Source organism: Aegilops tauschii, chromosome 5 (assembly GCF_002575655.3).
Source record: "Aegilops tauschii subsp. strangulata cultivar AL8/78 chromosome 5, Aet v6.0, whole genome shotgun sequence".
Classification (NCBI taxonomy): Eukaryota; Viridiplantae; Streptophyta; class Magnoliopsida; order Poales; family Poaceae; genus Aegilops; species Aegilops tauschii.
In genome coordinates, this window is record NC_053039.3 from 481,254,392 (window position 1) to 481,398,570 (window position 144,179).

General features: G+C 48.1%; 3 protein-coding genes and 1 long non-coding RNA gene across 5 annotated transcripts; 1 reads left to right on the forward strand and 3 right to left on the reverse strand.

The window, feature by feature from the left end:
- Positions 1 to 15,129: 15,129 nt before the first annotated feature.
- Positions 15,130 to 18,205, reverse strand: LOC109743920 (probable inactive receptor kinase At5g16590). The gene is made up of 6 exons (XM_073499352.1): positions 18,082 to 18,205; positions 17,260 to 17,742; positions 16,713 to 17,010; positions 16,160 to 16,311; positions 15,919 to 16,034; positions 15,130 to 15,825 (listed from the first exon to the last, which is right to left on the reverse strand). Exons 1-3 carry the CDS (start codon positions 18,203 to 18,205, stop codon positions 16,934 to 16,936), a joined length of 684 nt encoding a protein of 227 aa, XP_073355453.1. The 3' UTR covers positions 15,130 to 15,825; positions 15,919 to 16,034; positions 16,160 to 16,311; positions 16,713 to 16,933.
- A 4,802-nt stretch (positions 18,206 to 23,007) lies between these two features.
- LOC109743913 (senescence-specific cysteine protease SAG39) lies at positions 23,008 to 25,038 on the reverse strand. The gene is made up of 2 exons (XM_020303003.4): positions 24,322 to 25,038; positions 23,008 to 23,920 (listed from the first exon to the last, which is right to left on the reverse strand). Exons 1-2 carry the CDS (start codon positions 24,776 to 24,778, stop codon positions 23,340 to 23,342), a joined length of 1,038 nt encoding a protein of 345 aa, XP_020158592.1. The 5' UTR covers positions 24,779 to 25,038; the 3' UTR covers positions 23,008 to 23,339.
- Positions 25,039 to 66,585: 41,547 nt separating this feature from the next.
- Positions 66,586 to 70,150, forward strand: LOC109743918 (uncharacterized). The gene is made up of 5 exons (XM_020303008.4): positions 66,586 to 66,963; positions 67,127 to 68,613; positions 68,853 to 68,975; positions 69,113 to 69,244; positions 69,611 to 70,150. Exons 2-5 carry the CDS (start codon positions 67,243 to 67,245, stop codon positions 69,743 to 69,745), a joined length of 1,761 nt encoding a protein of 586 aa, XP_020158597.1. The 5' UTR covers positions 66,586 to 66,963; positions 67,127 to 67,242; the 3' UTR covers positions 69,746 to 70,150.
- Positions 70,151 to 70,260: 110 nt separating this feature from the next.
- On the reverse strand, positions 70,261 to 74,945 carry LOC141022146 (uncharacterized). 2 transcript variants are annotated; one of them, XR_012183168.1, is made up of 3 exons: positions 72,595 to 74,945; positions 71,579 to 72,182; positions 70,261 to 71,227 (listed from the first exon to the last, which is right to left on the reverse strand). It is a non-coding gene; the product is annotated as an uncharacterized lncRNA (long non-coding RNA). The 2 variants fall into 2 exon arrangements; XR_012183167.1 differs by having other exon boundaries at positions 71,579 to 71,686; positions 71,779 to 74,939.
- Between the last annotated feature and the right edge of the window lie 69,234 nt (positions 74,946 to 144,179).

Below are 144,179 nucleotides of genomic sequence, written 5' to 3' on the forward strand. Positions count from 1 at the left end.
ATGTGCAGAAGTTCACTGGCTGCTTAGCCTCCCTGAACCGTTTTATCAGCCGACTAGGAGAGAAGGCCCTCCCCCTGTACCGACTCATGAAGTCCACTCACTTTGAGTGGAATGATCAAGCCGACCAAGCCTTCCATGAGTTGAAGAAAATGTTGACCACTCCGCCCGTCCTGGCTGCGCCGACTGAGAAGGAGCCCATGCTCCTCTACATCGCCGCGACAAGCCGAGTCGTCAGCACTGTTGTTGTGGTCCAGCGCCCGGAGGAAGGCCGAGCCCAGCTGGTCCAGAGGCCGGTCTACTATCTCAGCGAAGTACTATCTAGCTCGAAGCAAAACTACCCGCACTACCAAAAGATGTGCTATGGGGTGTACTTCGCTGCCAAGAAATTGAAGCCCTACTTCCAAGAGCACCCCATCACGGTCGTGCCCCACTCGCCGAGATCATAGGCAGCCGGGATGCATCCGGCCGGGTGGCCAAATGGGCCATTGCCTTGGCGCCTTACACGATTTTCTATCAACCCCGCACCGCCATCAAGTCGCAAGCATTGGCCGACTTCCTCGTCGACTGGGCCGAGACCCAGTACTTACCGCCGACTCCCGACTCTACCCATTGGCGGATGCACTTTGACGGGTCCAAGATGCGCACCGGCTTGGGAGCCGGCATCGTCCTCACCTCTCCCAAAGGCGACAAGCTCAAGTACACGCTGCAGATCCACTTCGCCGCCTCCAACAACGTGGCCGAGTACGAGGCGCTCGTACATGGGCTCCGGCTAGCCAAAGAGCTCGGCATACGCCGGATCCTGTGCTACGGCGACTCCGACTTAGTGGTCCAGCAATCATCTGGCGATTGGGACGCCAAGGACGCGAACATGGCGAGCTACCGCTTCCTCGTCCAGCAGATGAGCGGACACTTCGAAGGGTGCGAGTTCCTTCACGTGCCAAGGGCCGACAACGACCAAGCAGATGCCCTAGCACGGATCGGCTCCACCCGACAAGCCATACCGACTGGCGTCTCCCTACAGCGCCTCCTCAAGCCGTCCATCAAGCCGTCTCCAGAGTCGGATTCCATCTTCGTACCGCCTGCGCCAGAAACAGCCGGATCCGGCTCAAGAAATCCCGCAGGCGGCACGGGGACTTCGACGACTGCCCCGGGAACCGACGTAGTCGCACCCGGCCCAGGGACCTCAGAGCCCGGCCCGGGGACTGCAGCAGTCGGCCCGGGGACTGCAACGACGCAAGAAGTGGTGGTCGACCCCAACGCAACACCCAACCCACCCACCCGAGTCATGGTGGCCACGATAACAGCAGAAGAAGTCACAGCTCCCTCATGGGCCCAGCCCATCCTCAAGTTCCTAGTCAGCAGAGAGCTGCCGACTGATGAGATCGCAGCAAGACTAGTGCAACGACGAGCCGCAGCATACACAATAATCAACAGGGAGCTGGTGAAGCGCAGCGTTACTGGAGTCTTCCAGCGTTGCGTCGAGCCAGAAAAAGGAGTGGCAATCCTCAAAGACATCCACCAAGGTGAATGCGGCCACCACGCCGCCTCAAGATCCCTCGTGGCCAAGGCTTTCCGCCATGGGTTCTTCTGGCCGACTGCCTTGGAGGATGCTAAAGAAATAGTCAAGACCTGCAGAGGATGTCAAGTCTTCAGTTCCAAACAACACCTGCCGGCTTCTGCCCTCAAGATCATTCCCCTCACCTGGCCTTTCGCCGTCTGGGGACTGGACATGGTGGGCCCTTTCAAGACGGCCCGCGGTGGCTTGACACATCTACTTGTTGCTGTAGACAAGTTCACAAAGTGGATCGAAGCAAAGCCGATTAAGAAGCTGAACGGGCCGACTGCCGTGACATTCATCACCGACATCACCACTCGGTACGGCGTGCCGCACAGCATCATCACCGACAATGGCACAAACTTCGCCAAAGGCGCGCTGGCACGCTTCTGCGCGACACAGGGCATCCGACTGGACTTAGCGTCCGTTGCCCACCCGCAGTCAAACGGCCAGGTCGAGCGAGCAAATGGACTTATCCTCTCCGGCATCAAACCCCGACTGGTTGTGCCACTGGAGCGATCGGCCGGCTGCTGGCTCGAAGAGCTGCCGGCTGTCCTCTGGAATCTGCGCACTACACCCAACAAGTCAACCGGCTTCACTCCATTCTTCCTCGTGTACGGTGCCGAGGCTGTCATCCCAACCGACATCGAGTTCGACTCGCCTCGGATCACCATGTACACGGAGGAAGAAGCCAAAGAAGCAAGAGAAGACGGCGTCGACCTACTGGAAGAAGGCCGGCTGTTAGCCCTCAGCCGGTCCGCCATCTACCAGCAAGGCCTGCGCCGCTACTACAACCGCAAGGTCAAGCCAAGATCCTTCCAAGAGGGCGACCTTGTGCTCCGGCTGATCCAGCGAACAGCCGGCCAGCACAAGCTCTCGGCCCCTTGGGAAGGCCCCTTTGTCGTCAGCAAGGCACTCGGCAACGACTCCTACTACTTGATCGACGCGCAAAAGCCAAGAGCACGCAAGAGAGACGACTCCGGCAAGGAGTCGGAGCGACCATGGAACGCAAACCTCCTAAGACGATTTTACAGCTGAAAAGCAGTATGTATCACGCTACCCCTTTTGTATTAAGTTACAAACCAACAGGCCCCCCGAACAGTACTCGGGGACTGCCTTTTATTTATCTATGGATGACGAGTGTCATATCCATGAATGTCTTATTACATTTTGAATTCTTGTCCGGCACCGGGTCCGACTAGTCGGCCCGGGGACTGGCCGCCTTAAGCTATATTATAAGTTCTTCCCGAAGTCAGCAAAGTAGTGCGCCGGCTCCCCAGTCCTCTCTTGTTGAAAGTCGCAGCTCAAAGAACTGACTGTCCGACTAGCAAGAGAGAAGACAGAAAGGACGCCCACACGAAAACGGCTAAGGAACAACTAACCTATATAGCAAAAAGACGGCCTCTATATACGCCTGCCGACTGTCACAACAGCCGGCTGGCCGGCTTCCTAAAAACTTAGCTTAAGTCCGACCGAGCTAAAAGTACTTCCCCCTCCCCAATCGGCCAGGCACTCCCCGGCTACAGATTGCAGAGCAACTGTTTGACTAGGGAGGCGGCAACCAAGGGAGGGTGGCAAAGGAAAAAAGCAGAAGGACAAAAAGCGAAAGTACAAGGAAAAGCCGATTGCATAACTTATATACATAAAGCCGCCTAAAGGCTGGCAGCAGAATCACGTTTGAATACACCCAGTGGGTGGAACTGCGCAGACTTAACCAAAAACATTGTTCAAAAGTAACAAGACAGGAAACAAAAGAAAGAAGACAAAGGCGCGAAGGCCGAGTTGGTCGGTGAAGGCAGCTCGCCGGCTGAAGGAGTGGCCGCCTAGCTGGTCCCGGCTTGACCGCCTCCCGCAACAGGAGACGCACTCGCACGCAGCGTAGTGCTGGAGGCGCGGTCAGGCTGGCCGGCTGCTCCACCAGCCGGCTCGACGTCTTCACCCTCCTCCTCCTCCTCTTCGCCCTCGTCGCTGGAGTCGATCTCCTCCGCCGAGTCCTCGCTGTGCGCCGGGTCCAGCCCGAACCAATCTTCCGGCTGGGCGACCCCATTGTCGTCCACCTCGGGGGCGAAGACGTTGGTGTCGGTGTAGTCGGCGATCGCCGAAGCTCGCCGAATGATGGTCGGCCGGGCCGGCTCCAGCTCCGCGTCGGCTTGCTGCCGCCAGGTGGCCAGCTGGTCCAGATTCAGGCCTGGGTACCAGGCCTTGACGAACTCCAGCGCCCGCCCGGCGCCGGAGCGAGCCGCTGACGCCTTCCAAGCCTCGAAACGCCCGACGGCCACCTCCAGCCAGTCGGCGGTCCGGCTGGGAGTGCGCGGGATCGCTTGGCCGGGCCAGAGGGCGGCCAAGACCTGCGACCCGGCACGCTCAAGCCGGCGGAGCAGCCTGTGAGCCGGCTGGATACGAGCCTGGATCGCCAGGAGCTGCTCCTCCAGCGAGCGGCCGGCAGTCGGCGAAATCTCGAAGCCGGCTCGCCTCTTCTCCTGGCGACGAGCTTCGATGGCCTGGTTGGCGGCAGTGGAATAGCCGGGGAAGTACTCTGCGCAGAAAAGAAAAGAAGAACCCCAAGTCAGAAAAACAAGTCAAAATGACAGATGGCAAGAAAGGACGAAGGGGTAGACGACTTACCGTCAACCAGATCCTCAATCTGGCCATAGCCGGAGACCAGAGTCTGCCTGGCTTCGTCCCAGGCGACCGCCTCCATCTCGAACTCGGCCTGGAGGGCGGCTTCGCGGTCCTGCGCGGCCTTCAGCGCCGCCTTGTGGCTTTCCTCCTGGTCGGCCAGCTTCTTGACCAGGCGATCGCGCTCCTGCACCAAGGCGGCAAGCTCCGCGTCCTTGGCACGAAGAGCAGTCTGGGACTCCCCCAGCTGTGCCCTCAGACTGGCGTTGGCCGCTGCAGAGATAGAAGAACAAGAAGAACGATGAGAAAACATCAAGGAAGATCCGAGCCGACTGCTCAGCAGTCGGCCCGAATCTCGGGGACTACACCCAGTGGGTGCGCTGACGCGCCCCCACATGAGATAGAGATCAAGTCACATACCTCGGCTTTCAGTGAGATCGGCGGTCTTCTGCGTCAGCTCCCGAGCCTGGGAGTTGAAGGCGGCCGCTCGGAGGTTGTGATAATCCTGCAAGATGGACAGAAGATCGACGTGAGAACGAAAGCAACGACGAGAAATCATCAAGGAAGATCCGAGCCGACTGCTCAGCAGTCGGCCCGAATCTCGGGGACTACACCCAGTGGGTGCGCTAACGCGCCCCCACGAGAAAAGTCAAGGGCAAAAATGAGAATACTAACCCGGATGGCAGCCCGCGTGGCGAGGAACTCGTCGGTGAACTGCCACAGCGCCGCGGCTTGGCCCTGGAGCCGGGTCCGGACGTCTTGCGCGGCGATGTTCACTACGGCCGACCCTCCGCCTGGCGTCCACCCGGAGGTAGCGCTGGCCGCCTCCGCGTCTTGGGCCGACGAGCTGGAGCCCACGGCCGGCCGTGGCTCTGACGCCGCCTTCTGCGGCTCCGACGCGGCCTTCCCTGCGCGCCGGCTTGGCGGAACCCGGACCGCCACCGCAGCTCCCGCGGCCGGCTCGCCTTCCGCCGACTGTGCGGGCGCAGGCTCGGTCTGACCGCCTTGGGCCGCCCTGGTCGGAGGAGCCGGCCCTGGCGCCTCCCTCACGAAGATGACGTCGTCACCACTCCCGCCCAGACCCGGCTGGGAGCCGCTGGCTCCCCCGGCGAGGGATCCGCGTCCCCGGGCGCCATGGCGCGCAGGGGGGTGACCATCAAGGCCTCCCCTGCCGCCGCTTCGGCCTCGGCCTCTGCCTGGGCCTTGGCTGCGGCCTCGGCGAGCGCCTTCGCCGCCTCCTCGTCCCGAGCTGCCTGGGCGGCGGCTGCCTTCCGTGCCTCCGCCTCCCGCGCTTCCCGCTCCTCCCGCGCCTCCCGCGCGTTCCTTTCCGTCGCCTCCAGGAGGGCGGCGCGGGGATCCACGCGGCGGGCGGTGCTCCCAGAGCCCCCCGGCGACTCGACAACGGAGCCGGCGGCCGCCCGCTCGAGTGACAGTGGAGCTCTGATCAAAGAAAAGAAGACAAAGGTTCAGAAGACCACCCAAGAAAAGAAAGAAGGAGAATACACAGAAAGAAAGAAAGCTTACGCTGACACAGCCTGCGGCTGCTTCACCACCTTGCGGAAGCGAGCCGCCTTCGCGGCCGCTTCTTCCCGCCTGGTGGCCGCCGCCCCACCCCTCGGCTTCTTCGTCCGGCTACCGAACATGCCCTGGGCGGCGCGACGTTTCTGGCCTCTACCCCGAGCAGGCTGCGCGCCGGAGGAGCCCGCGCCGTGTCCGGAGGCTGGCTGGCGGGGCGGGACGACTTCGGCTTCGTCCTCGTCCGGCCAATCATTGAAGGTCGCGGAGAACCCGGCGCCGCCCGCTTCGCCGCCGGCTTGGCCACCAGCCGGCTCGGCGGCTTCCTCCATATGGACCGTCCCCAGATCGGGGTCCTCCTGGTCGTGCTCCGTCCGGTCGGGGACGAAGCGGCGCTCCACGTCCGCCCCGCTGGCCGGCCGAAGCAGAGGATTCTGTCGAAAGAGCGAGCCGACTGAGTTAGAGTCGGCCCGGAGGAACTCGGCGACAAAGAGAAAAAGAGAAGGGGAGCGTACCGTAGGCGGAGGATTGGCGCGGCTATATGGCTCCTTGCCGAATTGCCAGTCGTCGGGAAGCTGGCAGTTGGCGAGGTAGTTCACCATGTCGGCAGCGTCGGCCTGCGGCATCTCCTTGGTACACATCCAGCTCGGATCGAGCTGGCCGCTCATCTGACAGATCAGATGAGGCCGGCTCTGGAGCGGGAGGACCCGGCGTGTGACGAACGCGGCCAGGAGGTCGGGCCCCGTCAGGCCGGAGGAACTCGGCGACAAAGAGAAAAAGAGAAGGGGAGCGTACCGTATGCGGAGGATTGGCGCGGCTGTATGGCTCCTTGCCGAATTGCCAGTCGTCGGGAAGCTGGCAGTTGGCGAGGTAGTTCACCATGTCGGCAGCGTCGGCCTGCGGCATCTCCTTGGTACACATCCGGCTCGGATCGAGCTGGCCGCTCATCTGACAGATCAGATGAGGCCGGCTCTGGAGCGGGAGGACCCGGCGTGTGACGAACGCGGCCAGGAGGTCGGGCCCCGTCAGGCCCTCCGTCTGGACCATCACCCGCAGGCGGGCGATGGCGGCATTTCCTCCCTGCGACAGCGTCACCGCCCGGAAGGACCACTGGGGCAGCCTCCCCGCCGGCGGGCCGGCTACGTAAGCCGGCAGGTTGACGTAGTCGCCCCGTGGAGCGATGTTCCGCACGTAGAAGTATGATTTCTGCCACTTCTTCACCGATTGGATCAGCGTGATGACGGGGAAGGGGTTGTCGGCGCCCGATCTCCGCGACGCGATGAAGGCGCCAGTGTGGGCCGGCACGCCCTGGCTGCGCGTACCCAGCTTCGACTGGAAGAACTCCCCCCGGAGCTCCAGGGTGGGGAGGACGCCGAGATAGCCCTCGCACAGGGTGACGAAGGCCGACAGCAGCACCACCGCGTTGGGGGTGAGGTGGTGCGGCTGGAGCTGATAGAAGTCCAGCCAGGTGCGGAAGAAGGCGCTCACTGGCAAGCCGAAGCCGCGCAGGAAGTGCGAGCGGAAGACCACCCGCTCGCCATCCCGCGGCGCCGGCCTGATTTCTTTCTCCGGCGCGAGGCGGACCTCCACTTTGTCCGCACTGGGAAGACGCCGTGTGTCGCGGAGGAAGTCGATGTGGTCGTTGTGGACGATGGAGCCATCCCAATCCCCGCCACGCTGCTCTACGTGGGGAGGCATGGCGGAAGCTAGCACGGCGGCGGAGGAGCGTGCGGAGGAAGAGCGCGGCGGCGAGACGCTATTGCGAGAACGAGCAAGGCAAGAAGACGGCGGAAGTAGGAGGAGCGTGCGAGGGCCTGCCGCCCTCCACCTCCCCCTACTTATAGCCTCGCGCGGCTGAAGAGGCCGGACGTGGGGGGAGATGTGGGATTAACTGCGCCCACTCCCCTCACGTCTCGCGTTTATTACGCATAAGTGCGAGCCGAAACTGCCGCACGGAACGTGCGGGCGGTTCCGGGATACAAGAGATCCGCGCCTGGGCCGGGGCGCGGACGTGGCGGGCCCCCTCTCTGCGGCAACGTCCCGTCTCACGCGTGGGCTGGCAGGCTTTCCGGCTACGTGGCGCGCCGTCGGCCTGCGGCCGGCCCGCAGCCCGGCGCACATACCAGCGGGTTCCCGCCCTCCGACTCCAGAAGATTTCGGCTCAGGCGACGTGCCTGACCAAGGCCGGCTCCCAGCTGCCGGCTTGTCACGATGGGAAGCTGTTCGAGCTTCTCGAACCCTACTCCCCCTCGAAGCCCGATCAGCTTCGGGGACTACTGTCGGAGTAAGTGGCCACGGGTAGCCAATCCGGCTACCCCTGGCTCTTCAGAAAATTTATCAGGCCTTAGGGCCTTCAAGCACTCCAAGCATTTGGGCCGCCTTCCCCGGCCGGCTACCACTAAAGCCGACTCCCGGAAGGCGACCCAGCCTCACCGACTCCAAGAAGCCGGCCAAGAAGAACGCCGACTCCTAGAAGCCAGCCGAGACCACAACCGCCCCTGCATAACGACGACCTGACGGGGCATGGCCACAGTGCGGCCCACGACCCCCGAAGCCCGAGGCGGGCATGGCTACAGGAGGCCGTACGGGAGGGTTGTCTCCCGTGCGGCCCGGCACTGTAGCCACGCCAGCTACGACGTCATCCATGACCCCCTCCTGTACGGCCCGAGGACTGCGGGCCCCTTCAGCCAGAGAGAGGCGTGAAGGCGGCCCAGCTTTCCCTAGTCGGCCAGGAGCATGGCCGGCCTCCGGAAGCCGGCTACTCCCTTCCTCGAAGCAGGAGCCCCATTAAGGAGACAAGACGAGGTGAGGCTACAGTGATAGCCCCCGAGGCGGCCCACTGTAGCCATGCTCACCTCGACAAAGCCCTCATCATCAGAGGCGCGGCCACAGTAAGCAGCCGCCGACAAGACCCTAGGCGGTGGGGCCGACCTGTCGACCGAGTAGCCGGCAGCCGGTGGGACCCACCAGCCGGCGGGACCCAGTAGCCGGCGGAGAAGCCGGCGAGCCTAGGCACTGACGGCTGGGACCAGATCCCAGCCGGATTACCATTGTATCCCCGGGGGGTAGGCCTATATAAACCCCCCGGAGCACCCATGCAAAGGGTTCGCACCCAAGCATAGCTGGCCACTGAGCATAGTTCGCTTCTGGTTGGCCCCTCTGCATGTTTGGCTTCCAAGCATAGCTGGCCACTGAGCATAGTTCGCTTCTGGTTGGCCCCTCTGCATGTTTGGCTTCCAAGCATAGCACACACACACTCACCATAGATAGAGAGAAGCAAGAGCTAGCCTTGTTCTTCTTCTCCCTTGATCCCGACGGCTCTAGGAGCGATTGTAGCTACTCTTTATCGAGCTAGTGATCATGCGGAGACCCCGCAGAGCAGGACTAGGGGTGTTATCTCCTCGGAGAGCCCCGAACCTGGGTAAGATTCGCCGGCGTGCATGTCTTCGCCTCATCCCGTTTCCAGGCACCGGCGACGCTTTATTGGCTCCCACAATGATAAGCCATCCCTTGGCATATGTCGTACCAACCACCCGACACGGGCGTACAGCTCCGTTGGTTGCGCCGGTGTAGATGAAGCCTGGTGGTGCGCTTGTGGGCACGCTGGCGCGGCGTGGTCCGCCATGCGACCCGGCCGCAGCTTGTGGCACGAGTGGAGTACAGAAGGGTGGCGCTCCCGAAGCCGCGGCGTCCAAGAGCTCGGCGACGCGCTCTAACAAAGCATCCCGACCGCTCTCCATTAACCGGCATCGCAGCAGCTCTCGAGCCACTGTGAGCGCGGCCCTCATGTTCGCCTACTCCCGCCGGGTGTGCGGCGCCGTGGCGGCAGCGTGGCTTGAGGCCCTCGCGGCCGATCGCACTTGTCGCGGAGTAAGAGCAGAGGGTGAGTGACCGCGCCGCCCGCGCCCCGCGGTGTTTGGCGGTGCGCGTGCCGCCTGAGGCGCGGGGTTGAGGTCTTCTTGGGAAGACGGCGCTGCCCGGGCCGGCCAGGCCGCCCAGCGGTCGGTATTGGCTCTTTAGTCGCCAGACATCGGAGCCGCGGAGCGCCGAAGGATCAACGAGCAAATCGGCTGGTGGAAGAAGAGCTCCGGCGCACCCCTACCTGGCGCGCCAGATGTCGGATCACGGGTTCCGGCAAAACCCTCAAGGTTCGAACACTGGGGTGCGCACGAAGATCTCCCCCTACCGATCCACGTCCTAGCTTCGCTAAGATCTCAAGGGCTAACTCGACGAACTCGCAACACAAGGGACACAAGATTTATACTGGTTCGGGCCACCGTTGTGGTGTAATACCCTACTCCAGTGTGGTGGTGGTGGATTGCCTCTTGGGCTAAGGATGAACAGTACAAGGGAAAGAACAGCCTCCTGAGGAGAGTTTCTCTTGTGCTTGGTGAGTGGGTGTGCGGTTGAGGATCCGATCAGATGAGATGAGATGCCTCCTAATGAGTCCCCCTCCTACTGTGGTGGCTAGTCCTATTTATAGAGGCCCTGGTCCTCTCCCCAAATATTGAGCGGGAAGGGAGCCAACAACGGCCAATTTGAAATGGGACAGCTAGTACAGCTTATCCTGACAAAAGCAGTCTTCGCCTGCAAAAGGCTCTGGTGGTGACGTCGTCTTGGGCTCCATGGTGACCTTCATCTTGTCGTCCTGCTGGTCTTGGTCTCGTTGCACTGATATGGAAACCTTTGCCTGACGCCTCGGTACTCCGCGCCTGCGCTTGCCTTCTTAGCACCAAAGAGGAAACAAGGACGTTGTGCACGCTGGCGCCCGCCTGGCGCCCGCCTGGTCTCGATCGTCATGGCTCATGTAATGAGAACCTCGCAAGGTTTGCCTTGCCTTGATCTCTCCGCCCCTCGCGAGCCAACCTGGTGAGGCCGCTCCTGAGGAGGTCTTGCGTCGTCCGCCTCGCGAGGCTTAGCCCCTCGCGAGGGTCTTGAATGCCTTGTTGATGAAGATGGGTCGTACGGGCCCGCTCGCAGAGCCACACCGTGGGCCGTAGGCAGGCAAGTCTGGGGACCCCCGTTCCCAGAACGCCGACACTGATCCATAAGCATAACCTAAATAACGACAACAGTAGCAAAACGAACAGACAGTTATTAAAGATTCAAGTTGAAAACCAATGCTACTGCATGGCTATCATGAAATGGTGGTTGTGGCTTGCCTGGGGGTGAAGAAGGCTCCGGGGAGAAGTGCGGTGAAGCCGCGGAAAGATTCGCCGGAAAAGATTCTCTCTCGGAGGGGGCTGATTAGGGGCAAGGGTAAAATGGTCATTTCCAGTATGTCAAACCATAGTGAAAATGGTACCAAAAGTTTGGGCTCGAAGAGACGAAGATGTGGGCGTTGGATTCACCTCAATCGGAGTTGCGGGTAAAAAGTTGTGAAGTGATGAAGATTAGGGACTTTTCAGCAAAAATATCATCACAAACGAGTCCCTGAGTGGATAAGGCAGAAGCGGTTTCGAGAAAATACGCTTTCCAGAGAGGAAAAGTACTTACGCCCGAAGAGGAAATGAATACGCTTTCGATAAGGGAAAGCGTACTCTCCACGAGTACGTCTCCACTTATCCACGTCAGCGTGGGTGGGGCCGGCCAGCTAGGTGGGTTACAGGCGGGTCCCACCCGATCTCTCTCTCCTCCCATCTCCTTCTTCCTCGTCCTCCCGCTCGCCAACGCGGCCAGAGGGCAGGGCCGTCGCCGGCGGCCGTGCTCGCAGCTCCGACCACCAATGGCAACGCCCGGCCTACCAGCGTGCTCAGGGGAGGGAGCCGCACCTGTCTGTGGGCAGAAAGGTCGCCGGAGAGCACGGGGGAGGGCAGAGCACTAGACATGGCGGAGGAGGGCTTCGGGTGGAGATGGGCACGGCGCTCCGGTGGGGGACAGGAGGAGGCGAGGTGCTGGAGGGGATCAGGAGGGGTGGTGGAGGGCCTGGGTGGTGGCTAGATGGGTCGGGGCACACCGCAGAGCTCGAATTCGAGGTGAGGCCCGCGGCGGCCATGACGGCGATGTCGAGCCCAGAGAGCTTCTCGAGCTTGGGGTAGAGGTGGGGAGGGGGAGAGGAGTACGGTGGATGTGATGGTGTGCTCGGGGTGGCCTTTATATAGGCGTGGTCGAGGAGGGGAGGCCGTGGACGCATGGCCATGGCTCGGGTGCCGCCGGGCACGTCCGACCGAGGCTCTAGTGATGGCCAGCGAGCACGGGGTGGCACGGGAAGGCGATGAGGGAGGGAACGGACGAGTGGCAGAGCTCACGGAGACGAGGCAGAGCTCGGGGACAAGGGAAGGAAGAAGCCAACAGAGGAGAAGACGACGGTCGGCTACAGCGCGCCCGTGGACGCGCGGCGACGAGCGCCATTAAAGCCCTGTCGGAGGGGGAGAGGAGTCCAAGGGGATGGCGACGATGCGGGGAACACGCTGGACATGCACGGGTGAGCGAACGCGACGACCGCGAGCCGTGCCCGAGCAAAACGACGCTGTGGACGCGACCAATGCTGCCAGAGCGCGTGCAAACGACGCGGTCACCGCTGTGCCCGGCAAGGAGGGGACGCAAGAGACTGCCGCGAGTTGTCTAGTGATGAGTCCCTTCATCATATAAGCTGAGGGAGTTGATGGATCAAGAGAAGGAGCCAGGGAGAGGAGTGTGTGAACGTCTGAAGTTTGTTGTTGCAAACTTGATCATGAAACAGTGATCAACTGAGGTGAGATTAGAGCCAAATGAGATGTCTGGTGTGTTTATGATAGGAAGGACAAGAATCCTGTGAAATTTGGAGGGATTTGGACCACTAATTAATATAGTTGCTTTACAACTAATTAATCTGGTCCAGAATCAAAAACAGGAAGAAGCACTCACTAGGAGTGATGAATTAAGCTGAAAATGGACATGGCAGGGTGATTTGATCATATGAGAGTGCTATAAAATTTCATGCCATTTGGCCAAGCCAAAATGGTACTTCCTTCATAGAGCACCTCTCTGGACAGAAACTTGGGAAAAATCCTGAGGAAAAATGGCTAGATGAAATGAGCCCACATTTGGTGGAGCTGGGTTATATAGATAGGAGAAGGCCTAGGAAAATTTTCAGACATAATGGAGCAAGATAAAATATACTTGCTTCATTAACTGAAAATTTGGACAGAACCAGAGAATTGATGCTCAGCTCACATGGATGCATTGCATGAGCTCAAATCTTGAGGAGGGCTATGATATGATGATATTGAGGTCATACATAAATTTCAACTCATTTGGATATACCTAGCTTGTACCTCCTTCACAAAGTTTCTTTCTGGACAGAAACTTTGAAAAATCATTGATAAATAATAACTAGGCAAATGAAGTTGAATTTTGGCATGTGGCAATGATATGGACATAAGTCCGGAGTCAATTGGGCAAAGATAAATAGCACTTGCTTCACAATGTGCCATTTAGGGCAGAATAGGAAATGAATTATTTGAGCATGATGATAAACATGGCAAATAAAATATTTTGCCATATTTGAGGAAGATATGACCCAAATAATTTATGAGAATTATTTGGGAATTTTAGGAGTGATGGAAATATAGGTTGCTTCACAACCTAGGGCAAATTGGGCTATTCCTTTAATAGAAAAAGAAATATTCCCAAGGAAAAGATTATTGGGGTTGGTCCAAGATGAAAATGGAAAGGTCTAGGAATGGATAAGAGGATGACAAGCCACTCTAGAAAGAAAGAAGAGGCCATCTTTTTCAATTTCCAGACCACATAGCCACGGAAAAAAAACTCAAGCAAAAATCTCAGAAAATTAAATAAAAAAGAAAATGGCCAAAAATCAGGCTGTGACAAACCCGATCGCCCCCACGCCATTTTTTCAGCCGGCGCGCCCCAGGGCGACGTTATTTCAAGCTACTGGGGGGCCGAACGACTGGAAATGCTCTAAGCTTTCTGCCCTGAGTCAGCACTGAGCCCAGCCACTCTGGAGGCGGAGAGGTCCAATAGCCAGGCAGCCGGCCGCCGCGTGTAGCAGCGCCGACGGTGACCCATCCCCATGCCATGGCGGCTGCAAGCGGCTAGCCAGCGACAAGACACCCAGGCAACGAGCATAAGACCATAGAACCAGGCAGCTAGCGCACGAAGAAATTTTCTTTCTTTCTCCAAATTCTACTTGACAACATCATCTCGATACCAGTTTCCCTATACAGGCGACTTGAAATTCATGGACTAATGCCTACTTATCTGTATGGTTTAGAATCAATTTTTTTGGCCCCCCCAACTTATTTGTTGTAGCTCCGCCACTAAATACAAGTCCGAATTTGTAAAAAGAATTACTAGGACGAAATACCCCATAGAAAGAGAGATGGGATGAAGATGAACATTGAGTCATTGACATGTGGGACCCACGTATTTTTTGCCAACTAAGCTGGTCCAAGTTCTATTTTTTGTTTGGTCTTTGACACGTTAGCCTGACGGGTGGGCCCAACTTGTCGGTTTCGTTGTTATCACGAGGTTATCAGACTTTCAGTGCTCTTCGTTATTCGTTAGGCACAAATTTGGTGATTCCTTGTGCCCAGCCTCAGATATAGTACTAAGTTGTTACCCTATCCCCAAGTGTGGTGGTTTTGGGTAAATAAATCTATGGATCTAGGGGATGAAATATGAGAGAGGTGGATGCAAAGTGGCTAATTTGAGGCGTGCCCGGTCAGTGGGCGCGTCCGCAGACGTTTGAGGAGCCGGATTTGCCAAGTCCGGCTGTAGATGCTCTTAGGTTAGCAGAGAACGGCGGTGTGGCTTCGTAACATACCCGCTTGAGATTGGCTCCTTACCGATTGGACTGTATTGACAAATGCTTAACTAATTCTCCTCCGTTTGAATTACTTGTTTTAGATTTACTAGCACAGATGCCCGTGCGTTGCAACGGGAGGAAAAGAAATCTCACTCGCCCATCTACTATGCACCTCACGGCAGGACCGCCACTTGTGTGCAAACAACCCCACCATGGCTGCGATGTGAGACACGCTCGCGATGTCCCAGCATTAATGCAAGATACAACTGCCCTTCTCCCGCTAGAGCAATTCCACCCTCCACCACAAGAACTCTGGATCATCCTCCCTCGCGGTCCATGCAGCAGCACAAACGGAACGCACCCCTACCATAGAGAACCCAAGAACTACATGGGGAGGTTAGTGTTAGGGTATAACAACCGAGGATTCACGAGAGGAGTTTTTATGGGCGTTTGAAGAGACTTGGGAGAGTTCTGTCCAAATCAGCATGAATAAGAAGGGGTTTAAGCCGACTAATAAGCCTTGTATGGAACCAAGGTAGCAATATCTCTCACTTTCCATCTGTAGTAGAAGCACACAAAGCAGATTTAACAGTTGATTTCATATTCCACTTACTTTCTACTATGTAAGTGAAAATGGCTACTCCAATAAGTAACAAACTACTAACTCCATCTAAAAGTTGCACATCGAGACTGAGTTATGGTGATTGCAGGTTTATTCAGCTACCTTGAGCAATCATTATCCAAAGACGCATCTTATATTTTCAAAATTGACATGTATAATTATTTTTTCTTCAACCCGGGACATTATTCTCATGTACGTGGAACAATATTCTTGAAAAGAATGCTTGATTTACTAACAATAGCATGGCGATGGCTGAGTAGACTTCATCAACAACTGTTGTCGTCCAAGTCGAGGAGCTAGCGCAGGATGATGTGAGCGCTGCCTGGACAGGTAATCACTGTATCTACTGGTCCAGTAGCACCTCGCACCGTCCCAAAGATCTCAGTTTCGGGTATGGTGCAATGAAGCCGCTATGGTTACCCTGGTAAGCATGTAAACATGATAAATCCAAAAATGCCTAACCATTAATACATTGGCAGTCTGCAAGTATTTCTTAGCTCAAACCCTTCATGTTCAACGGCATGCTCTATGCAACACCTCGGAAGGTGCTAAATTTGTGCAGGACAAACAAAATATAGAGTTAGTAATGCCCTTCAGCATTATTAATTGGTTTTTAGTTCTAGAGATATAGGATTATCTTAACAATCATTTTACTGTTGTTTCACTAACCTTTGATGGATCGTTCAATATTCCAGAAGCGGTAAAGACACCGTAGTAGCCGTTGGCAGCATTGTAGCCATAACTTGTATTGCCATTTGACTACACCTTCAAACAACAGTATAGTTAAATGCATGTCAGCCATAATTTATCCTCAAGTAGATAATAGTTCACCAAAAAAAAGTGTAACATGTAACCTACTGCGCGAACACCTTGATAGGTTATACTTGCGCCCAGCGGACACCTTGTTTGATGATCAAGTAGAAACATAATCTCCGGACTAAATCATCAACATTCCCTAAAAAAACTCAATATTTCTACATAGAAATAATTATCTTATTACAACCTGATCAGAGAACATGAAGCAGACCAAATTGTGAAACACTGAAGATTATGTGGCCTTGTTGATTCCAGCCTGACGGGCAAGGAGCGGAGGGCATACCTAGTGGTTGTCGTCAGGCCATCATGTACGACATTTCCTACCTCCAGCTCGTTGGGAGGGTGTCGTAGATGTTGCTGCAAGTTCCGGCTCCTCTGCTGCGGCTGCGGGAGTCCGCCGCATGGCATCTATGACCAGCATTCCATCGGGAACAACTTTAAAAGTCCAAGCAAGGTTTTTTCAGGCATGTTTTTAGAATTGGTTAACATAGATGCCTACGCACATATTCGAAAAGATTAAAACACGGAGACAAACATTACCACTAATAATGAGTGAAAGGTGATTTTGTTTCCAAGCATAAAACTGAATCAGTTTAACTGATCATGCTTATGCCTCTCATTTAGCAAATATAATTCTTGTGTGTTTGGTACCTGAAACATCTACTAACTAAAACTACTCCCGGAAGATAGTTTTGAACTTCAATTTTTAGACGTAATACATAATGCTAAAGATTACAATAATTAGATGCATCTATTTGGCGCACTTAATTCATCTCAGAGAAACCCACCAATTCGCTCCAAAAAATAATGCCAAGCCCAATAGTACTGAGCCATACCATTCAGTTCTTGTTCTTGATCTCACCCTGCCGGCATCTTTGCTCATGCCGAGCTCGCCGTAGTAGTCCCTCACCAACGGTCTCAAACAGCACTGCCCAGGTTACCTCACCAACGAGAGAGAGACACTTATCATTGTGTTCCCAGATGAGTTGGATGAATGTGAAACTGAACCCAACTGAAAAATAATGAAAATCTGAACTGAACTGACCCAAAATGAAATCTAAGCCTTTCTGTGCATGGCAATGGAGATGAGTTGGATGAATCGGCAACTGAATTCAACTGAAAAATAATGAAAACCTGACCAAAACTGAACCAAAATCAAAATTGGAATAATGAAAATCTGAACGAAACTGAACAAAAATCAAAATCTAAGCCTATTCGTGTGTGGCAATGGAGATGAGTTGGATGAATCTGCAACTGAATTGAACTGAAAAATATTGGAAACCTAAACAAAAGGGATTATCCTATACAGCTGCATAATTTGAATCGTGAGTGGAGCTGCTCATGCCGCATGCAGAACGTGGCGTTGTGTTGCTGCATGCAGACCGTGGAGTTTCGAGTTGTTGCCTCTATGCCGTAGCTCTGCCGGTGCCTGCAACAGCGCGGCCATCTCCTCCTCGGCGCTGGCGCCCAGCCACACCAGCTCCACGTCAAACACCTCGGCCATCCACTCCTTGCGCGCCACCGACTGCACCAACCGGGCAGGTCCAGCGTGCCGCCGACACCCTCCTGCAGTAGGGGACTTGCCGGTGAGGAGCTCCAGCAGGAGCACGCCCAGGGAGTAGACGTCTGCCTTCAGCGTGGGCCGCCGCGTGTCCAGCACCTCCGGGGCGCGGTAGCCGCCGGCGTCCGTGCGGACGAACGACGGCGCGAAGATGGGATGGAGGCAGAAGTCGGGGAGCACGGCGCCGCCCCTCACCTGCTTGTGATCCGCCGTCGCTGGAGAGGGGGAGTTTGGATAAGATGAAGCAGAGGATCGCGGTCTAAATTTCTTACAAACGCAGGGTTTCTTTTGTAAAAACGAAGTGTCTTCCCAGATTCACTTAAACAGGGACTGTGGGTTCAATTTTCAAAAAGCACAAGGAGTTTCTTGCAAAACTGCGGCGACGGGTGTGCGGGCAGAAGCACTAGATGCACGCGCACTTTTTTGCGAGACTGAGCGACCCGCTGTGAACCGCACAATTTCAATCACACGCGTTCATCTCCACTTTAGGTGTCATTTGGTCGGGAGCGCACCCACCCGTCATCCCACTCCGGCCAGCCGGCCGAGCCCACCATCCACCCCGTTGTCTCTCGCATCTTCCCAAATTCATCTGGATCCAATCGCCGCCAGCTCCTCCGAGCGCCTCCTCCGAGCGCGGCCCTCACCGGATCCACATGACCGCATCCACATGCTGGCCTCCTCCTCTGGCTCGACCCCGAGATCCCCCACCCGGACCCTCCCCGGCGATGATGCGGTCCAGGCCGCCGTGGAGCCATGGATCCAGGCCATGGCCCTCCCTGCTCGTCCCTTCATCCCCTCTACAATGGTGAAGACGAGGCCCTAGCACTCGCCTCCCCCACGAGCTCCAGGTATGAGGTCCAAGACCCGCCTCATCTGGATCGGGCCACGGTGTCGCGCCACCATCACGTGAACCCGGCTGCCTCCTCCGCCATTGACGACATCCACACGGACGGCCGTGCACCACCAACACCACCACCTCTCCCCCCGACACTCGGCTACATGGAGGTCGTGTGGGTGCTCCCTGCGGCCTCTCCTCTCTCTCTCCATAGTTGCAATGGATGCCTGCAAAAGAATTAAGAACAAGTACGAGCAAGCTAAGCGATCAACAGAATCCTGATGCAGTACTGACCAATCCTTACTGTGTATCTCAATTCAGAAACATCATTTGCTTTTATGTTTCTGGTATTTGATCCGATGCATTTATACCTGACATGGGATTAGTCTGCATTTCGTACATCAATTTCTATTTTAAGTTGCTATGCTCGACCGTCCAACTGAGTAATTTGATTGTCGCATTCTTGCTTGGTAGGTTATCTCATTCCTGAGGGGAACAGCGTTTGAGCGGCCGCTGCCGGATTTGGCATCGTTCCTTTACAAGAACAGGATCATGTACCTGGCCGTCACTAGGCTCCTCATTGGAGCGATCAATTTTGCGCCTGGATCTAATCCTCTCTCACCTTTATTTCTCTGATCTACGATCTTACATGTTGTAGTGCCTTTTTTTGAGTAATCTGTGAAATACTACTAGTCTAGTTGCACTATAGTAGTCTCGGTTGAATATAATTATCGGGTAGTTGCACAATACGGTGATATTAAATTGGCTAGATGATGTTTTCGCTTAAGTTAATTTATTTTTGCTAGTCACATTTTTAGTTGGCATCCACAATAGTTGTAGTTGCACACATGATATCTCATGCTTGTATTACTTAAGTATAGTTAGACACGCGACCAACTACTACTGTAAACTGGAAGAATGTTGCACACGCACGACCATGAAGTTGCTCACTCTCGTTGGTATAGTCGCACACGTGCGACCGCTTGAAATAAGTGTTTTCTTTAGTCAGCTAACACTATAACGCTTGTATGTTCTGTAAATTATCAATCTTGAATTTTCTAAAGAGCATAGAAAGAGTTGCACAACCATATTTTTAGAGTTGCACATTGACTACCATGCAGTTGGTCAGGGCTGTTGTCAAAGTTGCATATCCTACTGGTAGGGATTTGCTTAAGTCGATCTATTTTTGCTAGTCACATTTTTTGTTGGCATCTGCAGTATTGTAGTTGCGCATATAGTAGTTCTCGGTTGGATATGACTATGAAAACTTGTACAACACTACTATAAACTGGAAGCATGTCGTCCTACAAGTAGGCCTCATCGCCCACCATTTTTGCAACTAGGCAGGTCCCCTTATCCAAGTTGTTTTGAATGGTTGGTGAAGGAGAGGTGCACAATACCATCCAACTAGTTGACATCCTCAGTCTTTTTGTAGCTACGTTGACACCCTCAACATTTTCTTCTAGAAGCCTGAAACCTGAATGTGCAATTTTTTGATTGGTCATGCAAGTGTTGAATATTTCTTTTACTAAGACTATCTAATTAATTGGCATCCTTAAGATTTATAGTTGCACAAGAGTATTCAATTAGTTGGCATCCACAACATTTCTACTTGCACAAACAATATCCAACTAATTGACATCTTCAGCCTTTCTAGTTACACGGGAATAACTATTTTTTTAGTCCCATCTTCAAATTTTTGAGCGTTGCCCAAGAGTATCTAATGACTTGGCACCCTCAGCCTTACTAGTTTCACATGAGTATTTAATTAGTTGGCATCCTGAGCATTTTCTAGTTACACAATAGCATCTAACTAGTTGACATCCTCAACCTTTCTAGTTGCACAAGAGTAACTATTTCAGTTGGCATCCACATTTTGTAGTTGCACAACTAACATAATATCGAGTTGGCATCGTCAAACCTTTTTTATCCGTTTTTTCTGAAGAAGAACAAATATTTTGTGTGTAGTGTTAACTAATCACCTTTGGCTCCTTTTGTTTTGCAAAACCGCGGGTTATCACGTCGGAATGTGATCACCTTTGGCACCTTTTTCTGATGACAAGAAAAAGAATTTCGTCTTCTTTTCTGTTTCACTTTTAGTAACATCCTATAGAACATATTCCCCCTATTGCAATTTGTGTGAGACAAGCCTATTTGTACGCTCGTTTTTAATACTGTTCTTGTGCGTTTTCTAGTCTGGTTTCTTTGCTGCACACATTTACAGCAAAAGTTGGGCTTTGGATACAAGTTTAGTTGCACAGTTATATGTTTATATTTGCAGACAGCAAACCCAGTCTTTTTTAGTTTCATCTAGTCTGTGTGTTGGTTGTACACATTTTTTGCAGGAAAAGATGGACTGAATGTAGTGTCTGTGCAAATAGAAGCCCATATTTGTGCCAACTAAACATGAATCCAAAACCATCTTTTCCTTCAATGTGTGCAACCAACAACCAAAAGATTAGAACAGATGGTCTCCAGTCTGGGCTGTTTTGTTGCACATTAACATAAAAAGGTTGGCTTGGACCCATGCTTAGTTGCACAAATATGTTTAGAAACAGTACAACCAGTCCATCTTTCTAGTTTGGGATGTTTTTTTTGCACACATGTTGCAGGAAAGTTGGTTATGGACCAATGGCTTAGTTGCACAAATATGTGCTTCTTTTTGCACAAACAGTACATCCAGTCCATCTTTCTAGTCTGGGTTGTTTGTTGCATATATTTTACAGGAAAGTTGTCCTTGGATTAATGCTTAGTGTGCACATATATTTACTCCTTTATAGTTTTGGTTGTTGGTTGCACACATTGCAGGAAAAGTTGGCTAGGATACATGATTTAGTTGCACAAATATGGGCTTCTATTTGCACAGACACTACATCCACTTCATATTTTTAGTCTGGGCTGTTTGTTGCACATTTTTTTGCAAAACTACTCCCTTGTGTCTATTTGCACACATCCAGGCAGAAGTTGGTTTTGCTACTGGGTCTACTTGCACAGAGTGGTGTTTAATTACACAAACATCAGATTACTGTTGCTACTCCCTCCAATTATGGAGAAGATCGGTGGTAGATCCAGAGGCAAAGGGGAAGGGAAAGTGAAAAAGGGAGGATCTGGAGCCAGAAGGGAACTTACCTTGATTGATGCTGCCTGGTACGCCTCTCTCCTCCCTCTTGTTACCACTTCAGTTCTTGCCAAAAAAATCACCTTGTTTGGTTTGCCATAGCGGCTCTGTAGGTTTTTGGATCCAAGATGGGATCCCCTTTTTTTATGGAGAAGAAGGAGACGCCCGTGGAGGAGGAAGTGTGGGCGAGGGAGATGTAGGAAGCTTCTGGAGGGTAGTGGGGTCACTCGATAGCGACCGGGCATGTTGTTTTTGTTTCGTGGTTTTCACGTGTCGGAAGGACGCTTTCCTTTTTGGAAACTGGGGGATGAAGTTTTCCTTATCTGGTCGGCCGCTTGCGAGCGCAAGCGAGCCAACGGCCACCAGCCAGACGCGGGAGGTGAAAATGCACATCCACGAGGTAGGGGGGGAATGCACATCAACTATTAGCAGTTGGCCGAGCGGCACATGCAGTTGCACATCGTCTACTAGGCAGGTGGACGAGACAACAGATGAAGTTGCTCATTACGTGAAGTTGGTTCATGTAGGACTAAAATTGCACCACACAGTATTATAGTTGATTGCGGTAGCACAAACGTTGGTTTAAAAAATAGTTGCATCTCATAGTATAAAAGTTGCACCATCTAGTACAACCAGTTGGCAATGAAAAAAGTTCATCGAAACATATATAAATGGGGTCTAGTTTTAAAGATCTCGTCGCGAGGGTTTCAACGATGAAAACGGATTTTAATTTTGACATGTAATTCAAAAGTTATAGCTTTTTGAATTTTTTGAAATGCAATTAATTGTCTTTTTTACTTTATTACTGGCATGGTAGAGCACATGAAAAAGAACTTGGGCCAGCATAAAGGAAGTGCGTTGGGAGATGCTTTTCGATTTTGGTCTCCCAAAAGTCAAGCGGACTTTCCTAATCAGGAGATGGGACATAAATTTTCCTAATACAGCCGGCTGCCGAGGAGCGCTAGCGAGCGCACGGCTGCTCGCTAGACGCGTCCTTTATTATTAGGTAAAGATAAAGATAAAGATAAAGAGGTAAAGATCTAGATATGAATGTAATTTAGAATGAAGGCAATACAAGTCCGAATTTGTAAAAAAAAAAATACTAGGGCGAAATACTGTCGTTTGCTAGCCGGGCCAAGCCAAACATGTCAATTCTGAAGACACCTGCAAAACCAAATCTAGGCCATTCATATGCCCACCGGCCAGAATACATACGGGTTCCATTTCCATCTCAAGGGGTCCTATCTCAACGGACTCGTCCAGTCATCCTCCTCCGGCTCTTCCCCACCCTGCTCTTCTGATCCTGTTGCAGTGCCAATCCAGCCAGTTCGCGGACGTCAAGTAATAGAGCAGGATGGCTTCCTTAATGGCAGAAAGCAACGTCGTTTGTCCGCCCGACGTGTGAATGTCGTGCACACAAAAGACCATGACGGAAACGGCGAGACATGCTCCAGTGGCTCTAGTCTAGGCTGCTGTGAGCTGATAAAGTCGTTTTTGGATCTACCCCACACTGTCAGCATGAACACCATCACTGTCGACGTAGCTAGTATGGCAAACCAGCAACGGAAAAGTGTATATATAACGTGAAATACGCAACCTAATACATCGTCTGTATAATTTTCGCGGTGAAATACTCATTACAATACATGTTCTGTGGTTACAACTTACAAGCCAATATGTACACATTCATCATGGTTTCATGATAGATCACACGCAGCTACGTACGACAATACAAGCAACCCGCACATACTTTGATTGGGTCGCGTCGTTACAGTACCTATTTATCATCTACACATCTATATGTACACACGCAATCTTAATTAATGTCAGATTATTTATCTACGAGTAGCTAGTTTAGTCGATCGGATAAGCGTGTCAGGAACGTACGGTGCTTATAGCGTAGCGAACCAAACAAGCCAGCTAGTGACGTGTACCACTGATCGAATCGGCTAGACAGGGTAGGACGCGAGCTGGGCGAGGCCGCAGACGCCCTCGCCGCGCACGCCGCGGCGGATCCTGACGTAGCCGCGCTCGCCCCACGACGCGCCCCACGAGTTCTTCATGATCCAGTATTTGCTGCCGTCGCTCGCCGTGCCGTACCCGACCGCCGTGATGGCGTGGTTGAGCTCCGTGCCGCAGCCGGACCCGCCCAGCACGCCGCTGTCGTAGAACCGGAACACGCTGTCGCCGCCGTTGATGGCCACGGACACGGGCTGGTGCGCCACGGCCGCCATCAGCGCGGCCTCGTTGTTGGCCGGCACGTCCTCGTACCCCCGGATGGACGCGGCCGAGGCCGAGCGGCGGCACGACCCGTCCGTGCCGCGGTACGGGTAGGACGACTCCGTGGTGAGGCCGCCGCGGCGGACCATGTACTCGAAGGCGTTGTCCATGAGGCCGCCGGCGCAGCCCTCGTCGTCGCCGTTCACGTCGCAGTCCACCAGCTGCTGCTCCGACAGCGACACCAACCGCCCCGTGCGGATCTTGGTCAGCCCTTCCACCGCCGCCACCGCCGAGAACGCCCAGCAACAGCCTGCATATGCATGTCACCCAAAGTTATTGGATTAGTACATGATGAAACGGAGGCAATTAAGCTTAGGACATGTCCGAAATGGAAAATTAAGAATGATACTCCAATCATTGAAGTAAAGTTAGCATTGACCCTCTTGCTGTCTGGGTTGACCGAAAAGTGCACGCATGACTTGTTTGTAGACTCTGGTCCTCCTCCCGGTACAATCTCACGTCATTTTTTTTACTTTTCCGTTTGACCGCATGCGCGTGTTGCCACTTGCAAATTCTTTTTAACATTTTTATAAGTCTAAAAAAAGTTCGATTGAGGTGGTAATTGTTCAGGTGCTTGCAATGTTCTGCAGCTTAATTTGCATGCATCTGCGGTAGCGTGCGTGCCAGTGTTGTCGTGTTGATTGTACGTACCGCAAGAGCCTTGGTCCTTGACGCCGGTGACGGCGCCCATGGCCCTCCAGTCCATGCTCCCAGCCGCGTCGGCCAGGCTGAAGTTCTCGTACCTGAACCCGCCGGCGCCGCTCCCCGCGCCAGCCACCGGCCGGAGGCCGGTCCTCGCGGCGCGGAACTCCTCGTCGGTGAGGTCGGCGAACCTGTTGGTGGCCAGCCGGTGGCTGCTCTCCTCCGCGGCGTTAAACGAGTCGATGAACTTGGCGTTGGCGCGGAATACCTCCAGGCGCCGCGCCTTCTCCTCCTCGTCCGCGTACGTGCGCCCGTGCTCCGCCATCCACTTCTCGTGCCTCGACACCATGGCAGCGTCGACGGCGATGGCGTCGTTGCCGGCGAGCTCCCGTGCCGCGTGCGCACGGGGAGCGGCGACGGCGCTGCTCACGACGAGGAGCGCGAAGATTAACGTGGGCAGAGACATGGCTAGCTGTGGCCTGTGGGGGTGTGCTACTAGAGCTCAGGGTGTGTGGTAAGGCTACGTGTTGCTTAAGCTTCTTGTTTGCCCAAATGCTGCAGGGATGGCATTGGTTTATATAGAAGGAAAGTTAGGCATGGATTTTCAAGTGCATATTAAGAAAAATGTACACGACCACACTGGCAGCACACTCACGACGTCACTCGCTCACTCACACCCGTACACGTCCTCCCACACGCTATGCATGCACGCTACTGCCTTCCATTGCAAATTGCAAGTTGTGCGTATGACGTATTTTGAATGTGAGTTTTGGCCCTATGTGTAAGTGATGATTACGAAATACTCTCACTGTAAAACTAATATAAGATGTTTTAGATCACTTAGCTAATATAAGATGTTGTAGGTCACTAAAGTAATATCTAAAACATCGTATATTAGTACTAGTTTGTAAGAGGGAGTAGCAAAAGAAGAGAATGTTTTTGAAAAAGTCCATACAATTTGTGTAACCCAACACGTGTATTATTGTATTAGCAAACAGAAGAAAAGGCTTTCATGTCGTGCATCATGCCATGGAAGGAGTACGGGCTAATTAGGACTCTGGTCCTTTCCAAGTCACTAGCATCACTCACGCACACACGCATGCGCAACTCCTTGCACATGCATGCTAAAAGTATGCTTGATTCACCGCTACACTTCCTCTCTCCTCTCTCTTGGAGCTTGTCCATTCGATGGGTGATCCCTTGCTCTCACATTCGAGTGTTTTTATCGCAGTTTAGGCCTGCCAGTTACATTTTTGCTCATTGCAGTCGCCTCTAGGGCAGTTTCAGATTAGGAAGCGATAGATGTTTCATTCGCCGAGAAGGAAACCAGTAAGCAGATTGACGAGATAGATTGAATAACACGTAGATTCCCCTCGTAACAAGCATATAAATAAGTCCTATTAAATTAATTGTTAGACTACGCATTGATCGCGGCGTACATAATCGGAAAATAGGATTCTTGAGAGCATTTTTTTAAGTCGTTCCCTAATAAAGCTATCGACTTAACCATTTGTGTTAAACATATAGATTGTCTTATTCTCTCCTTAATTATCAATAGGTTTTGGAGAGACGAGTAATGATTGCTTGGCGATCTTCACCGTATGAGACTAGACTTGACTCAAGCTTCATACGGAAGCATTTACTGGACTAAAGACGTTGAGCCAAGTCGAGCGATAAGACTTATTCGAATGAGCAAACTTTGCGGATCGGACTATGTCACCAAGAACTTTTGCAAGTGTGTGTAACCACATGTTTTGCTTGGCTTGGCACTTTTTTTCAATTGAACAATTTTGTCTTGAACATATATATTAGATGGGGTTATCTTCAAAGTGGATTTTGAGAAGGCATGTGATAAAGTCAAGTGGCCTTTCCTTCAGCATGCAATGCACATGAAAGGATTTAGTGAGGCCTGGCAGAACCAAGTGGGTTCTCAGGTCCAGGAGGGTAGTGTCGGAATCAAGGTTAACGATGATATCGGTCACTACTTTCAGACACACAAGGGATTGAGACAAGGGAATTCCATGTCTCCTCTCCTATTTAATATAGTGGCCGATATGTTGACCATTCTTATTGGCAAAGCCAAGCAAAACGGTCAAGTGGAGGGGTTAGTCCCTCATCTGGTCGATGGGGGAGTCTCCATTTTACAGTATGCTGACGACACTATCTTATTCATGGAACATGACATTGCAAAAGCATGAAATATGAAACTCCCATTATGTCTCTTCGAACAATTGTCTGGTTTAAAGATAAACTTTCACAAGAGGGGGTTGTTCTGCTTTGGAAAGGCCAAAGAAGAGCAAGACACTTATAGACAACTGTTCGGGTGTGAATTAGGTTCTTTGCCATTCAGTTATTTGGGAATACCGATTCATCACCGTAAGTTATCTAATAAAGAGTGGAAGTGCATCGAAGATCGAATTGAAAAAAAAAGCTTACTTGCTGGAAGAACAATCTTATGTCATATGGAGGTCCGCTAATGCTGATTAACTCAGTACTTACTAGTATGCCGATGTTCCTGCTATCGTTCTTCGAGATTCTGAAAAGGGTGCGGAAGAGACTTGATTTCTTTAAATCTCGATTCTTTTGGCAGTCAGATGAGGCCAAGAGGAAATACCGTCTCGCGCGATGGGATATCCTTTGCCGACCCAAGGACCAGGGGGCCTCGGTATTGAGAACTTGGAACTCAAGAATAACTGCCTTATGAGTAAATGGCTCTACAGGTTAGAGACAGAGCCAGAGGATATGTGGGCACAGATTCTACGCAATAAGTATTTACAGTCGAAAACGCTCGCCCAGGTTACCGTGAGACCAACTGACTCGCCATTCTGGAAGGGACTCATGCGAACGAAGGACTTGTTCTTTCGTAGGGTTAAATTCTTGGTTGGCAATGGAATGTCAACAAGATTTTGGGAGTATACGTGATTAGGAGAGACGCCCCTAGCAGTACAATATCCCACACTTTATAACATTGTGCAACGTAAGGACGATTACGTAGGCACAATATTTCAAACGACCCCCTTGAATATTCAGTTCAGACGTGCGTTAGTTGGTGAGCGATGGACTGCCTGGATGCACTTGGTTCGGAGATTGATAGATGTTCAATTATCCGACCAACCGGATTCGACACACTGGAAGTTAGCTAGAAATGGGGTATTTACGGTGAAATCTTTCTTCATGGATCTGATTAATTCTGGCCCAATCTCGAGATCGTTACATATTTGGAAGGTTAAGGTTCCCTTGCGCATTAAAATATTTATGTGGTTCGTTCACAAGCAAGTAATCCTCACCAAGGATAACTTAATAAAGAGGCGATGGGTAGGTAGTTCACGTTGTTGTTTTTGTGATCATGATGAAACAATACAACATCTATTCCTTGAGTGCCCACTTGCCAAATTGCTTTGGAGAACGATCCATATAGCCTTTAACATTAATCCTCCAGTTGACATTGAATCATTGTTTGGAACGTGGTTAGCTGGGGTTGAGCATATTACTGCGGCTCGTATTCGGATTGGAATATGTGCGCTTCTATGGGCTATATGGAATTGTAGGAATGATATGATTTTTAATAGATAAAACACTTTATCTTTCTTGCGGGTCATGTTCAGAGCTACCGCATGGATCCGTACGTGGTCCTTACTCACTCCTATGGACTCCAGGGAGCCTTTGGTTACTAGGTGCAACCAGTGGGAGATGGTAGCACGGGTTATATTCAACCGGTTCGGATGGCGGTCGCATAATAGGATAGGAGTCTAGGGAGCTTATCCTTAACATTGCCGTACCAGTTGCGATTTTGAGCATGTACTTTTCTTTTCTTTGTTTCGCTCTGCTTGCGAGTTGTAATACTTTTATGACTTTGTGCTACTTCGAGACTCTTTAATAAGATGGCTGCATGCATCATTATGATGCAGAGGCCGGGGGTACGCCTCCATTTCCAAAAAATATATATTAGTGATTCATTTTCGCGAATTTGCCATAGACCTCAGTCTACTAGTTTTTCGATAAAGGGTGAATTTTATTGACTCAAAATGAAGCATCAAGCAGATACAAACAAAATGAGCAAACAGCCGGTCTCTGCATAGCTATAATGCACACAGCCAACGCTAACGCGCGCACACACACACACAGAAAACGCTGGCAAAGAGCAAAGTCATACAAGACAAACTATGCCTAAGCGAGGAAAAAAATGAAGCGATCTACCAACTACAACAACAACCATATCCGCACCAACTATCTTTTGACACCATAAGGACAACGAGCTTCTTCAACAACAACGCCTATATGAAGGAAGCGACGCTCAAGCGCCGCCGTCGTCGGATCCAACCACCACGGCCGAATCTAGGTTTTCACCTTGAAGAATAGTTGGAGCATATCCGAGCAATGCCTCCAGCAAGGTAATGATGCAAAACATCATCATTGCCAGGTCGGTCAGACCTAGGTTTTTCACCCCAGAGCTCAAGACGCATACCCGAGAAGCACCTCCAAGTCGAAGTCAATCATGTGTTGTCGCCACCACTTTTCCTTGATCCCAGCAGCTACATGCAATGAGCTGGAATCCCGCTGCCGCCACTGCACAACCATACACTTTGCGTCAAGTTATTGTTCATAGATTTTGCATCTTCCTGTGCTAGCCACCAATGGAGGACATCGTTGCAAGCGAAATCCAGGATGGAGGCCCCGAACCGACGCCCAAGCAGACCCAAGCAGGATAGCACCGAACCGCAGTCATGGCGCCCATGCCACCGCAGCTGCCGGACATGGGGAAGCTAGATCTGGGCGTTCCCCACATCACGAGGCCACCGATGCATTCCTGCAGTGCGTTGTCGATGCTGCCTTGGATTCTCAAAGTACATCCACTCACGATCTGGCACGGGACCGGACGAGAGACTAGCCCAAAGAGTGATTGCGTCAAGGGTCGTGCGCCCGGAGTAGAACTCATCCAGTGCAGCACCAATGGAGGAGCCGCGACCGGCCGGAAGAAGCATAGAAGATCAGCGGCATGGAAGGAGAGGAGAAATTGAGGGCGTGTAGGGCACAGCCACCGCCATCAGCCCTGGTGGCCTCCTCCGGCGGCCACGGGTGTAGAGGGCGGCGGTGGAGAAACTTTTTGTGGCGGCGGGGAGGCCTCCGGAGTCGCTAGATGCGACCCGGGAGGCTAGGTTTCCTTTGATGTGATGGCCACATGAAGGTACAAAATCAGTCTACTTGTTAAGAGGAAGAGAATAGCCTAGCCAATTAATGAAAATCAGGCAAGACTACACATCCACAAATGATCTTCACGGAACATGGAAGCACACATGGCGCCACCGATTTACCTGACTACCCCCGCAAGGTCAGAAGAGATAGATGTATCCCAACCTCTATTGCTCTCGCGTAAAGACTTTTTTTTACGTGTACACGCGTTAATGAGAAGAAATTGCATGTCACCATCGTTGTCATCAGTCTTCTCCCTTGAAAAGGAGGTTGAAACCCAGGCCTCTGCATTAAATAATGTACACAACCATCTTTATTAAGTTGATGCAAGGCAACGATGACAAAGTTATCAACAAGTGGAGTACATAACAAAAGCAACTATAGTAGAAACATTTCAAGACATCAATGTAACACATAGGACTACGTTGACTTATTCCGCATCGACGCCTTCAGGAAGGGATACGCCCTATGCCACCGTCAGCACTGAAACAATGTCTTCAACAAGATAACAATGAAGTTCACCGCTGTTGACTCCGACCAGCAAAAGGAAAGAACAAGGGTTTACTCCCAAGACATGAAATGTGTTCCAAACACTATCTTTGTAAAGGATCTTCCGGCAGTCACACATGCCAGTCCTCCATGTTAGGCCAGGTGGCACTAGCAGATGAGTGGGATGTAAGCCCACAAAATACCATCACCATGGCCGCCAGGAGGCCGGCCATGCCATGGTGCACAAGTAGCCGTTGTCACCTTATACTGGCGTGAACCGACATGCAAGATCCACCATAACCCCGAGGTCACTGCTCCAATGTCCTTGGTGCAAATAGAAGAGCATTCGCCGCATCCCTATTCCATCATGGATCGGGAGCCTGCCTGCCGACAACCACCAAACTTGTACACGCCGTCGCCAGGCGCCAGATCTTTCGCGCATAGGGCTGACGCCGCTGCCACAACACCATCCCACAACCACCGTGCAATGTCGTCCGAGCACCACCATCCTTCAGCCTAGGGCCAACACCCTGGCATGGAGGGTTTCTTGTTGTCAAACGCAATGGAGCTCGGCTCCACCTCAACGTGGGTCCTTCAACCTAGGGTTGTCGCCCCAAGATGTGTTGGGAACGTAGTAATTTCAAAAAAATCCTACGCACACGCAAGATCATGGTGATGCATAGCAACGAGAGGGGAGAGTGTCATCCACGTACCCTCGTAGACCGTAAGCGGAAGCGTTATAACAACGCGGTTGATGTAGTCGTACGTCTTCACGATCGACCGATCCTCAGTGTCGAACGTACGGCACCTCCGTGTTCAACACACGTTCAGCTCGGTGACGTCCTGCGAACTCACGATCCAGTAGAGCTCGAAGGAGAGTGTTGTCAGCACGACGGCGTGATGACGATGTTGATGAAGTTACCGACGCAGGGCTTCGCCTAAGCACCGCTACGATATGACCGAGGTGGATTATGGTGGAGGGGGGCAACGCACACGGCTAAGAGATCAATGATCAATTGTTCTGTCCAAGGGGTGCCCCCTGCCCCCGTATATAAAGGAGCTAGGGGGGAGGCGGACGGCCAAGGAGGAGGGCGCGCCAAGGGGGGAGTCCTACTCCCACCGGGAGTAGGACTCCTCCTTTCCTAGTAGGAGTAGGAGAAGGGGGAAGGGAAGGAGAGAGGAGGAAGGAAAGGGGGGCGCCGCCCCCCCTCCTTGTCCAATTCGGACTAGAGGGGGAGGGGGCGCGCGGCCTGCCCTGGCCACCCCTCCTCTTCTCCACTAAGGCCCAATAAGCCCATTACACTCCCCGGGGGGTTCCGGGAACCCCCCGGCACTCCGGTATATGTCCGAAACCTCCCGAAACACTTCAAGTGTCCGAACATAGTCGTCCAATATATCGATCTTTACGTCTCGACCATTTCGAGACTCCTCGTCATGTCCGTGATCATATCCGGGACTCCAAACTACCTTCAGTACATCAAAACATATACACTCATAATACCGATCGTCACAGAACTTTAAGCGTGCGGACCCTACGGGTTCGAGGACTATGTAGACAGGACCGAGACACGTCTCCGGTCAATAACCAACAGCGGAACCTGGATGCTCATATTGGTTCCTACATATTCTACGAAGATCTTTATCGGTCAAACTGCATAACAACATACGTTGTTCCCTTTGTCATCAGTATGTTACTTGCCCGAGATTCGATCGTCGGTATCTCAATAACTAGCTCAATCTCGTTACCGGCAAGTCTCTTTACTCGTTCTGTAGTGCATCATCCCGTAACTAACTCATTAGTCACATTGCTTGCAAGGCTTATAGTGATGTGCATTACCGAGAGGGCCCAAAGATACCTCTCCGACAATCGGAGTGACAAATCCTATTCTTGATCTATGCCAACTCCACGAACACCATCGGAGACACCTGTAGAGCACCTTTATAATCACCCAGTTACGTTGTGACGTTTGGTAGCACACAAAGTGTTCCTCCGGTATTCGGGAGTTGCATAATCTCATAGTCATAGGAACATGTATAAGTCATGGAGAAAGCAATAACAGTAAACTAAATGATCAAGTGCTAAGCTAACGAAATGGGTCAAGTCAATCACATCATTCTCCTAATGATGTGACCCCGTTAATAAAATGACAACTCATGTCCATGGCTAGGAAACTCAACCATCTTTGATCAACGAGCTAGTCAAGTAGAGGCATACTAGTGACACTATGTTTGTCTATGTATTCACACATGTATTATGTTTCCGGTTAATACAATTATAGCATGAATAATAAACATTTATCATGATATGAGGAAATAAATAATAACTTTATTATTGCCTCTAGGGCATATTTCCTTCAGTCTCCCACTTGCACTAGAGTCAATAATCTAGATTACATAATGATTCTAACACCCATGGAGTCTTGGTGCTGATAATGTTTTGCTCGTGGTAGAGGCTTAGTCAACGGGTCTGCAACATTCAGATCCGTATGTATCTTGCAAATCTCTATGTCTCCCACCTGGACTTGATCCCGGATGGAATTGAAGCATCTCTTGATGTGCTTGGTTCTCTTGTGAAATCTGGATTCCTTTTCCAAGGCAATTGCACCAGTATTGTCATAAAAGATTTTCATTGGACCCGATGCACTAGGTATGACACCTAGATCAGATATGAACTCCTTCATCCAGACTCCTTCATTTGCTGCTTCCGAAGCAGCTATGTACTCCGCTTCACATGTAGATCCTGCCACGACGCTTTGTTTAGAACTGCACCAACTGACAGCTCCACCGTTTAATATAAACACGTATCCGGTTTGTGATTTAGAATCGTCCGGATCAGTGTCAAAGCTTGCATCGACATAACCATTTACGACGAGCTCTTTGTCACCTCCATAAACGAGAAACATATCCTTAGTCCTTTTCAGGTATTTCAGGATGTTCTTGACCGCTGTCCAGTGATCCACTCCTGGATTACTTTGGTACCTCCCTGCTAAGTTAATAGCAAGGCACACATCAGGTCTGGTACACAGCATTGCATACATGATAGAGCCTATGGCTGAAGCATAGGGAACACTTTTCATTTTCTCTCTATCTTCTGCAGTGGTCGGGCATTGAGTCTGACTCAACTTCACACCTTGTAACACAGGCAAGAACCCTTTCTTTTCTTGATCCATTTTGAACTTTTTCAAAACTTTGTCAAGGTATGTGCTTTGTGAAGGTCCAATTAAGCGTCTTGATCTATCTCTATAGATCTTGATGCCCAATATGTAAGCAGCTTCACCGAGGTCTTTCATTGAAAAACTCTTATTCAAGTATCCTTTTATGCTATCCAGAAATTCTATATCATTTCCAATCAACAATATGTCATCCACATGTAATATTAGAAATGCTACAGAGCTCCCACTCACTTTCTTATAAATACAGGCTTCTCCAAAAGTCTATATAAAATCATATGCTTTGATCACACTATCAAAACGTTTATTCCAACTCCGAGAGGCTTGCACCAGTCCATAAATGGATCGCTGGAGCTTACACACTTTGTTAGCACCCTTTTGATCGACAAAACCTTCTGGTTGCATCATATACAACTCTTCTTCCAGAAATCCATTCAGGAATGCAGTTTTGACATCCATTTGCCAAATTTCATAATCATAAAATGCGGCAATTGCTAACATGATTCAGACAGACTTAAGCATCGCTACGGGTGAGAAAGTCTCATCGTAGTCAACCCCTTGAACTTGTCGAAAACCTTTCGCAACAAGTTGAGCTTTGTAGACAGTAACATTACTGTCAGCGTCAGTCTTCTTCTTGAAGATCCATTTATTCTCTATGGCTTTGCCGATCATAGGGCAAGTCAACCAAAGTCCACACTTTGTTCTCATACATGGATCCCATCTCAGATTTCATGGCCTCAAGCCATTTTGCGGAATCTGGGCTCACCATCGCTTCTTCATAGTTTGTAGGTTCGCCTTGGTCAAGTAATATGACCTCCCGAATAGGATTACTGTACCACTCTGGTGCGGATCTTACTCTGGTTGACCTACGAGGTTCGGTAGTAACTTGATCTGAAGTTTCATGATCAATATCATTAGCTTCCTCACTAGTTGGTGTAGGTGTCACAGGAACCGGTTTCTGTGATGAACTACTTTCCAATAAGGGAGCAGGTACAATTACCTCATCAAGTTTTACTTTCCTCCCACTCACTTCTTTCGAGAGAAACTCCTTCTCTAGAAAGGATCCATTCTTAGCAACGAATGTTTTGCCTTCGGATCTGTGATAGAAGGTGTACCCAACAGTTTCCTTTGGGTATCCTATGAAGACACATTTCTTCGATTTGGGTTCGAGCTTATCAGGTTGAAGCTTTTCACATAAGCGCCGCAACCCCAAACTTTAAGAAACGACAACTTTGGTCTCTTGCCAAACCACAGTTCATAAGGCGTCGTCTCAACGGATTTCGATGGTGCCCTATTTAACGTGAATGCAGCCGTCTCTAAAGCATAACCCCAAAACGATAGCGGTAAATCAGTAAGAGATATCATAGATCGCACCATTTCTAGTAAAGAATGATTACGACGTTCGGACACACCATTATGCTGTGGTGTTCCGGGTGGCGTGAGTTGCGAAACTATTCCGCATTGTTTCTAATGAAGACCAAACTCGTAACTCAAATATTCTCCTCCACGATCAGATCGTAGAAACTTTATTTTCTTGTTACGATGATTTTCCACTTCACTCTGAAATTCTTTGAACTTTTCAAATGTTCAGACTTATGTTTCATTAAGTAGATATACCCATATCTGCTCAAATCATCTGTGAAGGTGAGAACATAACGATACCCGCCGCGAGCCTCAATATTCATCGGACCACATACATCAGTATGTATGATTTCCAATAAATCTGTTGATCGCTCCATTGTTCCGGAGAACGGCGTTTTAGTCATCTTGCCCATGAGGCATGGTTCGCAAGTACCAAGTGATTCATACTCAAGTGATTCCAGAAGTCCATCAGTATGGAGTTTCTTCATGCGCTTTACACCAATATGACCCAAACGGCAGTGCCACAAATAAGTTGCACTATCATTATCAACTCTGCATCTTTTGGCTTCAACATTATGAATATGTGTATCACCACTATCGAGATTCAACACAAATAGACCACTCTTCAAGGGTGCATGACCATAAAAGATATTACTCATATAATAGAACAACCATTATTCTCAGATTTAAATGAATAACCGTCTCGCATCAAACAAGATCCATATATAATGTTCATGCTTAACGCTGGCATCAAATAACAATTATTCAGGTCTAAAACTAATCCCGAAGGTAGATGTAGAGGTAGCATGCCGACGGCGATCACATCGACTTTGGAACCATTTCCCACGCGCATCGTCACCTCTTCCTTAGCCAGTCTTCGCTTAATCCGTAGTCCCTGTTTTGAGTTGCAAATATTAGCAACAAAACCAGTATCAAATACCCAGGTGCTACTGCGAGCTCTAGTAAGGTACACATCAATAACATGTATATCACATATACCTTTGTTCACCTTGCCATCCTTCTTATCCGCCAAATACTTGGGGCAGTTCCGCTTCCAGTGACCAGTCTGTTTGCAGTAGAAGCACCAAGTCTCAGGCTTAGGTCCAGACTTAGGTTTCTTCTCTTGAGCAGCAACTTGTTTGTCGTTCTTCTTGAAGTTCCCTTTCTTCTTCCTTTTACCCTTTTTCTTGAAACTGGTGGTCTTGTTGACCATCAACACTTGATGCTCCTTTTTTATTTCTACCTCCGCAGCCTTTAGCATTGCGAAGAGCTCGGGAATTGTCTTATCCATCCCTTGCATATTATAGTTCATCACGAAGCTCTTGTAGCTTGGTGGCAGTGATTGAAGAATTCTGTCAATGACACTATCATCCGGAAGATTAACTCCCAGTTGAATCAAGTGATTGTTATACCCAGACATTTTGAGTATATGTTCACTGACAGAACTATTCTCCTCCATCTTGCAGATATAAAACTTATTGGAGACTTCATATCTCTCAATCCGGGCATTTGCTTGAAATGTTAACTTCAACTCCTGGAACATCTCATATGCTCCATGACGTTCAAAACGTCGTTGAAGTCCCGGTTCTAAGCCGTAAAGCATGGCACACTGAACTATCGAGTAGTCATGAGCTTTGCTCTGCCAGACATTCTTAACGTCGTCAGTTGCATCTGCAGCAGGCCTGGCACCCAGCGGTGCTTCCAGGACGTAATTCTTATGTGCAGCAATGAGGATAATCCTCAAGTTACGGACCCAGTCCGTGTAATTGCTACCATCATCTTTCAACTTTGCTTTCTCAATGAACGCATTAAAATTCAACGGAACAACAGCATGGGCCATCTATCTACAACAACATAGACAAGCAAAATACTATCAGGTACTAAGTTCATGATAAATTTAAGTTCAATTAATCATATTACTTAAGAACTCCCACTTAGATAGACATCCCTCTAATCATCTAAGTGATCACGTGATCCATATCAACTAAACCATAACCGATCATCACGTGAGATGGAGTAGTTTTCAAGGATGAACATCACTATGTTGATCATATCTACTATATCTGCATATCTTCGGTCTCAGTGTTCCGAGGCCATATCTGCATATGCTAGGCTCGTCAACTTTAACCCGAGTATTCTGCATGTGCAAAACTGTCTTACACCCGTTGTAGATGAACGTTGAGCTTATCACACCCGATCATCACGTGGTGTCTCGGCACGACGAACTTTGGCAACGGTGCATACTCAGGGAGAACATTACCTTGAAATTTAGTGAGAGATCATCTTATAATGCTACCATCAAATAAAGCAGAATAAGATGCATAAAGGATAAACATCACATGCAATCAATATAAGTGATATGATATGGCCATCATCATCTTGTGCCTTTGATCTCCATCTCCAAAGCACCGTCATGATCACCATCGTCATCGGCGCGACACCTTGATCTCCATCGTAGCATCGTTGTTGTCTCGCCAACTATTGCTTCTACGACTATCGCTACCGCTTAGTGATAAAGTAAAGCAATTACAGGGCGATTGCATTGCATACAATAAAGCGACAACCATATGGCTCCTGCCAGTTGCCGATAACTATGTTACAAAACATGATCATCGCATACAATAAATATAGTATCATGCCTTGACCATATCACATCACAACATGCCCTGCAAAAACAAGTTAGACGTCCTCTACTTTGTTGTTGCAAGTTTTACGTGGCTGCTACGGGCTGAGCAAGAACCGTTCTTACCTATGCATCAAAACCACAACGATATTTCGTCAAGTTAGTGCTGTTTTAACCTTCACAAGGACCGGGTGTAGCCACACTCGGTTCAACTAAAGTTGGAGAAACAGACACCCGTTAGCCACCTGTGTGCAAAGCACGTCGGTAGAACCAGTCTCGCGTAAGCGTACGCGTAATGTCGGTCCGGGCCGCTTCATCCAACAATACTGCCGAACCAAAGTATGACATGCTGGTAAGCAGTATGACTTGTATCGCCCACAACTCACTTGTGTTCTACTCGTGCATATAACATCTACGCATAAACCTAGCTCTGATACCACTATTGGGGAACGTAGTAATTTCAAAAAAAAAATCCTACACACACGCAAGATCATGGTGATGCATAGCAACGAGAGGGGAGAGTGTCGTCCACATACCCTCGTAGACCATAAGCGGAAGCGTTATAACAATGCGGTTGATGTAGTCGTACGCCTTCACGATCGACCGATCCTCAGTGCCGAACATACGGCACCTCCGTGTTCAGCACACGTTCAGCTCGGTGACGTCCCGAGAACTCACGATCCAGTAGAGCTCGAAGGAGAGTTTTGTCAGCACGACGGCGTGATGACGATGTTGATGAAGTTACCGACGCAGGGCTTCGCCTAAGCACCGCTACGATATGACCGAGGTGGATTATGGTGGAGGGGGGCACCGCACACGGCTAAGAGATCAATGATCAATTGTTGTGTCCAAGGGGTGCCCCCTGCCCCCGTATATAAAGGAGCTAGGGGGGAGGTGGCCGGCCAAGGAGGAGCTAGGGCGCGTGTCGGGTGGTAGGTGCGACATATGCCAACGGGTGGCTTATCATTGTGGGAGCCAGTAAAACGTCGCCGGTGCCTGGAAACGGGATGAGGCGAAGACATGCACGCCGGCGGATCTTACCCAGGTTCGGGGCTCTCCGTGGAGATAACACCCCTAGTCCTGCTCTGCGGGGTCTCCGCATGATCACTAGATCAATACAAGTTGCTACAAGCGCTCCTTGAGCTGTTTGGATAGAGGAAGAGGAAGGGCAAGGCTAGCTCTCCTTTTCTCTCTAGGTGGTGTGTGGAATTCTATTCGATCCCCCTTTGCATGGGTGTCGCGGGGGGTTTATATAGGCCTACTCCCCAGGGGTACGATGGTAATCCGGCTGGGCGCGGGTCCCAGCCGTCAGTGTCTATGCTCGCCGGCTTCTCCGCCGGTCATTGGGGCCCGCCGACTGGTGGGTCCCGCCGGCTGCCGGCCTCTTGGCCGGCAGGCCGGCCCCACCGCTTGGGCGCTTTGTCGGCGGCTGGTTACTGTTGCCTCGCCTCTGATGACGAGGGCTTTGTCAAGGTAAACGTGGCTACAGTGTCACCGCCTTGCGAGCTTTCACTTTAGCCTTACCTCGTCTTGTCTCCTTGATGAGGCGCATGCTTCGAGGGAGGGAGGTAGCCGGCTATTGGAAGCTGGCCACACCCCTGGCCGACTAGGGGAGGCCAGTCCGCCTTCGGATGTCTCTCTGGCGAAGGGGCCCGCCGCCCACGGGCCGTACTGGCGCCTGTCATGGGTGACATCGAGGCCAACATGGCTACAGTGCCACGCCGGACGGGGGATGGCTGGCCCGTACGGCGCCCTGTGGCCATGCCTGTCCCGGGATTCAGGGGCAATGGGCTGTACTGCGGCCACGCCCCATCCTATCGCCGTTATGTGGGTACAGTCTTTAGTGGGTGCAGTCTTGGCCGGCTTCTGGGAACCGGCTTTCTTCATGGCCGGCTTCTGGGAGTCGGCTTTCCTCATGGCCGGCTTCTGGGAGTCGGCTTTCCTCATGGCCGGCTTCTGGAAGTCGGCCCTGGGGATAGCCGGCCGGGGGAAGGCGGCCATATGCTTTGTATGCTTGAAGGCTTGAATGGCCCGATAATTTTTCAAAGAGCCAGGGGGAGTAGGTTAGGCTACCCGTGGCCATTTACTCCGACAGTAGTCCCCGAAGCTAGTTGGGCTTCGAGGCTGAGAGGAGGTCGAGAAGCTCGGTCAGCTTCTTATCTTGACGAGCCATCAGCTGGGAGCCGGTTTCGGTTGGGCGCATCGTCTTGGCGAAATTTTTAAAGTCGGAAGGCGGGAGTTTGTTGGCGCGTGTGCCGGGCTGCGGCCGGCCACTCGCCGCCTGCGAACCACGTGGCGTCCCTTGGCTGAAAAGAGCCTGCTAACCCACGCGCGCGACAAGACGTCGCCACAAGCCGAGGGCCCACCACTCCAACGCCTGGGCCCAGGCGCGGATTCTTTGTGGCCCAAAGCTATCCGCACGTCTTCCGGCGGCAGTTTCCGCACGCCTTTAGGTCGCAGTAATCGCGGGCAAGATACATGACCGGTATAGGGATTACTAAGGGGACTAAAGAAACAAGAACAACAACGACTAATTCATCCGCCAATATATTCCCGAAAAGTCGGCGTGGGGGAGTGGGCGCAGTTAATCCCACGTTCCTCCCCACGCCTCGCCTCCTCGGCTTCGCCGCACGAGGCTATAAGTAGGGGGAGGAGGGGAAGCGGCAGACGCTCGCACACTCTCTCCTTTCCGCCATCTTCTTCCTCCTGCTTTCCCTCACAGCAGCGACTCGCCGCCGCGCCGTCCCACCAATCTTCACTCCGCCCCGCAGCTTTGCCACCGCGAGGCCGTGCTTTCTCCTCCGCCGCACTCTTTCTTGCCAGCCTCTTGCCACCATGCAGTACGGCGGGGACTGGGACGGCTCCAACGTCCATATGGACCACATCGAGTTCCTCCGCAAGACGCGGCGGTTGCCCGGCGCGGACCAGGTGCGGGTCCGTCTCGCGCCTGCGAAGGAGATCACGCCGGAGCCGGAGGAAGGCGAGCGGGTAGTCTTCCACTCGCATTTCCTGCGCGGCGGCGGCTTGCCGGCGAGCGCTTTCTTCCGCTCCTTCCTTGACTTCTATCAACTCCAGCCGAACCACCTCACCCCGAACACGGTGGTGCTGCTGTCCGCCTTCGTCACATTGTGCGAAGGCTACCTTGGCGTTCTCCCCACCCTCGAGCTCTGGGGGGAGTTCTTCCAATCTAAGCTGGGCACCCGCATGCAGGGCAAGCCGGCCCAGAGCGGCGCCTTCATCGCGATGCGGAGGCCGGCAGCCGACAACCCCTTCCCCGTCATCACGTTAATCCAGTCGGTGAAGCGCTGGCAGAAGTCATATTTCTACGTGAAGAACGTCGCCCCACAAGGCGACTATGTCAACTTGCCGGCTTACGCAGCCGGCCCCAATGGTCCTATCGGGCCGTGACGCTGACGCCGGCTGGAGCCGCGGCCGTCGCCCGACTGCGGGTGATGATCCAGTCGGAGGGCCTGACTGGGTCCGACTTGCTGGCCGCCTTCGTCGCGCGCCGAGTGCTTCCGCTTCAGAGCCGCCCTCACCTGATCTGTCAGATGAGCGGCCAGCTCAACCCGAGTCGGATGTGCACCAAGGACATGTCGCACGACGAGGTGGCCCATATGGTGAATTACCTTGCGAACTGCAAGCTCTACGCAGAGTGGCGGTTTGGCAAGGAGCCATATTCCCATGCACATCCTCCGCCCACGATATGTTCTCTTTTTCCTTTTATTTTCTTAGTTTTGTCGCCGAGTTCCTTCTGGCCGTCTCTGACCAGTCGGCACGCCTTGGCAGAGCCCTCTCCTTCGACATGTAGCCGGGTCGGAGGCGGAGCGCCGATTCCTCAACGACCGTGCGGAGCATGACCTGGAGGACCACGACTTGGGGGGCGGCCGCCATGGATGACAACACCGAGGCGGGTGGCGGCGAAGCCGGCGGCGAAGCCGGCGGCGAAGCAGGCGGCTCCGGGCTTGGAGCCAGTTTCGACGATTGGCCGGATGACGACGAGGCGGAAATCGTCCCATGCTGCCAGCCGGCGTCCGGCCACGGCGCGGGTTCCTCCGCCGCGCCGCCTGCTCGGGGCGGCGGGCAGAAGCGTCGTGCCACGTCGGGCTTGTTCGGGAGCCGGCCGAAGAAGCCCAAGGGCGGGGCAGCGGCGACCAGGCGAGATAAGGCGGCCGCGAAGGCGGCCCGCTTCCGCAAGGTGGTAAAGCAGCCGCAGATGGTGTCGGCGTAAGTGTATATTCCTTTGTACATTCTTTCTTCTTTTCTTGGTGATTTCTGAATCCTTGCCCTTTCTCAAAAAATCAGGGCTCCGCTTTCACTCGAGCGGGTTGCTGCCGCCTCCGTCGTTGGATCGCCGGGAGGGTCGGGAGCACCCGCCGCGTGGACCCCCGCGCCGAGCTTCAGGCGGCGACGGAGCAAAACGCGTGGGAGGAGCGGGAGGCGGAGGAGTTGAGGGCGGCTGCCGCCAAGGCGGCACAGGAGGAGGAGGCGACGAAGGCGCGCGCCGACGCAGCGGCCAAGGCCAAAGCGGAGGCTACGGCTGTGGCAACAGCGGAGGGGGCCTTGCTCGTCACCCCTCTGCGTGTCGCGGCGCCCGAGGCTCCAGAGCCCCCGCCAGAGGAAGCCGGCGGCGACCAGCCGGGATTGGAGAGGGAGGTCGACGTCGTCGTCCTGGAGAGGGAGACGGCCCCGGCCCCGCTGACTGGGGCGACCAAGGCGACCGGCCTAACCTGCCACCTGCGCAATCGGCCGGGGGCGAGCCGGCCGCGAGGACGGATCTGGTGGTCTAGTCGCCATCGCGCCAGTGCACGGGGAAGGCCGCATCGGACCCGCAGAAGGCCGCGGGCTCCAGCTCGTCGGCCCAGGACATGGAGGCGGCCAGCGCCAGCTCGGGGTGGACGCCAGGTGGAGGGACGGCTGTGGTGAACGTGGCAGCGCAGGACGTCCGGAACCGGCTTCAGTCCCAAGCTGCGGCGCTGAGGAAATACAATGACGAGTTCCTTGCAACGCGGGCGGCCATTCGGGTTAGTCTTCTTATTTTTCTTTTTCTTTTTTCGATCTTGGTGTCTTCCGTGGGGGCGCGTCAGCGCACCCACTGGGTGTAGTCCCCGAGTTCCGAGTCGGCTGCTGAGCAGGCGGCTTGGAACTTCTTAGCGGGCTTTGTTTTGCTATCTTGTTCTCATTCGCTCCTCTGCCCGTCTTGCAGGACTACCACAACCTCCGCGCGGCTGCCTTCAACTCCCAGGCTCGGGAGCTGACCCAGAAGAATGCTGACCTATCTGAGAGCCGAGGTAAGTGCTTCGTCTTTTATTTCCCGTGGGGGCGCGTCAGCGCACCCACTGGGTGTAGTCCCTGAGATTCGGGCCAGCAGTCGGGTCGGATCTTCCTTGATGACTTCTTCCTTACTGCTTCTTTCTTTTCTGCCATCCCTGCAGCGGCCAACGCCAGACTGAGGGAGCAGCTGGGCGGGGCTCAGGCCGCCCTCCGTGCTAAGGAGGCCGAGTTTGACGCTTTGGCACAGGAGCGTGACCGCCTGGCCAAGAGGTTGGCCGACCAGGAGAAGAGCCACAAGGCGGCCCTGAAGGCGGTGCAGGACAGCGAGGCCGCCCTCCAAGCCGAATATGAGACAGAGGCGGCCAGCTGGGCCGAAGCGAAGCTGACGCTGATCAATGGCTATGGCCAGATCGAAGACTTGGTTGACGGTAGGCCGCCTTCTTCTTCGTCCTTGCTTGCCGCTTGCCGTTTGGCTCATTTTCTGACTTGGTGTTTTTCTCTTCTTTCTCTTTCTTTCTTGCGCAGAGTACTTCCCTGGCTACTCTACCGCCGCCAACCAGGTCGTCGAGGCCCACCGCGAGGCACGAAGGCAGGCTGGCGCCGAGATCGCGCCGAACGCTCGCCGGTCGCTGGAGGAGCAGCTCTTGGCGATTCAGGCCCGCCTCCAGCCGGCTCATCGCATGCTCCGCCGGCTTCAGCGTGTTGGGGCGCAGGTGTTGGCCGCTCTCTGGCCTGGTGAGGTGATTCCCCGCACCCCCAGTCGGACTGCCGACTGGCTGCAGGTGGCGGTCAGCCGCTTCGAGGCCTGGAAGGCTTCTGCGGCTCGGTCCGGCGCCAGGCGGGCGCTGGAGTTTGCCAAGGCCTGGTATCCCGAGCTGAGTCTGGACCAGCTGGCCACCTGGCGGCAGGAGGCCGACACGGAGCTGGAGCCGGCGCGGCCAGCTATCATCCAGCGGGCTTCGGCGATTGCCGACTACACCGACACCAGCGCCTTCGCTCCTGAGATGGACGACAACGGCGTTGCCTAGCCGGAGGAGTGGTTCGGGCTGAACCCGGCAGACGGCGAGGACTCGGCGGAGGAGATCGACTCCAGCGACGAGGGCGAGGAGGAGGAGGAGGAGGGTGAAGATGCCGTGCCAGATGGTGGAGCGGCCGGTCAGCCTCAGCTTGACCGTGCCTCCAGCAACCAGGCATGCGCGGGTGCACCGCCTGCAGCCGGCGATGATCAAGCCGAGACCCGCCAGCCGGCCACTCCTCCAGCCGGTGGCGCCGTCTCCACCGACCAGCCCGGCTCCCCTGCTGCGCCCTTAGTCTAGTCTGCTGCCTCTACTTTCCTGTTTCACCATTCTTGGAATAGTATTTTGTTAAGTTTGCACAATTCCACCCACTTGGGGTGTATTCGAACTATATTGACTGCCGGCCTGTTGGGGGCCTTATGTGTAAATATAATTATGCATGCGTTTGGCTTTCCCTTGTTCTTTGCTTTTCATCCTTCGGTCGTTTCCTTTGCCGCCCTCCCTTGGTTGCCGCCTTCCCAGCCGGACAGCTGCTCTGCAATCTGTGGCCGGGGAAGTGCTTGGGAGGGCAAGTACTCTAGCTTTGTTGGATTATAGCGAAGTGATTGGGAGGCCGGCTAGCCGGCTGTTTTGACAGCCGGTAGGCGTGGTTGGAGGCTGTCTTTGCGTTATATAAGTTCATTGGTCCTTAGCCATTTTTCGTGTGGGCATCCTTTCTGCCTTTGGCTCTTGCCAGTCGGACAGTCGGTTCTTCGAGCTGCGACTTTCGACAAGAGAGGGCTCGGGTGCCGGCACACTACTTGTCTGACTTCAGGTAGAACGACGACTGTACTGACCACTCGGCTAGTTGCGGCAATGTAGAGGAGCATGGGCTCCTTCTCAGTCGGCGCCGCCAGGACAGGTGGGGTGGTCAGCATCTTTTTCAACTCATGGAAGGCTTGATCTGCTTGGTCATTCCACTCGAAATGAGTGGATTTCTTCATGAGTCGGTACAGGGGGAGAGCCTTCTCTCCTAGCCGGCTGATAAAGCGATTTAGGGAGGCCAGGCACCCGGTGAACTTCTGTACGTCTCGCAACTTGGTGGGAATCTCCATTCTCTCAATGGCCTTGATCTTCACAGGGTTGCACTCAATGCCGCGTTCGGAGACCAGAAAGCCTAGAAGCTGGCCGGCTGGTACTCCGAACACGCATTTCTCGGGGTTGAGCTTGATCTGGAATCGGCGCAAGTTGGCAAATGTTTCTTCGAGGTCTTCCAGCAGGGTGCCGCGCTTTTCTGTCTTCACCACAATATCGTCTACGTAGACGTGGGCATTTCTGCCGAGTTGCTTGAGGAGGCATTTCTGCATGCAACGCTGAAAAGTGGCACCGGCATTCCTCAAGCCGAATGTCATAGTCAGGTAACAGAAAGCTCTGAATGGTGTGATGAAGGCGGTCTTCAGGCGGTCTGCTGGGTCCAACTTAATCTGGTGATATCCTGAGTAGGCATCCAAGAAACTCAACAGCTCGCATCCGGCTGTGGAGTCTATTACTTGATCAATCCGTGGCAGAGCAAACGGATCTTTGGGGCAGGCCTTGTTGAGGCTAGTGTAGTCTATACACATACGCCATTTGTTGTTCTTCTTCAACACCAAGACTGGGTTGGCAAGCCACTCTGGGAAAAACACTTTCATAATAAAGTCGGCGGCAAGGAGCCTGGCTATCTCTTCTCCTACGATTCTTCCCTTCTCTTCGGACAGTCGGCGGAGAGGCTGCTTGACCGGCTTTGCGTCCGCTCGGACGTGTAACTTGTGCTCGGCGAAATCCTTCGGAACACCCGGCATGTCCTTTGGGGACCATGCAAAGATGTCTCGATTCTCACGGAGGAAGTCGACGAACTCGCCTTCCTATTTACTGTCCAGGTTTGCACCAATGACTGCAAACCTCTCCGGGTTCTCCGGGTCCAGAGTTATTTTCTTCGTCTCCTTGGCCGGCTGGAAGGAGCCCTGCGCATCATATTCCTTGGGGTTGGGGGACAAAGTCGGCTGCTTGCCGGCCATGGCCACAACAAGATCCAGCATCTTCTTCTCTTCTGCCACTACGAGGGACTCGGCCAGTCGGCTGCTGGCTGCAGCGCACTCGATGGACTTCTTGTAGTCGCCGGCCACTGTGATGATCCCCTTTGAGCTCGGCATCTTCATCTTCAGGTAGGCGTAGTGGCGCACATCCATGAACTTAGCCAGAGCAGGTCGGCCGAGCAAAGCGTGGTAAGGGCTTTCCAGATCCACTACCTCGAACCAGATCGCTTCTCGGTGAAAGTGATCCTTGTCTCCGAAGAGAACATGCATCTTGATCTTGCCGATCGGGGAACAGGATAGGTCGGGTACGATGCCATGGAAAACGGTCCGGCTTGGCATGAGCTGCTTTGCCTTGAGGTTCAACTTCTCCATGGTGTCGCGATACAGTATGTTGATACTGCTTCCGCCATCAATCAGAACGCGGGAGAATCGGGCAGCCCGCCTGTCTGTTGCGAGGGTGACATCCAACACCAATGCGTAGGAGCCAGGGGACGGCATCACCTCTGGGTGATCGGCCCGGCTCCAATTGATAGGCCTTTCGGACCAATGCATGAACTCGGGGTTGCTGGAGGCGACTGCGTTGACCTCTTGGTGCTGTCGGCGCCGGCTGCGCTTGTCTTCAAACTGGCTTGTGAAGACGACGTAGGCGGCGTGCTCATCAGGGAACTCATCAAGAATGGCTCCGACTGCTGGTCGGGCAGCCGGCTGCTGGGGGGCTGGAGGCGGCGGGCCTGGAGGCGGAGGCGGCACCAGCCCCTCGCCCTTGGAGATCCAGGTGAGCCAGTGGCACTTTCGGGTCGTGTGGTTCGACGGCTTCGCGCCGCTATGGAACTTGCAGGGGGCATCGAGAGTCTGCTCGTAGGAGAAGGTCGGCTGCCAAGCCGGCCTGCCGCCCTTCTTCTTGGGAGCGGGCCGTTCTTCGGGCTGCTCGTCTTCGACGATGGCCACCTGCCGACTGGTGGAAGGCGGCATAGGGGCCTTGCATTTGTGGTCGTTCTGGTAGGGGCGCCGGTTGGAGTCGCTAGCCGACGTCTTAGGAGCTGGAGCGACCACCTTCCCAGAGGCGTCCACTCGGAGCTCGGTCTTCATCGAGGAGTCGGCTGTGGCGTACTTGTCCGCAATGACCAGCAGTTCGTCGAGGGTAGCCGGCTCATCGCAGAGGAGTCGGTGCTTGAGGAGGGTGCCCTCTCGGCACCCGGCAGTGAAGTACTCGATAGCTTGAACCTCGTGCACCCCCTCGCAGGAGTTGCGGAGCTCGGCCCACCACGTGAGGTAGTCGCGGGTCGACTCGCTGGGCCCTTGGACGCATAGGGAGAGCTGGCGGGGCTTGGGAGGCCGCTTGTACGTGCTGGTGAAGTTGCGGACGAAGACTTCCGTGAAGTCCAGCCAGCTGTTGACGTTGTAGGGCTTGAGGCTGTTGAGCCAGGTGCGTGCCGTGCCTTGCAGCATAAGAGGGACGTACTTCACGGCTACGCGCCTGTTACCGTTCGCTATACTGACGGCGGTAGAGTAGTCGATGAGCCAATCTTCCGGCTTCACAGAGCCGTTGTACTTGGGCGTGTCTCCGGGGAGCGAGAACCCTTTGGGGAAGGGCTCGTCGCGGATGCGGGGGCCAAAGCATGGTGGCGCGACATCGTCTTCTTCTTCTAGCGCCAGGGATTGAGCTAGGCGGTCGATCCGGTGGCGGGCGTCGTTCTCGCCGACTCCCTCGCGGCGGCCGAGTCGGCCACTGAGAGTCGGATGCGTGACAGGCGGCGGGGTGGGACACCTCTCTCCATGAGGCGGGGGAGGAGGCGGATTGCCCTGGCGCTCCACCGCTCGAGGGCGGCCTTCCGCGTCGCGCTCGATGGTGATTCGAGTTCGGTTGGGCTAGCAGCCGGCTCCTTGTCCTTCCTTGCGCAGGCGCCGCTCGTAGTCGGCGACCGGGATGTCGCGGCGTGCTCTCGGCGCGGGGGAGGACTCTCAGCGCGGGCGCCGGCTTCATGCCGTTCTGCGGCCGCATCGATCAGCTGCTGGATACGTCTTGTCATGTAGGGGAGCTCATCAGCCCCCAGCCCGTTCAGCTCTTCTGCTGCCGCCTGAGCGGCTCGCAGATTCTCGAGCGGTGTGGCGTAGACCGGGCGGTCTGCCCCCAGCATGCTGGCGATGGCCGCGCCACGCTTCTTGACGAGGCCGGCTCGGCTCGGCCCGCCGTGAGGCGGCGTACCAAAAGCGGCGCGGTCGACTTCGCGCTGGTGGGCCTCGGTGAGGCGTCTCATGGAGGCTATCTTCTGACCCTCCGCGATGAGGGCGAGGCGACGTGCCTCCAGGGTCTCGGCGTCGGCATCGGCCGGGATGGGGACGGACAAGTCATGCATCGCCACTTGTAGGGCGTCGTGGGCGCTCTCGCCCGAGTCGGCGACGTGGCTGATGACCAGCACCTCAGTGACAGCGCTGCTGCCGCTGTCAGCTCGAGGGAGAGGGTCGTCGAAGACTACCACGTCGGAGGGGTAGGCGTCGAACGATGCCGTGTCGGAGTCGACAAGCATCGGGTCGGTGGAGCCGACCGACTCCAAGTCTACAGTAAGCTCGCTGGAGACGTAAAGCTGGTCGAGGAGGCTGACGAGGCGGCTCTCGGGGTAGTCCTTGCCCGCGTCGGACGCGGGCTCGTCGGAGATGCGAGTATCGCCAAGAAGATCGGCGAGGCAGCTTGCCGCGCAGGCGTCGTCGACGCCTTGCAGCGCGTCGGGGCAAGCGCCGTCGGGCGTAGCAGGCTAGCTGCGCTCGCGGGGGAGAAAAAGGGTTCCCGTCCAGAACAGGTCTCCGGACGATGGTGCACCTGGCCCCACGGTGGGCGCCAAATGTCGGGTGGTAGGTGCGACATATGCCAACGGGCGGCTTATCATTGTGGGAGCCAGTAAAACATCGCCGGTGCCTGGAAACGAGATGAGGCGAAGACAAGCACGCCGGCGGATCTTACCCAGGTTCGGGGCTCTCCGTGGAGATAACACCCCTAGTCCTGCTCTGCGGGGTCTCCGCATGATCACTAGATCAATACAAGTTGCTACTGGCGCTCCTTGAGCTGTTTGGATAGAGGAAGAGGAAGGGCGAGGCTAGCTCTCCTTTTCTCTCTAGGTGGTGTGTGGAATTCTATTCGATCCCCCTTTGCATGGGTGCCCCGGGGGGTTTATATAGGCCTACCCCCCAGGGGTACGATGGTAATCCGGCTGGGCGCGGGTCCCAGCCGTCAGTGTCTATACTCGCCGGCTTCTCCGCCGGTCATTGGGGCCCGCCGACTGATGGGTCCCGCCGGCTGCCGGCCTCTTGGCCGGCAGGCCGGCCCCACCGCTTGGGGGCTTTGTCGGCGGCTGGTTACTGTTGCCTCGCCTCTGATGACGAGGGCTTTGTCGAGGTAAACGTGGCTACAGTGTCACCGCCTTGCGAGCTTTCACTGTAGCCTTACCTCGTCTTGTCTCCTTGATGAGGCGCATGCTTCGAGGGAGGGAGGTAGACGGCTATTGGAAGCTGGCCACACCCCTGGCCGACTAGGGAAGGCCAGTCCGCCTTCGGATGTCTCTCTGACGAAGGGGCCCGCCGCCCACGGGCCGTACTGGCGCCTGTCGTGGGTGACATCGAGGCGAACATGGCTACAGTGCCATGCCGGACGGGGGATGGCTGGCCCGTACGACGCCCTGTGGCCATGCCTGTCCCGGGATTCAGGGGCAGTGGGCTGTACTGCGGCCACGCCCCATCCTATCGCCGTTATGTGGGTACAGTCTTTAGTGGGTGCAGTCTTGGCCGGCTTCTGGGAACCGGCTTTCTTCATGGCCGGCTTCTGGGAGTCGGCTTTCTTCAAGGCCGGCTTCTGGGAGTCGGCTTTCCTCATGGCCGGCTTCTGGGAGTCGGCTTTCCTCATGGCCGGCTTCTGGAAGGCGGCCCTGGGGATAGCCGGCCGGGGGAAGGCGGCCATATGCTTTGTATGCTTGAAGGCTTGAATGGCCCAATAATTTTTCAAAGAGCCAGGGGGAGTAGGTTAGGCTACCCGTGGCCATTTACTCCGACAGCGCGCGAAGGGGGGAGTCCTACTCCCGCCGGGAGTAGGACTCCTCCTTTCCTAGTAGGAGTAGGAGAAGGGGGAAGGGAAGGAGAGAGGAGGAAGGAAAGGGGGCGCCGCCCCCCCTCCTTGTCCAATTCGGACTAGAGGGGGAGGGAGCGCTCGGCCTGCCCTGGCCGCCCCTCCTCTTCTCCACTAAGGCCCAATAGGCCCATTACACTCCCCGGGGGGTTCTGGGAACCCCCCGGCACTCCGGTATATGTCCGAAACCTCCCAAAACACTTCCAGTGTCCGAACATAGTCGTACAATATATTGATCTTTACGTCTCGACCATTTCGAGACTCCTCGCCATGTCCGTGATCATATCCGGGACTCCAAACTACCTTCAGTACATCAAAACATATAAACTCATAATACCGATCGTCACAGAACTTTAAGCGTGCGGACCCTACGGGTTCGAGAACTATGTAGACATGACCGAGACACGTCTCCGGTCAATAACCAATAGCGGAACCTAGATGCTCATATTGGTTCCTACATATTCTACGAAGATCTTTATCGGTCAAACCGCATAACAACATACGTTGTTCCCTTTGTCATCGGTATGTTACTTGCCCGAGATACGATCGTCGGTATCTCAATAACTAGCTAAATCTCGTTACCGACAAGTCTCTTTACTCGTTCTGTAGTGCATCATCCCGTAACTAACTCATTAGTCACATTGCTTGCAAGGCTTATAGTGATGTGCATTACCGAGAGGGCCCAGAGATACCTCTCCGACAATCGGAGACACCTGTAGAGCACCTTTATAATCACCCAGTTACGTTGTGACGTTTGGTAGCACACAAAGTGTTCCTCCGGTATTCGGGAGTTGCATAATCTCATAGTCATAGGAACATGTATAAGTCATGGAGAAAGCAATAGCAGTAAACTAAACGATCAAGTGCTAAGCTAACGAAATGGGTCAAGTCAATCACATCATTCTCCTAATGATGTGACCCCGTTAATAAAATGACAACTCATGTCCATGGCTAGGAAACTCAACCATCTTTGATCAATGAGCTAGTCAAGTAGAGGCATACTAGTGACACTATGTTTGTCTATGTATTCACGCATGTATTATGTTTCTGGTTAATACAATTCTAGCATGAATAATAAACATTTATCGTGATATGAGGAAATAAATAATAACTTTATTATTGCCTCTAGGGCATATTTCCTTCAGTCTCCCACTTGAACTAGAGTCAATAATCTAGATTACACAGTAATGATTCTAACACCCATGGAGTCTTGGTGCTGATCATGTTTTGCTCGTGGTAGAGGCTTAGTCAACGGGTCTGCAACATTCAGATCCATATGTATCTTGCAAATCTCTATGTCTCCCACCTGGACTTGATCCCGGATGGAATTGAAGCGTCTCTTGATGTGCTTGGTTCTCTTGTGAAATATGGATTCCTTTTCCAAGGCAATTGCACCAGTATTGTCATAAAAGATTTTCATTGGAACCGATGCACTAGGTATGACACCTAGATCGGATCTGAACTCCTTCATCCAGACTCCTTCATTTGCTACTTCCGAAGCAGCTATGTACTCCGCTTCACATGTAGATCCTGCCACGACACTTTGTTTAGAACTGCACCAACTGACAGCTCCACCGTTCAATATAAACACGTATCCGGTTTGTGATTTAGAATCGTCCGGATCAGTGTCAAAGCTTGCATCGACATAACCATTTACGACGAGCTCTTTGTCACCTCCATAAATGAGAAACATATCCTTAGTCCTTTTCAGGTATTTCAGGATGTTCTTGACCGTTGTCCAGTGATCCACTCCTGGATTACTTTGGTACCTCCCTCCTAAGCTAATAGCAAGGCACACATCAGGTCTGGTACACAGCATTGCATACATGATAGAGCCTATGGCTGAAGCATAGGGAACACTTTTCATTTTCTCTCTATCTTCTGCAGTGGTCGGGCATTGAGTCTGACTCAACTTCACACCTTGTAACACAGGCAAGAACCCTTTCTTTTCTTGATCCATTTTGAACTTTTTCAAAACTTTGTCAAGGTATGTGCTTTGTGAAAGTCCAATTAAGCGTCTTGATCTATCTCTATAGATCCTAATGCCCAATATGTAAGCAGCTTCACCGAGGTCTTTCATTGAAAAACTCTTATTCAAGTATCCTTTTATGCTATCCAGAAATTCTATATCATTTCCAATCAACAATATGTCATCCACATATAATATTAGAAATGCTACAGAGCTCCCACTCACTTTCTTATAAATACAGGCTTCTCCAAAAGTCTATATAAAATCATATGCTTTGATCACACTATCAAAACGTTTATTCCAACTCTGAGAGGCTTGCACCAGTCCATAAATGGATCGCTGGAGCTTGCACACTTTGTTAGCACCCTTTTGATCAACAAAACCTTCTGGTTGCATCATATACAGCTCTTCTTCCAGAAATCCATTCAGGAATGCAGTTTTGACATCCATTTGCCAAATTTCATAATCATAAAATGCGACAATTGCTAACATGATTCAGACAGACTTAAGCATCGCTACGGGTGAGAAAGTCTCATCGTAGTCAACCCCTTGAACTTGTCGAAAACCTTTCGCAACAAGTCGAGCTTTGTAGACATCAACATTACCGTCAGCGTTAGTCTTCTTCTTGAAGATCCATTTATTCTCTATGGCTTTGCCGATCATCGGGCAAGTCAACCAAAGTCCACACTTTGTTCTCATACATGGATCTCATCTCAGATTTCATGGCCTCAAGCCATTTTGCGGAATCTGGGCTCACCATTGCTTCTTCATAGTTCGTAGGTTCGCCTTGGTCAAGTAACATGACCTCCCGAATAGGATTACTGTACCACTCTGGTGCGGATCTTACTCTGGTTGACCTACGAGGTTTAGTAGTAACTTGATCTGAAGTTTCATGATCAATATCATTAGCTTCCTCACTAGTTGGTGTAGGTGTCACAGGAACTGGTTTCTGTGATGAACTACTTTCCAATAAGGGAGCAGGTACAGTTACCTCATCAAGTTCTACTTTCCTCCCACTCACTTCTTTCGAGAGAAACACTTCTCTAGAAAGGATCCATTCTTAGCAATGAATGTTTTGCCTTCGGATCTGTGATAGAAGGTGTACCCAACAGTTTCCTTTGGGTATCCTATGTAGACACATTTCTTCGATTTGGGTTCGAGCTTATAAGGTTGAAGCTTTTTCACATAAGCATCGCAACCCCAAACTTTAAGAAACGACAACTTTGGTCGCTTGCCAAACCACAGTTCATAAGGCGTCGTCTCAACGGATTTCGATGGTGCCCTATTTAACGTGAATGCAGCCGTCTCTAAAGCATAACCCCAAAATGATAGCGGTAAATTAGTAAGAGACATCATAGATCGCACCATATCTAGTAAAGTATGATTACGACGTTCGGACACACCATTACGTTGTGGTGTTCCGGGTGGCGTGAGTTACGAAACTATTCCGCATTGTTTCTAATGAAGACCAAACTCGTAACTCAAATATTCTCCTCCATGATCAGATCGTAGAAACTTTATTTTCTTGTTACGATGATTTTCCACTTCACTCTGAAATTCTTTGAACTTTTCAAATGTTTCAGACTTATGTTTCATTAAGTAGATATACCCATATCTGCTCAAATCATTTGTGAAGGTGAGAACATAACGATACCCGCCGCGAGCCTCAATATTCATTGGACCACATACATCAGTATGTATGATTTCCAATAAATCTGTTGCTCGCTCCATTGTTCCGGAGAACGGCATTTTAGTCATCTTGCCCATGAGGCATGGTTCGCAAGTACCAAGTGATTCATACTCAAGTGATTCCAGAAGTCCATCAGTATGGAGTTTCTTCATGTGCTTTACACCAATATGACCCAAACGGCAGTGCCACAAATAAGTTGCACTATCATTATCAACTCTGCATCTTTTGGCTTCAACATTATGAATATGTGTATCACCACTATCGAGATTCAACACAAATAGACCACTCTTCAAGGGTGCATGACCATAAAAGATATTACTCATATAATAGAACAACCATTATTCTCAGATTTAAATGAATAACCGTCTCGCATCAAACAAGATCTAGATATAATGTTCATGCTTAATGCTGGCACCAAATAACAATTATTCAGGTCTAAAACTAATCCCGAAGGTAGATGTAGAGGTAGCATGCCAACGGCGATCACATCGACTTTGGAACCATTTCCCACGCACATCGTCACCTCGTCCTTAGCCAGTCTTCGCTTAATCCGTAGTCCCTGTTTCGAGTTTCAAATATTAGCAATAGAACCAGTATCAAATACCCAGGTGCTACTGCAAGCTCTAGTAAGGTACACATCAATAACATGTATATCACATATACCTTTGTTCACCTTGCCATCCTTCTTATCCGCCAAATACTTGGGGCAGTTCCGCTTCCAGTGACCAGTCTGTTTGCAGTAGAAGCACTCAGTCTCAGGCTTAGGTCCAGACTTAGGTTTCTTCTCTTGAGCAGCAACTTGTTTGCCGTTCTTCTTGAAGTTCCCTTTCTTCTTCCTTTTACCCTTTTTCTTGAAACTGGTGGTCTTGTTGACCATCAACACTTGATGCTCCTTTTTTATTTCTATCTCCGCAGCCTTTAGCATTGCGAAGAGCTCGGGAATTGTCTTATCCATCCCTTGCATATTATAGTTCATCACGAAGCTCTTGTAGCTTGGTGGCAGTGATTGAAGAATTCTGTCAATGACACTATCATCCGGAAGATTAACTCCCAGTTGAATCAAGTGATTGTTATACCCAGACATTTTGAGTATATGTTCACTGACAGAACTATTCTCCTCCATCTTGCAGCTATAAAACTTATTGGAGACTTCATATCTCTCAATCCGGGCATTTGCTTGAAATATTAACTTCAACTCCTGGAACATCTCATATGCTCCATGACGTTCAAAACGTCGTTGAAGTCCCGGTTCTAAGCCGTAAAGCATGGCACACTGAACTATCGAGTAGTCATCAGCTTTGCTCTGCCAGACGTTCTTAACGTCGTCAATTGCATCTGCAGCAGGCCTGGCACCCAGCGGTGCTTCCAGGACGTAATTCTTATGTGCAGCAATGAGGATAATCCTCAAGTTACGAACCCAGTCCGTGTAATTGCTACCATCATCTTTCAACTTTGCTTTCTCAAGGAACGCATTAAAATTCAACGGAACAACAGCACGGGCCATCTATCTACAACAACATAGACAAGCAAAATACTATCAGGTACTAAGTTCATGATAAATTTAAGTTCAATTAATCATATTACTTAAGAACTCCCACTTAGATAGACATCCCTCTAATCATCTAAGTGATCACGTGATCCATATCAACTAAACCATAACCGATCATCACGTGAGATGGAGTAGTTTTCAATGATGAACATCACTATGTTGATCATATCTACTATATCTGCATATCTGCATATCTTCGGTCTCAGTGTTCCGAGGCCATATCTGCATATGCTAGGCTCGTCAAGTTTAACCCGAGTATTCTGCATGTGCAAAACTGTCTTACACCCGTTGTAGATGAACGTTGAGCTTATCACACCCGATCATCACGTGGTGTCTCGGCACGACGAACTTTGGCAACGGTGCATACTCAGGGAGAACATTACCTTGAAATTTAGTGAGAGATCATCTTATAATGCTACCATCAAATAAAGCAGAATAAGATGCATAAAGGATAAACATCACATGCAATCAATATAAGTGATATGATATGGCCATCATCATCTTGTGCCTTTGATCTCCATCTCCAAAGCACCATCATGATCACCATCGTCATCGGCGCGACACCTTGATCTCCATCGTAGCATCGTTGTTGTCTCGCCAACTATTGCTTCTACGACTATCGCTACCGCTTAGTGATAAAGTAAAGCAATTACAGGGCGATTGCATTGCATACAATAAAGCGACAACCATATGGCTCCTGCCAGTTGCCGATAACTATGTTACAAAACATGATCATCTCATACAATAAATATAGTATCATGCCTTGACCATATCACATCACAACATGCCCTACAAAAACAAGTTAGACGTCCTCTACTTTGTTGTTGCAAGTTTTACGTGGCTGCTACGTACTGAGCAAGAACCGTTCTTACCTACGCATCAAAACCACAACGATATTTCGTCAAGTTAGTGTTGTTTTAACCTTCACAAGGACCGGGCGTAGCCACACTCGGTTCAACTAAAGTTGGAGAAACAGACACCCGTTAGCCACCTGTGTGCAAAGCACGTTGGTAGAACCAGTCTCGCGTAAGCGTACGCGTAATGTCGGTCCGGGCCGCTTCATCCAACAATACCGCCGAACAAAAGTATGACATGCTGTAAGCAGTATGACTTGTATCGCCCATAACTCACTTGTGTTCTACTCGTGCATATAACATCTACGCATAAACCTGGCTCTGATACCACTGTTGGGGAACGTAGTAATTTCAAAAAAAAATCCTACACACATGCAAGATCATGGTGATGCATAGCAACGAGAGGGGAGAGTGTCGTCCACATACCCTCGTAAACCATAAGCGGAAGCGTTATAACAATGTGGTTGATGTAGTCGTACGCCTTCACGATCGACCGATCCTCAGTGCCAAACGTACGGCACCTCCGTGTTCAGCTCGGTGACGTCCCGCGAACTCACGATCCAGTAGAGCTCGAAGGAGAGTTTTGTCAGCACGACGCTGTGATGACGATGTTGATGAAGTTACCGACACGGGGCTTCGCCTAAGCACCGCTACGATATGACCGAGGTGGATTATGGTGGAGGGGGGCACCGCACACGGCTAAGAGATCAATGATCAATTGTTGTGTCCAAGGGGTGCCCCCTGCCCCCGTATATAAAGGAGCTAGGGGGGAGGCGGCCGGCCAAGGAGGAGGGCTTAGGAGTAGGAGAAGGGGGAAGGGACTCCTCCTTTCCTAGTAGGAGTAGGAGAAGGGGGAAGGGAAGGAGAGAGGAGGAAGGAAAGGGGGGCGCCGCCCCCCTCCTTGTCCAATTCGAACTAGAGGGGGAGGGGGCGCGCGGCCTGCCCTGGCCGCCCCTCCTCTTCTCCACTAAGGCCCAATAGGCCCATTACACTCCCCGGGGGGTTCCGGTAACCCCCCGGTACTCCGGTATATGTCCGAAACCTCCCGAAACACTTCCGGTGTCCGAACATAGTCGTCCAATATATCGATCTTTACGTCTCGACCATTTCGAGACTCCTCGTCATGTCCGTGATCATATCCGGGACTCCGAACTACCTTCGGTACATAAAAACATATAAACTCATAATACCGATCATCACAGAACTTTAAGCGTGCGGACCCTACGGGTTCGAGAACTATGTGGACATGACCGAGACACGTCTCCGGTCAATAACCAATAGTGGAACCTGGATGCTCATATTGGTTCCTACATATTCTACGAAGATCTTTATCGGTCAAACGGCATAACAACATACGTTGTTCCCTTTGTCATCGGTATGTTACTTGCCCGAGATCCGATCGTCGGTATCTCAATACCTAGCTCAATCTCATTACCGGCAAGTCTCTTTACTCGTTCTGTAGTGCATCATCTCGTAACTAACTCATTAGTCACATTGCTTGCAAGGCTTATAGTGATGTGCATTACCGAGAGGGCCCAGAGATACCTCTCCGACAATCGGAGTGACATATCCTATTCTTGATCTATGCCAACTCCACGAACACCATAGGAGACACCTGTAGAGCACCTTTATAATCACTCAGTTACGTTGTGACGTTTGGTAGCACACAAAGTGTTCCTCCGGTATTCAGGAGTTGCATAATCTCATAGTCATAGGAACATGTATAAGTCATGGAGAAAGCAATAGCAGTAAACTAAACGATCAAGTGCTAAGCTAACGAAATGGGTCAAGTCAATCACATCATTCTCCTAATGATGTGACCCCGTTAATCAAATGACAACTCATGTCCATGGCTAGGAAACTCAACCATCTTTGATCAACGAGCTAGTCAAGTAGAGGCATACTAGTGACACTATGTTTGTCTATGTATTCACACATGTATTATGTTTCCGGTTAATACAATTCTAGCATGAATAATAAACATTTATCATGATATGAGGAAATAAATAATAACTTTATTATTGCCTCTAGGGCATATTGCCTTCAAGATGAACTCAACCCCTTCTCAATACCCAGGTGCTTCCACGGACAGTGACACCTCAAATAATCCATTCCACAACCGGATACCTCAAATTAGAAACCTCAAATCCATACTATTACATACAACGTAAACCTAATCTTAGGCGAAGCTTGTCCAGCTCCGCCGTGCCCATGTCCGTAGGCCGGCCACGCTCCCTAGAGTGTTTTTACGGTCACCGGCGAGGTAGAGTAGGACATGGGACACGAGATGGCTCACGGGACTTAAGGCGCCGCCGTCTCCCATGCCATACTCTTCCTCGTCGGAGCCCGGAACCCTGAAAGTGCTAGTGGACGTCGGATCGATGATGGATCCGTCCTCGGACGAGCCAACGACATCCACCACGACGCGGTTGCGGCGCCCAGACTCGTGCACCATACGGGGCGCCGGAGAATGCAACTTCGCCTCGCCAATGTCCACCGCCGCGAGGGATGTCGCCGCCTCCCACGCCCGCTGCCTCGCACGGCGGGCGCACCGCACCATGTTGCGTTAGACGAGGCCCATGGTGCCTCCTCTGCCTAGGCGAACCAATTGCACGTTCGCCACCGCGTTCGGACGCCAGACGGACCACACCGCCTCCGGTGAGGTAGCGATGCCACACCTAGTGGCGGATACATGCACCATTTGGGCTGACGCGATGGATTTCCGACGGAAGGAGTCCGAGCATTGCCATCGGGCGGTCTCCTCCTGGGAGTGGCGAAGCGCAAGCCAGACGGTCATCTCCTCCTCGGGGTCAGCTTGGGGTCGACGGATCTGGAGGTGTAGGACTAGGATCCAATGCCCGCCTTGCCGGAGAAGGCCGACGATCGCCGGGAGGGAGCTTGGGGGGGATATAATGGAGGGGAAAGGGGTGGAGTGACTAGGGTTTGGTCCGGGGATCGGATGTGAACAATTGTATGTGGAATCGGTGGGCAAGCGTGGGTCGGGTCCGACGTGGCCGACGCGCCCGGACCTCCCCATATCCAGCCCATATTTGGGCTGGTTATGCGGGGTGTCGGTCAGCCATAGTGTTTGAGGTCGGTTTGAGGTGCCCATCTAGGTCTGTTTTTTTTTACCGGTCACTGACTGGGCCGTCCGCCCGGGCGTATGAGGGGGATTTGGAGTGCCCGGCTGTAGATGCTCTTACAAAACATTAGATCGGACAAACCACTGATTTATTTGGCATTATCAGTAATTAATAATAAATGATTGTGTGCATCGTCCATGTAGAGGCCGACGGGATTCCTCTATTTTCGAAAAAAAAGAGGACCAACTATGATACCAGGGGGGTCTGGCCCTGGTCACTTCCCTTGTCTCCCCCATGGTGGAGGGGATAGCTCCACCGCCTCTATCCACAATGCAGGCTTAGTCTAAGAATGTCCTTTGGCCACCACAGAGGAGAAGGTGAGATCGCGGTGGCTAGAGTTTACACCCGAGCAGCGCTGTGGGAGTACCACGGGGCAGAGCACGGAGCACACGCTGTCGGAGCCACACTGGTCGCTACGATGGCCGTCATCGGAACCGCATTTCAGTCATCAAGTTAGGTACGCTTAACTGTTTGTGACCACTGGCAGACTAGCCTAACCAACGAGAATTCCATGGAGCAGGGCAGTCACACACACTTCACTCACAGACTGAGACCGCAGGAGGGCCCCAACAGAGAGCAGCTAGAGCCGTGAAGAAAGGTCCCAGCGGCTACATCACACATATGTACATAACTCGCTGCCGCTGTCTGAGCTAATGGACATTTTTCCCATTGATTACAGAGATGATTATATAACGAACATGATACATACAGGCATATATGCGCACAGTTTTTCTGCAGCTATCGAGCTACCGGACATCGCCGCATTGATTAGATAACGAACATATGACGTCGATCGCTGCCGCGCGTCTTTTTTGACCGAGCGGGACGTGCGGGAACACGGAGGCCATGCGCGCCGCCGGCCGCGCCCGTCGCGCTATCGCGGAGATCGTTCTCCCCTGGGCTCTGCTGCCTGCTCCACCTCCACTGATGGCGTGGCTGCCGTGAGCCGCCGGCTATCCGTGATGGAATCGCGAGTGATTCCTGTGATTCCGCCCGAGGTTGAGGACGGGAACGCGGGGTCATAGTCATATATACACGCACTGCTGGCGGTTGCGATGCTCCATGGATTCGTGTGGGTGGCCATGGAAGCTGGAATCTCTTGGAGGGACGCTCTCTCTTATCCATCCATGAAACATTTCAGAATTCCACGACAGCTGAACTGGTTCTCTATGGGATCCCTTCGTTCTGAGTGTGTACTCACCGATGCGGTTCGTACAAGGTGGACGCTCTGTCCACGCATGTAATGTACATAATCATCATCGTTCCTATCCAACAGAGACATGCATATAGTATGCCGGCCACAGGCCACAGCGCACAAGGATGGATGTCAGCGTCGGGGTATCTGATCTCCGTTCATGTACGCAATCAGTGCCCAATCGATGCGACGGGCACCTTCGTGTGCATTTAAGAACAGCGGGGCCAGGCGCCCAAAGTCGTCACCCTAATTACCGAGCTCACCATAGTTTGTCCGCTACGACTACGAACGCTGCAGATAAGATTCCGTCCGGGTCGCCGGCGGCGGCTGTGCGTGCTCCTGCGTGCAACCGTGAGCCGCTCTTTCGGTTCCCACCGCGCCTACGCAACTCCTCTCGATGAATGGAACGGCCATTGCCTCGTTCCGTGGTGGTGATCTGCCTCCAACTTTGTGCTGTATTTGCTTAACAGAAGAAGGCATCAAATGACCAGAATTGCGGCCAGGAATGATCCACGTACGTATGGGTTGCACACACACCTGACATGCTAGCCACCCCATCGAGCTTTGCTCGATCGGTTGTCCAGTTGAAGCTTAAGGTTTGTGGGCGCAACGTCAACGTGCGGCCACTGCATGTTTCTGCTTAAGTAAGCTCAAAGAGAAAGTTTATACTCAAGTGCTACCAGAGAGAATGAGATGTATTGCTACGTCACTAAGCACTTGCATAAAGGGAGGCACCTTTGATGCTTATGTTAACCGTGTACATAACGGTCACGTAACTACGAAAGCAAAATATGGAGGATGCTCCTCCTTCCCTAATCCCTTTTCTCATAGATGATGTAACTCTTATTACCGGTAAATAAAGAGGAGGTGATTATTTAGGTTAATAAAAACTACGAAAGCAAAATAAATCACCTTCAAGTTCCTTACATACAATTAATCAGGGTATGTTGGAATATCATGCAATTTTAGAATAAACTTAATACGGAAAAATAACATAACAAGCGTGCTTGCAAAATAAACCAATCAAGGCAAACTAGACATATCTAGCATATTTCTAAATGAGGCAAATGCAAATGTCAATAGTGAGATGGTTTGCAACTTCGCATATTGTGTTGGTTGTAAAGTCTGTGACAAGAATGTTGTCGCCCATCTATATTATTTTTTTGACAGGTAAACTTTATTTCTCATATAATCGTGAGGTCATTTACAATAATGTGAGAAATAAAGTCCGAGGTTATATTTTCCCAAACCTCAGAGGATTTAGGATTTACTAGAATGAGATAATTTTGCTACGCAATCAGCTACGGTATTAGCTTCACGGGAGCATTTCATTACTTCGTATTGGGAGAAGTCCAGCCCCAGTTCATTGCACTCCAGCAAGATGGCTGATTCCTGGGCTAGGAATTCCTCCAGATTTAGAGCTTCAACTGCGTTTGAGCTGTCCGACTCAATGAATAAGCTGCCCATATTGGTGGAGCTAGTGTGATACCATGTTAGAGGAGGAGTAATTGAAGTGATCAATCGTCTGTCGTTGATGTAATCAGTCTGTAGCAAAACATTCATGCCGGGCACTCTGAAAACCCTTCAACCGGTGTAGGTTATCAAGGGGCGTAATTCGGAAGGCCGAGATGGAACACGACGCACACATGTGGTGAGCCGAGGTGGCTGACTGAGAGCATCTAGAGCCGGGTGCTTCAAACCCGCCTCATGCGTTCGGGCGGGCCGCCCGGTCACGAGTTTTTGATCCAGGCGGCTCTCTCAAACGGGCATCAAACGCCCGGGCTGACTGACACCCCTCATATCCAGCCCAAATATGGGGCGGATATGGGGCGCCCGTCATGTAGGACCGACGAAGGGGTCCCACACAGAAACGCCTGGAGACCCGGCGGTCCGACAAACGCCTCCTCCGTCGTCGCGGTGTGAACGCCGCGTTGCGCCGCTCTGGCTCGCCGCCCGAGACCAAATCCGCCCATTTAACCCGGCCGGCGTCCCACAACCCAAACCCGTCCACCTCCCCCTCTACGCGCCGCCAGTCCGAGCCCATCCACCTCGTTCCTCTCCCGCTCCTGCGCTCCGCCATGGTCCGGAGCAAGATCACCTACTACGCAATGCTCACGCCGAAACGCTGGTACGAGATCCAGCAGAAGATCCGGGCAAGACAAGCCGCGCGCGCCGCCCGCATCGCTGCCGGGCTGCCTCCGGACTCGCCGGAGCCGGAGGAGGAGGAGGAGGAGGAGCAACCGGGGGAAGAGGGGGAAGAGGAGCTGGCTCCGATGGAGGTGGAGGAGGCGGAGCAGCCGGAGCAGGAGTTGTCGGGCTTCAACATGGAGCAGGCGGAGGCAGAGTTCGCCGTCGCCCAATCGGAGGAGATGGCGGAGCAGCAGGCCATCCCGGAGTCCATCCAGGATGAGGCCTATGTGGAGGCCAACCGGGCGTTCCTCCGGCAGGAGCAGGTGGCGTCCGACGCGCTCTTCGCCGAACTCGACGCGGAGATAGAGGAGGAGGAGGAGGAGGCTGGAGCGAAGCAGCCGGAGGAGCCGGAGCTGTAGATGCCGCCCATGCTGCCGGAGCCAAGCACGGAGATCGTCGACATTTCCGACGATGAGTAGCTAGATGATCGCTGTAGTACGTAGGTTTATTACGTTCGCATGTCTTTGTATGGATTTAAGAATCTAGTATGAAATGTCCGAATGCAACTACTGAAATTTGAGGCGTGCTCGGTTACCGTCCGCGGACACACCCGGAGACGTCCGCGGGCGTCTGAGGAGCCATATTTAACATATCCAGTTATAGATGCTTCTGAGGGTACGTTGTTGCTCTTTTTCTCATGCTATAAGGAGAATTAGAACAATTGGTTTCACTCCTTTGGTAGCCATCCACTTGGTACCAAAATCTTTGCACACGTCGTGCAAGCCAAGTAAGTCTCTGGAATTTTTCAAGATGTTGAGATTATAAACTATCAACCCTTCACTAGATATCCATTTGATCTGAAAGACATAGACCTCCTTTGTTCTGATGTAATGTTTGATATACCTACGGTTACGTGGAGACCAGTTAAGGTTAAACATACACTTATACAAGTAGCTACACTTATGTACATCACAGAACAATATAGGCCCTGTTTGGTTCATAAGTCCTAAGACTTTTTCTAGTCCCAACTAAAAAGTCTCTAGTCCCTAAAAAGTCCTTCCCTGTTTGTTTCCAGGGACTAAAAAGTCTCTAGTCCCTCCCTAGATGACATGTAAAAGACCATGTTACCTCTAGTATACAGAAAAATAACAACCAAACAACACCATGGGACGGCAGGGCAATGGGTGCAGGGAGGGACATTGTTGGAAAAGTGCCAAAAAAGACTCTCCTTGAGAGTCTTCTTCATTTAGTCCCAAAAAGCAACTTTTAGTCCCTAGTAGTCCCTTCTGTTTGGTTAAAAAGTCTTTAAAAAAGACTTTTTCTAATTCCTACATTAAAAAGTCCCTGAAAACAAACACCCCAATAATATGCCTTGAATTGTCACTGTTGTGTAGACAAGTTTCACTAAATATCGTTACTAGGATTAGGTTCTAATAGGATATACTATATGTAGAGCTTATGCTTCTGGCCTTTCATGGCTTAACGGGGATAACCCGATCTCAGAGATTATAATCTGAAATCTAGCTCGCGGAAGCATGCGAACCGCCGGAAACGCCCCATTTGGCGCTCAAGATGGCAAATAAAGGCTTATCCGTACGCAACATACACTAGAACGCAAAACAGGCCAACCCTTCAAAGACTGAAAGTGGGTTATTCCAGTTTTGGGAAAACCTTCTAGAAGGTTCCTTTGGATTTCCTTTTTTCTTTTATTGTTTTTGGTGGGCTTTAACTTTTTTTGTATGTTTTCTTCATTTCAAAATACATTTTTTAAATTTTTGTGAATATTTTTTCAAATTTATGAACATAATTTTTCAAACTTTTGAATTTTTTCAAAGTCCGTGAACTTTTTTTCAAACTCGTGACAATTTTATAAAAACATGAGCATTTTTCATATTCACATACATTTGTTTCTCAAATTCAAGGGCATATTTATATTCATGAACGTTTTATTAAATCCACGATCATTTTATGATTTTACCAATCTTTTTCAGAAAACAAATTTTTGGTAGGCTTCTTTTCCTGAGAAAACAGTCACAACAGCAAAAGCCTTGTGAAAAAAAAACCTAACCACAAGAAGCGAGTGAGGTAGCCAGACCGCACAAGCGAGGGGCGAGTTTTTATTAGGAGCGGACCACATGTGTACGCACCATGGATACAACTAACAGTACCATTGCTTCCTCTGTATGTGATCAAGAAATGATGGTCAAGCAAATGGCCATGATTAAGTCGTGCACAAAAAGTTCCTATGGCATCCGATTAGTGCAAAATAAGCTACCGATCAATCCCCGCACCCCTGCGCATTATCGACTCTGATTTGGACTATCGAGACAAGCCTGGCTTCACTCCTTTGTCATGTGAAATCTAAATTGGAGGATTTTGGACTTCTTGGAATACTTAAATCATGCACTTTGCCAGGGTACCAGCCACACATCGAAATTCATTCTGAGTATGTAGAAATTGCTAAGATAGTACGAAGCTTTCATAGGAGTCAACCCAAAAAAATGTTGCGCCACCTCCACCTCAACATAAGAGTTGATGATAGAGGTGTGAGAGTTAAAACTCTTATTCCATGCTACATGGTGGCCACCCCAATGGGCTTTGCCACCAAGAAGTGCTACCGGAGATATTAACAAGAAAAGACGATATAGTCTGCTCATGTGTCTCGATCTCCTATATTATTGCGACTAGCTAATTGTGCGTGCGTTGCAACAGGGCATACATATTGCGATGGTTCAACACCAATCGTATCCAACATATACCTTACACACACCATATTCTTGATTTTGGTGAGATTTGATTTGATTTGAGTATGTGTAGGGAAAGGTAAGGACAGTTTTGATTTCATTGAGCTTTTCGTAAATTTTTATTTTATTTTATTTTATTGAGTTAATGCATGACATGGTTTTGGTAAGATTTGATTAAGTTAATGAAGGTCTGAAGGACATGAGCATCCAGTAGGACAAGGAAAGAAAAGTACTGATTTCAATATATATTTAGTGCAGCAAACCAAGATGGGGGTGCGTGGAGTGAAAAAAACCAATGTAGAGGGAGGGAAAGGAGGTGAGGAGAACGTACCAAGTCCCCTTTATTAGTAGAGATTGTGGTATAGGTCTCCTATATGGCGATAACCACGAACATATGAACGGATATACACCCACCCATATGAACGCATGCACGCACACCCTACCCCTATGAGCACCTTCGAGAGACTGAGTTGGCACATCATCTTGAGATTAAAGAAGCCATCACAGATGCCTTCGTAGTTGACGAGAATGTCTCCTTCCACATCATCTTTTGACGAAAGCATGTGTTGTTAGGTGTAGGGAAAAAGCTAAATCTCGCTTACTACGAGACATCCTTTTATCTCGCCTGCAGCGTTCGCCCATGATGGGCCGGCCTAATAGCATGATTTCAGGAACTAGGAAATTTCTATGCATAGCGTCCATTGGTTTTGGGAACCTTTCGTCGGGTTTTGGGAAGGTTTCAACCTTTTTTTCTTCTATTTACTCCGTTGTATTCACCAATTATATTGGTTTTCTTTTAATTTTTAATTCTTATTTTCCTTTTTTGTCATGTTTTTTAATTGATGTTGACATTTTTCCAAATTCACGCCGCAATTTTTCCTTTTAATTTTAAAAAATAGAGGTTGATGTTTTTAAACGTGTGAATTTTTTTATGAAATAAAAAATAATGGCATGAATGTTTCATAAAATCACACAAATTCATTTTTAAATTCCATAAACATTTTTCCATCTACATTGAACGGCCTTAAAAATTTATATAACAGTCTAGTTTTCGGAATACATACATATTAAGAATATTTAGGAAATATTAAAAAATAAAAGAGAAAACAAAAAGGAAAAAATGAAAACAAAAAATGTAAAAGAAAACGGAAAGAGAAAAATATGGAAAAGAAACACGCGCGTGTAGTCGTGTGCTGCGCCAGCCCATGTGCGCTGGGTTCTGTCCCGGCGTGGGGTTCGTATCCAGCACGCTGACCATATAGATTTCGAAAAAAAATCCATTTCTTTTCTAAAAAGAAAAAAAAAATTATATATTGAGGTCAATCCGAGGAGCCGACCGCTCTACCACTGAACTACTGAGGAACAAGGAGGATTCGACCTCCTAGAGTTCAACTTCTGCTTTCCGATGAAAAATCTTTTTTGTGAAAAAATAAGGAAAATATTCTATTGAGACAGTTATGAATTTGATCGAGTTTATATTTATTTTTTTGAGAAAATGGTCGAGTTTATATGGTCTCACGGACCGGACCATGGGCCAACTTTTCTTGGCTAAACCCACACACATATCCGCCGGGCGCGCGCCGTCAGTCCGCTCTATGGCGCGGGCGGCGAAAAATTCGCCGAAACCGTCGCCCAGCGTGGTAAAGGGGGTGAAAAGATCACCCGAATTCGTGGTGGATTTGGGGGCAACCTCCCGCCGTGTCGCCCGTGCACGCCGCGCCGCTTCGAATATCCCCTCCCCCCCGCTGCGCCAAACCCAAACCCAAACCAAAACGACCCCGGACCAAAGCCGGATCGCGTCGTAGGGTCCGCGCGACCGCACCCGCACGGGCACCCCAACCCACCCCCCACCCGCCGCACCATCCCCACATCTCCTCCCCGCCGGCCGCCTCGTCTCCTCTCCTCGCGTCGCGTCCACTCCCCCCCGTGTGTCCCCCTCCCCCCTTCCTCCACCAGCAGCAGCCGGAGAGGAAAGAAAGCCCCTCCAAGAAGAAGAAGAAGAGGAAGCGAACTCGGATCCGCGCCCCGCCCCGCCCCGCCCCCAATCAAATCAATCCCCTCCGAATCTCGCCGCGGCCGCCGCAGGTACTCCCGTCCGATCCATCCATCGATCCCCCTCGCCCCCCCATTTCTTTCCTCGATTGGCCCCTTTCCTTTTGCGGCGCCGGTAGAAATTAGGGTTTTTTATTTCCGCATTTTGGCGATCCCGCGTGACGGCATCTCTCTCCCCGCCTTTGTTTCTCCCCAGGATCGCCGTCAAACCCTAGGGAGGAAGGAGGACAAGGGTGCGCCAGCGCGAGCCTCGGCTCCCCATGCCCTAGCCGGCCGGCCCGCCTCCTTTGTTGCTGCCGGTCGCGGTGCCCGATGTCGTGGAGGGATCCCGCGGTGCCGGCGATGGGGAGGTGTAACTCCCGGCCGCAGCCTGTGCCGCCGGCCACGCCGCATCCCCCGCCGGTGGTGGTTATCGACGAGGATGAGGACGACGTTGCCACGGAATCTGAGGTTTTCATTATTGATGATGATGATGATGATGATGTGGAGATAGCCCGTGTGACGGCTGCGTGCAGTAGCAAGAAAGGGAACAGCTTTAGTAGCAATGTGATCAACATAGAAGATGATGATGAGGAGGAGGAGGAAGAGGAGGGTGGTCGGGCTGGCCCCAGCATGGCAGGCGCTGGCTCTCCAGCGGCGACAACTACCCCTGTGCGTGCTTCTCCTAGAAATAGATATGGGCTGGATTATGTTTCTGACAGCGAGGACAGTGATCTGTCTGAAGGACCGGACTCAGACTCAGACGGCGATGGCAGCTCGGATTGTGAGATTCTGGGTGACACTGGGACTGCTCGTAAGGTTTGGGAGAAGGCTGCTTCAAGGAGAACAATGCATCATCATCCCCCACATCGAAAAGATGGCAGGGCTACTACTTCTGCATCAAGTGCCGAGTCAAGTACACACTATGATGAGACTCCAGAGAACCTCTTCACTCCAGTGTGCCCTCTAGATAATGACATCTTCAAATATTTTAGTGATCCATTTAACCCAGCTGGGCAAAGTAGTACAAATGGTGCAAAACATGGCACCGGCCCTTCTTCAGTGCCTACTGCCCAGGAAGGTCTGATGGACAATGATTCCCATGGAAAAGAAACTGAAGACCACAATCCTGCTCGCAATTTAGATCCTGATATGGCTTACAAGGCTCCTGTTCCTCCAGAAAGAAGTCACCATTCTCACCTAGATGAAACCATGAAACCCGAAGGGCACACAAGCTATAGCTTTGTCTCTGCAAATAGGTTTTTTCCTGCATACGCAGCTGATTGTAAAGATGATAGTCCTATATTTGTCAGCACTCCTGAAAGGATGGATGAAAAAATACCTGAAGGCACATCTTTAGCAAAGGATGGACGGACTGCCCACAATGAAGCTGCCAAACAGAAGAAAAAGATGTGCTTTGCACCAGATGATGATTCTTGTGTGGATCAACTCACAGAAGATCCAGTTTTTACTAGCAGGCTTGGTGGCTTGAGACAATCTGGAGAATATTTTAATAATAATGCTCCCACAAATGAAGCATCGGGGACTTGCTCCTTGCCTCAGAAGGATTTGGTTGAAGATCCTGAAAAGTTAAGACAATCTTCAATGATAATTGGCGGCCGTGAAAAGCACAAAGAATCTGACGAGTACAAAAGGGCACAAGAGGAGGAGTGGGCATCCAGACAGCGTCAGTTAGCAATACAGGTATAGTAATTTGCCTGCTTATAATTTGTCTTGAACTAGAACTACTCAGCAACAGCAATACAGGTAAAGCTGATAAGTGTATATTAAGTCTGTTAATTTTAAGGACCAGCAGGCTTATAAGACTGTGTCTTTGGCATGCCTACTTTTAAGGATTTTTTCTTTAATTATATGATCATAATTCAAAATCTCACACTGGCACATGATTCATGATTTTATTTTGTTTCCAAAAAATATCACAGGCTGAGGAGGCAAAGGAGGCGAAGAGGCTACGGAAGAGAAAAAAGGCTGAAGCTTTGCGACTGCTCGACATGGAGAAGAGACAAAAGCAAAGACTGGAAGAAGTCCGTGAAACACAAAGAAAGGTCTCTGTTCTAACTTATACAACGCCTAGCTGATTCGTGCATGATTCTCTGCCATCCTTTGTAGTATCTAGGTCATTGCCTTTTTTCTTTGCGTGATCTTGTGTAGTACTTACTATTCCCTTTATTTTGTTGAAAAGAGTGAAGAAACTATACAGATGAAGGAGCAGTGTCGAGGGGCGGTAAGATTGGAGCTTGAAATTATTGAAAGGCGATACACTGATATGGCTTCAATATTGCGTGCATTGGGCATTCCTGTTGAAGGGGGCGAGGTATGTCAACATTACTAACATTACTGACACACACAACCTGTCTCGAGCTTCTTCCTAGTGACAATAGATTATTTGCTCTTACCTCTGCTATGTAATATTCCGATTGCTGTATTGGTTATGTTTATTTCTATGATTAGAAAGTACAGATACCAATGGCTCTCGGCTATATAGCGTAGAGCTGTAGCTTCTAAATGCACAACATTTGGATCACTACCTGAATTTCATAAACAAATGTTATGATGCAAATCTACAGATAGTTCTGAATGTAAGCACTGGAAAATATAATTTTTTGTGCAATGACCTTATGTAAATAAAAATGTTCTATCTCCTAATGACTGATTCCTGATATCATGCTTATTCTTTCAGGTTAAAGCTGCTTATAAGCAAGCCCTCCTGAAGTTCCATCCCGACAGAGTATCGAGAAACGATATTTATGAGCAGGTCAAAGCAGAGGAGACGTTCAAGTTCATCTCGCGCTTTAAGGAGAAGCTGAGGATATAGCTTCCCTGCTACCAGTTATATAGGAGGGTTAACTTTTTGATAGGCTGAAATCTTGTCAGCAGGTCAAGCTGTGAAATTAATTGACGCTGAACGTAAGACAGTGTAATCCTTAGGATTAGCGTGGAGCATTCCTCATCCATCATTTGAGTTTTTCTTTTCAGTGGCATGTGCTCTGCTTAGCTTAATGTTATTCCAAGTTTAATGCCGGGGAGATGTTTAGAGGTGGCAGGCAGAAGGGTCGTTTTCACTGATGAGTGATAGCAGTAGCACTTTTCCCATGATATACGAAGGACTGCTGGTTGTACGATTTGTTTCCCTGCAATTTTTTGAGCAGTCAACTATACCTGTAACTAGTAGAACGCCCGTGCGTTGCTACGGGCTATAATGCATATACTTTAAGAAGCATCTCTTATCTGAACTCCTAATCCAATTATGCCCATTAATCAAATATTATGTGTCTTAGGATCTACTATAGGTTTGCTCATGTGGGCGCTCGCTGGTGGCCGACATCTTATCATGGGATCATAGCATTCTTCTCTTAGTTTTTCATCTTTTTATTCCATTTTCTTTCTTTTTCCTGTAGAAGTGTCGTGCTCTCGCCCTTCCTCTATCAATAAAAAGACACCTCTCATGTGTACTTACACTCTGCCGAATTCCCTCTAAGAGTGCTCTACTCCCATTCTAATGGAATGAATGATTCCTCGCAGTCAATGGTATACATTCCTTCAGAAACTTCAAGAAAACAACCATGCTTCATACAACTCAAGATTTTAGCCTTTTTTATTTCTCAGGCAACCAGCCAACATTAATTTATGCCTTCCAATGTGCATGCATACAATGGAACAGCTGAAAACATATGATAGAAATAGATTGTAACACACAGATGTATGCAACCTAAAATATGTTGTGTATTTTGAATTTGGACAACCATTTACCCATAATAACAGAAGAATGAGTGATTGCGAAAGACCTATGGAGGATGCATCACAAGCGCCATACTCATTAATTCCACTCACAAGCCTTTTCTCGTAGAAGTTCACAACTTTATAAGACATCTTTAAAAACCAGCCATCAGACGCTACATCTGGGTCCATATTTTTTATTGAAAGAAGTCAAAATGCTTGGCATTTCATTGAATAAGAAGAAGATTTTAAGAATCTAGGCCAAAGGCCAAATTACAAGCATCACTCTCGCAGCATTATTACACATATATTTCGCTCGGCAAGGCACCACAACGATGCCTCCGCTTTGATGTGTGTCACAAGCACACCGGACGGAATCGCGTTGTTGCTGAACACCCGAGCATTTCGCTCGTTCTAGATTTCCCAATAGATAAGAAACATAAGGAAAACAAGCGCCCTTCGAGATTGCGACCTCCCGGAAGCGTTGCTGCGCCACCACTCCTTGAAGGAAACCATGCCTCCACAATCCGTAGTATGAACATCATGTAAAGCAAGCCACGTTCTGGTCATTCCCCAAACTCTGTATAAAAGAATCAAGTAGACATGGAAGTATACACATATATCATTGAATCCTGTAAAACATTTAAAAGGTAATCAGCCACATTTTAACAACACTCGCTGGCTCTTAAATAAGTGATATTTTACTTGCACAGTTTGCAAGGTACAAATTAAACCATAATTTATAATAAAAACAAGATCATAAAGTCATAAATAAATTTATAGAATCCTTCTATCAATATTCCTGTAAAATTCAGCGTGTTTAATGCTATGAAGAATAGCAACTTGAATTCCCACGAGGACAAGAATATGTTATATACACATGCAGATCTCCACTTTCAAATTTATTGAAACATCAGCCAAAATAACTTACGGGATGGTGTGCTGTTGTCACTTGTTGGTGTTCTATGTGGCTCGACCACACTGGCGCTCAATTCCTGCAGGAGTGCCGAAGACCGGGAGGAGGCGATGCTTGCACGACCTATTGCCCAAGCAGATGTCATTTATTTATGGAGAAGGGGGTATTACATACAATTTGTATGCGACGCAGTTCAGTTTAGTGGAAAAATATACCCTGCACAAGATGTTGCAATGGCAAATGCGTCACATAATAAATTATGTTCTATAATGAGAACACAGTCCAATCCTTGATGAGAAGACATTGTTTCAATGATTCCCTTGTGCCATCAATAAATCACTTTCCAGAACAGAAAAAGTATATGAGAGTGCATATTGAAAGAAAACGTGTACCAACCGGTAAAAACAATTGCCCATTTAAATAGACTACTAAAGAAGCATCCAAAATTCTGGAGATCAGAGTCAGCATACCGAAGAGGAAATGGAATGCCCCGCTGGCGTCACCGAAAAATAAGTCCCCCGATTCACTGATTCATCACCTTGAGGTAAATATCGTACACCCTCTGCTCCTCTTCTTTGAATCATTAATTTCTTTTTGTAAACATAGCCTTTGGCTGTAACTGTGCCAGCCCATTGAGAACAACACAACACATACTTTCTGTCAAATGTTACAGTACAGAAGGAAAATGAAAGGACTTTGCCACTTTCATGGCAAAAATCTTCCAAGTCATAAGTTACAAAACCATGAGACGTGTGATAAAGTCTAATGTCTAAAATTTTCAGATTTTTTCGACTTTGTTTGATCACGTTTTTCCAATTGTTTGCATACTCAGGTGTGGTACACCCTAGAGTAGAAAATCCACTCTCAAAACCTAATGATAACATCTTATAATTAAGAGAAATGCAGTAGGGACCACATGTGTGTAGTGATTCAGCAAACAATTTAAAAGTGAAAGTAAGATAAACAACTTACCGATCTGCACTGAAGAGTACTGAAAGTAATTTAAGTTGCCTTCTTGCTAAACAACTTACCACATGCGTGTAGTCGTAGCATGATGTACAGTAAGCAGGAAACATCCATTCTTCAAAAGAACATACAAAGGCCATAGTGGCGTGCAGTTTAGTGGCCAAGCAAAAACAAAGGAAACCCTGCACTTTTGAGAAAGAATGTTAGCTTCCTCGGATGACAATATCAGTTTCCCTTTCAGATGGCACAAAACAATTTAATAACTACAATTCCTCTTGCTAAACAATGCATATCTTGCACACATCCAGATTAATCTTAGTTCACCGACGCTAATCAGTAGAGCTAAGAAAACATAGTTTAGTAGGCCACTCGGGACCCGGCACTTGCTCCGCTGGGCGCCTAGGCCACAAAGCACCCAAGTGCTCATCAAACAACACACTGAACACCGAGCAGCAGGCCATTTGTGCGATCCCAGCAGAAACTCAAGCAATTCCATTGGAAGGTTAATTAGAGCGAGTGTACTTTCAGCGGAATTCATGAGTCATTCCAAGTTGGATGCCTGCACGATGTAATATTTTCTAATGTATTATACCATATTCTTAGAAGCTAACTGAAAACAGTATGGACATAAGATAAACACCATGCATCTGCACATCTTAGTTTTCTCATCAGGTAAGAATGAAAGAGTTCAGATAAGTCGCGCTCCCCTCCCGTGTCGCTCCCGTGGGCGACCCGGGAGGAACCCTAGCCGCCACCGCAGCAGTCCCCCTCCCTTCCTCCTCCTCCTCCCGTCGCCGCCGGAGGGCGTTGCCGGGAAAATCCCGCGCGGCGCCGACGGCGGCGGGGACGGCTCTCCTCCTCTCGCTCGGATGGCGCGGCGCGGGGACGCTCCACTGGCGGCGGGGGCTTGCGTGCGGCCTGGGGCGCGCGCCGGCGGCGGTGGCGCTTGGAGGCGGCGCGAGCGGCACGGTGGCGTGGGCGGCGGTGGTCCGGGTCAGCCGCATCAATCTGGGGGAGCTCCATGCCCAGATCTGGCTCCCCTTGAGCAGCGGCTCACTCGCTCTGCCGGTGCTCTCGGTGGCCGTGTCCGGAGGATGATGGCGGGGCGGAGATGTTGGGCGGTGCGGCGTGGTGGCACGGACAGCGTGGTGGCGAAGGTGAGCTGCTCTGCTTGGTCTGTGAGGCTTCATGGCGTACAGATCCGGCCTTTCCTAGGGCAGCAGCTTGCTCGGGCGGCGGTTTTCCGTGGCCACGGCCGGGGGGTCGACGGTGGATGCTGCCGGCGGGGCATGATGTGGCGGTGGTGGAGACGTGTGGCCGGTGGTGGGAGGTTGGGTGCTGGTGGCAGCCAAGGTTGCTCTAACTCCTTTTTGTGCGGATGCTCGAGGTGAGCGGTCGTGTCTTCGGAGCTTCTTGCTGGACCTGGCGGGGACGCTCGCCGTGACTAGCATGGGATGGGGTGGTCTTGTGTTGCTGGAATCAAGCGTTGGCATCTGCGGAGACGACCAGGTTGGGGATGCTTCAGGCGAAAGCCTTGTGCCGACCTTGTCGGCAACGATGACGGCGACGCCTTTGGGTGCCATTTCCCTTCTTGAAGGGTCATTGGGGAGCTGATGCCACCTGCTCATTCGTGTGCTCCGGGCGAAAGCCTTAGATCCTTTATTGGTTCGGACAACGATGGCATCTCAATGTCGTTCTTTCCCTTGGGGGCGTTGTTTTTTTGGAGCCACGAAATTCGCTGTTGGTTGCTCGATGTCTGGGTAACAGAGGTTGTTGGGTGGTTGGAATGCTCGGTGATGGTGATGGAAGTGGTCTTTGGCGGCGACTGGTGCCTTGGTCATCCTGATGCTGTTGGTTGACCTCTTATGGGGGCTCGTGGGGACGGTGATGTCTCGGTGTTCGGTGCCCTTCGACGGCGCGTGAGGTTTTGTTGCTTCGCATAGTGCTCTGGCTCCCTCTATTTGTGATGGTGGCCATGGTGTGGCCTAGAGGAGGTGCAGGGGCTGTCTCGGCGGAGCATTGCCCTTCGGCATGGTCAGTGGCTCTCTCTGTCGCGACGTGGCTAGGCAATGGGATGCCCTTCGATGGCGACTGTGACTTCCTAGCTCTTCAAGGTGTGAGTGATCGCAGGGCAGCGGGTGACTTCTTCTCTTCGTCTTCTCGGCAACGAATTTCCTTTCGGCTGATCCATCAAAGCTAGCTCTTGCTCTTCTCGGTTAGCCTAGTGGTGGTGGGTGCTAAGTTCTTGGTGTCAGCTACTTGTCGTAGCTTGTTTCCTGGTTCTTCTCTGTTGTCTCTTATTCCTTCTTGTGTGTGTTGGGTGCTACACTTGTGTAGCCATTGTGTTTGTATCTCAGTCTTAACTATGATAATGGAAATGGTTCAGGCCGGCGTAAGCCCGCCGTAGCTCCGTCAAAAAAAAAGTTCAGATAAATAGTTTATATATAAAGAATAGATGCAAGGCACAGTCTAGCATTAGCAGACAGTCCACTGGAGTATTAGCACAGATTAACCAGTAGCACCCGCGCGCACGGACGTATCTTCCTCCTCCCTCTCTCTTCCCTCTTGGACGACTCTCGCTAGTAGCCTGCTCTTCTTACGCCGGTGTTTACCGACGTCCTGCACAAACAGACCAATTTTTTATGTTTTGTAAAACAAATGGACCAAGAATACAACATATATGAGATAAATTTTGAGCATTCAGAATATTTTTTTCAAAAGAGGATGGAATCGACAATAAATAAGCAAGTATTGCAATAGGTTTACAATGACAAGCTTAAGAATTGTGTATTCAACACTCAATAGATCAGTACTAACTTCTAATAATTCAGTACTAATTGTTGAAAATTTGCTTGCACACTGACTTGCACTGAGCTGGAGTAATAAGTGTATGTTCTGGATGAACCTGTTTCAGTTGTTTGGCAAAGTGATGGATCCTCGGTATAAGCAATTCCACTTTTTGCTGCATGGAGAACAAATAAACACGAAGGTACCTCGTCCCAGGTAGTTGAAGCAAGTGGGCCACCAGAAGAAGCGCTTGAACTCTTTGATTCAACAGAACCATCTAGAAGTGTGGAAGTCAGAATGTTTTCAATCCTATCTGGCTTGTCATCCCAGCGAATGACGGCTAATACAGACAGAAGTTTGAGAGCCTGAAATGTAAGTGTAAGAGCACTTAACAATAAAACAAAGGGATATATTGTTGGGCGCGATCCAGCGGCCGGTCAAATAAGGTAAGTACCTATCCCTTTCACGTTTAGAAAAAGGAAACGGCCACCCGTCTCACCGTTTGGGCAGCCGCTGCATGCATGCGTCTAGTACTTGTATGCCGATGCATTAATGTTCCACCCGTTCGTCTCTTGTGCATTAATTTTTGGTTTTCAAAATTATAAAAGACATATCTTCTAAACCGCGTGTCGAAATTCAGATCAGTTTTCACCGTTGAAACCCTCGCGACGTGCTCTTCAAAAGTAGATCCCGCATGGGGATGTTTCGATGAACTAGTCTTCCTGCCAACTAAACATCAATATGTGTGCAACTAGACTACATGTTGCGCCAACTGAGCATATGTGTTTGTCAATAGTCCTTCTGCCAACTAAACATCAATGTGTGTGCAACTAGACTATATTCCCGCGCCAACTGAGCATATTTGTGTGCCAATAGTCCTGCCAACTTGAAGAAAATATGCCCTAGAGGCAATAATAAAGTTATTATTTATTTCCTTATATCATGATAAATGTTTATTATTCATGCTAGAATTGTATTAACCGGAAACTTAGTACATGTGTGAATACATAGACAAACATAGTGTCACTAGTATGCCTCTACTTGACTAGCTCGTTGATCAAAGATGGTTATGTTTTCTAGCCATAGACATGAGTTGTCATTTGATTAACGGGATCACATCATTAGGAGAATGATGTGATTGACTTGACCCATTCCGTTAGCTTAGCACACGATCGTTTAGTATTCTGCTATTGCTTTCTTCATGACTTATACATGTTCCTATGACTATGAGATTATGCAACTCCCGTTTACCGGAGGAACACTTTGTGTGCTACCAAACGTCACAACGTAACTGGGTCATTATAAAGGTGCTCTACAGGTGTCTCCAAAGGTACTTGTTGGGTTGGCGTATTTCGAGATTAGGATTTGTCACTCCGATTGTCGGAGAGGTATCTCTGGGCCCACTCGGTAATGCACATCACTATAAGCCTTGCAAGCATTGCAACTAATGAGTTAGTTACGGAATGATGTATTACAGAACGAGTAAAGAGACTTGCCGGTAACGAGATTGAACTAGGTATTGAGATACCGACGATCGAATCTCGGGCAAGTAACATACCGATGACAAAGGGAACAACGTATGTTGTTATGCGGTTTGACCGATAAAGATCTTCATAGAATATGTGGGAGCCAATATGAGCATCCAGGTTCCGTTGTTGGTTATTGACCGGAGACGTGTCTCGGTCATGTCTACATTGTTCTCGAACCCGTAGGGTCCGCACGCTTAAAGTTCGATGACGATTATATCATGAGTTTATGTGTTTTGATTTACCGAAGGTAGTTCGGAGTCCCGGATGAGATCGGGGACATGACCAGGAGTCTCGAAATGGTCAAGACGTAAAGATCGATATATTGGACGACTATATTCGGACATCGGAAAGGTTCCGAGTGATTCGGGTATTTTTTGGAGTACCGGAGAGTTACGGGAATTCGCCGGGGAGTATATGGGCCTTGTTGGGTTTTAGGGGAAAGAGAGAGGGGAGGCTGCGCCCCCCCAAGGCCTAGTCCGAATTGGACTAGGGGGAGGGGCTGCGCCCCCTCCTTCCTTCTCTTCTCTCTCCCCTTTCCTTGACTCCTACTCCTACTACTTGGAAGAGGGGGAATCCTACTCCCGGTGGGAGTAGCACTCCTCCTAGGGCGCGCCATAGAGAGGGCCGGCCCTCCCCCTCCTCCACTTCTTTATATACGGGGAGGGGGGCACCCCTTGGAGACACAACAATTGATCTCTTGATCTCTTAGCCGTGTGCGGTGCCCCCCTCCACCATAATCCACCTCGATAATATCGTAGCGGTGCTTAGGCGAAGCCCTGCGTTCGGTAGAACATCATCATCGTCACCACGCCGTCGTGCTGACGGAACTCTCCCTCAAAGCTCGGCTGGATCGGAGTTCGAGGGACGTCATCGAGCTGAACGTGTGCTGAACTCGGAGGTGCCGTGCGTTCGGTACTTGATCGGTCGGATCGTGAAGACGTACGACTACATCAACCGCGTTGTGCTAACGCTTCCGCTTTCGGTCTACGAGGGTACGTGGACAACACTCTCCCCTCTCGTTGCTATGCATCACCATGATCCTGTGTGTGTAGGATTTTTTTTAAATTACTACGTTCCCCAACAGTGGCATCCGAGCCTGGTTTTATGCGTAGATGTTATATGCACGAGTAGAACACAAGTGAGTTGTGGGCGATATAAGTCATACTGCTTACCAGAAGCGGCCCGGACCGACATTACGCGTACGCTTACGCGAGACTGGTTTTACCGCCGTGCTATGCACACAGGTGACTAGCGGGTGTCAGTTTCTCCAACTTTAGTTAAACCGAGTGTGGCTACGCCCGGTCCTTGCGATGGTTAAAACAGCACCAACTTGACAAACTATCGTTGTGGTTTTGATGCGTAGGTAAGAACGGTTCTTGCTCAGCCCGTAGCAGCCACGTAAAACTTGCAACAACAAAGTAGAGGACGTCTAACTTGTTTTTGCAGGGCATGTTGTGATGTGATATGGTCAAGGCATGATGCTAAATTTTATTGTATGAGATGATCATGTTTTGTAACCGAGTTATCGGCAACTGGCAGGAGGCATGTGGTTGTCGCTTTATTATATGCAATGCAAACGCCCTGTAATGCTTTACTTTATCACTAAGCGGTAGCGATAGTCGTAGAAGCATAAGTTGGCGAGACGGCAACGATGCTACGATGGAGATCAAGGTGTCGCGCCGGTGTCACGCCCCCGATTTGACCGTACACTAGTCATGCACGCAAATGTGTACGATCAAGATCAGGGACTCACGGGAAGATATCACAACACAACTCTAAAACATAAATAAGTCATACAAGCATCATAATACAAGCCAGGGGCCTCGAGGGCTCGAATACAAGTGCTCGATCACAGACGAGTCAGCGGAAGCAACAATATCTGAGTACAGACATAAGTTAAACAAGATTGCCTTAAGAAGGCTAGCACAAAAGTAGCAACGATCGAAAAGGCAAGGCCTCCTGCCTGGAACCTCCTAACTACTCCTCGAAGCCGAACTCCACGTAGAATCATCCTCGGGATCTCTAGCTCCTGGACTCCAGCATCTGGTTGCGACATACAGGTATAGAAAGGGGAAAAGAGGGAGAAAAGCAACCGTGAGTACTCATCCAAAGTACTCGCAAGCAAGGAGCTACACTACATATGCATGGGTATATGTGTAAAGGGTCATATCGGTGGACTGAACTGCAGAATGCCAGAATAAGAGGGGGATAGCTAATCCTGTCGAAGACTACGCTTCTGGCCATCTCCATCTTGCAGCATGTAAAAGAGAGTAGATTGAAGTCCTCCAAGTAGCATCGCATAGCATAATCCTACCCGGCGATCCCCTCCTCGTCGCCCTGTTAGAGAGCGATCACCGGGTTGTATCTGGCACTTGGAAGGGTGTGTTTTATTAAGTATCCAGTTCTAGTTGTCATAAGGTCAAGGTACAACTCCGGGTCATCCTTTTACCGAGGGACACGGCTATTCGAATAGATAAACTTCCCTGCAGAGGTGCACCACATAACCCAACACGCTCGATCCCATTCGGCCGGACACACTTTCCTGGGTCATGCCCGGCCTCGGAAGATCAACACGTCGCAGCCCCACCTAAGCACAACAGAGAGGTCAGCACGCCGGTCTAACCCTATGCGCACAAGGGTCTGGGCCCATCGCCCTATGCACACTTGCATGTTGCGTACGCGGCCGGAAGCAGACCTAGCCTAGTGGCGTTCCAGTCCAATCCGGCGCGCTCCACTCAGTCGCTGACGTCACGAAGGCTTCGGCTGATACCACGACGTCGGGATACCCATAACTACTCCCGCGTAGATGGTTAGTGCGTATAGACCAAATGGCCAGACTCAGATCAAATACCAAGATCTCGTTAAGCGTGTTAAGTATCCGCAAACGCCGACCAGGGCCAGGCCCACCTCTCTCCTAGGTGGTCTCAACCTGCCCTGTCGCTCCGCCACAAAGTAACAGTCGGGAGCCGTCAGGAACCCAGGCCCACCTCTACCGGGATGGAGCCACCTGTCCTTTCAGCCCCCTCATCAGAATCACTTGCGGGTACTCCTCGAGCCGACCCGACTTTAGTCACCACATGTGTCATGTATATAATGTATATAGTATATACCCGTGATCACCTCCCAAAGTGATCACGGCCCAGTAGTATAGTATGACAGACGGACAAGAGTGTAGGGCCACTGATGGAACACTAGCATCCTATACTAAGCAGTAGGATAGCAGGTAAGGGTAACAACTGTAGCAACAATGACAGGCTATGCAAGAGAATAGGATTAATCGAAAGCAGTAACATGCTACACTACTCTAATGCAAGCAGTAGAGAGTAGAGTAGGCGATATCTGGTGATCAAGGGGGGGGGCTTGCCTGGTTGCTCTGGCAAGTAGGAGGGGTCGTCAACTCCGTAGTCGAACTGGGCAGCAGCAGTGTCGGTCTCGTAGTCTACCGGAGAGAAGAGGGGGGAAGAAACAGTAAATACAATGCAAACATAAGCATGACGATGCGTGACATGAAAATGAGTAGTGCGAGGTGTGTCCTAACGCGACAGTAGGTGGTACCGGCGAAGGGGGGGAACATCCGGAAAAGTATTCCCGCAGTTTCGCGTTTTCGGACAGACGGACCGGAGGGGGAAAGTTGCGAGTTCGATAGGTTAGGGATGTGTGGTGGACGAACGGGCTGCGTATCCGGATTCGTCTCGTCGTTCTGAGCAACTTTCATGTACAAAGTATTTCCATCCGAGTTACGGATTAAAAGATATGATTTTCAAAAGAATTTATTAATTTCTGGAATTTAATTAATTATTTAATTTAATTCGAAATTTGATTTATGACATCAGCATGATGTCATTCTGACGTCAGCAGTCAACGTTGACCGTTGACCTGGTCAACCTGACAGGTGGGTCCCACCTGTCAAGGGCTGTTAGCTAATTAACTATTGTTTAGTTAAATTAATTAACTAATTAGATTAATTTAAACATGATTAATTAACTTAATTAATTTAGTTAATTAAATTTATTTTTATTATTTGTTTTATTTATATTTATTAATTTTTATTAACTAATTTATAATTTTTATTATTATTATATTATTATTATTTTTTAATCATTTTTTTCTTTTCGTTCTGTGGGCTGGGGCCCGTCGTCCAGTGGCACAGAGGCCATAGTGGGCTATTGGTGCTGGCGGTTACGGGCGCTCGACGGGGCGGACCCGGGCGCCGACGGCGGGGCACCGCGGGGCGCCGGCGAGGCGCGGCCTGTGGCCAAGCGGCACCGGGCGAGCCGGCGGGGCGCGCGGGGCGAGCGGAGGCACGGGGGTGGCCGGTGGGAGCGATGCAGTGCGGCGCGGAGCTCCAGTGAGCAGCGGCCGGGCGGAGAAGGGGGTGGACGACAGGTGCGGGGCCGCGAGCGACCAACGGCTTGCCTCGACGCGAGGCGCGCGGCTAGGTGCTCGCGGGGTAGCGCGGGGGAGAAAGAGAGGAGGGAGTGGAGGCCGTGGCCTCACCGGGGGTGTAGGGTCAAGGCAGTGGGGCTCGGGGAGGAGGTCGAGGACGTCGCGGCGGAGGGGAAGAAGGCCGGTAGGTGGAGGAAGCAGGCCGGTGATGGAGCTCCGGCGACTGGCAGCGGCGGCGTCGACGGGCAGGAGGTGGCCGGCGATGGCGTCAGGGCGTCCGGGGCGGAGGAGCACGGTGTTGGGTATGCGGGGCAGCACCGGGCGGCGTCAGGCTCGCCGAGGCGGCGCCGGGCGTCGGCGATGACGACGGGATCGGGGGCGGCGCGTCCAGATCGGGGAGAGGGGGGCGCCAAGGAAAGTGGGGGGAATCGGGTGCGTGGGGTAGGTTAGGGTTTGGGGGAGGGAGTGGATAAGGGGGAGTGGGGGAGGTGCGCGGCAGGGTGGGCCGGCCTGGCGGCCCGGTGGGTTGCGGCCTGGTGGGCCAAAGCCCAATTGGCCGGGGGGTTTTCTTTTCATTTTTTTTGTGTTTCTTTTCTGTTTTATTCTAGTTACATTTTATTTTAGTTTTGTAAAATGCCAAATGAGCACCTAAATTAGTATTACTAATTAGTCCACTGCCACAATTAACTTGGCACCTAAAATAAAATATTTTGCAATTGTTGAGTATTTAAAGTATTTAAATAATAGTTTTGCTACTGTTTTATTACCATTTGAATATTTGAACATTTTATAAAAGTGTGGTTCTCCACCATAATTATCTACGCATTATTTGGCACAACCCGAACATTTTAGTTTTAAAGTTTGAAAACTTTTATTGTTTGCCTTTTATTCAATTTTGAATTTGAATTGGTTTTTGAACTAACGAAAGGGATTAACTACAGTGTCAGAGGTGACGTGGCATCAATAGCAGGGAATTACTGTAGTCTAATTATCCGGGCGTCACAGCCGGTGATGATGGTGATCATGACGGTGCTTCGGAGATGGAGATCACAAGCACAAGATGATGATGGCCATATCATATCACTTATATTGATTGCATGTGATGTTTATCTTTTATGCATCTTATCTTGCTTTGATTGACAGTAGCATTATAAGATGATCTCTCACTAAATTATCAAGGTATAAGTGTTCTCCCTGAGTATGCACCGTTGCGAAAGTTCTTCGTGGTGAGACACCACGTGATGATCGGGTGTGATAGGCTCTACGTTCAAATACAACGGGTGCAAAACAGTTGCACACGCGGAATACTCAGATTAAACTTGACGAGCCTAGCATATAACAGATATGGCCTCGGAACACTGAGACCGAAAGGTCGAGCGTGAATCATATAGTAGATATGATCAACATAGTGATGTTCACCATTGAAACTACTCCATCTCACGTGATGATCGGACATGGTTTAGTTGATTTGGATCACGTGATCACTTAGAGGATTAGAGGGATGTCTATCTAAGTGGGAGTTCTTAAGTAATATGATTAAATTGAACTTAAATTTATCATGAACTTAGTCCTGATAGTATTTTGCAAATTATGTTGTAGATCAATAGCTCGCGTTGTTGCTTCCCTATGTTTGTTTTGATATGTTCCTAGAGAAAAACTATGTTGAAAGATGTTAGTAGCAATGATGCGGATTGGATCAGTGATCTGAGGATTATCCTCATTGCTGCACAGAAGAATTATGTCCTTGATGCACCGCTAGGTGACAGACCTATTGCAGGAGCAAATGCAGACGTTATGAACGTTTGGCTAGCTCAATATGATGACTACTTGATAGTTTAGTGCACCATGCTTAACGGTTTAGAATCAGGACTTCAAAGACGTTTTGAACGTCATGGACCATATGAGATGTTCCAGGAGTTGAAGTTAATATTTCAAGCAAATACCCGAGTTGAGAGATATGAAGTCTCCAACAAGTTCTATAGCTAAAAGATGGAGGAGAATAGCTCAAGCAGTGAGCATGTGCTCAGATTGTCTGGGTACTACAATCGCTTGAATCAAGCGGGAGTTAATCTTTCAGATAAAATAGTGATTGACAGAATTCTCTAGTCACCATCACCAAGTTAGTAGAACTTCGTGATGAACTATAGTATGCAAGGGATGACGAAAACAATTCCCAAGCTCTTCGCAATGCTAAAATCGGCGAAGGTAGAAATTAAGAAAAACATCAAGTGTTGATGGTTGACAAGACCACTAGTTTCAAGAAAAGGGGCAAAGGGAAGAAGGGGAACTCCAAGAAGAACGGCAAGCAAGTTGCTGCTCAAGTGAAGAAGCCCAAGTCTGGACCTAAGCCTGAGACTAAGTGCTTCTGCTGCAAAGGAACTGGTCACTGGAAGCGGAACTACCCCAAGTATTTGGCGGATAAGAAGGATGGCAAAGTGAACAAAGGTATATTTGATATACAGATTATTGATGTGTATTTTACTAGTGTTCGTAGCAACCCCTCGGTATTTGATACTGGTTCAGTTGCTAAGAGTAGTAACTCGAAACGGGAGTTGCAGAATGAACAGAAACTAGTTAAGGGTGAAGTGACGATGTGTGTTGGAAGTAGTTCCAAGATTGATATGATCATCATCGCACACTCCCTATACTTTCGGGATTAGTGTTGAAATAAGTGTTATTTGATGTTTGCGTTGAGCATGAATATGATTTGATCATGTTTATTGCAATACGGTTATTCATTTAAGTTAGAGAACAATTGATGTTCTGTTCACATGAATAAAACCTTCTATGGTCATACACACCAACGAAAATGGTTTGTTGGATCTCGATCGTAGTGATACATATATTCATAATATTGAAGCCAAAAGATGCAAAGTTAATAATGATAGTGCACCTTATTTGTGGCACTGCCGTTTATGTCATATTGGTGTAAAGCGCATGAAGAAACTCCATGCAGATGGAATTTTGGAATCACTTGATTGTGAATCACTTGATGCTTGCGAACCATGCCCTATGGGCAAGATGACTAAAACTCCGTTCTCTGGAACAATGGAGCGAGCAACTGAATTATTGGAAATAATACATACTGATGTATAAGATCCGATGAGTGTTGAGGCTCGCGGCGGGTATCATTATTTTCTGACCTTCACAGATGATTTGAGCAGATATGGGTATATCTACTTGATGAAACATAAGTCTGAAACATTTGAAAAGTTCAAAGAATTTCAGAGTGAAGTGGAAAATCATCGTGACAAGAAAATGAAGTTTCTACGATTTGATCGCGGAGACGAATATTTGAGTTACGAGTTTGGCCTTCAGTTAAAACAATGTGAAATAGTTTCACTACTCACGCCACCTGGAACACCACAGTGTAATGGTGTGTCCGAACGTCGTCACCGTACTTTATTAGATATGGTACGATCTATGATGTCTCTTACCGATCTACCACTATCGTTTTGGGGTTATGCATTAGAGACAACTACATTCACGTTAATTAGGGCACCATCTAAATCCGTGGAGATGACACCGTATAAACTGTGGTTTGGCGAGAAACCTAAGTTGTCGTTTCTTAAAGTTTGGGGCTACCGTGCTTATGTGAAAAAGTTTCAACTTGATAAGCTTGAACCCAAATCGGAGAAGTGCTTCTTCATAGGATACCCAAAATGTTGGGTACACCTTCTATCACAGATCCGAAGGCAAGATTTTTGTTGCTGAGAATGGATTCTTTCTAGAGAAGGAGTTTCTTGCGAAAGAAGTGAGTGGGAGAAAAGTAGAACTTGATGAGGTAACTGTACCTGCTCCCTTATTCGAAAGTAGTTCATCACAGAAATTTGTTCCTGTGACTCCTACACCAATTAGTGAGGAAGCTAATGATGATGATCATGTAACTTTAGATCAAGTTACTACCGAACCTCGTAGGTCAACCAGAGTGAGATCCGCACCAGAGTGGTACGGTAATCCTGTTCTGGAGGTCATGTTACTTGACCATGACGAACCTACAAACTATGAGGAAGCAATGATGAGCTCAGATTCCGCAAAATGGCTTGAGGCCATGAAATCTGAGATGGGATGCATGTATGAGAACATAGTATGGACTTTGATTGACTTGCCCAATGATCGGCGAGCCATTGAGATTAAATGGATTCTCAAGAGGAAGACAGACGCTGATAGTAGTGTTACTATCTACAAAGCTAGAATTGTCGCAAAAAGGTTTTCGACAAGTTCAAGGTGTTGACTATGATGAGAGTTTCTCATTCGTATCTATGCTTAAGTCTGTCCGAATCATGTTAGCAATTGCCGCATTTTATGAAATCTGGCAAATGGATAAACAAAACAGCATTCCTTAATGGATTTATTAAAGAAAAGTTGGATATGATGCAACAAGAAGGTTTTGTCAATCCTAAAGGTGCTAACAAAATATGCAAGCTCCAGCGATCCATCTATGGACTGGTGCAAGCATCTCGGAGTTGGAATATACACTTTGATAAGTTGATCAAAGGATATAGTCTTATACAGACTTGCGGTGAAGCCTGTATTTACAAGAAAGTGAGTGGGAGCACTACAGCATTTCTGATAAGTATATATGAATGACATATTTTTGATCGGAAATAATGTAGAATTTTCTGGAAAGCATAAAGAAGTATTTGAAAGGAGTTTTTCAAAGAAAGACCTCGGTGAAGCTGCTTACATATTGAGCATCAAGATCTATAGAGATAGATCAAGACGCTTGATAAGTTTTTTTTTCAATGAGTACATACCTTGATAAGATTTTGAAGTAGTTCAAAATGGAACAGTCAAAGAAAGAGTTCTTGCCTGTGTTACAAGGTGTGAAATTGAGTAAGACTCAAAGCCCGACCACGGCAGAAGATAGAAAGAGAATGAAAGTCATTCCCTATGCCTTAGCCATAGGCTCTATAAAGTATGCTATGTTGTGTACCAGATCTATTGTGTACCTCACCAAGAGTTAGGCAAGAGGGTACAATAGTGATCTAGGAGTAGATCACTGGACAGCGGTCAAAATTATCCTTAGTGGAATAAGGATATGTTTCTCGATTATGGAGGTGACAAAAGGTTCGTCGTAAAGGGTTACGTCGATGCAAGTTTTCGACACTGATCCAGATGAGTCTAAGTCTCAATCTGGATACATATTGAAAGTGGGAGCTATTAGCTAGAGTAGCTCCGTGCAGAGCATTGTAGACATAGAAATTTGCAAAATACTTACGGATCTGAATGTGACAGGCCCGTTGACTAAAATTATCTCACAAGCAAAACATGATCACACCTTAGTACTCTTTGGGTGTTAATCACATAGCGATGTGAACTAGATTATTGACTCTAGTAAACCCTTTGGGTGTTGGTCACATGACGATGTGAACTATGGGTGTTAATCACATGGTGATGTGAACTATTGGTGTTAAATCACATGGTGATGTGAACTAGATTATTGACTCTAGTGCAAGTGGGAGACTGAAGGGAATATGCCCTAGAGGCAATAATAAAGTTATTATTTATTTCCTTATATCATGATAAATGTTTATTATTCATGCTAGAATTGTATTAACCAGAAACTTAGTACATGTGTGAATACATAGACAAACATAGTGTCACTAGTATGCCTCTACTTGACTAGCTCGTTGATCAAAGATGGTTATGTTTCCTAGCCATAGACATGAGTTGTCATTTGATTAACGGGATCACATCATTAGGAGAATGATGTGATTGACTTGACCCATTCCGTTAGCTTAGCACACGATCTTTTAGTATTCTGCTATTGCTTTCTTCATGACTTATACATGTTCCTATGACTATGAGATTATGCAACTCCCGTTTACCGGAGGAACACTTTGTGTGCTACCAAACGTCACAACGTAACTGGGTGATTATAAAGGTGCTCTACAGGTGTCTCCAAAGGTACTTGTTGGGTTGGCGTATTTCGAGATTAGGATTTGTCACTTCGATTGTCGGAGAGGTATCTCTGGGCCCACTCGGTAATGCACATCACTATAAGCCTTGCAAGCATTGCAACTAATGAGTTAGTTGCGGAATGATGTATTACAGAACGAGTAAAGAGACTTGCCGGTAACGAGATTGAACTAGGTATTGAGATACCGATGATCGAATCTCGGGCAAGTAACATACCGATGACAAAGGGAACAACGTATGTTGTTATGCGGTTTGACCGATAAAGATCTTCGTAGAATATGTGGGAGCCAATATGAGCATCCAGGTTCCGCTGTTGGTTATTGACCGGAGACGTGTCTCGGTCATGTCTACATTGTTCTTGAACCCGTAGGGTCCGCACGCTTAAAGTTCGATGACGGTTATATTACGAGTTTATGTGTTTTGATGTACTGAAGGTAGTTCGGAGTCCCGGATGAGATCGGGGACATGACCAGGAGTCTCGAAATGGTCGAGACGTAAAGATCGATATATTGGACGACTATACTCGGACATCGGAAAGGTTCCGAGTGATTCGGGTATTTTTCGGAGTACCGGAGAGTTACGGGAATTCGCCGGGGAGTATATGAGCCTTATTGGGCTTTAGGGGAAAGAGAGAGGGGAGGCTGCGCGCCCCCCAAGGCCTAGTCCGAATTGGACTAGGGGGAGGGGCTGCGCCCCCTCCTTCCTTCTCTTCTCTCTCCCCTTTCCTTGACTCCTACTCCTACTACTTGGAAGAGGGGGGAATCCTACTCCCGGTGGGAGTAGCACTCCTCCTAGGGCGCGCCATAGAGAGGGCCGGCCCTCCCCCTCCTCCACTCCTTTATATACGGGGAGGGGGGGCACCCCTTGGAGACACAACAATTGATCTCTTGATCTCTTAGCCGTGTGCGGTGCCCCCCTCCACCATAATCCACCTCGATAATATCGTAGCGGTGCTTAGGCGAAGCCCTGCGTTCGGTAGAACATCATCATCGTCACCACGCCGTCGTGCTGACGGAACTCTCCCTCAAAGCTCGGCTGGATCGGAGTTCGAGGGACGTCATCGAGCTGAACGTGTGCTGAACTCGGAGGTGCCGTGCGTTCGGTACTTGATCGGTCGGATCGTGAAGACGTACGACTACATTAACCGCGTTGTGCTAACGCTTCCGCTTTCGTTCTACGAGGGTACGTGGACAACACTCTCCCCTTTCGTTGCTTTGCATCACCATGATCCTGTATGTGCGTAGGATTTTTTTTTGAAATTACTACGTTCCCCAACACAACTAAACATCAATGTGTGTGTAACTAGACTACATTGCCGCGCCAACTGAGCATATATGTGTGTAACTAGTCCTGTCAACTAAATATCAATGTGTGTGCAACTAGACTACATTGCCGCGTCAATTTCGCATATGTGTGTGCAACAAGTGTCCTGTCAACTAAACATCAATATGTGTGCAACTAGACTAAATTACAAGCCAATTGAGCATATGCGTGTGCAACTAGTCCTTCTGGCAGCTAAACAACAATGTGTGTGCAACTAGAGTAAATTATAAGCCAACTAAACATCAATGTGTGTACAACTAGACTAAATTATAAGCCAACTGATTTTAAAAAAGTTGCACAATGTAGTATTAAAGTTGCACAATGCAGTACTTTAGTTGCACCATATAGCACCAAAATTGGCATAAAAAAAGTCGTCGAAACATATCCATGCGGGATCTAGTTTTAAAGATCTCGTCGCGATGAATTCAACGGTGAAAACGGAACTGAATTCTAACGTGTGGTTTAAAAGATATGGCTTTAAAAGAATTTGAAATCTCGAAATAAAAGTACGTGGATGTGTTTTCTCTAACTAATGAGACTAGTGTGAACACATTTAATGCTAGCACCCATATGCACTACGAGATAAAAAAATACACATGTATGTGCATGGCAGAGCGGACGCTCGGAAACACTAAATAGGGCGCGGCCACTTTTTAGATTTTAGGTATATTGTTTATATCAAGAAAGGCGAGAGTCCTGTACAGCAGACTGAGCCTCCTTTGCTATTGCACGTACATCTTCCTTTCCTTTCCAGGTCCTTGGCATTGAGTCCTTGTCATGACTAAACTCAAACAGAGGAGAGGACCGACGAGATCGAACAGGTGTAGGGGAGACGGTGCACAGGCGTAGGCGCATCCTCTGCCTACTCCAGCTACGTGGTCGTCTCTAATCGACAGCGGCGAGCCGGCGAGGAGGTGGTCGACGACGGGCAGGAGGAGATGGCGGCGGTCGACCCTCGACTCGACGGCGGGCAACTGTAGACACGGCGCTCCCTCCTCTGCTCCTCCTTCCCTCCAGTCCTACAGCTTCGTGGTCTACGGCGAGGTAGTTGATGACGGCAGCACCAGGAGGTGGTCGACGACGACGGTCGGCCGGCGGAGGCGGCACTCCCACATTGCAATAGACGAAGAGGATCATTTGTGTGTCTTCTTTGTCTCCTTTACTTTGATAGTACAACACGTTATCAGCACATGGACTCTACCGTCGGCAGCATGCTACAATGGAACGCGCAGCGACTACGCTACAGAAACAGAACAAGGCGGCGCTCAAGCCATCTACGGCCAAGAGGAGCATGCATAGGCATACATGCATCCGTTGGAGAAATCGATCAGGAGAAGGCGATCTTGATCGGCAACTGCCCAGTTCACGACGAGATCGCGTACAAAAGGGAATTAATGAACCAAACGGTTTCTAATCCGTGGTGTGATTCCGTTTTTTGTCTTCTTGTGATCAATTCATTGATTTCTCTTGTATGTGCATGCCCTTCCGAGGATCGATCTCTGGCGTGGTGGCACTCGGCCACGGCTCCTTACGGAGGGGTGCCGGCACACTGCGGAGGCGCAAGGCAAGACGGCGACTTCCCATCGACCAGGCGAATCTCGTCGCGCACTTCCGCGCGAGATGCGACGTCGCCGGTTGTCGCCGGTGGCGCTAAATAGCAACCACGATATCCAGGAGCGATCGGCTGCAGACGCCAAACTTCTCTCTAAGAAAGATCAGAGGAATTGATCCTGATGGATTAATAGATGTCTCATTCGATTGTTCTCGTTTTGATTAAATAAATATGCTAACCAATTCTGTTGTGGCTTCAATGCATTGGGAACAAGACCAACGGACGAACGGAAGTCAACAACTACGGCCACTATGTCGCTCCGGCGCTCGGCAACATCAAACCGGCTGTGGCCTCGTCGGGGATGCATGAACAGCCATGGCGTAGTTCTTCTTCGACGACGCTTGACGTCGTCCACAGTGGTACTCTAGTAAGTCCGACCGACTACGACCCCAAATCGGTGTTGCGGCAGACGACGACACCCTCCATGGCAGCCGGCTTGCTGTGTAGCAACGCGGTGGCGTCTTCATGGCCGGCGTCGCACTCACGACGACCGCGAATCCTGGCGCGGAGGCAGTTTCTGATGCGCAAGCAACCCTCATTTGTGGCTCGGCCTCGATCCTGTGGCAGCCAGTTCGGCGTGAGATAAAGCGCTCCGGCTCGCCTGAACCATACCGACGGTGGGCGGTTATTTTTCCCCATGGAATTGGTAACCGCACGGGAAGACGGAGAAGCCTATCTCCTTGGCTATTTTACAATTAGCCCTCGGATTATTCTATAATCCTGTATAAATCCTTGCAGTTTCGGTTTCTGCCCTCGAGCTTATAAGACCGTGAAGGTTAGCCCTCGGTCTTATTGAAAATTGCAAACGAGCTGTCATGACAGTTGGACTTAAAATCGTAACAGTTTAGCCCGAAGGCTTACTGTTTTTCAGCAATTTAACCATAAGGTTATTGTTATTTGCGTTTTATGCCCTAGGCTTCAGAGCAAATATACAGACCATCGGGTCTTGCTGAATTGCATAATAATTGATTATGCATGATGTGAAATGACCGTTTGAGGCCTCCCAAGTCCTCATATATGTTGCACAAGTATGTTTATACTTATGCATTTATTTGTATTACATGAGTAATACTGTTGCAAAACAATATGTTGATTCCATTATTCGCATAGAATATGGAATTTGCTTGCAAGTTTGGAGACATGAGGTAGTGAAGTGTATGACACTGCCTGACTATGTCAAATTTACATTTGTCACAACGAATCGACAAATGGTACTTACTGCTTAATTGCAGGTTATCCAATGTTATTGCGAGGTCTATATTATGTCATTCCGACATAATGACTACCTTCAATTTTCCACACAACTTATGGACTGCATTATGGCAACGAATTAATTTCGTTCACAACTGTGAGGTCTACATCACCATGTGATGACTACCTTCAATGTGCTTTTAATTAACACAAGGTTGTGAGAAGCTCCATAAGAGTGAGGTCTCCACTACTTAGTAGTGATTATCTCCATGTGTTCATAGCAAAAAATAAAGGCACAAAACTTATGACATAGCCATTATAAGGCACTAGTAGAAAACAGGGTTTTCGTTTGGGCATGGCAAGCCCATTAGTCCCGGTTCAGTCACGAACCGGGACCCATGGGGGCATTCGTCCTGTTTGTGAGCCCAGGGGGCCGGCCGGGGCCTCGTGGGCATTGGTCCCGGTTCGTATGGAACCATTTGTCCCGGTTCGAGGCACGAACCGGGACTAATGGGCCTCGCTCATGGCCCACAACCATTGGTCCCGGTTCTTGGCATGAACCGGGACAGAAGGCCCGGATTTAGTACCGGTTCATGCCATGAACCGGGACCAATGAGGTGCCTATATATACCCCTCGCCCTCGAGCAGAGCACTCCAGTGCTCTGTTTTTCTCTGGCCGGCGAGGGGAGGGCTTTGTGGTGCTCTAGCTCACCTCCTATGCACATGAGGTGTTCGATGAAATGCCCGAGCCACACTAGTTAAGCTTTCTCCTCTCGAAGCTTGACCTCAAAGCTCCATTTTCCTCGAGATTTGTCTAGGTTTAGCGGCCCGTCACGTCCCATTCCCGTCTTCACCGCCGTCGACCGCCCGCGCCGATCTCGTCGCCGGCACCACCGTGGTGAGCCTCTTGTTCTTATCTTCTTTCTGAAAGAAAAAAATTCTTACTTTAGATAGATACTTGTCTAATTTTCTTACGATTTTATTGCTTGTTATTATATAGTGCGATGGTTTTGGTATCCGCCCCCGTCAGCCCTCGTCCTGTCTATGATTCGGATGTGGTATATATTATCTTTATAACTATTGGTTCATTTATTGTTTATGAAAATTATGCCGACCAACGTGACATAGATTTTATTTATCTAGGAGGTATGCGAACCGGAAATTCCAACCGACCCTATTGTCGAGAGGTTAAATTTAGTTGAAGAAGAAAACAATTTCTTGAAGGAAAAAATAAAAAAATTGAGGAGGAGAAGATGATATTGGAGTTGCATGTTGCGGATGTCATCGATGATCACAAGATCAAGATGGATGCAATGCGCTTGAAGATTAGAAAGATTAGAAAATATGCCATTCATACCGAGGCTTGGTATCATTATGCCGTTGGATCAATTGTTACCTTGGTTGCGATTATGATCGCATTTGTTTTCGCATTGAAATGTTTTACATAGTTTCAATGTATGGTTTAATTAATTAGATGCTCTGGAGAGTTGTATGTTGTTAGATGAGAACTATGTATGTACTTTGGTTTTAATGTGATGATGAACTTCTATTAATTTGGTCACTTAATTATCTATTCATGATGTTCTGTAATGGTTTTTGACACACTTAATTATATATAATGCACGCAGATGAACCGGCAATGGATGTACGGTGACAGACACACCTCCGAGTACATTAAGGGCGTGCATGATTTTCTCGAAGTGGCTGAGGCAAACAAGCAGAATGGTTTTATGTGTTGTCCATGCCCTACATGTGGGAATACGAAGTCTTACTCTGACCGGAAAATCCTTCACACCCACCTGCTTTACAAGGGTTTCATGCCACACTATAATGTTTGGACGAGGCACGGAGAAATAGGGGTTATGATGGAAGACGGCGAAGAAGAAGAGGACGATGACAACTATGTGCCCCCTGAATACGGTGATGCTGCAACGGGGGAAGCTGCTGAAGATCAAGAGGAACCATACGATGTGCCCAATGATGCTGCAACGGGGGAAGCTGCTGAAGATCAAGAGGAACCAGTGCCCGATGATGATGATCTCCGCCGGGTCATTGTCGATGCAAGGACGCAATGCGAAAGTCAAAAGGAGAAGCTGAAGTTCGATCGCATGTTAGAGGATCACAAAAAAGGGTTGTACCCCAATTGCGAAGATGGCAACACAAAGCTCGGTACCGTACTGGAATTGCTGCAGTGGAAGGCAGAGAATGCTGTGCCTGACAAATGATTTGAGAAGCTATTGAAAATATTGAAGAAGAAGCTTCCAAAGGATAACGAATTGCCCGACAGTACATACGCAGCAAAGAAGGTCGTATGCCCTCTAGGATTGGAGGTGCAGAAGATACATGCATGCCCTAATGACTGCATCCTCTACCGCGGTACGTACAAGGATCTGAACGCATGCCCGGTATGCGGTGCATTGCGGTATAAGATCAGACGAGATGACCCTGGTGATGTTGATGGCGAGCCCCCCAGGAAGAGGGTTCCTGTGAAGGTGATGTGGTATGCTCCTATAATACCACGGTTGAAACGTCTGTTCAGAAACGAAGAGCATGCCAAGTTGATGCGATGGCACAGTGAGGACCGTAAGAAAGACGGGAAGTTGAGAGCACCCGCTGACGGGTCGCAGTGGAGAAAAATCTGTTGGGGATCGTTGCAGAATTTTAAAATTTCCTACGCATCACCAAGATCCATCTATGGAGTATACTAGCAACGAGGGGAAGGGAGTGCATCTACATACCCTTGTAGATCGCGAGCGGAAGCGTTCCAATGAACGGGGTTGATGGAGTCGTACTCGCCGTGATCCAAATCACCGATGACCGAGTGCCGAACGGACGGCACCTCCGCGTTCAACACACGTACGGAGCAGCGACGTCTCCTCCTTCTTGATCTAGCAAGGGGGAAGGAGAGGTTGATGGAGATCCAGCAGCACGACGGCGTGGTGGTGGATGTAGCGGGATCTCGGCAGGGCTTCGCCAAGCTTCTGCGAGAGGGAGAGGTGTTGCAAGGGGAGAGGGAGGCGCCAGGGGCTGTGGTGCTGCTGCCCTCCCTCCCCCCACTATATATAGGCCCCCTGGGGGGGCGCCGGCCCTGGGAGATCAGATCTCCAAGGGGGGCGGCGGTCAAGGGGGAAGGGGGGTGGCTTCCCCCCAAGCCAAGTGGGGCGCCCCCACCCCCAGGGTTTCCAACCCTAGGCGCAGGGGGAGGCCCAAGGGGGGGCGCCCCAGCCCACTAAGGGCTGGTTCCCTTCCCACTTCAGCCCATGGGGCCCTCCGGGATAGGTGGCCCCACCCGGTGGACCCCCGGGACCCTTCCGGTGGTCCCGGTACAATACCGATAACCCCCGAAACTTTCCCGGTGGCCGAAACTGGACTTCCTATATATAATTCTTCACCTCCGGACCATTCCGAAACTCCTCGTGACGTCCGGGATCTCACCCGGGACTCCGAACAACTTTCGGGTTTCCGCATACTAATATCTCTACAACCCTAGCGTCACCGAACCTTAAGTGTGTAGACCCTACGGGTTCGGGAGACATGCAGACATGACCGAGACGCCTCTCCGGTCAATAACCAACAGCGGGATCTAGATACCCATGTTGGCTCCCACATGTTCCACGATGATCTCATCGGATGAACCACGATGTCGAGGATTCAATCAATCCCGTATACAATTCCCTTTGTCAATCGGTATGTTACTTGCCCGAGATTCGATCGTCGGTATCCCAATACCTTGTTCAATCTCGTTACCGGCAAGTCTCTTTACTCGTACCGTAATGCATGATCCCGTGGCTAACTCCTTAGTCACATTGAGCTCATTATGATGATGCATTACCGAGTGGGCCCAGAGATACCTCTCCGTCATACGGAGTGACAAATCCCAGTCTCGATCCATGCCAACTCAACAGACACTTTTGGAGATACCCGTAGTGTACCTTTATAGTCACCCAGTTACGTTGTGACGTTTGGCACACCCAAAGCACTCCTACGGTATCCGGGAGTTGCACGATCTCATGGTCTAAGGAAAAGATACTTGACATTGGAAAAGCTCTAGCAAACGAACTACACGATCTTTTATGCTATGCTTAGGATTGGGTCTTGTCCATCACATCATTCTCCTAATGATGTGATCCCGTTATCAATGACATCCAATGTCCATAGTCAGGAAACCATGACTATCTGTTGATCAACGAGCTAGTCAACTAGAGGCTTACTAGGGACACGTTGTGGTCTATGTATTCACACATGTATTACGATTTCCGGATAACACAATTATAGCATGAACAATAGACAATTATCATGAACAAAGAAATATAATAATAACCATTTATTATTGCCTCTAGGGCATATTTCCAACAGTCTCCCACTTGCACTAGAGTCAATAATCTAGTTACATTGTGATGAATCGAACACCCATAGCGTTCTGGTGTTGATCATGTTTTGCTCTAGGGAGAGGTTTAGTCAACGGATCTGCTACATTCAGGTCCGTATGTACTTTACAAATATCTATGTCTCCATTCCGAACACTTTCACGAATGGAGTTGAAGCGACGCTTGATATGCCTGGTCTTCCTGTGAAACCTGGGCTCGTTGGCAAGGGCAATAGCTCCAGTGTTGTCACAGAAGAGAGTCATCAGGCCCGACACATTGGGAATCACCCCTAGGTCGGTAATGAACTCCTTTATCCAGACTGCTTCCTGTGCTGCCTCTGAGGCCGCCATGTACTCCGCTTCACATGTAGATCCCGCCACGACGCTTTGCTTGCAACTGCACCAGTTTACTGCCCCTCCATTCAAAATATACACGTATCCGGTATGTGACTTGGAGTCATCCAGATCTGTGTCGAAGCTAGCGTCGACGTAACCCTTTACGACGAGCTCTTCGTCACCTCCATAAACGAGAAACATATCCTTAGTCCTTTTCAGGTACTTCAGGATATTCTTGACTGCTGTCCAGTGTTCCATGCCGGGATTACTTTGGTACCTTCCTACCAAACTTACTTCAAGGTTTACATCAGGTCTGGTACACAGCATGGCATACATTATAGACCCTATGGCCGAGGCATAGGGGATGACACTCATCTTTTCTCTATCTTCTGCCGTGGTCGGGCATTGAGCCGTGCTCAATTGCACACCTTGCAATACAGGCAAGAACCCCTTCTTGGACTGATCCATATTGAACTTCTTCAATATCTTGTCAAGGTACGTACTCTGTGAAAGACCAATGAGGCGTCTCGATCTATCTCTATAGATCTTGATGCCTAATATATAAGGAGCTTCTCCAAGGTCCTTCATTGAAAAACACTTATTCAAATAGGCCTTTATACTTTCCAAGAATTCTATATCATTTCCCATCAATAGTATGTCATCCACATATAATATGAGAAATGCTACAGAGCTCCCACTCACTTTCTTGTAAACACAGGCTTCTCCATAAGTCTGTGTAAACCCAAACACTTTGATCATCTCATCAAAACGAATGTTCCAACTCCGACATGCTTGCACCAGTCCATAGATTGAGCGCTGGAGCTTGCATACCTTGTTAGCATTCTTAGGATCGACAAAACCTTCCGGCTGCATCATATATAATTCTTCCTTAAGGAAGCCGTTAAGGAATGCCGTTTTGACGTCCATCTGCCATATCTCATAATCATAGTATGCGGCAATTGCTAACATGATTCGGACGGACTTCAGCTTCGCTACGGGTGAGAAAGTCTCATCGTAGTCAACCCCTTGAACTTGTCGATAACCCTTAGCGACAAGTCGAGCCTTATAGATGGTCACATTACCATCCGCGTCTGTCTTCTTCTTAAAGATCCATTTGTTTTCTATGGCTCGCCGATCATCGGGCAAGTCAGTCAAAGTCCATACTTCGTTTTCATACATGGATCCTATCTCGGATTTCATGGCTTCTAGCCATTTGTCGGAATCCGGGCCCGCCATCACTTCTTCATAGTTCGAAGGTTCACCGTTGTCTAACAACATGATTTCTAGGACAGGGTTGCCGTACCACTCTGGTGCGGAACGTGGCCTTGTGGACCTACGAAGTTCAGCAGTAACTTGATCCGAAGCTTCATGATCATCATCATTAACTTCCTCCCCAGTCGGTGTAGGCACCATAGGAACATCTTCTCGCGCTGCGCTACTTTCCGGTTCGGAAGGGGCGACTATCACCTCATCAAGTTCCACTTTCCTCCCACTTAATTCTTTCGAGAGAAACTCTTTCTCCAGAAAGGACCTGTTCTTGGCAACAAAGATCTTGCCTTCGGATCTGAGGTAGAAGGTATACCCAATGGTTTACTTAGGGTATCCTATGAAGACACATTTTTTCGACTTGGGTTCGAGCTTTTCAGGTTGAAGTTTCTTGACATAAGCATCGCATCCCCAAACTTTTAGAAACGACAGCTTAGGTTTCTTCCCAAACCATAATTCATACGGTGTCGTCTCAACGGATTTTGACGGAGCCCTATTTAAAGTGAATGCGGCAGTCTCTAAAGCATAGCCCCAAAATGAGAGCGGTAGATCGGTAAGAGACATCATAGATCGCACCATATCCAATAGAGTGCGATTACGACGTTCGGACACACCATTTCGTTGAGGTGTTCCAGGCGGCGTGAGTTGTGAAACGATTCCACATTTCCTTAAGTGTGCACCAAATTCGTGACTCAAATATTCTCCTCCACGATCTGATCGTAAGAACTTTATTTTCCTGTCACGTTGATTCTCAACCTCACTCTGAAATTCCTTGAACTTTTCAAAGGTTTCAGACTTGTGTTTCATTAGGTAGACATACCCATATCTACTTAAGTCATGAGTGAGAGTGAGAACATAACGATATCCTCCGCGAGCCTCAACACTCATTGGACCGCACACATCGGTATGTATGATTTCCAATAAGTTGGTTGCTCGCTCCATTGTTCCGGAGAACGGAGTCTTGGTCATCTTACCCATGAGGCATGGTTCGCACGTGTCAAATGATTCGTAATCAAGAGACTCCAAAAGTTCATCTGCATGGAGCTTCTTCATGCGTTTGACACCAATGTGACCAAGGCGGCAGTGCCACAAGTATGTGGGACTATCGTTATCAACTTTACATCTTTTGGTATTCACACTATGAATATGTGTAACATCACGTTCGAGATTCATCAAGAATAAACCATTGACCAGCGGGGCATGACCATAAAACATATCTCTCATATAAATAGAACAACCATTATTCTCGGATTTAAATGAGTAGCCATCTCGCATTAAACGAGATCCAGATACAATGTTCATGCTCAAAGCTGGCACTAAATAACAATTATTGAGGTTTAAAACTAATCCCGTAGGTAAATGTAGAGGTAGCGTGCCGACGGCGATCACATCGACCTTGGAACCATTCCCGACGCGCATCGTCACCTCGTCCTTCGCCAGTCTCCGTTTATTCCGCAGCTCCTGTTTTGAGTTACAATATGAGCAACCGCACCGGTATCAAATACCCAGGAGCTACTACGAGTACTGGTAAGGTACACATCAATTACATGTATATCACATATACCTTTGGTGTTGCCGGCCTTCTTGTCCACTAAGTATTTGGGGCAGTTCCGCTTCCAGTGACCACTTCCCTTGCAATAAAAGCACTCAGTCTCAGGCTTGGGTCCATTCTTTGACTTCTTCCCGACAACTGGCTTACCGGGCGCGGCAACTCCCTTGCCGTCCTTCTTGAAGTTCTTCTTACCCTTGCCCTTCTTGAACTTAGTGGTTTTATTCACCATCAACACTTGATGTTCCTTTCTGATCTCCACCTCCGCTGATTTCAGCATTGAATATACCTCAGGAATGGTCTTTTCCATCCCTTGCATATTGAAGTTCATCACAAAGCTCTTGTAGCTCGGTGGAAGCGACTGAAGGATTCTGTCAATGACCGCGTCATCCGGGAGATTAACTCCCAGCTGAGACAAGCGGTTGTGTAACCCAGACATTCTGAGTATGTGCTCACTAACAAAACTATTTTCCTCCATTTTACAGCTGAAGAACTTGTCGGAGACTTCATATCTCTCGACCCGGGCATGAGCTTGGGAAACCATTTTCAGCTCTTCGAACACCTCATATGCTCCATGTTTCTCAAAACGCTTTTGGAGACCCGGTTCTAAGCTGTAAAGCATGCCGCACTGAACGAGGGAGTAATCATCAGCACGCTGCTGCCAAGCGTTCATAACGTCTTGGTTCTCTGGGATTGGTGCTTCACCTAGCGGTGCTTCTAGGACATAATCTTTCTTGGCAGCTATGAGGATGATCCTCAGGTTCCGGACCCAGTCCGTATAGTTGCTGCCATCATCTTTCAGCTTGGTTTTCTCTAGGAACGCGTTGAAGTTGAGGACAACGTGGGCCATTTGATCTACAAGACATATTGTAAAGATTTTAGACTAAGTTCATGATAATTAAGTTCATATAATCAAATTATTCAATGAACTCCCACTCAGATAGACATCCCTCTAGTCATCTAAGTGAAACATGATCCGAGTTAACTAGGCCGTGTCTGATCATCACGTGAGACGGACTAGTCAAGATCGGTGAACATCTCCATGTTGATCGTATCTTCTATACGACTCATGCTCGACCTTTCGGTCCTCCGTGTTCCGAGGCCATGTCTGTACATGCTAGGCTCGTCAAGTCAACCTAAGTGTATTGCGTGTGTTCCGAGGCCATGTCTGTACATGCTAGGCTCGTCAACACCCGTTGTATGCGAACGTTAGAATCTATCACACCCGATCATCACGTGGTGCTTCGAAACAACGAACCTTCGCAACGGTGCACAGTTAGGGGGAACATTTTCTTGAAATTATTATAAGGGATCATCTTACTTACTACCGTCGTTCTAAGCAAATAAGATGCAAAACATGATAAACATCACATGCAATCAAATAGTGACATGATATGGCCAATACCATTTTGCTCCTTTGATCTCCATCTTCGGGGCACCATGATCATCTTCGTCACCGGCATGACACCATGATCTCCATCATTGTGTCTTCATGAAGTTTTCACGCCAACGATTACTTCTACTTCCATGGCTAACGCGTTTAGCAACAAAGTAAAGTAATTTACATGGCGTTATTCAATGACACGCAGGTCATACAAAATAATAAAGACAACTCCTATGGCTCCTGCCGGTTGTCATACTCATCGACATGCAAGTCGTGATTCCTATTACAAGAATATGATCAATCTCATACATCACATATATCATTCATCACATCTTCTGGCCATATCACATCACATAGCACATGCTGCAAAAACAAGTTAGATGTCCTCTAATTGTTGTTGCAAGTTTTTACGTGGCTTGTATAGGTTTCTAGCAAGAACGTTTCTTACCTACGTAAAACCACAACGTGATGTGCCAATTTCTATTTACCCTTCATAAGGACCCTTTTCATCGAATCCGTTCCGACTAAAGTGGGAGAGACAGACACCCGCTAGCCACCTTATGCAACTAGTGCATGTCAGTCGGTGAAACCTGTCTCACATAAGCGTACATGTAAGGTCGGTCCGGGCCGCTTCATCCACAATACCGCCGAAACAAGATAAGACTAGTAGTGGCAAGAAAAATTGACAACATCCACGCCCACAACTGCTTTGTGTTCTACTCGTGCATAGTAACTACGCATAGGCCTGGCTCATGATGCCACTGTTGGGGATCGTAGCAGAATTTTAAAATTTCCTACGCATCACCAAGATCCATCTATGGAGTATACTAGCAACGAGGGGAAGGGAGTGCATCTACATACCCTTGTAGATCGCGAGCGGAAGCGTTCCAATGAACGGGGTTGATGGAGTCGTACTCGCCGCGATCCAAATCACCGATGACCGAGTGCCGAACGGACGGCACCTCCGTGTTCAACACACGTACGGAGCAGCGACGTCTCCTCCTTCTTGATCCAGCAAGGGGGAAGGAGAGGTTGATGGAGATCCAGCAGCACGACGGCGTGGTGGTGGATGTAGCGGGATCTCGGCAGGGCTTCGCCAAGCTTCTGCGAGAGGGAGAGGTGTTGCAAGGGGAGAGGGAGGCGCCAGGGGCTGTGGTGCTGCTGCCCTCCCTCCCCCCCACTATATATAGGCCCCCGGGGGGGCGCCGGCCCTGGGAGATCAGATCTCCAAGGGGGGTGGCGGCCAAGGGGGAAGGGGGGGGGGGTGGCTTCCCCCCCAAGCCAAGTGGGGCGCCCCCACCCCCAGGGTTTCCAACCCTAGGCGCAGGGGGAGGCCCAAGGGGGGGCGCCCCAGCCCACTAAGGGCTGGTTCCCTTCCCACTTCAGCCCATGGGGCCCTCTGGGATAGGTGGCCCCACCCGGTGGACCCCCGGGACCCTTCCGGTGGTCCCGGTACAATACCGATAACCCCCGAAACTTTCCCGGTGGCCGAAACTGGACTTCCTATATATAATTCTTCACCTCCGGACCATTCCGGAACTCCTCGTGACGTCCGGGATCTCATCCGGGACTCCGAACAACTTTCGTGTTTCCGCATACTAATATCTCTACAACCCTAGCGTCACCGAACCTTAAGTGTGTAGACCCTACGGGTTCGGGAGACATGCAGACATGACCGAGACGCCTCTCCGGTCAATAACCAACAGCGGGATCTGGATACCCATGTTGGCTCCCACATGTTCGACGATGATCTCATCGGATGAACCACGATGTCGAGGATTCAATCAATCCCGTATACAATTCCCTTTGTCAATCGGTATGTTACTTGCCCGAGATTCGATCGTCGGTATCCCAATACCTTGTTCAATCTCGTTACCGGCAAGTCTCTTTACTCGTACCGTAATGCATGATCCCGTGGCTAACTCCTTAGTCACATTGAGCTCATTATGATGATGCATTACCGAGTGGGCCCAGAGATACCTCTCCGTCATACGGAGTGACAAATCCCAGTCTCGATCCATGCCAACTCAACAGACACTTTTGGAGATACCCGTAGTGTACCTTTATAGTCACCCAGTTACGTTGTGACGTTTGGCACACCCAAAGCACTCCTACGGTATCCGGGAGTTGCACGATCTCATGGTCTAAGGAAAAGATACTTGACATTGGAAAAGCTCTAGCAAACGAACTACACGATCTTTTATGCTATGCTTAGGATTGGGTCTTGTCCATCACATCATTCTCCTAATGATGTGATCCCGTTATCAATGACATCCAATGTCCATAGTCAGGAAACCATGACTATCTGTTGATCAACGAGCTAGTCAACTAGAGGCTTACTAGGGACACGTTGTGGTCTATGTATTCACACATGTATTACGATTTCCGGATAACACAATTATAGCATGAACAATAGACAATTATCATGAACAAAGAAATATAATAATAACCATTTATTATTGCCTCTAGGGCATATTTCCAACAAAATCGAGAGAAAGTACTGGGCTGAGTTTGCAGCTGACCCAAGGAACGTATGGTTTGCTTTAAGCGCGGATGGCATTAATCCTTTCGGGGAGCAGAGCAGCAATCACAGCACCTGGCCCGTGACTCTATGTATGTATAACCTTCCTCCTTGGATGTGCATGAAGCGGAAGTTCATTATGATGCCAGTTCTCATCCAAGGCCCTAAGCAACCCGGCAATGACATTGATGTGTACCTAAGGCCATTAGTTGAAGAACTTTAACAGCTGTGGAATGGAAACGGTGTACGTACGTGGGATGAGCACAAACAGGAGGAATTTAACCTGCACGCGTTGCTGTTTGTAACCATCAACGATTGGCCCGCTCTCAGTAACCTTTCAGGACAGACAAACAAGGGATACCACGCATGCACACACTGTTTAGATGACACTGAAAGTATATACCTGGACAAATGCAGGAAGAATGTGTACCTGGGCCATCGTCGATTTCTTCCGACCAACCATCAATGTCGAAAGAAAGGCAAGCATTTCAAAGGCGAGGCATATCACCGGAAGAAGCCCGCCATGCGTACCGGTGATCACGTACTTGCTATGGTCAATGATTTACACGTAATCTTTGGAAAGGGTCCCGGCGGACTAGCTGTTCCGAATGACGCTGAGGGACACACACCCATGTGGAAGAAGAAATCTATATTTTGGGACCTACCCTACTGGAAAGACCTAGAGGTCCGCTCTTCAATCGACGTGATGCACGTGACGAAGAACCTTTGCGTGAACCTGCTAGGCTTCTTGGGCGTGTATGGGAAGACAAAAGATACACCTGAGGCACGGGAGGACCTGCAACGTTTGCACGAAAAAGACGGCATGCCTCCGAAGCAGTATGAAGGTCTTGCCAGCTACGCTCTTACGAAAGAAGAGAAAGAAATCTTCTTTGAATGCCTGCTCAGTATGAAGGTCCCGACTGGCTTCTCGCCGAATATAAAGGGAATAATAAATATGCCAGAGAAAAAGTTTCAGAACCTAAAGTCTCATGACTGCCACGTGATTATGACGCAACTGCTTCCGGTTGCATTAAGGGGGCTTCTACCGGAAAACGTCCGATTAGCCATTGTGAAGCTATGTGCATTCCTCAATGCAATCTCTCAGAAGGTGATCGATCCAGAAATCATACCAAGGCTAAGGAGTGATGTGGCGCAATGTCTTGTCAGTTTCAAGCTGGTGTTCCCACCATCCTTCTTCAATATCATGACGCACGTCCTAGTTCATCTAGTCGACGAGATTGTCATTCTGGGGCCCGTATTTCTACACAATATGTTCCCCTTTGAGAGGTTCATGGGAGTCCTAAAGAAATATGTCCGTAACCGCGCTAGGCCAGAAGGAAGCATCTCCATGGGCCATCAAACAAAGGATGTCATTGGGTTTTGTGTTGACTTCATTCCTGGCCTTAAGAAGATAGGTCTCCCTAAATCGCGGTATGAGGGGAGACTGACTGGAAAAGGCACGCTAGGAGCGGACTCAATAATATGCAGGGACGGGCATTCTTGGTCTCAAGCACACTACACAGTTCTATAGAACTCTACCTTGGTGACCCCGTATGTCGATGAACACAAGAACAGTCTGCGCTCCAAACACCCGGAGCAGTGTGACGACTGGATTACATGTGAACACAACAGGACTTTCAGCAGTTGGTTGGAAACACGTCTCAGAGGTGACACCACTGTTTGTGATGAGTTGTACTCGTTGTCCAGGGGACCATCTTTGACTGTATTGACTTACAAAGGATACGAGATAAATGGGAATACATTTTACACGATCGCCCAAGATCAAAAGAGCACCAACCAAAACAGCGGTGTCCGCTTTGATGCAGCAACCGAGAGGGGAAAGGACACATATTATGGTTACATAATGGACATATGGGAACTTGACAAAGGACATGATTTTAAGGTCCCTTTGTTTAAGTGCAAATGGGTCAATCTATCAGGAGGCGGGGTACAGGTAGACTCACAGTATGGAATGACAACAGTGGATCTGAACAATCTTGGGTACACTGACGAACCGTTCGTCCTAGCCAATGATGTGGCACAGGTTATCTATGTGAAGGACATGTCTACCAGACCGAGAAAAAGAAAAGATAAGGAAGCGAATACATCATACGATGAGCCAAAGCGCCACATAGTTCTTTCAGGAAAAAGGGACATTGTGGGAGTGGAGGGAAAGATAGACATGTCTGAAGATTATGAAAAGTTTCATGAAATTCCTCTCTTCAAAGTCAAGGCTGACCCAAGCATCCTGATAAATGATGAAGATTATCCATGGTTACGGCACAATAAGCAAATGACACAAGCGAAGAAAAAGTGAAGACTTTCTCCCGCAACTATTATGATGATACCATGCCAACTTTGTAACAGACGAGTATGATACCATTGTCCGTTTTGTACACGAAGTGCATCTAGTTTTTGCCGTAACCCTCTCAACTTTCTTGCACATGCTATGTGGATGAAATGATGATACCATGCCAACTTTCAACCTTTTCAGAGTTCATTTGAAATGCTTTTCAATTTTAGGGTCTTATAGCTCAAAATAATTAGTAAATGCATGAAAAATAACAAATGAAGTCAGAAAGGGTTGAAAATTGATGATGTGGCTTTGAATGGTGCATTTTGAACACACAAAAAGTCAGGAGTTCAAATAAGTTTTAAAAAATGAAATCCCTTTGTAACAGACGAGTTTCCGTATGAAATCCTGATACTTCGAAAGAGATTGTCCGTTTTGTACACGAAGTGCATCCAGTTTTTGCCGTAACCCTCTCAACTTTCTTGCACATGCTATGTGGATGAAATGATGATACCATGCCAACTTACAACCTTTTCAGAGTTCATTTGAAATGCTTTTCAATTTTAGGGTCTTATAGCTCAAAATAATCAGTAAATGCATGAAAAATGGTGCATTAAATATAACAAAGAAAATAAATAAGTAATTAGAAACAAAATAATATAAACTTTAATAAAATATATAAGTAGAAACAAAATAAAATAAACTTTAATAACATAAATAAAATTTATGAAACTAAAATTATCAAAGTATTTTCTGTTCAAAACATTATAAGCAACCTCTAGTATTATTGAAACTAAAATTATATAAAATTGATGCAACTAAAATTATCGAAGTATTTTCTGTTCAAAATCATTGAAAGCAAAAATAATTTTCATAAAGAACTTTTTTTGTTAGAAACTTTAATAGCAAAAAGAGTTATCATAAAGTAAAATAAATAAGTAATTAGAAACAAAACAAAATAAAATTAATAAGTTTTTTGTTGTAAGTAGAAACAAAACAAAATAAATAAAGCAAAACAAAAACAAAAAAACAAGCAAAAAATAAAAAATTATGCCACCTACTGGGCCACCACGGCCTGAATACGACTAGAAACCCATCCATGTGCCAGGATTCAGGCCCGCAGAAGGCCCAGTAGGCCCACAGGCATGTACAGAGAGGTTAGGCCCATAAGCCTGCTTTAGAGAGGAGCTCGACAGCTCAGGCGCACCGCACCTTATAAACAGGTGCGGCTCTCTCTCAGCTAGCGAGGTGGGACTAAACTCCCACCACCACGCCGCTGTGCAAGGCCATTGGTCCCGGTTGGTGGCACGAACCGGGACCAATGCCACCCTTTCGTCCCGGTTCGTGGCACCAACCAGGACCAATGCCCCCCCTTTAGTCCCGGTTGGTGCCACCAACCGGGACCAAAGGCCGCCGCTTCCCGCCCTTTGGGCTGCTGAAAAGAGGCCTTTGGTCCCGGTTGGTGGCACCAACCGGGACTAAAGGGGGCATTAGTCCCGGTTGGTGGCACCAACCGAGACTAATGCTTGGACTATATAACAAACACTTGTGAAAAATTTCAGTTTTCATCGCCAGTTGCCTCCCCCCCGCCGTCAGGCTGCTCCACCTCGCCGTCTACGCCGCCGCCAACGTCGTCGCCTCCCCGAGCCCGCGCCGTCCTTGTCGCCGGCATCCCTGAGCCCGCCGTCCTCGTCGTACCCGTCGCCGCGTGCCTCCCCAAGCCCACCCCTCCTTGTCCCTGTCGCCGCCTGCTGTCCCGAGACCGTCATCCCCGTCACCGCGTGCCGCCCCGAGCCCGCCGTCCTCGTCGCCGGACTCCTGCCATCGCCGCCCCCCTCGAAGTGAGCCCCCCTTTCCCATGGTCCCGATCGAGCGCCGCTCTTGCGCCGAGTGCCCCTTGCTCTTTGCCCCTGCTCCATGGTCGCCGCCGGCCCCGACGCATTGAAGAGCAGAAGGAGAGGAGAAGGAGTGGAGCAGCAGCAAGACGCCGTCCAATTTTCTGAAATTTCTGATTTTTTTTACAGATATGAACAGTGCATACAGAGGGTGTTTGATCAAATGCTAGATTGCTTTGGGAATTTTTAGAATTTATGATATTTTTTGTGGTGAGGTACTGATGCAAGACAAAGGTGATGGCAAAATTTCAGAATTTTTGGATTGGTTTAGAATAGGTTTTCAGCAAGGAATTTGAATATGGTTCAAATTTCATTTTAATGAAATTTGAAAAGTTTGAACTATGGATCAGAAGGTTTTTGGTGAAATGGAGTGTGGGTACTGTCATGAAGTTGGAGTAATTTTTGTGGTTGTAAAAGAGTTAGGAAAATTTAGAATGTGCTAAATATGTCAAAAAATGTTTTTTTGTTCATATACAGAAAGTTTTTATATATGACTATGGATATATGAGCAATGATGATCCATGGATGTATGCATTGATATATATGAGAAACGATGTTCATAGAATATTTACCAAGTATATATGTATTTTTGTTCATAGCATTTTTTTCCATTTATATATGTATGTGGCTATAGATGGATATATATGAGAAATGATGATCCATGGAAAAGTTTTATATATGCAAAAGTTACATTTTTAGAAAAGTTTTATATATCTAGCTAGGAAAGGAAGAAGAAGAAAAAGAAGGAGAGGAAAAACGAAAATAAGAAGAGGAAGAAAGGAGAAGAAGAGGAGAAATAAAAAAGAAGAGGAAAAAAGAAGAAAAAGAAGAGGAGAAGAAGAAAGGAATAGAGGAGAAGAAGAAAAAATAGAATCTATTTTTTCTTCTTCTCCTCTTTTTTTTCTTCTTTTTTTCTTCAATCTTCTCCTCTATTCCTTTCTTCTTCTCCTCTTTTTATTTCTTCTTTTTATTTCTTCAATCTTCTCCTCTATTAATATCTTCTTCTCCTCTTTTTATTTCTTCTTCGTCTTCTTATTTTTTATCGGATATGTCGTTGTCGATATACCCCGTGTCCCGATAACTTCAACACGAGGGGGGGGGGGGTTCGACCTACCCCCTCCCCGATAACATTATTTTCCCATGTATGTATGTCGTCGTTGTCGATATAACCCCCTCCCAGATAACTTCGACCATGATAACTTATACCACGGGAGCACCCCCGGCCCTCTCTCTCGACCAAAACTCTCGAGGACACCCAAACCCTAGAAAAAAACGATGTCGGTCTCCTACCCCCTCCCGCCGCGCCCTACCCTTGAAGCGTTACCGAGGCCAAACCAAACCTGGAATAAGCTAGGTCTATGTTTGCACTAATATATCCACCTGCTGTCATGTTTGTGTAATAATTGTCATGTTGTAATATTTGCATAAACAATGGAGCACGGACGAGACGAGGAAGCAGAAGAGGTGTTGGGGGACATAATCTTAGCCGGAGGTGATATCTTGTCGTATCTTAACAACAATGATGGTCTAGAAGAACAGGGTGAAGAAGCAGGCTACGGTGATCGAAGAGTGGAGGAGGAAAGACATGATTATGATGGCTCCGGTGACCCAATGCTGGTGCAAGAAGGAGCCCGTGGTGACGGCTCCGGTGACCGAACAGAGTCCGGCCAGGTAAATATATTAGTTAAGCCTGTGCTGACTAGCTAATTGATGCATTCATTGTTTTGGTATGTACACATATCAATTAACTCTCGTCTTTCTTCTTTTTTCTAGCCCTCCGGATAGAGCACAACTTCGGTAAAGAGACGAGGCCCGAAGAGAAAGTTGCGCTCGGATGAAAGGTTTGAGATCACAGCAATCGCGCACGACGGCCAACCGATTGAACCCATCCGGACAAAGGAAGCATTTGCTGCTCAGTGCGGGGTTCTTGTTAGGGACAAGATCCCGATCAACATCCACCAATGGTATAAGCCTAAGAAGGAAGACCCTGAGGTGTCTTATGTCAATGATATGCAGAAAGATGATCTTTGGACTGAGCTGAAGGAAAATTTCACCCTACCGCCAGAGGAGGATCCGGATAAGCCAGTTAAAGAGAAATTAATCAAGTCCCATGCTCTTAAGAAGATGGCAGACCTATTCAGGAGGTGGAAGAATGAGCTGAAACGTTTGTCGACAAAGAAGAGACACCAGAATTCATCGGCCGGTATGAGAAGATCAGAGATCACTGGCCCGCATTTGTGGCCCACAAGACATCGGAAAAGAGTAAGAAGATGTCAGCGACAAACAAGAAGAATGCTGCGAAGAAGAAGCTTCACCATCGCACGAGGTCAGGTGGCTACCTCAAAGCCTGGCCTAAGTGGGCCAAGACTGAGAATGATCTGCTTGATAAAGGGATCGAACCAGAGACAATGAACTGGCCAGACCGTTGCCGGACTTGGTTCTTCGGGGCTGGCGGAAAATTGGACCCTGTATCAGGGAGGTGCGTTTGGACGGACGAGCAAATGAGAATACCAGTCAAGAGGCTTCAGCACTATATCGATGCAGTGCAGCAAGGGACGTTCGTTCCAGATAGAGAGAACGACGAGCTCACAATGGCCCTCGGGAATCCTGAGCACCCTGGACGGACACGAGGCATGCCAGGCTCCGTTCCGTGGAAGGCTGGTTTTCCGGACGCAGGCGGTTACAAAAGCCAGGAGAGGAGGAAAAAAGTGGAGCAGACCCAACTTCAGAAGCTGCACGAAAGGGTTCAAGCGCTAGAGGAACGAGACGCCAATTGACATGCCGAAACTTCCCCCGAAGCTACCCCGCCATCTCAGCGGAGAAGTAGCGTGGCTTCCACCGAGCTGCTTCAGCCGGAGCATGTCTTGACGGCTCCTGCTAGCTACCCCGTGGATGCTATCACGGAGTCTCAACATTGCCACCTTATGACGCAATGGCAGAACTTCAAAGTCAAGGCGGCTCTTGGCTCTGTTTTACCTCCTGAACCCGGCGCAACCTACCACTGCCGGCTGATTCCAGAAGGATATGCTAGGGTGATGGTGGATGAAATAACGGAGGGATTTGAGGACCTCCGGCTTGACCACCCTACCGGTGAAGGGGAAACTCGGCTGGGTTCTGCTCTGAAGACTCCATGCCTATGGCGGAAGGAGCTCATCAACCTTCCGAACTGGACGCCTCCGGCGAGTAAGGGCACTCCGCCTCCTCCTCGGGTGAGTGATCAGGGCACTCAGCCTCCTTCTCCGGCGCATGGCGGCACTCCGCCTCCTCCTCCGGCGAGTGATCAGGGCACTCAACCTCCTTCTCCGGCGCGTGGCGGCACTCCGGCTGCGCTGGCGCGCCAGAGCAGCCAGCCTCCTCCTTCTCCGCCTCGTCAGCAAGGGCGGAAGAGACCCGCCGCCGCTCCGGCTGCTCCGGCGCGTCGTAGTCCTTCTCCTCCGCCTCGTAAGCAAGGAAAGAAGACAACCGCAGCCGCTCCGTCTGCTCTGCCGGCGTCTAGCAGTACAGCCAGAGGCGGGAGGCAATACAGATTCGGTCCTTCTCTGAAGACTCCAGAGAAGTTACCATACGAGAGGACCGAGGAGGAAACCAGGAAGATCGTGCGAGCCGAAGTGAAAAACTTCTTTGGAGGGGTGAAAGCAAATAAACATCCACCTCCGGAGGAGAAGGTAGATCCGGTGAAAGCGAAGCGCACTCTGGCTGCCCTGACAAAACCACCAAAGTCTCCGCCGAAAGGCAACTATGAGCGCATTATTGCAAAGACATTTGCCGAAGCGGAGCGGTCGGGAAGTACTATCAGTGATCAAAGGTTAAAAGAACGACGAGCTGGGAAAAAAATTGCCCAGCTCGGCGAACAAGCGAACCAATCATGCCCCCCGCTCAAGGTGTCTAGCGACATCGTCGCTAATGATCCGAGGATGGTGCCCGGTTATAGCAATCTTGGAGATTACCTGCCCGATGATGTACATTATGATATCTTGGAGGTGGACGAACACAAATACCATTACGGGAAGCCTCTCGTATAAGATGAAAGATCTCTAACAACGATGATGCGAATATTACATGATTGGTACATGAAAACATGTAGAGAGTCTGGGGGGAGGGATACTTTGACGCTGAGAGTTAAACCGGAGCATGACCTCGTTGGAATTGAACTGTTGAATGTTCCATTTAAGGAGTTCTTCCAGTTTTTCAATCAAAAGGCCCTCGATAAATCAACGGTCACTTGCTACTGTCTGTAAGTAGTACTACTTCTATTATTAAGTCTCTCTATATAGGTCAGCTCTTGCATGTATTTATAATTATCCTCAATATATTATGCAGATTGAAGATCGCCGAACTGAAGAAAAGACAAATCGGTGATATTGGGTTCATTAACACAAATCTCATAGATGCAACTGATGTTAAATATCATGCCGAAAATACCGAGGCCAACTTGCTACGATCGTTGGTAATAAATGAAAACAAAGATATAATACTCTTTCCTTACAACTTCAAGTGAGTGTTACTGTCTTGTGCATATTCGGTTTCCCTTATTAGTCCAGGTTATAGTAATGTAATTGATGACTTATGCATGCGTGCGCAGCTTCCACTATATTCTCCTAGAGATTAAGCTTGAGCAGGGAGTAGTAACCGTCTTAGACTCGAGACGAAAAGATCCTCGGGACTATGCGGACATGACTCAAATGCTCGAGAAGTAAGTTAAATCGATCATTATCCGCCATATCAGCAACTTTGTTCATTTCCTGATATCAAGTAATTGTTTTCTTTGTCTGGCAGGGTTTGGAGAAAATTCACCAAAAAAGCTCCGGGACTGCCGAAGAAGCTACAGTTTAAACACTCGAAAGTAAGTACTATAGTAGCATGTTCCGCGCATCTCCTAGTGATTCAAGCGCTAGTTTCATCAATACCATTTAGCATGCTTGCTTATCAGTTTGATTGACCTCTATTTCTTGTAAAGTGGTTGTGGCAGGAACCCGGGAATAATTACTGTGGATACTACGTTTGCGAGTCCATCCGCTACACGACCTGTGAGCGGGGCTACTCTGACGAACAATATGAAGTGCGTAAGCAATAATATTCACAATTTTTTTATTACCATCATTTGTGTTGAGTTTCATTTATTCATATATATATGTATTGACCCCCTTCTTCAAATTAGATGTTTCGGAAGCGGGATGAACTCCTAGCACCAGATCGTATGCGAGCAATTCAAGAGGAATTGGCGGCATTCTTCCTTGACCACGTGATCGCTGAAAACGGAGAATACTATGTGGACCCTGTGTTCTTACAATTTAATTAGGAGATTATATTGTAAGAGATAATTATTGTATATATGTAGCCGGTAGTGTCGGATAGATATACGAGAACTTGTTGTTCGACCAATCTCTCAGAGAAGGAGAGGTGGTCGATATCACTTCTCTCTATATGCATATGTTCATGACGATCTTCTGTTTCCTTCATTTGATTACTAGCTAGCGTGTCTAGTCCTCTCCATAAGTATATAGTACGTAGCGTCGACCAAGCACGGAAATAAGAGAGGACACTTCTCTCTATTAATTAGCTAGCTAACACAATATATGAAACACCTAAATTAGCCCCCCAAAACCCCCAACCCCCCCCCTTTCAAAAAAAAACAAAAACCCCAGCCACTGAAATGCTGACGCGTGGATGCCTATTGGTCCCGGTTAGTGCCACCAACCGGGACCAAAGGCCCTCCTGCCTGGGCTCGCCACACCGGCCACGTGGAGGCCCATCTGTCCCGGTTCGTGTAAGAACCGGGACTAAAGGGTTAGGGCATTAGTAACGACCCTTTAGTCCCGGTTCAAAAACCGGGACAAAAGTCCTTACCAACCGGGACAATAGGCCCTTTTTCTACCAGTGAGGCCTACACCATTGGTGCCTACCTTCATGATGTTTTTCCAAATATTTGTCAATTTCATAGAATTTGTCATTGGTTGTGACTAAAGTGTCACATACTCCCTTAGGAGAGGATTCCAAGGCATTAGTGGCTACTATGCTACATATTATGCTATGAAGAGAATTATGCAAAACACTTGCATATTTTGGTGATTAACTTCCATGCATACACAACTTATGAGACACCATCATAGCTATGAATTAAGTTTATGCACAACTGAGAGGTTTATGCCATTTTACGGTGATTACCTTCATGTGTTATAGATAACATAAGGTTGTGAAGGATATGATCAATGGGAACTGTTCATAAGAGTGAGGCACCACTAGGTGGTCGACTACCTCTATGTGTTTTAAGGAAATTAAAGGTTTGTCCCTTTTGAGGTGACTAACTTTACTTGGAAGATCCACACCACATGGTGGTGTACTTCTGGGAGGTTTGCCCTATGGGTCACTAAGAATCACCATCAGCATGACTATGCTTAGCCATAGCATTTTCATCCTACTTAATTTACTGAAGGTAAATTAATGCATGAGAATTTCATGCAACATATGGCTGACCTTTTTGGAAAGGAAATGCGATGAGATGACATTTGGTGGGAGTAACTATTTAAGATGGGTCATGGACATTAAAGATTTTGTCGACCTGGAGCCTTGTTTCCAAAGAAACTCCACCTGCAGAAAATGTCATGGCTATCTAAGAATATGCATATTTGCATTTATGTGCCATCGCAATGGCTCAGTTCTCAAACTGAGTATGTAATGGATGATGAATATCCATTTTCCCTCTGAGCCTTCATTGAGGCGAGATATATTGTTATAAGCATCACATGAATGATTATCCATTCGTTGTCAGGACTTCGTGTCCGTTGAGGCTTATAATTTTGTTGTCTATAAATCAACACTAAGTTGAGATTATATGATAAGGCAGTCTCAGATCTTGATCTGATTGTATGTCCTTACTATACTTTACTTTCTTCTATGAAGGTAAATGGAATACCATCTTTATTTCAGGGTAAAAATATGATGAACTTCTTGTGAAGAATCAACTGGTACACCCTAACGGGTGCTATACCATTACCTGAAATTTATGCTAGTGCTTACAGTACTAAGCAATTTTGTGGTTAAAGAACCACGAGGAGTTGAATGTAAAGTGAAGAAAAAATGACAAGAAGAAATGGAGTGTATATCTCAAAAGGGAATGGATCATTTAATCTAAACGATCATAATCACAACTTTCAAGTTTGTCAAAGTGGTGGTTGTACGAAATATCGTACCAATGATTACCAGTTGGTCAAGTATTGGGTTGAATCATACCACCGTCTCACTGGAGGCAAATGTTTTTAATCGGATAAGTTTGAAGTTCTACTTCAAAAGCAAAACAACCAGAAAATATATTGGCATGGTAAAGGAGAATGAACTCCTCTACATTGGTGATATGCTTGTGGAATGATATTCCCAAGATATTTTGGAGATCTCGTGTAGTCTCCTAGTTATCCCTAAATAACATTGGCATATAATTGTAATACTACATACAGTATAAATTGTAACATCTTGTCCCTCGGACATGATAGTTGAGATAATTGAGTGTATGAATAGTTTATACTCAATCTTGTTGCATACATAATAATTTTCCTCCTTTATCATCATGATATTGGACGGTTAGAGAAATTATTGACAATTCTGTTGGCTACATCTTGACAAGTTGCAATATTCCCAACAATCATCAGATTGTTTTGTGCACTACATGTGACATTGGGGAATTAATTTTAAGGCACTCTCACCTTAAATTTGAAATGAGCCAGCCAATATTCTTGATTGCATTCAAGGATATGTTTGGACTATTCAACCATTATCTGGGTTATGTTGGTACTTTATGGTGTTCATAGAGGCATTTAGAAGATGGTCTTAGATGTGTATCATTCACACAAAACCATGTGTTTACTGAATTAGTTGCTCAAATTGACGAATTTAGAGCAAATTATCCTCACGTGGGATAATTCCATTGGAATTGAAATGTCGTTGAACTTGATTCACGAGCATTCAATGGTTATATTCAGTATATAGTACATAACCCGAATGGTTTGGCTTGATCTCTTATGAAAGAGATTCAATATTGCATAGCCAATGTTGCAGAATTGTGATTTACCAAAATTACGTTAATGGTAGCATGCGGTCTCACACTCTGCATATTTGGTCTAAATGAGATCAAATGATACTGGACCCCCTTGCAGTTTGTACGTGGAAATAACTGAAGTATTTCCCATCTGCGGTAATTCGGTTGCATACCGATGTCACCACCCCAGTGTACATCATGGGCCATCACATATGGTTGGGATCTATGTGAGGAATAACTGTGGTATGTTCGTTAATCCGCCGAATACCTTAACCCTTACAAGGGAGTTATTTGCAGCCCATACGCTGATTGCTTTTGCAATAAGAACATTTTCTGGCATTAGGGGGAGATGAGTACCACAAAGAATGCCAGGAAATGGATAAGAAATGTCATAGACATTTTGTCCACGTATTTAAGAATCTGAACTGCAGGTTCAAGTTATGAGAAATTTGCAGCATATATCAAATAATCTGCCAAGTATATTTACTGATGACAAAGGTGTCACTATGGTCAAGTACCAGAACGAGTGGAGGTACCTAATAAACCACTCATCTCCCTAGATGAGAGCAAGAGGGGGAGAATTCTGGTCGCATGAGATTAAGTTCTCATATGTTTCAGCAGAAACGGAGTAGATTGCCTCCTCGATCAGTAAATATGATTCAACCTCGGTTGAATGACACATGAGGGATGCGCGGCATCCAAAGTCCAACACATATGTGCACACATTTTTAGGTGTTGGGACATCGAAACACCTTGACTCCGTTGTTGTGGGAAATCACAAGGAGTTAAGAGGCTTAATAATAATTCCACAATGATTTTGATTCATGAGAATCGTATATGAGAAAGTCTACATATGTCGACATAAAATTCTTCTCGAGAATTGCTAGAATCCTTTTGGGCCCTGAACAAAATCCATGGAGAGTGTTGTTTCACTTATATTGGTTCAAATGAAAGGAAACAATTAAAGAAGAGTGGCACTCGCTCATCAAAGAGAGGTATTTACCGTTGTAAAACCTGCTCCTCATAAGTATCTTCTAGAGGGACGAGAAGTAAATTTTCGTTTGGAAACGAAAATAAATGAGGTGGTGAGAAAGCGAGGCTTGTAGCACAGGGGTTTTTCGCAGAGACCCGACATCTGTTACGATGTAGCATACCTTCTTGGTATTTGTGGAATTATATTCCGATATTGAATGTTAATGGCAGTACAGATCCATACGGTTGATGTATGTAATGTCTACATATTCCCATGGCTCAATTAGTTTGGATGTATATATTGAAGTCATTGAATCACTTAATATTCTGAATCCAAAGGTAAATCGCAACATGCACGTGTGGAACTTCTGAAGTCATTCTATGACTTGAAGTAGTCGGAGAATTGTGTGGTGCAACCGACTAAGTGAGTTATTCCTTGACAAGGATTACTCTCATACTAATGATTGTTGACATGTATTCATGAAGAAATCCTGGATTGGATTTTACATCACCTTAATTTGTGGTGTCGATGATCTTATCATCAACGTTTATATAAGACATGAAATACACACAATCATGTTAAGACGGATATTTGGGTTAAACCAAATTATGCTAAGTTTATGACTTGAGCATATTCCCCTAAGATATCAATCTTCATATATCCGGAAGTATTGGAGAAGTTCAATATGGATATATTATATCAAAGACAGATATGGTCATATTATACCTAATATGGGATACAAATCCTTTAGACATAGGGGAGATGGTGAAGTGATAGTGGACATGAAGTGTCATATCTAAATACCATCGAAGCACTCATATATCTTGCAAAATATGTCAGGCCTGACACTATAGTTTTTGGCAATTTATTGTGAGTGCAATTCCCCGAAAGGTATAAGGTTTGTGTAAGGAATATCCTCATATATATCCAGGGCACAAAGGGTCTTGATCAATTCCATCCGGAAAATCAAGATGGGACCATGGTTTGATATATTGATAGTGGCTAATTATCTGATCCCACAATGCCATATCAAAGACTGGGTTTTGCTGGAAGAGTATTTTGAGGGAAGTCTTCAGAATAGACTCTAAACAAGTCCTTCCAGTGATCATTCTATTTTATTTGAAGCATCACAAAATGTGGATGACTTCATAGAATGATTGGCCACATGTGAGATCATGTGGAGATTATCATCATCTACCAAGATAATGTCACTTGTATTGTTTATGGGTTATATTTATCCTTGTGAATTACAGAAATGTAAGAGGATAATATGCAAACAGATTATTGTGATATTCACAATGTCTCTATCAATGGTTATATTCCAGAACTAGGTTTGTGGAATTGGTATGAGATATTCTTGAGGTTTGCAAAGTTCAGGGGGAGTAAAATTCCAAGTTATAACCCGTCGGTGATCTTGTGATCACTCATATTGTACTCTTTTTTTCTTTATGAGTTTTCCCATGATGGTTTCTCATATAAGGTTTTTAACGAGAGAATATAAATACAAGTGCGGACGTATGCCATATGGTTTCTCCTTATATTTTTCCCACTGGGTTTTTAAAGGAGTTTTCGTTGGCATATCGTTAAAATGTTTCTCCTCAAAATTTTCCCACAGGGTTTTTAGGAGGAGTTTTTGGATTGCAATATACAGATGACGAATTGATCAAGGGGGAGTGTTAAGATATAAAATATGTGATCAATTGTATGGGAGGGATGCCTCCACACACCCCTTTAGGCTGTATATAAGTGGGTCTCCCATATTGTAATAGACGAAGAGGATCATTTGTGTCTCTTCTTTGTCTCCTTTACTTTGAAATTATAACAAGGATCATGCGGGAGGGAGAAGAGGAACAAAGGAGGATATTACGGGAGTGAAGGAAGGAGTTTTTTTTTTTTTGAGAATAGGAGATCTCTTGTCAACGATTTCAATTAGTACCAATTACCAAATCTCGCTAAGGCTCGATTGATTGAGTCAGAACTTGCCAAAATAGAACAGCGGCCGGGAAGAGCCTTTGATCGATCGGTGGGGCTGTGCCGGGATCGATGGGGGAGTACGAAAGAACTACATACGGAGTCCTCCTTAGGAGTATTATAGAAAAGGCAAAGGTCGATGCATTAGGAATGTTAGGATTTGGAATTAATTGCCATGAAACTGAATTTTATTGATTGGTAACGTGCTATCGGTTCCTGTCTGTTTGTAACGTGTCTAGTTAGGAAATTTTGGAAAGATTAGGAAAGTTTTTTATTATGAGGGTAAAAAACCAACGTGAGAAGATATGGTGGTGGGATGTGAGACGAAAAAAACCAGACGAAAAAAACCCAGACAAAAGTGATGAGACTATTAAAAAACTTGTCCATTAGGAATAGAGATATAAGTGAAAATGATTATTTCTTCTCCAATGTTGAAACAAGGCTTATCAAAATCTGAACGATGGGAGAGATGTCGAAGACGCCAAAGGTCTGGTTTTCTTTATTTTCGGCCGCCCGATTACTTGCTGCTTGTAATCGGAGGCCACAATGGCATTGCAATGTCTGAACTTGCTGAAGCATGGGCGCTTAGTAGTGCCGTTTCCCTTGCTTGATGAAGGCTTTGCCTTGGTGATTTTCCATTCTGACTGGCTCTCTCTGGTGCAAACGATCAACTCGGGGACAATCCACAGATCGGCTGTGGGCGCGGCGGTGGCAGACGTCAAGAACTTGCTGGAGCCTTTCTCTCCTGTGTGACTGTCTGTTTGCTGTGTTAAGCGATCTCTCGACTCTTCGGCGGAGATCGTAGCTACGTCCTGTGGGCAAGCTGTAAACCGTGGTGTACTGGTGTTCCATCGTAAATGAAGTGCCCAAGTTTCAAAACAATTTTAAAATAAAATAAAAATGTAAACGAGCTTATTATTTTGGAAGATCAACTTGAACTTTGTAGGAATACACTCGTGACGTACATCACGTGTTTGTTGCTGGGGAGCTTCCTCTTCTAGGAGCTCCTATATGCCGCTCTTTGGCGGGAGCGATCTCTCTAGCGAGGCACATGCTCCCCTCGTCTAAGAGCAACTCTAGCAGACCCCGCATCCGCCCCCGATCCATAAAATAACTGCCAAAATGCGGGTACGGGCCGGAAAGCCTACCCGACTAGACCCCGCATCCCGCTCCGGCCCGCAAAAATTTTTAGGGGGCGCGGCAAATTCCCGACCCCAACCCGGGAAAACGCGGGTTCCCCCTCGCGGCTGCGGTGCCCTGCATCACAGAGAAGCAGTTGGCGGGAGGGATATTTCAGCCCGCGCTCTTTTTCCCCTCCTTCCGCCGCCGCCCGCCCTTGCTTCTGCCCGCCCGCCGCCTGCGATTCCGGCCATATCTGCGGGCGGAATCGCTCCGCGGGGCCGCCCCACACCCTCCCGCGCCGAGCCGCTGCACCGCCCCTCCGGATCCGACGAGAAGAGCCGCCCCCCAGTGGCCGCCGCCGCTGCGATCGACCACCGCCGAGCGCACCACCCTCGTCGCCGCCCGGGATCACTCGCCACCGGTTAGTCCCTTTTTTGTGATTTTTGCGAGCTGTGTAGTAGATTGACGCGCCGATGTGCGTGTAGATGAAGTTGACCCCGTGCGAGAAGTTCTTGCTATCCGATTCGTCCGATTCGTACGACTCGGATGTGGAGACCATGCTTGCGACCTTTTGGCAGCAAACATTGGTCATGGCGCTTGCCGTGAAGGAGCATGAAGACGAGTACTGGACAAGGAGGCGAGGATCTACTGTCGGGCGTCTGTGCATTCCGCGGAATCGCCATCTTGGAAACGAGATGTTGATGCACGATTATTTTTCGGAGAATCCTACATATCCTGCACACCTCTTCCGCAGAAGGTACCGAATGCGCCGATCCCTTTTTGTGAAAATTGTTGAAGCTTGCGAGGCAAATTGCCGGTATTTCACTCAAAGAAGGAATGCCGCGGGCTTAAAGGGATTTAGTGCATATCAAAAAATCTCCGCAGCTATGCGGGTGATTGCATATGGCGTTCCGACTGACTATGCCGATGAGTATCTTTGCATTGGTGAAGATAGCACAATTGAGTCTGTGCGTAGATTTGCGTAAGTGATCGTCCGTGTCTTTGGTCCCGAGTATCTTCGGGCACCAAATGAAGATGACACAAAGAAATTGATGGCAGCTAATGAGAGGAGAGGTTGGCCTGAGATGGTATATATCCTCCTTGGTGCACATTTGTCAAGAGCATCAAAGAACCCAAAACAAAAAAAAACAATGTGAATTTGCAAGGGTGCAAGAGGCAGCCCGAAAAGACATTGAAAGAGCATTCGGTGTTTTGCAATCTAGGTTTGTCATTGTCCGTGGTCCTGCTCGTTTTTGGGATAAGAAAACCCTGAAGATGCAGACACACACTAGCCAAACCGCTAGAGACCCAAACCGCATTAGAGCTTTTCTTCAGACATACAAGGAGATTGAAAATGCAGACACACACTTTTAGCTTCAGGAAGATCTCATTGAGCACCATTGGCAAAGGGCTGGACAATGACTAATTTTTGTATTCATTTGTATTTGTATTCATGACAAGTTTTGTATTGCATTATTTCAGGTTTGCTAGGTGATTTGAATAATTATTTGTAATGCGGATGATTATTGTTTTATGTTTGATTTGAATAATTCAGTTTGTTTTCGATTGTTGAATTATGTTGGATTTGAGATTTGTGGGCTGATGATATGCGGGGATGCAGCGGCGCAAAGAGCAGAACCCGCATAGCCGACCCGTAAAAAACATATTACACAAATATACTTTTTTACGGATCCGTTTGGGGGTCTGCATCTGTGCCAGCCCGCGCCGGCCCGTAAAAGCTGTTTTGCGCGAACTGCAAACGCGTTTTGCGGGCCGGTGTTTTGCGGGGTCTGCTAGAGTTGCTCTAAAGCTTTTCGGGACGGGCAGTTTCGCTCAGGTTTTAATCGTTGGCAACTCGCTCGGACTTCTTCCGGTTCGTTTTGGTTTTCCTATTTTCATTTCCCCCTAATTTTTTTTGTTTTTGCTGATTCTTCACTGGTTTTTTATTTTTCTGCTTCCTTTGTTTTTTCATCGGTTCTCTTTATTTCCTTCACAGTTTTTACTGATTTTTATTTTATTTTCCTTTATTTTTCTTTGTTTCATTCTCGGTTTTCACTTTTTTTTAACCTTTTTTCTTCTTTCTTTCTACCTTCTTCTTTGTTTCTTTATTTTTCATCGGTTTTATTTGTTATCTTTGTTTTCTTATTTGGTTTTTTCTGTTTCTGTTCTTTTGAATTGGTTTTCTTCGTGTTTTTTTCTTGCTTTACTTTGATTTTGTTTTTGTTTTTTATTGGGTTCCATTCTTCCAATTTATTTCTTTGTCGTTTTTATCGCTTTCTTTTTTGTTTAACACATGACAACCTTTTTCAGTACACATTCAACATTTTTCGCATACGTCAGAAACATTTCTTGTATACACGTTTAACATTCCGAAGTACATGATTAAGATATTTCAAAAACTTATATTTATTATGTCTACCCTTTCTCATACACAATGTACACTTGTGGTATATTTTTAACACATTTTATAAGACACATTAAACATTTTATAAATACAGGATTAACATTTTTTGAATACATGGTCAACATTTATCAGTACATGGTTAATATTTTATTAATAGCAATAAACATTTTTAACACACAGTATACATTTTTCGTATACAATAGGAACATGTGTACATACATGTTTCACATTTTTAAATACAGAACCAACTTTCTTAAACATATATTTTTTATGTCTACTTTTATTTAATGTATGTCATACATTTATTGTATACACCAGGAATATTTTTATACACGTTTAATATTTCTTAAGTACATGATAAACATTTGTTCACATTGTATTTGCTTTGCATATATCTTTTGGATACATAACAAACAGTTTTTCCATACATATTTAACATTTTCAACCGGTTGATTAACATGTTGAAATGCTTGATTAACATTTTTTAAATGTTTGATTAACATGTTATATATATATGATCAACTTTTTTCATACACACTGTATATTGTTTATATACGCTTTTCGTATACACTGAATATTTTTAAAATGCTTGGTTAATATATATATTTTAAACCTTTTATGTAAATTATTTATTATAATACATATATTTAGAATATAGGAAAGTATAGGAAAGAAAAAAAACAAAAATGAAGAGCGTGAAAAAACAGGAGAAGAAACAAGGCAGTGCCCTGTGGTCCGTGCCTTCCCGCTTGCTGGGTCGGCCATTTTGGGGGTCGCCTCACGCAAGCTATGTCTCGTTTTCCCAGGGAAACCTTGAGTGAAGCGCGAGATGGGCCGGGCAGGTGGGCGGTAGGCCACAGCCTCGTCGACCCCCCCCCCCCCCCCTTCATATTGCATCTGACTGCACAGAAGTGGTGAACGAAATACGGGTCAATTCTGGAGGCGCTTTCGGAGGGATCATTATGGAGATAAAGCAAATAGAAACGTCATTTATTTCATGTAATTTTGTGCATGAATTTGGAGCTACAAATCATGAAGCTCATAAGACAGCTAGGCTTGGTACAACTCTTCCTCAGGGGAGATATATTTGGTTGGGATCACCCCACGATTCCCTTGTTATACATGTAAATGTTGATATGAGTTAATAAAGCCTGGCTGTCTTTTCTAAAAAAAACCTTTTTCGTTTTTTTCTATAAGTTTTTCACTTTTTTTATACTTTCAATATATTCTACATAAATACATTGCAAAAGTACTTTACATAAAATATTTTTAAAAAATGTTAACCAAGCATTTGAAAATTGTTAAATGTGGATAGAGAAAATGTTTCTCATGTATATGAAAGATGTATACAAAAAATATACAATATGCGTGAAAAAAGTGGATCCTGTATTTCAAAAAATGTTAATCAAAACATTTGAAAAATATACTAAATAAGTATTTGAAAAGCATTAATCAAGCATTGGGTTTTTGAAAAATGTGTATATAGAAATTTTGACCTTATATTAAAAAAGTTAACTTGTATTATTATTTTTGAATCAAACAGTTCAAAAAATGTTAAATGTTTATATAAAAAAATTTGATCATGTATTAAGAAAATGTTAAACTTGTATTTAGAAAATGTTAATCAAGCATTGGAAAGAATTGTTAAATGTGTATAGAAAAATGTTGACCATGCATTAAAAAATTGTTAATCTTGTATTCGGAAAATGTTAATCAAGCATTTGAAAAATGTCAAATGTTTATAGAAAAAATGTTGACCTTTTGTTTAAAATGTTAATCTTATGTTGGAAAAGTGTTAAACTTGTAGTAGAAAAAATGTATTACATATATATACAAAAATGTATAGAAAAACAGTGAAAACCCGAGAGTGAACAATAGAAAATCGATGAAGAAAAAGAAAGAAAAGAAAAACCCAGTGAAAGTTAGAAAGAAACAAAGAAAACTAATGAAAAACAAAGAAAAAAAAGGAAGGAAACAAAAAAGCAGTAAAAAGAAAGAAAGAAACAAAAAAACTAGTGGAAAAAGGAAAAACAACAAAAAAACAGTGGAAAACGACTCTTTCCATCAACTTGGTTGCAACCTAATAACTTATCACGGACAGACCGGTGACTAGGTGGCTAGCAGTGCAACACTGCAGCAAGGAGATCCTGGGATTGAATCCCGGGCGCTTTCTTTTTCTCGACTCTATTTCTTTTAAGTATGCGCTAATGGGCCGCTCCGTTACTATAGATGCTTTAGGCGAAAGCTCTTACCATCTCGCTATAATGAAGATATACCTCTCGCGACCGCACTCTCCGCAAACACTCAGTATCCTGCAAAGAGAAGCTCCCCAACTCGGTTGTCACGTGGCATACTGAAGCCACTTGGCTACTGCAGCAAAGGTTTTTCTTTCATTTTGTTTATTTAAAACTATGAACATTATTTTTAGTGTGAAACCTTTTGAAATTTGCCAACATATTTTATTTAAAAATGAACATTTTTTAAAACGTTCTTTTAAATTTCAAACATTTTTTGGAAAAAGTTTTTTTTTGAGAATTCCACAATTTTTTGAAATTGCTTTATAATTTTCAAAGATTTTATGCAAATTATGAACAATTTTTGAAAAAGTGAATTCCAAACATTTCTCATATTTAAAGTTTCATTTTTTCCAAAAAACACCAAAACAATTGTTTTTAAATTACTAGAAAACATGCCCGTGCGTTGCAACGGAAGAAAAAAAATCGATGATACCCTACCAAATAGAAATGACCTAAACAATAGGTGTGATGATTTGATTTTTGGCCCGCATCAGTTATTCATAACATAAGAAATAATTATATTTTAACACAGACAATCTTTACAAAATTGACAAGAAATGTATGCATTATTTGGTTTTCAACTTTTGTAGTTTTATTTTAACTTTCACTATTTCAGGTGGCATTCACCCGTGAAGGTGTACTAATTGTCTACGGTTAATGCAAGACAAATGAAGGGGGACTCCCAGGCTGATGACCAATTCACTTGGCCGGCTGATGCATCAGGCGTCTACACCGCGCGTTCGGTCAACCAGAGACTTTGCTTCGGGATGGAGAAATCCTCTTTCGCGACATGCATTTGGAGGAGTTGGTCCCCCTTAGATGCAAGATATTTATGTGGCTGGCCGGCCAACATCGCATTTGGACTTCGGATCGCCGAGCCAGACGGCCTGCAGGCTCAACCATCGCCTTGCTACACCTGTCTTCAAGGAGAAGACAACGCAGAGCACATCCTCGTCCAGTGCGTCTTCGCAAGGGAGGTCTGGTCCTACGGTATCACGGATTGCAACATGGAGGCCTCGGTGCCAGACGTGGGCAGCACAACGATGGAGTGGTGGCTGTAGGCAAGAAGTCGTTTTCACCTTGCGGAGCGCCGTGGATTTGATACTCTGGTCCTGATCACGGTGTGGGCTCAATGGAAGCAGCGAAACGCGCGTGTCTTCAACAGGACGCAGCAGGTCATGACGCCTAGACAGCTGTGGTGTCAAATTGTTGCTGAAGTGCAGGACCTCAAGAGAGCAGGCATAGGAGTCGGAGGGTTAGAGTGTTTTGTGAGAGAGTAGCCTAGAGTGTTATGTGGAGTCAGCTTGCCAGGATGTACGCATCCTTTGCTAGCCTCATGTAAATCAGTTTCTTCCTTCTATAAAATTATAGTACGCTATTGGCGTACTCTCGAAATAAAAATGCAAGACAAATGTAGTGTGAGACAGAAGGGCCGGAGATTCATTAGTTAACTGTTGTGATTGATTCCTTGGCCAAGAACTAAAAAATGATTAATTAATTTGTTCTCTACCTTGGAATTTTTTCTCTTGGCAATTTCCACGCAAAGCTTAATCAAACATAATTAATTGTGGTATTGTGTTATGAGTTGTCCCATGTGCACGCATGCTATACATAAAAAAAGATTTTGATAGACATGGTAACTGGAACAAGTGGTGCGTAGAAAGACTAATGATGGATGTACCGATGGTGGGTGCTCGTTTACATAATTCTTATTTAAAGATTATGAAGTGCCAGTCGATCTAGCTCCGGTCACGCCGCATGCATGCATTTTTTTACCGCTCCAGCCCCGCGAGCATCTCCTCTGACAGGGGATGTATCTGGTGCACCGGGGCAATTTGTGCTACCGGTGCACCGATCGTCCGTTGCACATTAAAAACTGTCGAAAAAATCCGAATTTTTTTAGTGCATTGATGTACTTTGTCACAAAAATTTAAATCAATATTTGAAACATTACTCAGGATACAAAAATAACAATTTGACACTGAATAGTACGTTACACAAGTCGGGCTTCAGTTTTGGCCCATTAGCACATTGAGGTCAAATTTGTCATTTTTGTATCTTGACCATTGTTTTCAATTTTGATTTGAATTTTTGTGACAACGTACATTGATGTTGTGTCGATACACTAAATTATTTTCGGATTTTTTTGAATTTTTTGAATGTGCAATGGGGTCCGGTGCGTCGGTAGCACCAGTTGTCTTGGTGCACTAGATACGTTCCCTCCTCTGACAAGCGGTCTCGCAACACCGCTACCTGTGAGCTTTCCCCAAGCCGGCCCAAGGCCCATCTCCCCTCCTTAACCCTAGCGCGCTAGGGGAGAGCGTCTGCTCCATCCCATCTTCCCTCGAGCGCCGTCACGCGCAGAAGAGGGCAGTGCCCACTCCCTCCCGACCCTCTCTCTCCCTCGATCCCCTCCCATGGTGTTCTCCCCCCGCCTCTGCTTCGTGCGCCCGCGACCATGGCCGCAGCTGCCATCGCCGGCAGCTGAGCAGCCCCTGCCAAGCCGCCTCCCGTCGTCCTCGGCTCCGGCCACCTCTACCACGCGCGCGCGACCAGCACCACCTTGATCCGCCGAGCCGCCCTGCTCATCTCCCCTCTGGTTTCCCTCGCTGCACCACCTTGTCGTGCTGTCCTGCACTCGATGCAGGCAGAACACCTAACCGGAACGGCTTCAGGGAGCGTATACGACGACATGAACGAAACGTTTTTATCCACTTAAGAGGGGATTGCGGGTTGAATACCTAAAACAACCTGGACTCTTTTGTAAAAACGCTGCGACGGTGAACCCGACAGACTCAATCCGTGCTTTATTATTATTAGATAGATTAGAGAAAGATAAATAACTTTTGAAATAATAATGATTTTTAAAAATTGAACACTTTTTGATTTTTTAAATCACTAATGATTTTTTCTAATAATAATAATGATTACTCTCGTCCATAAACGATAATGGAAATAAAATAATAATGGAATAATAACTTTTGAAATAGTAATGATTTCCATTAAAGAAAATAATGGAAAGAAATATATACCTGCCCATAAACGATAAAAACTGGGTAGGATACCCTTCAGAAGGTTTCCAAAACTGCAATTGGTAGAAGTGTGTTATAGGTTAAATGGGTCGGTCCATCTTTCCTCTCGTCGTTTGTTGCCATGTAGAGTGTCGACATTCGACGCAACGTGCGCCAAAGAGGATTTTCGAGACCTCCTATTTGACACCTTCAGCGCAAGGTAAGTTGTACAACGCTCACAGCTCACCCTCGTGGGCTAGGCCTAGCGGCGTTGGCACGCTCACTCACGCGTCCGCCTAAGTTTTTTCTTTCATTTCACGGTTTGGCGGTTGACACATTGAGCAGTTGACCCGTTTGATCAGTTGTCTAGTTGCATGTTTGACTATTGTCTCTGAGAGCAGTTTTTTTTTGCGGGTGTCTCCTAGAGCAGTTGACAATTAACTTTTCTTTAAAAAGTTCATGAAATCAAAAAATGTTCATGCATTTGAAGAAAGTTCACAATTTTGACAACAAAGTTTGTGAATTTCGAAACAAGTTCGCGATTCTCACAAGAGGTTCAAGTTTTTTTTTTGCAATTTAGGAAAAGTCTGTGCATTTGAAAAACAGTTTACTAACCCCAAAAAGGTTTGTGAATTTGAAAAGTTCACGAATTTGTAGAAACATCACGATTTTTAAAAAGGGAAGCAAAAAAATAAAAATAAAAACCATCCAAACAAGCTCATAAAAATTAAAGGAAAACCGGTAAACCCCGCAAGAAAGCTACTAGAAGCTCACCAAATTCAAAAAACAAAAAACAAAACCGGCTCGAGCTTCCAGCTCGTGTAACGCCATATAGCGTGGCCCATATATAATCTAGCGAATTAGCATGGCGTGTGCGCTGTGTATCAGTATGTACCTGCAAAACCACTAGTTAGAGTGCACCCCTTATAAAGTTCACTCCCGCGTCCTCTCGTGATGACAAGTGGTGCATTGCATATAACACTTGCCACAACGTGAGAGTTTTGTATATTTTTTTATTTATTCATTTTTTAAACGTTTCATCTCTTGAAACGTGTGTCCACATCATGAATCATTTTCACCATTGCGTTTCTCATGTCGAGATCTTAAAAGCTAGATCCCATATTAATAAGCTTGGACGAACTTTTTTCTAGAAACAAAACCTAGGAAAAATTGGAAATCAAAAAATACCAGAAACCTGGAAAAACATTTTTTTGAAAACTCGAAAAGGAAAACAAAAACAAAAAAAAAACACCAAAAGCACGTATGTGTTTTTCGCTTTTTTTGGAAGCACACTTGTGATTTTTCACTTTTGAAGCACAACTATGCTTCATGTGAAAGCACAAATACAGTTTTCATTTTTTAGAAAGCACAAATGTAGGAAGGACAAATGTGCTTCTTGCCAAAGCATAGCTATGCTTTTTTTTGTGTGAACCACAATTGTGTTTTTGCACAACTTCATGTGAGGAAAAGATCGCAAAACCTTGAAAAATCAAGCAAAATCTGTGCCTTTAGGTGGCGCTATTGGCACCAAATAGGAACGGGGATGATTTACCCTTACTTTGTCACCATGAAGGAAGAGAAAGATGTATGGGCCTGCTCAATTGCGTATGTGCTCTGCTTTTTCGTGGCCTGGTCTATGTAGAATATAAAAAATCTCAACTATTGGGGAGTTTGCAGTCGTGATGGTACGCCGTGGTTTAATTTGGCTTCATATGTTTATTGGTTTTGTGTTAATATGGACTACAGAGAGTATTATTCTTATGAGAGGACCACATTAATTATCATTCTTTGTACATGAGGATCACGTTAACTATGGAAAATATTATCGAGCGTTGGATGGAAGGATCACTAGAATATGTATATATCCCATTGCAACGCACATGCAATTAGCTAGTAACATTGACATGGTATGATGAAGTGTTTTGAATCGGTTGGTCCACATCCTCCAGCGGCAAGAACGAGGTGAGGAACCCTCAAAAGGGGGTGGGGGTGCTGAGTGTCCCAGGACTTGGAGCTATATATTGAAGATAATAGCAATTCTCTGATTAACTCAATCATATGAAGACATGATGAGGGTGCTAGCAAGATTAAAATCATACTATAATGTTGTCCTGTGGTTAATGCTAGGCATAGAACATGCATATCTACAAACACAATAACTAATCCAATCATACCCTCTAGTAGAGAAAATCAGGCTGCGGTGGCTGCAACATTGGGCTCAACATCCCTATTCAGTGCATCACTGTTATCACCCAAGTCATGGCCAGGGAAGTCGAGAAAGTAGTCAAAGTTGTGGATATGGACGGAAGAAAGTGAGCAATCACACCGAGACGCTCCCAAAAACCTTACCGTGTTTCCTCTGGTGCAAGATCACATAGGGCACATGTTAGGAAACATTATCACCCTTCTCACTGTGTCGGAGCACAAAGGGCGAGGGTTAGGAGGCCTGATTTCCTTGACGGCCGTACACATGGTCGACAGGATGGAGTAGCCGAAGGCAGCAGTAGCGAGAGGAACAACTGTGTATGTGAGCGAGAGACATATACATATGTGATATGATTAGGCGACTATTAGGTTTGCTGACGTTTCCAACATATAGATGGTCGTGTACGAAGACTATTTATACTGATCCGAAATGGTTACATTTAACGTGTTTCTTGATGATTTATAAGTGCAGACATGGCATGGGGTTGAGCATGACTCGGCTTGTTCGCAAAACGCAGCACACCACTAGTACACAACATGGCTATGCACACGGTTCAAACTCCCAATCGCACATAGTTTCTGGAAACGTGTGCTTAAGGGGTTTGTGATTGGGGAGGGGGGAGGGATCCATCACTGACCAAGGAGAAATCTTGTGCGACGGCCAATGCAAAACCGAGGTCTGCTTCGGTACACACACCCCCCCCGGCTTAACGTATAAGGGCATTTTTGGCATACGGTGCTTAACGTATCCCGCGCCGTATGCGGCGTGCCCATACAGGTAGAGCCGAGCGCACGGCTCGAGCCGATATGGCCGGCTCGCATCTACCCCCTTCCCGTCGCGTGAAAAAAAAATTACACACGACATGCGTTGATCACGCGGCCCTTTCCAACGTCGCCCCGCCCCGCCGATCGCCGCCCTTACCCGCCGATCGCCGCCTTTCCCCGCCGATCTAGCCGTGATCACGCTGCCAATTCCAACGTCTCCCCGTCTGGCCGATCGCCTCCTTTCCCCGCCGATCTCCGACCATTCTCCCCGTCTTCACCCGGGATCTGGCCGTCGCAGACGTTGTTGGAGTCGCCCGCCGTACGTGATCTGGCCTCCATGCAGGTCGTCGCGGTGACGTGGCCTACGTGGACGCCGTCGCCGCCCGCAACTCCGTGATCAACCTCTCCGGGAACGTCCTCGCCGTCCGCAGCCAGGCCAGGCCGGCCGAAGTGCACGTGCATGCCATGTAAGCCGTCTAGTTTGTCAAAAAAAAATTGTACCTGCCTGTAATTATCTGCAATCACTCATCCATATGACCGTAGTATATTTATTTTGATTTAAAATTGATAGATCAATATTTATTTATAATGTTGCAGTGTTGGTTGTGAGGTCATTCAATGGATAAAGAAACTGCATTTACGGATCTGTTTTTGGATACGAGTGAGTGGGATGGTAGCGATAGTGTTGATCGTACGAATGGTAATGAAAGTAAAAATGATGATGATAGCAGCGACAATGAATCCTGGTCGTCGTACGATAATTTACCTGAGGAGGATTTTCAAAAGAAGGAGGAGGGTGCTTGTAGTGAAAACGTAAGTGACGTGTACATTCATTTCGTCGGATGACGAACCATATGGGTACTTACATGTGCATATGATTTTTTATGTGCAGGAGGATATTGACGTCCAGAACAAGGAAAATCATGGTGTTGAATCTTTCGCGGATAACATAAGCCAGGTTCGGTCCAAAATTTAAGATGTCATACAATAATAAAAACTTGTTAATGACAACTTACACTTGCTTATGTGGAATATTGTAGGCTAACTTTGATGGTTGGAGTGGTGATGATGGCTATGCGCATGAGGATGGAGCTAATATGGACATTGAGGAAGCTGAAATCCAGCAACGTGCGCTGGAGACACAGTTGAAGGTTATGGGTATGACATTTGCATCACAATGGGAGGCTTACATGTTCTATAATAACTACGCCAAAGACCGTGGATTCAGTATCAGAAAAGATAAGGTGAAACGAGGAAAAGGACTTTCAACCACTGTTCGGTATAGGCGATACGTTTGCTCGAGGGCAGGAAAACGTCTCAGTAAATTTGTAAACCCGGAGGGCCGTACCCGCACGCTAAGACCTGAGACTCGTTGCGAGTGTGGCGCACATTTAGTCGTGAAGTTGGACAAAGGACGCGGAGTTTGGTTCGTGGCAGCTTTTATGGATGATCACAACCATTTGTTGGCTAGAGCAGATGAGGTGGTATTTCTGCGGTCACATCGAGTGATGGGAGATCACCAGATAGCTGAGATCTTGGCGATGGAAGGAGCTGGGATCAGAAAGCATATCATCGTCGACAACTTCATTAGCAGGTATGGCTCGTATGATAAGTGTGGGTTTCTGAGACGAGACGTCTACAACCTATGTTGCCGAGAAAAAATGAAGTTGATTGCGAAGGGTGATGCTAACACGGCAATCGGAATTATGAGGAGTAGAAAGGAGAAGGATCCAGACTTTTTCTTTGAGTACGTGCTCGATAAGGAAGGCCGTTTGAAGAGCATGTTCTGGTGCGATGCACAGTCGCGGCGGGACTATCAGTTATATGGAGATGTGACTGTGTTTGACAGCACGTATAAGATGAACAGATATGGTATGCCGTTCATCCCCTTTGTTGGTGTAAATAATCACCGTTGCACCACAGTTTTTGGTTGTGCCATTGTGTCTGACGAGACCGAAGCGACGTACGTGTGGCTGCTCCAGACATTCCTGAAAGCCAATTGTCAGAAAAAGCCAAGGTCAATCATCATAGATGGAGACGCTGCAAAGATACGAGCTATTCGGTTGGTTTTGGTTGATGTGTTGCACCGTCTCGCTCATGGCACGTGGAAAAAAATATGCAGAAGCACCTTAATTACAAATCGCTAAATGAGTTCAGGGCACTCTTGTACTACTCCACCTCTCCAGCCAACTTTGAGGCGAGATGGCACGCTTTTGTCCGTAAATGGAAGACTGATAAAACAGAAGAGTGGCTGCGTAGGATGTACAGGAAGAGGAGTCTGTGGGCAGCATCATATCTGTCAAATGGTATTTTTCTGGGTATGCGCAGTAATCAGAGGAGTGAAAGCCTTAACTCTTGTCTTCACCTTCACCTGGACGGCGGTATGACTATTGTTGACCTAGTTGTGCATTATGAGAATTGCATAGTTCGACTACGTGAGAACGAGGCGCATGATGACTGTGTTTCAAATCAGTCATTGCCACCATCAGTCACAGAATATAAGGACATTGCGAAGCATGCTGCCGAAAAATTCACTCATTCCAATTTTTATATTCTTCAACAAGATCTGAAGAAGATGGGAGAGCTTGAGATTTTTGAGACGCTAGTGGGAGTTGACTGCCACACCTTCATCGTGACATGGAGAAATAACCGCAAATTTCAGTTCAGCGTGAATTATCGAGCTGAAAACTCTGAGAATACGATAGACTGCAGTTGTGGACGAATGCTTCGGAAAGGGTTGCCTTGCAAACACATTCTGTATGCGTTGGTTCATATGAAAATATCTAAAATACCTAAGTGTTGCATCCTTAAGAGGATGTCAAAAGTTGCGAGAGGTGTGCTGCCTGCACAGCGGAAGAGTGACATGTTTGGCTGGGGTTGAACAGGGGCAGAGCAGCGTGCTCGCTATAGTCAACTCAGTATAACAGGAGCTAAAGCTTTTCATGTTGCTTCAAATGATCCATTCGTCTTTGATGAGTTGATGCAGTGTCTGCAGAATATAATAGCGAAGAAAAAGGTCCCTGATGATGATGGTGTTGGTAGTAGAAGAAATGTGCATGAGGAGCCACGTGAGCCGGAACAACATGTTGATGTCATAGGTGATCCCGTGAAAGTTTCCACGAAGGGCGCCCCCTAAACAGAGCATGATAGGGCGGGCAAAGAAAGATCCAAATGTTACAAAAAAATGGAAGACCAAAATCATTTTCTGAGAGAAAATCCGGTCCTCTTTGTGGCATTTGTAAGAAAGAGGGCCATAGACGGCAAACGTGCCCTGAGAATGAAAAGTAAGTTTTACATTATTTTAATTATTTTTTGTTTCTCTTTTTACAATGTCTGATGAGTTGTTTATAATTTGTTATGTAGGAACCGGGCATAAAGATGAAGTATTCATAATCAATGGAAGGCACTGAGACAGAGTTCAATTAGCATGTCATACTATTTGTCGCTTTATTTTGGTTAATTTGTTCGACTCTAATGCGACATGGCACTTTCAGTTTATTTGTTTAAGGATAAGAGACATGGCACTTTGAGTTTATTCTTTATGCCACCTTGTTCAATATTATGAGACATGCGATTTTTATTATTATGTGTGAAACATGATATATTTGTATGAATGTGTTACTGCTGTCATGACTTTGTCAACTGTTTAACATTTTTAAAATTTAATCTATGTGAAAAAAAATATTTGAAAAAAATGCCCAGCCGTGGCCGGGCGCGCGCACGGATAGTATGCTACAACGCCTTCTGGGCCGCTGTGACGCCCGGGTAATCAAGCTACAGTAACCCTCTGGTAATGATGCCACGTCACCACGATTACTGTTGCTAATCTCGTGTTAGTTCAGAACCGATCCAAATTCAAATTTGAACTAAAGTCAAACAATAAAAGTTTCCAAACATTAAAACTAAAATGCTCTAAATGTGTCAGATAATACATGAGTAATAATGGTGGAGAAACCACATTTTTAAAACATGTTTAAAAGCTCAAAAGTAATTAACATTGTGGCTAAAATAGTTAAATAAATGACTTCTGAATTTTATAAAATCCTAAACTATTTTATTTGGAACTCAAGCTTTTTATGGCAAAGGATTAATTTACAACACTAATTTAGGCACTAATTATTTATCTTAATAGAGTTTAAATAAATTGGAAGTTAAAAGAAAACAGAAAATAAAATAAATAAAAAGGAAAGAGATAAAAAAGAAGAAACCCCCATGGGCCAACCGACCCAACAGGTCGGCCCACCCCGGCCCACCCCCTGCCTACTAACCCACTCCCCTCCCACCGTAACCCTAACCCACTACCGCTCTCCCACTCCCCCCCCCCACGACGCCACTCCCTCTCCCCCTCTCCTCTCGATCCCATCTGGATCGGGGAGGGGCTCGATCCCGTGCCTCCCATCGCCGCCGTGCTCCACCACCGACGCCGCCGCTCGGACTCCCCCCCTATGCCGTACCGCCTCCTCGACCCCGTCGCTCGCCTCCCCGTCCTCGCCCCCTACCCGATCCATAACTGGATCGGGGCACGACCCCGACGCCGCCATCGCCCCGCGTGCCTCGGCCTCCTCCTCGTCCCGTGCCGAGGCCGCTGTTCCTGCGCCGCGCCATCGACCCCGTCGTCTCGCCGCACTCGTCGCCGGTGACCCGGACGCCGCCCCTTCGTCGTCCTCCTCCCCGTGCCCCCGACGACGACGCCCGTCCTCGGCACTGCTCCGCCCCGTCACCGGACCTCCTTCGCGCCATCCTCTCCCTCGTGCGGCGCCCGCCGGAAGCCACGGCCTCGCCCCTGTCACCGATCCTCGCCGCCCGGGGCCCGACGCGCCTCCACCTCGCCGGACTCCATCCCCCTCGTCTTCTCCGTCAACGCGGCCGTCCCCGTCTGCCTCCCCGCGCCCCACTGCCAAAACCCTACGGCCCCCGTGAGCTCTCCCTCTCCTCCTCCTCTTCCCCTGCTGGATGCCGTCCGCCGTGCCCGACCGCGCCGTCCACCGCTCACAACACCCGCCGCCGACCGCAGCCCCCCCTGTGCCCGCCGTCGAGCGTTGCCCCGCTTCGGCCACCGCCTCAACCCCGCACTTCGCACGCCCGCGTCTTCTTTGCTCGCTGCAGCCGCCCGTGGGACGACCCCGAATGACCCCGCCCGTTCGCCGGCGACCATCTTTGCTCGTTCGGGCTGGTGCCCGTAGCAGCGCCCAATCGGGCTGCGGGTTGCGCCCGCACCCTCCTGCACCCAGTGCCCGCAAAGGCCCCTGTGCCTATGACCAGTGGGCCCGGCCCTAGAACGTTAAAAAAAGGAATTAAAAATAATATTAATAAAATTAAAAATTAATTAATTAATTAGCGAATTAATTAAGTTAATTAACCCTATTTAATTAGTCTAATTAACTAGTTAGTTTAAATGAACCGTAATTAGTTTAGTTAAATCCTAATTAACCTAAACAGAGTATGACAGGTGGGTCCCACTGGACCCACACGTCAGTTTGACCAGTCAACACCTTTGTTGACTGCTGACGACGTCAGCATGCACTATTCTGGATAATGTTGAATTAAAATAATTAAATAAATTCTAGAAATGATTTAAAACTTTAGAAAATCATATAAAATAAACCGTAGCTCAGATGAAAATACTTTCTACATGAAAGTTGCTCAGAACGACGAGACGAATCCGGATACGCAGCCCGTTCGTCCGCCACACATCCCTAGCATAGCAAACACGCAACTTTCCTCTCCAGTTCATCTGTCCGAAAACGTGAAACACCGGGGATACTTTCCCGGATGTTTCCCCCTTCGCTGGTATCACATATCCCTGCGTTACGTCACCCCTAGCACAACGTATTTTCGCGTCTTGCTTTGTGTTACATTTGATTACTCTGTTATTTATTGTGTTCCCCCTCCGTTACTTCTTTCCGGTAGGCTCCGAGACCGTTGCCGATACCCCTGTGATCGGCTACATCGACGACGACCCCCTACTTCTTGCCAGAGCAACCAGGCAAGCCCCCCTTGATCCCCAGATATCGCCTATTCTTCTCTATACTGCTTGCATTAGAGTAGTGTAGCATGTTACTGCTTTCGGTTAATCCTATTCTGTTGCATAGCCTGTCATTGTTGCTAAAGTTGTTACCCTTACCTGCTATCCTACTGCTTAGTATAGGATGCTTGTGTTCCATCAGTGGACCTACACTCTTGTCCGTCTGCCATGCTATACTACTGGGCCGTGATCACTTCGGGAGGTGATCACGGGTATATACTATATACTTTATATACATGACACATGTGGTGACTAAAGTCGGGTCGGCTCATTGAGTACCCGCAAGTGATTCTGATGAGGGGGCTGAAAGGACAGGTGGCTCCATCCCGGTAGAGGTGGGCCTGGGATCCTGACGGCCCCCGACTGTTACTTTGTGGCGGAGCGACAGGGCAGGTTGAGACCACCTAGGAGAGAGGTGGGCCTGGCCCTGGTCGGCGTCCGCGGATACCTAAAAATAACACGCTTAACGAGTTCTTGGTATTTGAGTCTGGCCATTTGGTCTATACGCACTAACCAACTACGCGGGAACAGTTATGGGCACTCGACGTCGTGGTATCAGCCGAAGCCTTCTTGACGTCAGCGACGGAGCGGCGCGCGCCGGATTGGACTCGAACGCCTGCTAGGCTAGGTCTGCTTCTGGCCGCCCTCGCAACGTGCAGGTGTGCAATGGGCGATGGGCCCAGACCCCTGCGCGCATAGGATTTAGACCGGCGTGCTGACCTCTCTGTTGTGCCTAGGTGGGGCTGCGACGTGTTGATCTTCCGAGGCCGGGCATGACCCAGAAAAGTGTGTCTAGCCAAATGGGATCGAGCGTGTTGGGTTATGTGGTGCACCCCTGCAGGGAAGTTTATCTATTCGAATAGCCGTGTCCCTCGGTAAAAGGACGACCCGGAGTTGTACCTTGACCTGATGACAACTAGAACTGGATACTTAATAAAACACACCCTTCCAAGTGCCAGATATAACCCGGTGATCGCTCTCTAACAGGGCGGCGAGGAGGGGATCGCCGGGTAGGATTATGCTATGCGATGCTACTTGGTGAACTTACCATCTACTCTCTTCTACATGCTGCAAGATGGAGGTGTCCAGAAGCATAGTCTTCGACAGGATTAGCTATCCCCCTCTTATTCTGGCATTCTGCAGTTTAGTCCACCGATATGGCCCTTTACACATATACCCATGCATATGTAGTGTAGCTCCTTGCTTGCGAGTACTTTGGATGAGTACTCACGGTTGCTTTTCTCCCTCTTTCCCCCCTTTCCCTTCTACCTGGTTGTCGCAACCAGATGCTGGAGCCCAGGAGCTTGACGCCACCGTCGACGACGACTCCTACTACACTGGAGGTGCCTACTACTACGTGCAGGCCGCTGACGACAGTCAGGAGTAGTTTAGGAGGATCCCAGGCAGGAGGCCTGCGCCTCTTTCGATCTGTATCCCAGTTTGTGCTAGCCTTCTTAAGGCAAACTTGTTTAACTTATGTCTGTACTCAGATATTGTTGCTTCCGCTGACTCGTCTATGATCGAGCACTTGTATTTGAGCCCTCGAGGCCCCTGGCTTGTATTATGATGCTTGTATGACTTATTTATGTTGTAGAGTTGTGTTGTGATATCTTCCCGTGAGTCCCTGATCTTGATCGTACACATTTGCGTGCATGATTAGTGTACAGTCAAATCGGGGGCGTCACAAGTTGGTATCAGAGCCGACTGCCTGTAGGAATCCCCCTTTCCAACTCCTTGGCCGAAGTCGAGTCTAGTCATTGAAAAACTTTTACTAACATGGCTGTGTGTCTTACGGGCCCACGTCACCATTGGGTGGTATTAGGATCTTTTACTCCTTGTCTATACTCTGGGACTCGATCTCTCTTCTATTCGGGTTAAGTGAATTTTGCTAAATCTAACATTAGGATCTCGTTATCACTTTCACCCAGAGAGCCCCTTATTACTGATGATCGTCTGCTACACGTGAAGACCCTGAAGATACTCTCTGCTGATAACCCGAGAACTTGTGTTCATCGCTTTTGCAATTCCCTTTCATCGATAAACTCCTATGGATAACCACGTATACTCGCCATTCATACAATGTTTCCCAGTTGGTCTTGTTATTACAAGATACCCCGAAATTCTCTCTATTGTTCCGAGAATCCTTTGAGCTTACTGCCTTGCTGTTCTTTGTCACCTGAATACCCCTATGGATAATTCTCGCACTTACCGAGTATCCGCTCATCCCCAGTTGATTCAAGTATTTCACAAAAGTGTTCAAAATACCATTCGATCTTCCGAAAATCCTGAGTAGCCTATTGCTCTTGAAATTCTTACTTGCTTGCATTATGGTTAATCCCATAAGTCTATAATCTTATTGGCATCTCTTGTCATTATCATTTTGAGTCCGTTGATTCATTTGTTGCGAATGCTCGCAATCCTCAATCAGATCCTAGAATTCATCCTTCCGGCTCAGACGTCATTTTAAACGTGAGCTGGTTCTCGCCAATCAAATTGTCGTCGATTGTGCCCCTATGTCTATTGAACTTATCCATCCTTGATCAGAGCGTCTGTTTCTGATCCTTCGCTTCTTAAATCATAATTCCTTTGCAATTGAGCTCTAAGTTACTTAGTTGTTTCTATAATCCAAGGTCTTTGCATTGATTCTTCCTCGGGTTGTGTGCCGATACTCACCTCAGATCCTTTATGGACCATCAGAACATTGTTGGATTTTTATCCGACAGTGTCCTTCATATTCAGTCACCTTGAGAAGTTCTTCCCTCATACATAATGCCTTTGGTAAATTGTATCCTCTCCTTTTGTCACCCATGCTCTACTATTGAGCCTGTGTTATTTACTATTGAAGCTTGTGGTATATGTTCCCAATATGACCCTAAGGGTTGAACCTATGCCTTTCCAGATCCGGGTAAACCCGAGAGCTATCACGAGTCATACTCTTCTGGAGTTTTGCTAGATAAAATTTAAACATTACAACTTCTTCGAAAAATGAGAAGTGAATGAAAGGGTATGCATTGGAGAAGTGGGAGTCGACCTTGAACTTTGTGTCCATGCCCATGGACACGATGTAGATCCTATCATAAAAGCTTCTTGTAATAATAACTATTTCCTTGATATGATATCGTCTAGTATCTGTGTATTGATCCTTTTGCAATCGTGGTTCCGACCATGTTCTCCTTTAAATACCATTTCTCATGCAAGTTTAAGCACTTGTCCTCTGCAGAGCAATACCCCCGTCCAACCTCTACTTTGGTCTGTCGTCGAGTATTACCCCCCTGGTATCTCGAGAATGCCAAGGAACTACTTAACTTCTTATGAGTTCTTCATCAACTAATATTCTTGCCGATTCCATTTTTCCAACGGGTTCTGAGTTGTTAGAACCCCTCAAGGACACCGATAAGTGAATCAATTCTGCACTCCGATTCAATAACTCTAAGTATTTTTTGTTGCTTACGAGTTTAATAATCCTTCAAGTCATTCCTAGCCTGCTCGGCTATGTCATTATCGTGCCGATTTTTAACTGTGCTACCTGGACCTTCCCAGCGCACAAATTTCGACAGTGAGCTAATCTTGCGTCGATCTTCCTCGTCATATCACTTCTCCTTGAACAGCAAACTTGATTTTGAGTTGGTGTCCTACCCGTGGTTCCAATAACCTTTCGCTTTCATCATTCCTTTGACTTGATGTCATCATCGATCAATTACATCTTCTTGAAAACCTCTCGACAAATTTGTCGTGATCATTGTCAACAATTTGACTTCTTCCAAGTTGTGTGTCGAAATTCAGGATGAGAAATACCATCCTTGCCCCTCGATGAATTGTGTTATCATCAACAACATTCTTGCCTCCCCCCAACACAAACTTGTTCATATTTTGTGTTGTATCTTGATTTCCCTGCTATCCTACCTATGTTATGTTCTACCGTGGAGTATTACCATCTTTGATGTCAAGAATGTCGTGAGCATTACTCCACCTCTTAAGAATTCTTGGTACAGTGATACTTCTCACCATCACCATTCTTTCTTGGTCCCCGTGTTGTTTCTAAACGAAATACCGACAAATGGTCTGTGATGTGTAAATTCTAAACTTCTAGCAACCCTATTGCTTTGAAGTTATTGGTCTATAGTTTCATTCTACGTCTATGGCTTAATGAATCATCATTCGAACATTGATCGTGCTACCTAGCCCATATTTCGGGTGCACATTTCAACCAATGTTTAACTGTGTATGTTTTCCTCGAGCATACATCATTAAGTCATTCGATCTAGCTAATGTTATCTCCTTGTTCACATAGTTGTGGAAATCCATCTTTTGGAAATCTCAATGGATTGCCGCTGAGTCAATCAGTCACCTCCTCACCTCTCCATGATTTAATGATGAACCCTTGTTCGGAACTCGCTTCCATAGTTCATCTCCCGAGAATCTTACATTGTCATCTCGTCAATTTGTGTTGCACCTTTTCTTCTCAGGCATCCCGAGTCTGAGTTATCCTGACACCAATCAGATCTGAATCTCTGTCAGATATGATGGTTGGAACATATTTCCAAGAGTTATAACATTGGTCTATTTATGACCCGGTAAGGTGATGTCATGCCTAACACACCTGGCCGGAGGACCTATTGTTATAAGTTTTCCCTTTTTAGCAAGGTTAGCTATTCTTCCATGAGGAAATTGTAAGACTTACTCTATAAGTTGTTCCTGATGGATCCTTTGTGTATCCATAGCCTGATCTTACCTAATGACCATGTCAATGCTATCTCGAAGCATGTCTGTGGTACTCCAATCTTCAATAAAAACATTTGAAGCACAATGCTAAATTTTCGTTATCAATTATTCAAACACCGTTCTTTGGGTAATGTCATGAACTTCCTCTTCCCTAACCTAAATGGTTCTCTTCTAACCATTGTCCTTGGGAAGGATATACCCCCTGAAATATGTGTTTAAACACATTTTCCTTTCCATTGTTCTGTTTAATCTGATAATCATATTTTCCTTTCCATTGGCTGGCTTAACGTTTCTGGTGATCATTACGATCTAAGCAGTATTAATTCCCTGCTTGTGCAAACACCTCGGTGTACAACTCTGTCAGTAAGACCCTGTTACTATTGTTGGTGACATTCCGGTAACCACCGATGGACGAGAACTTTGCCTATTGGTCCGCCTCGTTTTAACGAGCAGGAAAATGGTTCTCTTTGTCCCTCGCCCTTGGTACCGACGATGTTGCTGACATATAACTGACAGGCTACCCTCTGACATGCCTTGCTATCATGATCGTGCAAGATGCCACCGCCCTTCCTAATTTAACCACATGGTGGGCCCATAACCCACAGTTCCACAGGATCAAAACCTGACTCTCCTGTGCACCCCCTGTTCCCAAATTTATTCATCGCGCATGGCCTCGTATGTAATTCATGGACCACCGTCCTACTGATCTATACTGGCATCAGACATAATACTTATTCCGATTGCTTTGAACCCCTTTCAGACTTTGTTTCAGGCTTCGAACGATTGCCTACCCGTTTGAAACTTCTCATGGTACTTTCTTACTTGCTCTCGGCTTTTTCTTAAGATCTAGTTCGAGAGTTACTTTCCGCCACATTCCCCGATGCTATTGACCAGATAGTCAACCTTGCAGAGGTCCGTTCTTCCAGAATACCCCCCTTACTATGTCGTAAGTACGATGGAGATCCCGAAGAAAGGATGACGACTTGATCATGGTGACTTGAAGCAGAGTAATGAAGACATCAACGAAAGGGATTAACCTCTTCGAAAGGGTAGGCAAGACCGACAAGACTCGTTAGGTTTTCGCTACCAGCACTTTTCCCCCCTTACTCCACCGCTTAAATCTCGGGACGAGATTTCTTGTAGTGGAGGAGAATTGTGACGCCCGGGTAATCAAGCTACAGTAACCCTCTGGTAATGATGCCACGTCACCACGATTACTGTTGCTAATCTCGTGTTAGTTCAGAACCGATCCAAATTCAAATTTGAACTAAAGTCAAACAATAAAAGTTTCCAAACATTAAAACTAAAATGCTCTAAACGTGTCAGATAATACATGAGTAATAATGGTGGAGAAACCACATTTTTAAAACATGTTTAAAAGCTCAAAAGTAATTAACATTGTGGCTAAAATAATTAAATAAATGACTTTTGAATTTTATAAAATCCTAAACTATTTTATTTGGAACTCAAGCTTTTTATGGAAAAGGATTAATTTACAACACTAATTTAGGCACTAATTATTTATCTTAATAGAGTTAAAATAAATTGGAAGTTAAAAGAAAACAGAAAATAAAATAAATAAAAAGGAAAGAGATAAAAAAAGCCCATGGGCCAACCGACCCAACAGGTCGGCCCACCCCTGCCTACTAACCCACTCCCCCTCCCACCGTAACCCTAACCCACTACCGCTCTCCCACTCCCCCCACGACGCCACTCCCTCTCCCCCTCTCCTCTCGATCCCATCTGGATCGGGGAGGGGCTCGATCCCGTGCCTCCCATCGCCGCCGTGCTCCACCACCGACGCCGCCGCTCGGACTCCCCCCCTATGCCGGACCGCCTCCTCGACCCCGTCTCGCCTCCCCGTCCTCGCCCCCTTCCTGATCCATAACTGGATCGGGGCACGACCCCAACGCCGCCATCGCCCCGCGTGCCTCGGCCTCCTCCTCGCCCCGTGCCGAGGCCGCCGTTCCTGCGCCGCGCCATCGACCCCGTCGTCTCGCCGCACTCGTCGCCGGCGACCCGGACGCCGCCCCTTTGTCCTCCTCCTCCCTGTGCAGCCGACGACGGCGCCCGTCCTCGGCACTGCTCCGCCCCGTCACCAGACCTCCTTCGCACCATCCTCTCCCTCGTGCGGCGCCCGCCGGAAGCCACGGCCTCGCCCCTGTCACCGATCCTCGCCGCCCGGGGCCCGACGCGCCTCCACCTCGCCGGACTCCATCGCCCTCGTCTTCTCCGTCAACGCGGCCGTCCCCGTCTGCTTCCCCACGGCCCACTGCCAAAACCCTACGGCCCCCGTGAGCTCTCCCTCTCCTCCTCCTCTCCCCCTGCCGGATGCCGTCCGCCGTGCCCGACCGCGCCGTCCACCGCTCACAACACCCGCCGCCGACCGCAGCCCCCCTGTGCCCGCCGTCGAGCGTTGCCCCGCTTCGGCCGCCGCCTCAACCCCGCACTTCGCACGCCCGCGTCTTCTTTGCTCGCTGCGGCCGCCCGTGGGACGACCCCGAATGACCCCGCCCGTTCACCGGCGACCATCTTCGCTCGTTCGGGCTGGTGCCCGTAGCAGCGCCCAATCGGGCTGCGGGTTGCGCCCACACCCTCCTGCACCCAGTTCTCGCAAAGGCCCCTGTGCCTATGACCAGTGGGCCCGGCCCTAGAACGTTAAAAAAAGGAATTAAAAATAATATTAATAAAATTAAAAATTAATTAATTAATTAATTATAGAATTAATTAAGTTAATTAACCTTGTTTAATTAGTCTAATTAACTAGTTAGTTTAAATGAACCGTAATTAGTTTAGTTAAAGCCTAATTAACCTAAACAGAGTATGACAGGTGGGTCCCAATGGACCCACACGTCAGTTTGACCAGTCAACACCTCTGTTGACTGCCGACGACGTCAGCATGCACTATTCTGGATAATGTTGAATTAAAATAATTAAATAAATTCTAGAAATGATTTAAAACTTTAGAAAATCATATAAAATAAACCGTAGCTCAGATGAAAATACTTTCTACATGAAAGTTTCTCAGAACGACGAGACGAATCCGGATACGCAGCCCGTTCGTCCGCCACACATCCCTAGCATAGCAAACACGCAACTTTCCTCTCCAGTTCATCTGTCCGAAAACGTGAAACACCGGGGATACTTTCCCGGATGTTTCCCCCTTCGCTGGTATCACATATCCCTGCGTTACGTCACCCCTAGCACAACGTATTTCCGCGTCTTGCTTTGTGTTACATTTGATTACTCTGTTATTTATTGTGTTCCCCCTCCGTTACTTCTTTCCGGTAGGCTCCGAGACCGTTGCCGATACCCCTGTGATCGGCTACATCGACGACGACCCCCTACTTCTTGCCAGAGCAACCAGGGAAGCCCCCCCTTGATCCCCAGATATCGCCTATTCTTCTCTATACTGCTTGCATTAGAGTAGTGTAGCATGTTACTGCTTTCGGTTAATCCTATTCTGTTGCATAGCCTGTCATTGTTGCTACAGTTGTTACCCTTACCTGCTATCCTACTGCTTAGTATAGGATGCTAGTGTTCCATCAGTGGACCTACACTCTTGTCCGTCTGCCATGCTATACTACTGGGCCGTGATCACTTCGGGAGGTGATCACGGGTATATACTATATACTTTATATACATGACACATGTGGTGACTAAAGTCGGGTCGGCTCGTTGAGTACCCGCAAGTGATTCTGATGAGGGGGCTGAAAGGACAGGTGGCTCCATCCCGGTAGAGGTGGGCCTGGGATCCTGACGGCCC

Excerpts from the sequence above, each read along its gene's own strand:
- LOC109743913 (XM_020303003.4), bottom strand. The coding sequence starts at position 24,778 with ATGTCTCTGCCCACGTTAATCTTCGCGCTCCTCGTCGTGAGCAGCGCC. Across the intron at positions 23,921-24,321 it reads CAAGGACCAAGGCTCTTGCG|GCTGTTGCTGGGCGTTCTCG; the intron begins GTACGTACAATC and ends ATGCATATGCAG.
- LOC109743920 (XM_073499352.1), bottom strand. The coding sequence starts at position 18,205 with ATGGCCTGGATCCATGGCTCCACGGCGGCCTGGACCGCATCATCGCCG. Across the intron at positions 17,743-18,081 it reads GATGCGGTCATGTGGATCCG|ACACTTCGTTTTTACAAAAG; the intron begins GTGAGGGCCGCG and ends GAATCTGGGAAG. Across the intron at positions 17,011-17,259 it reads CAACAACTCGAAACTCCACG|GTTTTCATTATTTTTCAGTT; the intron begins GTCTGCATGCAG and ends AGTTTTGGTCAG.
- LOC109743918 (XM_020303008.4), top strand. The coding sequence starts at position 67,243 with ATGTCGTGGAGGGATCCCGCGGTGCCGGCGATGGGGAGGTGTAACTCC. Across the intron at positions 68,614-68,852 it reads AGCGTCAGTTAGCAATACAG|GCTGAGGAGGCAAAGGAGGC; the intron begins GTATAGTAATTT and ends AAAATATCACAG. Across the intron at positions 68,976-69,112 it reads TCCGTGAAACACAAAGAAAG|AGTGAAGAAACTATACAGAT; the intron begins GTCTCTGTTCTA and ends TTTGTTGAAAAG.